This window comes from Carya illinoinensis, chromosome 5, assembly GCF_018687715.1.
Source record: "Carya illinoinensis cultivar Pawnee chromosome 5, C.illinoinensisPawnee_v1, whole genome shotgun sequence".
Taxonomy (NCBI): domain Eukaryota; kingdom Viridiplantae; phylum Streptophyta; class Magnoliopsida; order Fagales; family Juglandaceae; genus Carya; species Carya illinoinensis.
In genome coordinates, this window is record NC_056756.1 from 5,614,365 (window position 1) to 5,757,058 (window position 142,694).

At 35.0% G+C, this 142,694-nt stretch overlaps 12 protein-coding genes and 1 long non-coding RNA gene across 24 annotated transcripts in view; 6 read left to right on the forward strand and 7 right to left on the reverse strand.

Annotated features, from left to right (window-relative positions):
- Positions 1–8,054: 8,054 nt before the first annotated feature.
- LOC122309100 (potassium channel AKT2/3) lies at positions 8,055–21,174 on the forward strand. Of its 4 annotated transcripts, none has more exons than XM_043122468.1 (14): positions 8,055–8,550; positions 8,980–9,425; positions 9,508–9,698; positions 11,861–11,995; positions 15,823–16,041; positions 17,214–17,372; positions 17,586–17,652; positions 17,809–18,126; positions 18,300–18,539; positions 18,856–19,173; positions 19,602–19,793; positions 19,921–19,996; positions 20,147–20,713; positions 20,974–21,174. In XM_043122468.1, exons 5-14 carry the CDS (start codon positions 15,839–15,841, stop codon positions 21,102–21,104), a joined length of 2,271 nt encoding a protein of 756 aa, XP_042978402.1. In that variant the 5' UTR covers positions 8,055–8,550; positions 8,980–9,425; positions 9,508–9,698; positions 11,861–11,995; positions 15,823–15,838; the 3' UTR covers positions 21,105–21,174. The 4 variants fall into 4 exon arrangements, with proteins under 4 accessions (XP_042978402.1, XP_042978401.1, XP_042978399.1 ...); XM_043122467.1 differs by having other exon boundaries at positions 9,545–9,698; XM_043122465.1 differs by lacking the exons at positions 8,055–8,550; positions 8,980–9,425; positions 9,508–9,698; positions 11,861–11,995 and adding an exon at positions 14,712–15,335.
- A 2,983-nt stretch (positions 21,175–24,157) lies between these two features.
- Positions 24,158–27,012, forward strand: LOC122311188. Its single transcript, XM_043125627.1, has 3 exons — positions 24,158–24,286; positions 25,089–25,683; positions 25,823–27,012. Exons 2-3 carry the CDS (start codon positions 25,321–25,323, stop codon positions 26,414–26,416), a joined length of 957 nt encoding a protein of 318 aa, XP_042981561.1. The 5' UTR covers positions 24,158–24,286; positions 25,089–25,320; the 3' UTR covers positions 26,417–27,012.
- A 2,004-nt stretch (positions 27,013–29,016) lies between these two features.
- On the reverse strand, positions 29,017–33,847 carry LOC122310552 (serine hydroxymethyltransferase 7-like). Its single transcript, XM_043124527.1, has 4 exons — positions 32,564–33,847; positions 30,812–31,217; positions 29,930–30,031; positions 29,017–29,836 (listed from the first exon to the last, which is right to left on the reverse strand). Exons 1-4 carry the CDS (start codon positions 33,626–33,628, stop codon positions 29,613–29,615), a joined length of 1,797 nt encoding a protein of 598 aa, XP_042980461.1. The 5' UTR covers positions 33,629–33,847; the 3' UTR covers positions 29,017–29,612.
- A 4,842-nt stretch (positions 33,848–38,689) lies between these two features.
- Positions 38,690–39,514, reverse strand: LOC122310009. The gene has a single exon (XM_043123900.1). It carries the CDS (start codon positions 39,512–39,514, stop codon positions 38,690–38,692), a length of 825 nt encoding a protein of 274 aa, XP_042979834.1.
- A 5,126-nt stretch (positions 39,515–44,640) lies between these two features.
- LOC122310595 (histone H4) lies at positions 44,641–45,240 on the reverse strand. The gene has a single exon (XM_043124597.1). The coding sequence runs from the start codon at positions 45,193–45,195 to the stop codon at positions 44,884–44,886; it is 312 nt and encodes a 103-aa protein (XP_042980531.1). The 5' UTR covers positions 45,196–45,240; the 3' UTR covers positions 44,641–44,883.
- A 1,543-nt stretch (positions 45,241–46,783) lies between these two features.
- On the forward strand, positions 46,784–48,315 carry LOC122310596. Its single transcript, XR_006242648.1, has 3 exons — positions 46,784–46,871; positions 47,348–47,433; positions 48,195–48,315. It is a non-coding gene; the product is annotated as an uncharacterized LOC122310596 (long non-coding RNA).
- Positions 48,316–61,709: 13,394 nt separating this feature from the next.
- Positions 61,710–70,974, forward strand: LOC122310597. The gene is made up of 11 exons (XM_043124599.1): positions 61,710–62,370; positions 64,102–64,226; positions 64,785–65,229; positions 65,370–65,485; positions 65,992–66,775; positions 67,130–67,597; positions 68,011–68,199; positions 68,283–68,510; positions 69,349–69,685; positions 69,832–70,015; positions 70,184–70,974. The coding sequence occupies exons 1-11, from the start codon at positions 62,161–62,163 to the stop codon at positions 70,665–70,667; spliced, it is 3,570 nt and encodes a 1,189-aa protein (XP_042980533.1). The 5' UTR covers positions 61,710–62,160; the 3' UTR covers positions 70,668–70,974.
- Positions 70,975–71,656: 682 nt separating this feature from the next.
- Positions 71,657–75,103, reverse strand: LOC122310598 (RNA demethylase ALKBH9B-like). The gene is made up of 6 exons (XM_043124600.1): positions 74,610–75,103; positions 73,488–73,952; positions 72,837–72,922; positions 72,426–72,736; positions 72,071–72,142; positions 71,657–71,971 (listed from the first exon to the last, which is right to left on the reverse strand). Exons 1-6 carry the CDS (start codon positions 74,854–74,856, stop codon positions 71,833–71,835), a joined length of 1,320 nt encoding a protein of 439 aa, XP_042980534.1. The 5' UTR covers positions 74,857–75,103; the 3' UTR covers positions 71,657–71,832.
- Positions 75,104–85,418: 10,315 nt separating this feature from the next.
- LOC122311490 (ATP-dependent DNA helicase Q-like 4A) lies at positions 85,419–97,939 on the reverse strand. 3 transcript variants are annotated; one of them, XM_043126067.1, is made up of 28 exons: positions 97,760–97,939; positions 97,516–97,644; positions 97,332–97,423; positions 97,023–97,113; positions 96,762–96,935; positions 96,336–96,393; positions 95,623–96,054; positions 94,978–95,148; positions 94,767–94,897; positions 94,188–94,563; positions 93,978–94,109; positions 93,308–93,394; positions 93,094–93,221; positions 89,540–89,660; positions 89,306–89,457; positions 89,104–89,239; positions 88,706–88,829; positions 88,562–88,632; positions 88,355–88,423; positions 88,099–88,227; positions 87,844–88,002; positions 87,649–87,729; positions 87,403–87,564; positions 87,167–87,222; positions 86,530–86,659; positions 86,279–86,373; positions 85,971–86,048; positions 85,419–85,898 (listed from the first exon to the last, which is right to left on the reverse strand). In XM_043126067.1, the coding sequence occupies exons 4-28, from the start codon at positions 97,043–97,045 to the stop codon at positions 85,496–85,498; spliced, it is 3,678 nt and encodes a 1,225-aa protein (XP_042982001.1). In that variant the 5' UTR covers positions 97,046–97,113; positions 97,332–97,423; positions 97,516–97,644; positions 97,760–97,939; the 3' UTR covers positions 85,419–85,495. The 3 variants fall into 3 exon arrangements, with proteins under 3 accessions (XP_042982001.1, XP_042982000.1, XP_042982002.1); XM_043126066.1 differs by lacking the exon at positions 97,516–97,644; XM_043126068.1 differs by lacking the exons at positions 97,332–97,423; positions 97,516–97,644.
- Positions 97,940–109,430: 11,491 nt separating this feature from the next.
- On the forward strand, positions 109,431–115,358 carry LOC122308892 (thiamine biosynthetic bifunctional enzyme TH1, chloroplastic). Of its 2 annotated transcripts, XM_043122167.1 has the most exons (10): positions 109,431–109,587; positions 110,293–110,478; positions 110,812–110,886; positions 111,219–111,294; positions 111,382–111,457; positions 111,883–112,017; positions 112,268–112,332; positions 112,451–112,578; positions 113,465–113,721; positions 114,510–115,358. In XM_043122167.1, exons 1-10 carry the CDS (start codon positions 109,543–109,545, stop codon positions 115,051–115,053), a joined length of 1,587 nt encoding a protein of 528 aa, XP_042978101.1. In that variant the 5' UTR covers positions 109,431–109,542; the 3' UTR covers positions 115,054–115,358. The 2 variants fall into 2 exon arrangements, with proteins under 2 accessions (XP_042978101.1, XP_042978102.1); XM_043122168.1 differs by lacking the exon at positions 110,812–110,886.
- A 440-nt stretch (positions 115,359–115,798) lies between these two features.
- Positions 115,799–121,213, reverse strand: LOC122308893 (serine/threonine-protein kinase SRK2A-like). Its single transcript, XM_043122169.1, has 9 exons — positions 120,695–121,213; positions 120,360–120,434; positions 120,015–120,116; positions 119,603–119,656; positions 119,402–119,494; positions 119,222–119,314; positions 117,976–118,080; positions 117,760–117,858; positions 115,799–116,514 (listed from the first exon to the last, which is right to left on the reverse strand). The coding sequence occupies exons 1-9, from the start codon at positions 120,812–120,814 to the stop codon at positions 116,191–116,193; spliced, it is 1,065 nt and encodes a 354-aa protein (XP_042978103.1). The 5' UTR covers positions 120,815–121,213; the 3' UTR covers positions 115,799–116,190.
- Positions 121,214–124,481: 3,268 nt separating this feature from the next.
- On the forward strand, positions 124,482–132,857 carry LOC122310635 (transmembrane 9 superfamily member 1). Its single transcript, XM_043124715.1, has 12 exons — positions 124,482–124,730; positions 126,236–126,428; positions 126,565–126,669; positions 128,645–128,662; positions 128,745–128,842; positions 128,929–129,081; positions 129,253–129,387; positions 129,658–129,824; positions 130,048–130,142; positions 130,275–130,648; positions 131,427–131,700; positions 132,302–132,857. Exons 1-12 carry the CDS (start codon positions 124,653–124,655, stop codon positions 132,367–132,369), a joined length of 1,758 nt encoding a protein of 585 aa, XP_042980649.1. The 5' UTR covers positions 124,482–124,652; the 3' UTR covers positions 132,370–132,857.
- A 2,365-nt stretch (positions 132,858–135,222) lies between these two features.
- LOC122309342 (MLO-like protein 4) overlaps positions 135,223–142,694 on the reverse strand; it is a 10,174-nt gene continuing 2,702 nt past the window's right edge. For all 6 annotated transcript variants that reach the window (XM_043122810.1, XM_043122812.1, XM_043122809.1 and 3 more), the window contains 12 exons: positions 142,543–142,659; positions 141,829–141,889; positions 140,592–140,683; positions 140,084–140,158; positions 139,734–139,819; positions 139,562–139,611; positions 139,437–139,477; positions 139,171–139,341; positions 139,039–139,074; positions 138,234–138,304; positions 137,518–137,578; positions 135,223–135,760 (listed from right to left, as the gene is read on the reverse strand). In XM_043122810.1, the coding sequence (XP_042978744.1) occupies positions 135,323–135,760; positions 137,518–137,578; positions 138,234–138,304; positions 139,039–139,074; positions 139,171–139,341; positions 139,437–139,477; positions 139,562–139,611; positions 139,734–139,819; positions 140,084–140,158; positions 140,592–140,683; positions 141,829–141,889; positions 142,543–142,659 (1,299 nt within the window). In that variant the 3' untranslated portion in view covers positions 135,223–135,322. The remainder of the gene's footprint in view (positions 135,761–137,517; positions 137,579–138,233; positions 138,305–139,038; positions 139,075–139,170; positions 139,342–139,436; positions 139,478–139,561; positions 139,612–139,733; positions 139,820–140,083; positions 140,159–140,591; positions 140,684–141,828; positions 141,890–142,542; positions 142,660–142,694) is intronic.

Here is a 142,694-nt window from a genome sequence, read left to right on the forward strand (position 1 = left end):
GAAGGGACCCAGAAAAGCGACAAGTGGCATCATAGAACATCTTCAAGAATTTCACAAAAACTCGCACTGTCTCCCACTCATCAGATCTAGGAGGCCCTACGTGTCCCTCATTAAAGTAAGACAAAAAGTTGTAATCCTCACTTTCCATCCGCCTAAAAGCTTTTTCAAATTTTTCAGCTGCATCCAACATCATGTAAGTTGAATTCCATCGGGTTTGCACATCAAGACACAATATTTTTTTACAATCAATTTTTTCTTTTTCTGCACATTTCTTAAACTTGTCTAATCTAGCAGGGGAGGAGCGCACATATCTAACCGCATTTCTAACCATTGTGATGGCATCATTACATTCCTTTAAACCCTCATTCACGACAAGATTTAAAATGTGAGCACAACATCTCAAGTGCATGTACTTCCCACCCAACACATTCCCCGTCAAAAAATGCTTCAAGTAAGAAATTGCAGTATCATTTGAACTAGCATTATCAACAGTCACAGTAAATATCTTATCAATGCCCCAATCAAGGAGGCACGATTCAATATATTTTCCAATTGTATCCCCTCGATGATTAGGGATCAAACAAAAATTAATGATTTTTTTCTTCAACTTCCAATCATTATCAATGAAATGGGCAGTTAGACACATATAATTCAGATTTTGTATCGATGTCCATGTATCAGTAGTCAATGAAACCCTCATCTCCCCATCTTTAAACAATTTTTTAAGCTTCGCCTTTTCAGATGTAAATAATTTCATACAGTCTCTTGCAACTGTGACACGACATGGCACTTTAAATTTTGGTTCAAGTAACCAAACCAACTTCCTAAAGCCTTGTCCTTCAACAATTCTAAATGGTAATTCATCAATAATTACCATTTCCGCAATAGCCAACCTCACTGCATCTTCATTATATTTGTGGGTCACAAGATTCCTTACGACGCTACTATCACTCTCTCCAATCCCCTCATCAAGTCTTGCCTCACCCGCCAATGTTTGTTGATATCTATCTAGAGGCCCACGTTTATGAGGATTTCTTGGACATGCAGATAAGTGATTTTGCATAGTTGAAGTCCCATTTCTCTTTGAGTGACAAGCATAAATCTTGCCACAATAGTTACACTTAGCTTTCGGATCATCTACGGAACACCCCTCAACTTTAGTAAAATGATCCCAAACAACTGACGGGTCTTTTCCCTTCCGTTTCCTAGGAAGTGGACAAGTACTACTAGGGGCACTTGATGGTTTTGGTGTTTGGGTCTCTTCCAAATTAACAGGTTGTTCATCATTATCAAGATCGATTGGAGTTGACGAGGAATCCATCTAACATGTAAAAATTTAAATTCAAAACTAAATAAGAAACAAATTTCCCAAAATTAAATTCAATTAATTTCAAAATCACAAGCTCAATTAATTTCAAAATCACAAGCTCAATTAACTTCACAAGCTCAAAATTAGTCACTGCAAACACCATTTGATTTTCATAAATATATTCCTTTAACTAACGTCTAACATCATTTGATTCATTTGAAAGCAAACAAACAAACACGGCAAACACCATTCGGATTCTAGTATTCTACACCAGACACCAACTGCAAACATGCCAAACACCATTCGGATTCTACACCAAACACCAACAAATTTCCCAAATCCCAAATCAAGTAAATATGCAAAATTTCCCAAAAAAATATCTATTTTTACCGTACCATTTTCTTGATAAATATGCAACATATTTGTATAAGTTTCATTAGTTATAAACGGACGTGAAAATACACGGCTTGTAATTATCATAATTTTTTTTTGATAGGTACGAATATCATGGTACGAATATCATGTAATTATCATAATAATTATAAAAGAAATTAAAATCTTAATATTCTAATACAGTTAATATGAGATTTAGTAGATTTACCATTATAAGAGGTCCGGACTCGGAGGAGAGAATCGGGAGAGAGGGAGATGACCGAGAGCCGAGAGGTCCGGAGGAGAGAATCGGGGAAGACGGCCGGCCGCTGGACTGCTGGAGGTCCGCTGGACTGCTGAAGACGGACGGCCGGGACTTGGGAGACAGGGAGCTGGGAGAGGCCTACTTGGGAGACAGGGAGCTGGGAGAGGCCGAGAGGGTAAGGGTAGGTCGAAATTCTGAGGGAGCTGGGAGAGGCCGAGAGGGTAAGGGTCAGTTTTGCCCTAATACAAAACGGCGCCGTTTCACTCACTTAAGTGAAACGGCGTCGTTTTATTTATATAAAAAGGAAAAAATATATATATTGTTCGGTCGGTCGGTTTATCGGTTTATTTAATATATAAACCGCACGCCGAACCGACCGTAATCGGTTCATACATCTTTCTACCGACCGCCGACCGGTTCTTCGCCGGTTCCGGCCGGTTCCGGCGTCCTGAGGTCGGTTCCGGTCGGTTTAGGTCGGTGTTTCGGTTTTATGTACACCCCTACTTCAAACCAAGTTGCAAGCTTAATAACTTGAGAAATGTTTGGGATCCTGATAATGGTTCTGAATATTTCTTCCGATAGTGTATTTTTTATTTTTATTTAATAATTAAAAAGGTATTTTTTAATAATATTGTAATTTTTTTTTAAATGTCAAAAAGATGAATGAAAACGAATTAGAAAAAATAGATTTTTTTTTTTTTCATTCACGGGAAATCCTCGTGCTGCACTACCCATCAAAGAAAAGAAGGAGATTACTTTTTTTTTTTTTTTTTTTATATATAAAAACAGAAGTTATAAGCAGAAATGATTTACAAAAGGCTGTGTTAGGAGGTTGTGGTATGAGGCATACAATTACAACTGAAGTAGAAATGAGAAAAAATAAAAGAAATAATAAGGAACTCTAATTGTAGAAGAATTTCACTTATAGCAAAAGGATTACAAGAATTTTTCTCTTGAATAAGGAGAGCACAATTGACAATACCCTCTCTTATAAAAGGAGAAAACTCACTCTTTCTTATAAAAGGAGAGACAATATATAGGAGAAACCTCACTATTTTTCTCTCTAAAACTCTCTCTCTTTCTCTAAATTTTTCTTTCAAAATGGGATAGGTTTCTAAAAGCAAAAACATGTATTTATAAGAGTTAAAGGAGGTGGAAGATGGCGGAAGCAACTGGAAGATGGCGGAAGCAAATGTGAACGCAAGCTTGATGTAGGTTGTCAACTAGCCACCATTTTTGGCCCATAAAGGTGGCGGTGGAAGATGGCGGAAGCAAGTGGAAGATGGCGGAAGCAAGTGTGAATGCAAGCTCAACTAGCCACCATTTTTGACCCATAAAAGTCCATAAAAGTGGCTTTACCGCTACATATCTCCCACTTAAAGTCACTTTTGTAATCCTTCTATCTTTTCTACACTTTCCATCTCTATGCCGCTTACATATCCGCTAGGCCTAAGGAGGATCGACACCAGATAAACTTGTCATTATTAATTGGCTTTGTTAATATATCTGCTAGGTTGTCTTTTGTATGGATTTTTTGTATATCCACACTTCCTTCTTCCACCTTCTCACGAACGAAGTGATACTGAACTCGTATGTGCTTTGTCCTTGAATGAAATGCTGGATTCTTTGCCAAATGCAAAGCGCTCTGACTATCACAAAATAAATCAACCTTCTCTTGTACGTGTCCGAGCTCTTCCAGTAGCATTTGCAACCATATTGCCTCTTTGCTAGCTTGTGTAGCTGCGACATATTCTGCCTCCGTTGTAGAAGTAGCCACGATAGACTGCAATTTTGAAACCCAGCTTACAGCTCCTCCAGCAAGAGTAAACACATAACCTGAGGTGGACTTGCTCTTGTCAAGATCACCTGCATAATCTGAATCAACATAGCCTCTGACAGTAAAGTCTGATCCTTCATAACATAATGCGACATTTGAGGTACCCTTGACATATCTCAGGATCCTCTTTACAGCACTCCAATGCTCTTTACCAGGATTCGCCATGTATCGGCTAACCACTCCCACTGATTGTGCAATGTCTGGTCTTGTACAAACCATAGCGAACATTAAGCTACCCACTGCTGATGCATACGGTACTCGAGACATTTACATCCTCTCTGCTTCATTGCTAGGACTCATACTTGAGGATAACTTGAAATTAATAGGAAGAGGGGTAGAAATTGGCTTACAATCTTGCATGTTGAAGCGTCGCAAGATTTTCTTCAAATAATTTTTCTGAGAAAGCCATATCTTCCTATTATTTCTGTCTCGGTAAATTTGCATCCCTAGAATCTTGTTTGCTGGTCCCAAGTCCTTCATTTCAAACTCCCTAACCAACTGTGCCTTTAAGTCTGTAATACGATCTTTGTTGGGGCCTGCTACCAACATGTCATCAACATACAACAACAGAATAATGAAATTACCATCACCAAATCTCTTGTAGTAAACACAAGGATCTGAACTATGTCTGTTGTATCCAAGGCTCATGATAAAGGAATCAAATCTCTTATACCAACATCTCGGCGCCTGTTTGAGACCGTATAGAGATTTGTTCAACCTGTAAACCAAGTTCTCTTTTTCTTTTTCTTCAAAACCTTCTGGTTGGAGCATGTAAATTTCTTCTTCAGTTTCTCCATGAAGAAATGCAGTTTTCACGTCCAGTTGTTCTAAGTACAAGTCAAATGTAGCACACATCGCAAGGACTGCTCGAACCGTTGAGAGTTGAACAACAGGAGAGAATATTTCGTTGAAGTCTATGCCTTCTTTCTGAGCGAATCATTTCACCACCAATCTAGCAAGATACCGCTCCACTTGATCATTGCCATTTCGTTTAATCTTGTAAACCCATTTGTTTCCGATGGCCTTCCTTCCTTGTGGTAGTGGTACAAAATCCCATGTTTTATTTTTATGGAGAGCTTCAATTTCTTCTTGCATTGCAATCATCCACAGAGAAGCTTCTTGACTATTTGTAGCCTCATGGAAATTTGACTGTTCTCCATCTTCTGTTAGTAAACAGTATGCGACATTTCCCTCCATGATGTACTCTGAGTGCCAAGCTGGTTTTCTTCTCTCCCGAGTTGACCGTCGAACTTGTGGAATTGCACACTCAGCTTGTTCTTGTTCTTCGTGCTCTGATATTGCTTCAGAAGAATCTGGAACTTCTAATTCTTGTCTTTCTTCAACTTGAACTGTAGTAGTCTCTGATTTCTCTTTTGAAGCGCTATCATTTTCTTTTTCTTGTACCTTATCTTCTACAAATACAACATCCCTGCTGATTAGCACCTTGCGGGCAGTGGGATCCCACAAGCGATACCCCTTGACTCCATCAGCATACCCTAAGAAAATACATTTTCTAGATTTTGGATCTAGCTTTGATGTTTCTTGGGCGTTGTACATAACATAAACAGGACTTTCAAATGTATGTAAGTGAGAATAATCAGCTGGCTTATCAGTCCACATCTCCATCGGCGTTTTCAGATCAATTGCGGTTGATGGTGACCGATTGATTACATAACAGGCAGTCTTGACTGCTTCTGTCCAAAATGACTTGGCCATTCCCGCAGTTCTCAACATCGCTCTTGTTCGTTCTAACAAGGTTCTGTTCATCCGCTCTGCTATTCCATTTTGTTGTGGAGTGTATGCCACCGTGAGCTGCCTTTTGATACCTTCTTGTTGACAGAAGCTATCAAATTCACTACCAGTATATTCTCCTCCATTGTCTGTCCTTAAACACTTGATCTTCTTTTCAGATTCAAGCTCAACCCGCGCTTTGAAAATTTTGAAAACTGGAAATACATCTGCTTTAGGTTTTATTGGATACACCCAACATCTCCTGGAGTAATTGTCAATAAATGACACAAAGTATTTTGCTCCTCCTAGGGACAAAACTGGTGCTTGCCAAACATCAGAATGGATTAGTTCTAAGATAGCTTTACTTCTAGCAGAGGAACTACTGAATTTCAATCTGTGCTGCTTACTAGTAACACAATGCTCACAAAAGGGTAATGAAACCTTTTTGAGCCCTGGAAGAAGCTTTTGTTCAACAAGAATCTTCAAACCTCATTCCGACATGTGGCCAAGCTTACGATGCTACATCATTGTTAATTCTTCTGCCGAACTTGCTAGCGCAGTGGATGCTTCTCCTTCTTGTTGTGTTTCTTCTTTAAGCATGTACAAATTTGCAGCTATCTTTTCCGCTTTCATCATTACAAGTGCGCCTTTAACTATTTTCATGATCCCATCTTGAATATGGGTTTTACACCCACTATTATCTAATTGTCCTAAAGACAATAGATTTTTCTTCAGGCCTTTCACATGTCGTACCTCCTGAATGGTGCGAACTGTACCGTCACACATCTTCAATTTGATGGTACCAATACCAGCAATCTCCAAGGCATGATCGTCTCCCATGAACACAGATCCTCCTAAGATAGGTTCATATTGATGGAACCATTCTCTCCGGGGAGTCATATGCCATGTTGCTCCTGAGTCAATAAGCCAGACATCAGCGAATCTTCTTCTACCTTCAGTAACTGTTGTTGCCTCATTGTATAAAATTTCACCATCATCTGAGGTGCTTGCTACACAACCCTGAGCTTTTGACAACTCAGGGCCTTTTCCTTTGGCTTCTTCGTTCTTCTTGAGATGCCAACACTCCCTTTTGTAGTGCCCTTTCTTGCCACAGTGATGACACTTGACATTCTTCTTACTTCTGGATTTTAATCTATTCTGATTTTGACTCCCACTGGGGCCACGTTCTGTTGATCTCCCTCTCGTCATTACCAAAGCTTCGGCTTGCTGTAAATCTCTTGGTCTATCTTCTTTGCTTTTGCGCCGACTTTCTTCTTCAAGAACTGCAGCTGCAATATCATCGAAGACTAGAACTTCAATGTTGTTGGTTAAGTTGATGATGAGTTGATCATACGAATCAGGTAGACTTTGAAGTAGAATTTCGGCACGTTCACCCGTCTCTATGTTATGCCCCATTGCTGTGAGCTGTGAAAATAAAGTGTTAAGGGTGTTGATGTGGTCTGTCACCATAGTTGACTCCATCATCCGAAGGGTGTAGAGTTTTCTTCTCAAGAAAATTTTGTTGTGTAGTGATTTGGCCTCGTACAATTTTGTCAGAGTATCCCATATCTCTTTTGCTGTCTTTTTCTCCGCCACACTTGACAATACTCCATCAGCTAGTGCTAGGTGCAGATTAGCAATAGCATTGACATCCATCTCGTTCCACTTGCCGTCGTCAGTGATCTCATCGGGTCTATCTCCAATTGCCATCAAGCAATTATCTTTCCTCAAAATTGCTTTTATTCTCATTTTCCACAATGAGAAATTACTCCCATTGAACTTCTCTATTTCGTACTTCGTCGCCATTATTGAAGATGCCTCCTTTCCACTAACTGGATCTAACTGTAGCACGAAAATCGGCTATAAACCTGATGCTCTGATACCACTGTTAGGAGGTTGTGGTATGAGGCATACAATTACAACTGAAGTAGAAATGAGAAAGAATAAAAGAAATAATAAGGAACTCCAATTGTAGAAGAATTTCACTTATAGCAAAAGGATTACAAGAATTTCTCTCTTGAATAAGGAGAGCACAATTGACAATACCTTCTCTTATAAAAGGAGAAAACTCACTCTTTCTTATAAAAGGAGAGACAATATATAGGAGAAACCTCACTATTTTTCTCTCTAAAACTCTCTCTCTTTCTCTAAATTTTTCTTTTAAAATGGGATAGGTTTCTAAAAGCAAAAATATGTATTTATAGGAGTTAAAGGAGGTGGAAGATGGTGGAAGCAAATGTGAACGCAAGCTTGATGTAGGTTGTCAACTAGTCACCATTTTTTGGCCCATAAAGGTGGCGGTGGAAGATAGCGGAAGCAAGTGGAAGATGGCGGAAGCAAGTGTGAATGCAAGCTCAACTAGCCACTATTTTTGACCCATAAAAATCTATAAAAGTGACTTTACCGCTGCACCTTTAAGAATTTGATTGGATGATCTGACAGTACAGCTCATGGGAATTCCGTAAATTATACGGGGAAATCCATAAATTTATCTTTATAAATCTGGCAGATCTTAATACCCAACGAAGAGACAAAACCGACTGAAGTTCAGTTTTTCTTGTTTCGGTCGTCCGAGGTCCAATTTTATTTGAACATATCTCCATCTACCTACGAAGATTGTCCAATCACAAAACCCCGCGTCACATTTTTACGTCACGTTTACATTAAGACCCTACACTGTTCAGGAGAAGACAATAGTGCCGTTAAAGCAGTGTTGCCCGCACTCTCCCAAGTCGTTTGAGTCTCTCTCTTTCGTAGCGCCCGCGCCTCAATGTTGAATTCGTTGCTCGTGTTGTCAATGGTGGATTTGCTTTAACATTTATAGTGTTGAAAGATCCGAACCCGGTTCGACTCCATTGGCGTCCTTTTAAAAATGGGGACCCGTTCGAGATCAGCGTTGTAGGTTCTGATTGTCCTGGTTGGTCTTCTGGAGCTCTGGCGGGATTGGTTCGGTTTTTGCCGACAGTCGAAGACCCAAGAACGTGCAGGTCGCGGTTCGGGTCAAATGATCCGGTACCCCACTGCTTTTAGAAGCTGGTTAGTTGCCTTTCTTTGTGTTCTTTCTTGAATTTCATTTTCTTCATTTTGTTGATGCGTTATAACAATTCTAATAAAATTCTGTTCTGATTATATTGGTTTATTGCGTTCATTTATTGTTATCTTTTGCTGAAATCTTGAAATGGGTTTGAAAATTCCTCACCAAAGCTCTTTATTCTGTCGATTATTGCGTCCGGGAAAATCAGTATGTCTTGATGATGGAATTAAGCCAGTAGACAATGGAGGAGGAGAGGGTCCATGGTTTAGAGGTTTACTTTGTTTGAAAAAACTCTTATCACTTGACTTTTGGCTGCCTTGCTGTAGAGAAATGTGATCATTTTGAACGTTGGTTGTTGGGGGGAAAGTGGAAATTGACCTGACGACTTATGGAAAAATTCTGTGATAACTTTCATTTTTTTTCATATACAGTGAACCATTTATCTAGGGAATGGAAAGAACTTTTTAAGGACTTTATTGACGTGTGGCTTCATACCGAGGGTGGCCCTGATCTTATACAGATAAAGAGTGCCTGAAGGAAATCTTGGAACATGGAAACTCTCTTTTAAGTGAACCATTGGCATCGTTGTTTGAATTCTCACTTATGCTGCGGTCAGCATCCCCAAGATTGGTGCTTTATCGACAACTAGCAGAGGAGTCTCTTTTTCCTTTCCTCTGGCTGATGAGGGTGTATTAAACAATGTCAAGGGGGAAACTTTAGAAACAAATGCAAAAATGCAGATTAAAAAATAAGACCCCTTGCCTGTTGGTGGAAACCCAGATGGTGCTGGTGCAAAATGTTGTTGAGTGAATACTGGTGAATCACTGTTCTTTGATGTTGAGGAATTGCTATTGTGGCTTCGCAATCCTAGTCAACTGTAAGTTCTGTTCTGTCAATTTGTCATAGTTGTTTTACTTTTTTTATTTTTGTGCTTTTCTGATTATTGCCACATTCCGCAGTCTTCCTTACTTTTATTTCCCATTGCTTGGCTGCCAGCGCTGGAGACTCATTTCAGCAGCCAGAACTATTTGACTTTGATTGTATTCACTTTGATTCAAGTGCGGGAAGCCCAGTGTCCATCCTTAATGGAGCTCTTGGAACTGATTGCTTTAAGAAGTTTCATGTCGCATTAGTTGAAGCTGCCAAAGAGGTCTATCGCTTCTGTTAATTCAAAGTTTATACGTCTATATATTATATTAAAGTAACTATTTTTTTACTGTTGTTGCTTCAGTAATGGGGAATGACATCTTCGAATGGATGGATATGCAAGAAATAATAATAGAGCAAGCAAATGAAAATCTATTACTATATTTATGCCTTTTGATTGATAGTCAGGTCATTTATAATCAACGCAAGTTTTGTTGGATGGAGTAGAATTTTAGCTTCCCACTTCACTGCACCTTCATTGGCTTTTAGTCGTTCTCCTGTGATGGAAACTCTCAATATGTCCATAGTGGTAGCACACTAGCTTCGGGCAGTTGCATGAGTGACTAGAAAATATGTTCTTAGAATTTCTATTGCAAATCTTGCTTAGCTTCATGTATCATTTTGTTTTTTCTCCTGTTGTGTAGCACATGATAAATAGATTTGATACTGTTAATGGCGTTTCTGTAAACCCAGCTAATGTTCTAGAAAACAGAAAATAAGGGAAGAGGATTGACTAAGAACAATCCCGAATCATGATATGTATTTGTAGTCCCCAATCCTGAAATATGAACTTGGTGTCTCTTTTTCCTCTAATGTAACTGATGGCTTGAAAACTACCTCTCCATCCTTTTTGAACTCCGGATAGCCTTATGTCCTATGTGTTGATAAAACACAGATAAAGTTATAGAAAGCATAAAAGGATCAGGCAGATTGACACTAACTTCCAACTTCTTCAAGCATCATGTGCCATTTATACTGCACAATTATTAATATATTGCATCTGATAAATCCAGAACAATTTTCAACTAAAATAATAAGAATCTTCTCTCTCCAGCCTGTGTATTTAATGGTTCTAGTAGTTATTTGGATTTTATAATATAGTTCCAAGATAATTGCTGATGGTTTTTTTTTTGTTTTTTTTGGGAGGGGGGAATGGGGGAGGAAACAAAATTCCATCTAGTTAACTAGAACAAGTTTTGTTATCCTATTCCAAATGTAGGCTTGGGGATATGCAATTTGCGAATGTTCAATAAATCTTTATTGGGTAAATGGTTATGGAGGTCCCGCTTAGAGGGGAACACGCCATGGAAGGAGAATATTGATTCTAGATATAGGAGTGTGTGGGAGGCTGGTGCTCCAAGGAAGTGGGCTTATGGAAATTTATTGGAAGGGGTTGGCAGGGCTTCGAAAGTCACATACAATTTGTGGTGGGAGATGGTTCTAGAATCAGATTTTGACATGATGTTTGGTGTGGAGAGTACGCTTTATACAAAGCATTTCCAGCACTCTATAGTATCGCAGCTAACAGAGAGGCCTCTATTGCAAATATGCGGGTATTCTCCCATGGATCTTATTAGTGGAATATTCTTTTTAATAGAAATATTCATAATTCGGAACTGCAGACTGTGTTTGATTTCTTCAAGTTGCTCTATTCCATGGGAAATAATACGGTTCAAGAGGATAGGTTGCAATGGAGGGCTAATGGTAGTAAAAAATGTACAGTCAGGACCTACTACAAGATTTTGTCAACCCAAGGCCATGTATCATTTCCATGGAAGAGGATTTGGAGATTACGGGTGCCTACTAAGGTAGCTTTTTTCATATGGACTGCCACTGTTGGGAAGATCTTGACTACAGACAATTTGAGAAAGAGGGGAGTCATTGTGATGGATTGATGCTATTTGTGCAAAAAAAGGGAGAATCTGTAGATCGCTTACTATTGCATTGTGAGGGGTTATGGAATGAGATTTTTAGAAGAATGGATATTGCTTGTGTAATGCCTCCGTGGGTGGTGGATTTATTGGCTTGTTGGAAGGAGCTTCAAGGCTGTCCTCAAGTGACGGTAGTGTGGAAGATGATCCCGTTGTGTGTCATGTGGTTCACATGGTCGGAGAGGAATGAGAGATGCTTTGAAGATAGGGAACGCACAATGGCGGAGCTTCAAAATTTTTTTAGGTGCACTTTAATGCTGTGGTTTTCAGCCATTGTACTTGATGGAAACAATGTCCATGACTTTCTTTCCTTAGCTAGAATGTAATTAGGTGTTCTTTTGTATACTTCATGCGTACATGGGTTATGCCTATTTCATTCGTATGAATAAAATCTTCTTATTCCTTATAAAATAAATAAATAAAATTGCTGATGGTTTGTTTCAATAACTTTTAGGGAAAAGTTATGTTGTGAGACCTGTTTTACCTTCTGGCTGTGAAGCAAAAAGTGACCATTGCAGTGCAGTTGGCACAAGAGATTCTTTGAAGAACATGGAATATAAGGCCACAGATGACAGTGTAATAAAGAAAGGTTAGAATTATCGATTTATGCTCTAGTCCACTTTCTTTCAACTTATGTTCATATTTTAGGAGGTTTTATTTGAGGCAAGCTTTATTGGGGCCATGTTGCATCTGTGCTACAATATTGAATATGCATTATACATGCAGTTTAAAGCTTTCCTTTCAGAGTTTTGGTGTCAGTCTGCTGCATAAATGCCTTAACAATTAGGTTTTTCTCAATAGTTGTCAATAAATTTCTGATGCAATTAAGAAAAGTTTTGGCCCCTGCACATTGAAGTTACTGTTTCACTTACTGCTTCCTTTGAAGGTTGTAGAATTTAATTATGTTTCTTGACATTTGATCTGATATTTATATGCACATTTAACTCAAGTCAATGGAATTTAAAAAATAAAAAATAAAGGGGGCCCTGAATTAGCTAGGGGGGATATGTTGACTAGGGAGGTGAAAAAAGTAGGATTTTAGATAGGTTACAATGGCAGAAAAGAATACATTTTCGACACCAGTTGATTGATAAAGATCCATAACCGATCCGAATTTGATTGGGATTAAGGTTTAGTTTAAGTTTTTAAAGGAATTTTCCTCCAGTGAATTAATTATTTTGAAATTCTGGTTGGTTTTTCTTTTTTGAGGTTTTACTCTTTTTCTTTTTCAGATCGTTTCTTATGTTCATAACTGCCAATTGGGCCCTTTCTCTTTACTCTGAACCTAATGTGTGAGCGGGAGATTGTGATGTGCTTATATATGCTAGGATATGGTATTCATGAAAAGCAGGTGTTATAAACTTCTATTGTAGTATAAAAATAAAATTTGAGAAAAAAACTTTTTTTAATAATAATATACGATGCAATTTACAAGATTTGAAGGAACTTATTTTCCTGGTAGAACAACTGTTTTCACTCGCCATTCAAGCAATTAGGGAGTACTTGGGTAATGAGATGAGATAAAAATTCTGTTAATAATAGCAAAATTATTTTGAGTTAAGATGTTTTATTGGATTTTGAGCATGAAAGAGAAAAACTGAATAAAAATATCATAAAGTTAAAATATTGTTAAAATATAATTTTTTAATATTATTATGTTTTGAAATTTTAAAAAGTTGTATTGTTTTTTGTGTTTTGTTTGGAAGTTTGAGAAAGTTTTAATGATCGATGATTAAATGAAAAAGTTTCATATTTGAAATTGAAAAGTGTGTTTGAATGATATTTGGGAAGGAAATTATAAGATGAAATCATCTCACTTGCCAAACAAGCCCTTAGTCTTTGTATGCATCAGGTTAGCGAAGCTCCTGAGCAAAATCAATTCAAGTGTCTTGCGTCTGATCTTAAAAAACAAAAAGGAAAAGAAAATAAATCTTATTGGCCAGTTCTATGTTTCCCATATATTCTCCTCTTTTTTATAATGGACAGCAAGAGTTGGAATTCTGAATGTATAGATGATTGCTTCTGGTTTTCATTCATTGGACATTAGTTAGTGTAATTCTAAGAAAATATTGTTAAACAATATGTCATTGAAAGCAAGTTATAAGAATACAACGTCAGTTCAATCGCCCTCACGAGCAACTCAAGTAAAGTGGGTGTGAAGGATCGATGAAGACTGAAGAGCTTCTCACAGACAGACATTTATGAGTGGGATGCCGAGGCTTCCCACAGACAATATAGGGTGCCCAGACACACTAGTTTTAAGTTGCAGCAGACGATTTTTCTTTCTTTGTTTTATTCTTTGTTTTCTCTTGTTGTCCTAAAACGGAAGCTTTTTAGAATGTACATGCAATGACCATTAAAATTTGTTGCTTGCTATGCTTGTGAAATTTGGACATTGTGCATCGTAGAAGAACGCCCACATTCAATCAAATGAGGGACATCCAAAATGGGTGTAGGGATCAATATTCCCCCTCAGACAGTTTTACCACTCTTCTTATTGTCTTTATGGGCAACTCCAATACTAGAGTCAGGTATCTGACTCAGATCAGAGATTGCCTGAGCTGAGTGCATTCAGTGTCAGCCACGCTGCCACAAGCTACAACTGAATCCTACAAGATTTGCAACACAGCTCGGATCACAAGAACCAACACAAACTATCTACTTTCGGCCTCCTACAGTTGTTCACTTGAGCTGCTAAAAAATATTCTAATCTGTCTGTTTACAGATGCCTGAAAAGAAGAAGAAATATGCCTTATAAAAAACAAAAGAAACACTAGATGAAGCTTGCGGCCAGTACTAGGCCATATACGTTAGTGGTTTGCCAATATTTCTGCAACAGTACTCGGTAGATCAGCAGCTAGGTGCTGTGACTTGTGGCAATTTCAAGACTCTTCATCCTTCCTGGAAATGTATCCCAGTTTTTAAAATGATAAGTCTGTGAAAAGGTGTTTTTTTCAAGACAATTGAGCAACTGGATGTCTGTTTTGGCAACCCCACTAAAACGTGTAGGCAATGGCTCGAATTAAGACATTAATGATATTTGTTACTGAAAATAACATCTAAAATAAATAAATAAACATTTGTAAGTGTGGGGTCAGGAAGCCACGAGAAAGAGCTGAAAACGAAAACGATGATCGTGAAGGGGGAATTAATGGGTCTTCACCCTGGTGGCTATATTGATCTAGTGGCTCATTTCGGCTTCACGTTGTGATCATGTAACATCATACACTAATGTTGGATTTATATGCGTGTCTCCAAGAGAGAGGGAGGCACATTTTTATGGTCCTTAAACACAAGGCCAAAAATTGCACACCCCACCATTTGTAGTAGAGGTCTTGTCTCAAAGCATCAATCAATGAATGTAGGTGTTCCATTACACCTATTTTCCCATTCACCTCAACTTTTTTCATGGGTCACTACGAGCTACTTACTACTTCTTGAGAGGATCACCACTACAGCTCTTCACACCCACCACCATTGTACCCTCATTGCAAAAGCTCTCTTCTTTTTGGCCTTTTCTTTTCCCTTCTAGTTTTCAAGTCTCTCTAAAAGATCAGTTTTACGACTCTCTCTCTAACTCCCCCCCACCCCCCCCCTCTTTCTCTCTTTCTTCTCCGAGTATGTGTGTGTGTGTTTGTGACTGCACGCTTCTTAAAGGATTCTATTAAGAGTTGTTCTCAGATATTAATGGATGTGGAAACCAGTCCATATAGTCTTCAGATAGCCTCTGACATGAAGAGGGGTTGCCTGAAAAACCGGCACAGCCAACCTGAAAGCCCACACCATGAAGAAATTAGCGATATGCCATCATCTCACAGTTTGCAAAACCTGTCGAACTTCATCATTCCGCCATTGGGTGTTTCAACTTACAACCAAAATCAAACACAGTCAAAAGGCTGGATCATATCGCCATTGGATTCAAGATATAGGTGTGTAATATCAACTGAATCATTGTCAAGGAAAATTACTTTCTTCATCCTTCTTTTTCTATTTTTTTTTTTCTTGTAATTTTTAAAGAACGAACCATTTTTATGGCTACTTTTCTTTTTTTTTCCTGGATGAGATAGGTGGTAGTTCATTTTCAAAGTTTGTTGTGCTGATGTACATTTGCATGTCACCCATGTATTCATGACCACATATCATAACACATACTTTGGCATGCATCTGTGGTCATGTGAGATTGGCACCCCGATTTGTCTTGATAGATGTGGACATGGTTACCTAGCTCGATCGGCTGCAAAGTATTCAAGAGAATTTAATCTCTGAAGTGTTGTATTAGATGAACTGAGCCAAGTTAGAATTGTCTTATTTTTTTCTTATCTTGCACATACATCATGAGTTTGTTCCTTTAAATAGACTGGAGTTTCAAATATGTGGTTGTGCTATATATATATATATATATATATATATGTGCAGGAGCTGGGAGACATTTATGGTGCTTCTGGTTGCTTACTCTGCATGGGTTTATCCCTTTGAGGTTGCATTTTTCAAATCCTCTCCCAAGAAAGAGCTATGGATAGCAGACAACATTGTCGATGTGTTTTTTGGGGTTGATATCATCTTGACATTTTTCGTCGCATATATTGATCCAAGAACTCAGCTTCTAGTTCGTGACTCGAGAAAGATTGCTGTGAGGTAATTATTAGTTCCATATGTTAGTTAGACTCATCGTCCTGGCCAGATTTTCATAAACCCAAATAACAATGTCAATTAAAAACAATTAAAATACAGAAAAAAAAAATCTTTTTTGAACCACTTTTGACTGTTTTTTCAACCGGAAGTCCTTATGATCTCAAATGAAGTGAGATTTTGATGTTTCAACCTCTTAAATTGAAATTGGATGGGGACTGGGGATCAGTTCAATCACTTTATTTTGTTTTTATATATTATTGGTATTGCTTTACAGTTCAGATATGTCGTTGTTACGAGAGAGAGAGAGAGAATGAAAAACATGATGATCATCAAGAACCCTTTTTTTTTTTTGTTTTTTTATTGAGTTTTCTGAAAGCCTGATGCTGCAGTAGTACTGGATCAACTTTTCAGAGAGCTTTTCCCATTACAAGAGTCGTAACCCATGCTCATGGCCATCGCTAAAGTAAGTGCAATCATTGCAAAGATGGTACAATTGAGATTCGGTGCATTTAATATATGCAAGCATAAGCCGATGGCGATCGTGCAGAAGTTGTGGGTAAAAAGAAAAGGAAGATGCTTAGTCTAAAAATTAAATTTTGATTAAATCCGTGCAACTGAAGGAGAGTTAATAGAGAGTCACTTTTATTTATTATTTTTTTTTAACTTTTATTTTATTAGTCAGTTTTTTTTTTTTTACTATTTAAATTTAGATTAAAAATCTTATAACTAATCTAGAAGAAAATAAATTTAATCAACCAATATAATTATATAATTTAATTAAAAATAAATTCAATTTCATAAAAATTGACTTCAAAAGTAAATGAATGTCAATTTTTATAAAATTAATTTAATTTTTAATTAAATTACATTGTTACGTTGGTTGATTAAATTTATTTTTTTTTTATATTATGCAATAATGTGTTCTTCAAATTTTTAATCTAGATTTAAAGCGCAAAAGGAAAAAAAAAAATTAATACTAAAATAGTAATAAATGAAATATAAGGATATTATTATTCTATTAAAATTAAGATAAATTATAGAGTCTGCTCAACAACAGTCGGCCCACTCTGTTCTACCCTAACACTGGTCTGGGTCTATTATGGGCTCATGGGCCTAAAAATTTTGATTGAAGATAATTTGGGATCAACGCTAACATGGATCATGTTTCTCCTAAGGTACCTGTCAACATGGTTCCTGATGGATTTGGCATCAACAGTCCCATTTAAGACGCTAGGATACCTGTTCACAGGCAAACGACACATGGGTCTCTCTTACTCCCTCTTAGGGGTGCTCAGATTTTGGAGAATCAGACGGGTGAAGCAGCTCTTCACCAGGTCAGCCATGTCAAGTACAATAATGATTTGTATAAATAAATTTTGAGCTAAATTATAAGTTCTCTGAAAAATAAAAAAGAAGAAGGGCATGTCACAAGTGAATTTGCATGCTCGAAACTCTCGCTTCGTCTCACAATGTAGTGTATGTATTCTTTAATTAATGAGTAATAATGTTAGGTATAATTGTAAAGTGTGCAAGTGTTGTACAATTAGTGTATGCAGGCTTGAGAAGGACATCAGGTTCAGTTATTTCGGGGTCCGATGTGCAAGGCTACTATCTGTAAGTAGCACATCCAGTAGTCGGTCCCTTTTGATTTGCGTGCAAGCCTGGCTGATCATTTATTTCCGAATTTTTCTACAAACTATACTAATATTATGGTAACGATAACTGAGGAAAATAACTCAAGGTCATGTAATTAATGATAACTGGGTTCAGGTGACACTATTTGCGGTGCATTGTGCTGGTTGCCTCTACTACTTGCTAGCTGACCGGTACCCTCACCAGGGAAGGACATGGCTTGGAGCTTCAAACCCGAATTTTAGAGAAACAGGCCTTTCCGTACGCTATATTTCGGCCATGTATTGGTCCATTACTACCATGACCACTGTTGGCTATGGAGATCTCCATGCAGTGAACACCGCCGAAATGATCTTCATAATCTTTTTCATGCTTTTCAACCTTGGCCTAACTGCTTACATTATTGGTAACATGACAAATTTAGTCGTTGAAGGAACTCGTCGTACTATGGAATTTGTAAGTAGTACTGCTGTTTCTCATCTCTTTTGTTTTCACTGTTTGGATTTTCCTTTAGTTTCTTTGAACTCTTCTGTTTTCTGTTTTCTGTTTCCTATTACAATCATTCACACGATTATTATGTCATTTGTGTTGGGGATGAATTTGTTGGGATTGGCTGGCTTGTGTTGCAGCGAAATAGCATTGAAGCAGCATCAAATTTTGTACGCAGAAATCGGTTGCCTCTAAGGTTGAGGGAACAGATATTGGCTTATATGTGCTTGAGGTTTAAGGCTGAGAGCCTGAACCAGCAACAGCTGATTGAACAGCTACCAAAATCTATTTATACAAGTATCTGCCAGCATTTATTTTTGCCTACTGTGGAGAATGTTTATCTTTTCAAGGGAATTTCAAAGGAAACGCTGTTGATCTTGGTAAGAAACTAATTTATGTGTATATATATTGATTCTGATTAAAATCTAAGCATTTCTTTAGTTTGTGAAGATCATTCCAATGATATGTATAAGAGAAATGCCTTACTTGTATAAGAAGTTCATTGCATATGGTTTCTAATCGTTTTACTTGCCAATAAAGATTATTTCAGTTGTAGTAACGGTTCTTAAATTTTCATAACAATATGAACACTATTTTAGATTCAACAAGAAGAAAATCTCAGAAGGACAGAAAATTTTGGTATATTTTTCTTGCTGATTAACTTGCTCTGACTTGTGGTATAACTGGTTTGAATAGGTCGCCAAGATGAAGGCCGAGTACATACCACCTAGAGAGGATGTTGTAATGCAGAATGAAGCACCGGAAGATGTTTACATCATTGTATCGGGTCAAGTTGAGATAATTGATTGTGAGATGGAGAAAGAACGAGTTGTGGGCACTTTGCAATGTGGAGACATGTTTGGAGAAGTTGGTGCACTTTGTTGTAGACCTCAAAGCCTCAACTATCGAACCAAAACGCTTTCACAGCTCTTGAGACTCAGAACCACCGCTATGATAGAAGCAATGCAGACCAAACAAGAAGACTATGAGAAAATGCTTAAAAACTTCCTACAGGTTGGTACATTTATAATAAATGTTTGTTAGAGTCTCCTTTTTCTTTCCAAAAGAAAATTGATCAGAAGGGAAAAAGAAGATATCCAGCTTGTCCAAACATGCTCATTTCGAATTAAGAAAGATCCAGATTTCAACTGAAAAATAATTTCAGAGGAAAACTATCCTAGAAGAAAAATGACTTTTTGCATCACCTAAATTCGCCACAAAAAACACAAAATGCGTCGCGATTATTTGTTAGTGAGGCATTTTGTATTTTTTGTGACAAATTTAGGTAACGCGAAAAGCCATTTTTCTTGTAGATGTACTTTAATCAGAAAAATACTTGTTGGAAAACGAGCATAGCCTACAGATTCGCATATCTTTTGATTATTATACTTAAAGTTCATTTTAATTAAGGACATAATATATATTATACGATGTAAATGCAGCATCACAAAAAGCTAAAGGATCTCAATTATATTGATGATTTGCTGGTAGACAATGAGAAAGAAGGGGATGACCCAAGCATGGCTTTCAACTTGCTGACCGTTGCTAGTACAGGCAATGCTGCCTTTCTGGATGAGCTTCTCAAAGCGAGGTTGGATCCTAATATTGGAGATTCTAAAGGAAGAACCCCATTGGTATGTTGCAATATAAAAATATATCTATATGCCAGCATCATCACCTGGCATCATCTGATCAGTACTCTAGTGTGCGTGTTCATATAATTTCCGAAGAATGAATTTCACATTTCTTGTAATGTATCAGCATATAGCAGCATCAAAAGGACATGAAGAGTGTATACTGGTACTCCTTAAGCACGCGTGTAACGTACACTTACGAGGTAATATTCATTGCTTTAAGTTTTAACCTTCCATTTTCGTTTTTAGTTGGTGAAACTCTTCTGCTTCAAAAATAACTCGTATGCCCTTTGGGTTCTTTGGGGTTCACTTTAAAATAATCTAGCTATGACAATATCCTGCATGCATGGCAGACATAAATGGGAACACAGCATTATGGGACGCTATAGCATCAAAGCACCATTCCATATTCCGGATCCTCTATCACTGTGCTGCCGTTTCTGATCCCCATATTGCTGGCGATCTTTTATGCACTGCTGCAAAAAGAGATGATCTGACTGTGATGGAGGAACTGTTGAAACAAGGACGAAATCTTCACTCAAAGGATCGCCACTGGACCACAGCAATCGAGATTGCCATGGCCAAAAGCAATGTGGACATGGTAAATCTTCTTTTAATGAACGGTGCAGGTGTGACAAATGCCAAAACTCATGAATTTCCTCCGGATACTTTGAAAGAAATGCTGCAAAAGCGAGAGAATGAACACCGTATTAGAGTACCCGAAATCTCAATAAATGAAGTGCTTTTGGGGAGACAAGAAGGGCTGAAGGGCTGCAGTTGGAGAGACTCCACAAAACCAACTGGTCCAAGGGTGAGCATTTACAGAGGCAATCCACTTGTGAGAAGAGAGACCTGCTGCATGGAAACTGGGAGGCTAATTAGGTTGCCAGATTCACTAAAGGAGCTCAAGTGTATTGCAGGTATGACATATTTCACATATCCTCAAGTTAGCTGCTAAAGATTACATCACTTCTTTCAAAATCCTAAATTTTATGCCCACATGACCTGAAGAATATTCCCTATGACTTCATTTTTTTTCTCAAAAACAATCTGTATCTCCTCCTCACAAAATCTGACTTTATAGTCTTCGCAACAATCATGGTACTAGATCACATGTTATTTTGATTTGAGATGACAAGGTTCTGATCTGACCTTATTTGTATATTTTAACACTTTTTAGGTCAGAAGTTTGGGTTTGATGCAAGAAACGCCATTGTAACAGGTGAAGAAGGAGCAGAAATCGATTCCATTGATGTAATTAGAGATAATGATAAACTTTTCATAGTTGAAGATACAAATTCCGTTATGTAATTAAGCAAATGCTACATATATTTATGTGGAATCAACAAATGGTTATCATCATAGTGTTTCCCATCCTTCACTTCCGGAATTATGGAAGCTCTTTCCTGAAGAAATGTCCATATTTTAGTGAGAAACCTAACATCGATCACCACAAATATATATTGATTTCCCCGTTTCTTTCCCCTTGGTAAGAGATACAGAGGATGCTCCTTTTATCACAAACCAAACAGAGACCTGCTAGTATTATTTATTATTGTTCTTGTTGATCTTTTTTTATTTTTTTATTTATTATTGTTCTTGTTGATGATTGAATTAGGTTTGGGTGTGTTAACTATATAGGTTCCAAAAGTGTATATATTTATGTATATATGTATCTGGGTCGAACGTGCTTTTAAGTGTTTCCTTAGCATGAAAATTTCAAATTCTTTAGGCCCGTTTGGATTTTTTTGAAGGGTGAAACATTAATTAGAAAAATGAATAATTTTAACTCTCTCTAAAAAATTACCTCCAACAAAATTGCTTAGTGCATGATTAGGATTGTAGTGGAAAATATAATTTATAACTGTAAAACTTATAGCTTATAACTTAAATAATAAGTTATACTATTAAAAAGTTATTTTCTATTTGGTAACTATATGTTTAAAGCACTTTAAAAAATGTTACTTGTTTGAAAACAAATTAAAAAAATGATTTCTCATGTAAAAATTACGATTATTTGAGTTTTTAAAGATTATGGTCATATCCTTAAAATTTAAAAACTTGTAATTATTTGAAAATTATATTGGTATTTTCTTCCATTAACAATCTTTTCAAAATTTGAATTACGTTCCCATTATCTGAAAAAAAAATGCTTGAGAAAAAATAAACGTACTTTTTAACTTATTTGAGATTAAAAGTGTTTTAATATATAATACCTAAACAACCTAATTTTTTTTTATTAAAAAGCTATTAAGACTTTTAAGTATTGTTTTTTTTTTTTTAGCAAATTGCTTACTGTTTTTTGTTTGAAAAAAAATGTCATCATTCATTCATTCATTAAAAGAATCTTACATCCATGACAAGATACATGTAGGAATATCCCCATATCAACCATTTAGAGCTCCACCAGTATATTATTGGACTGATATGTACTTCACTGTTGTCAATACTCTTTACAAACAAATGTCCAAGAGATAGCATTCTGCCTAAACAGTGACTCAATCTCACCATGCCTAGAAAATGAGGACTCAACCTCTACAGGCACAATCGTCTAATAGATGAACTCCTTTTTTTTTTTAAACTTTTCAATAAGGAAAATAAGAACAAAAAATGGTGAATTATAGTTTAGATCAACTCTGGTAAAATTTGACAATGCATAAAGGTAACAAGTCTCTCTCTTTTTAACCACAAAAGTCAAGTTTGAAAGATCTAGTGGTGGTATTTCCAGTGATCCAACATGTGTGGCCAAAAGAGCTGATAGAAAGGGTGGCGTCAGGCGTTTGAGGACCACACACATAGTTGTGAGAGGTGCGTGAGGACCACACGCAGTGATTTTCGCAAAACAGTCACTATCCTCTAAACGATTTGGGTCTGAGAGTCTTCTTATGCTTGACGTGTCTCTCGAGAGTTGCCAAAAAAATGTCGTTCTGACTTTTTCAACTTTAAAGGAAGAAAAATAAACTAAGAAATGCGTGAATGAAAGAGAGGAGGAGGAAGTTGATGCATCCTCTTCCTCCGACGAAAATCAGATTTGGAGATTTTTTTTTTTTTTTAGAGTGAGAGAAAGGGCTCCAAAGAAGAATTGCTTATTGTTCAATGCATTGGAAATTAAATATAAACATTTCCTATTTATAAATTAAAGTTGTGGCTGTTAGAGTAGATGAAGCCAGGGATGGAGCGCCAACAGGTGAAATGCTTGTTTGAGGTTGCGATAAAGTCTTAAAAAGTATTTAAATGGTCTTAAAAGCTTTTTAATGAAGAAATTAAGTTGTTTGGATGTTATATATAAAAGCAGTTTTAATCTCAAATAAGATAAATGTATGTTTGAGGAAAAACATTATTTTTTATGCTTTTTCTCAAACTTGCTTTTTCAAATAATATAAAATGTAATTCGAATTTTAAAAATACTGTCAATGAACGAAAATATCCATATAATTTTCAGATTATTACAACTTTCAAACTTTCAAGAATATGATCATAATTTTTAAAAAATTCAAATAATCGTAATTTCTGCATTAAAAAATACTTTTTAATTTGTTTACAAGCAAACATAACATGTTTGAAAGTTCTTTAAACATATAGTTACCAAATAATAAATAATTTTTCAATAGTAAAACTTATTACTTAAGTTATAAGTTTTAAAGTTATAAGGGCCTATTTAGGATTGTGGTAAGAGTCTTAAAAAGTACTTAAATATTTTTAAAAACTCTTTAATAAAAAAATTAATTCCTTTGAGAGTTACATATTAAAACACTTTTAATCTCAAATAAGCTAAAAAGTATGTTTAAAGAAAAATATCATTTTAATGCTTTTTCTCAAATGTGTTTTTTAGAATAATGCAGAACGTAATATGAATTTTAAAAAGACTGTCAATGAACGAAAATATCCATACAACTTTAAGATAATTTCAACTTTTAAAAATATGATCATAATTTTTAAAAATTCAAATAATCGTCATTTCTACCTCCAAAAGTACGTTTTTAATTTGTTTCCAAACAAACGTAATATGTTTGAAAGTGTTTTAAACATATGTTTATCAAACAGTAAATAAATTTTTAATAGTATAACTTATTATTTAAGTTATAAGTTATAAGTTCTAAAGTTATAAGTTATATTTCCCACCGCAATCCCAAACATGCACGAAGATATCAATTCGGTTTTGGATCCAGATAATAGTTCCCATTTAAATTCAATTTCTGATAGTTTAAATTCTAGTTGTGATGATAACACCAACGTACATCTTATCGAGCCTTTGAATGTTCAAGTGACATAATTTAAACTTTTGAATTCAATGTAATCCTTTTTATTTGTTGTTGACGACCATATAAATGAATACATCTCTTGGTTTTGGTCATCTTCCCAAAATTATTTCTTCACATCGCAAGGCTTTACAAGAGCTGGAGCTGTTTCGAGTCCTTAGGCTGGTCTCGAGCCCTGGGGAATACATAGCAGAGCAAGTGCAACCCATCATCGATCATATCCAGAATCAGTGGGTACGTGTGTTTCAACATTATATATCTTTCATTCATTCCATTAGAATCAACAACTTTAGATTTTAATGCCTAAAAAAAATGTTGGTTCTAAAAAGAGATCAAAGCAGAATCGACTTTTGAAACATAAACTACTCTCTTATGTACAAGAATCTCACCATCCATCTCTTTTTTATAAGAACCGAATCACAATATGATAGAGGTTGTGTGGATAAACAAAACCAAAAGGATTCCATATGAGATTTGTAGAAACATGGGAAGAAATAGAAAAAAAATAATAATAATAATAACCAAGCCAAAGGGCACTTAGTTCAATAGGGAACCAAATCAAACTAGAAGAATGGGAAGAAAATCTTAGTCAAAGTAGTCAGACTATTACAGCGCAGGAAACATAATCTAACATATCGAATGTTAAAGAGCTTCAAGATTGTTGATTTACTTTCTAACATATGTTACCATATTTTTTTATTTGCTTTCTGTTTTCTATACCCAACCCTTGGGGAATGTAAACACACGCACACAGAAACGAAAAACAAAGGAAAGAAACGGAGATAGAACCCATGAAGTCTTCATGTTTCTCATTTAAAAAAATCTAGTTACAATCACAACTTTACACTAATCTATTTTGATCGGTTAAAAAATAAATTTTATGAAAATAATACTAATTTAAATTTTAAATATGAAATAATCAATATTAATATATAAATTAATATGCAACGTTGTTTGTACGTAACAAAACTCTTCTCATTTTGTGCTCTCTCTCTCTAACTTTTCTTTTTTTTTTTCTTTCCTTTTTCATTAACAGCCCATTTAACAGGGAAACAGCAGATTCCCAATCATCCCCTCCACTGTATAGGAAACACCCATAATTGCACCCAGCAATGCTTTTCACTATGGAAATCTGAGCTCTTGAGCTACCCTTTTTTTTAATTTCTTCTTCCTTTTCTCAACTTCCAATATATATATATATACACCAGTCTCCATCATCTTCCCCCTCCCCACCACCCCATCATCCCTTTTTTTTTTTCTTGCCTTCTATGATGGATCCCTCATGCAGCACCTCTTCTGTCAATGGCTTCTACAACTTTCTCAGCCAAGGACTCGATGATCTTGATCGATCCCTACTCTCTCATGACTTCATGTCAACCCAATTCCTTCAACAGGTGCTTTCCTCCCTAAGATCCTTTCACTTCCAGTTAACCGTTTTGGTTCAAAAACTTCACTTACCAATAGGTGAAAAATGGCTCGACGAGTACATGGACGAAAGCTCAAGGCTCTGGGAAGCCTGCAAAGTTCTTAAATCTGGTGCCTCCGGGATGGAAAATTACTATAGGACCTGTGCCAATATAGAAACCTCCTTGGATGGTTATCGCAATTTAAGCCCACAACTCAGTCGTCAGGTTAGTAAACTGGACTCGGCGAAAACTTACCTCAACTGCTTAGAATGACGTGCAGAAGTGCTTTTCCAATTATGTGATTAAATTTGTTTTTTACTTTGTTTTATGTCATTATTTAAGTATCAATGAACTTTATGCATAGGTGATTCGGCTGATAACTGGTTGCCAGAGAGAAATTGGGGCATTGGGAGAGAATAACAAGATCTTAATGCAAAATAGAATTCAACCTCTATCATTATGTTCCAATGAGAAAATCTCGACAATATCAAAGTCCAACGGGTTCAATGGTTTTCGAGGTGTTCTTAATGCAATGAACAACATTAGCTCGTTGCTTTTGATGATCTTGCTTTGCGGACTTGTATATTGTTGGCCTGCATCGATCTTTTGCCAAGAAGGCTGCGAGGGGAATGCTGCATATGGCTCTGGTTTGATGGTTTTAATAACCAGACTGCGACAAAGAGTTGCAAATGAGATAGAACAGATTGAAGAGCAGCCGGGAATTTTGCTTTACGAGTTTCGGGAAGCGAAGACCACTATGGAGGAGCTGAAAATTGAAATGGAGACATTCTTGAAGTATGGAGGGGAGGGTGATATCCATGACAGGGTTGAGAGGTTGAAGAGTTACTTTGGGTCGTTGAGATGTGGGGTGGAGGCTATAATTGGACAGCTTGACGATTTTTTCGATGAAATAGTTGAATGTAGGAAGAAGCTTTTGGACATGTGCACTCTTAGGTAGAAAGAAGGTCCGGACATGTGCAGCTCTAGGTTGAGGGAAAACAAAGGTTCAAACAAGAAGTGGAAAAATAAAATAAAAATGAGAGAGAGAGGGAGAGAGAGAGAGCCTCCACATGTTAGTTGCCCTTTTCTTTTCTTTTTTCTTCTTTTTTGTTTCCTTTTCTCTTGCCTATCTTGACGACACTTCGTTTTGAAGCCACAATTAAACAGTGTTGAAGCTTTAGGAGAGCTTTTTCAGAGAAAACCCATAGAGGGAAAATTCTGAAGGAAAGAGGATGTGATTCTTGCTTACAAGAAAAGCAACATTACTATCCAAACATAAGAAACAGGAAGAATATATTAACAGGTAGCTAGTAGCTTGAATGAAAAGCAAGATTTTCCTACCTAAAGGTCAGATTCTTCTCTAAGTTCTCTTATAGAAAGGATCCAGATAGCATAAATGAGGTGAGAAAAGAAAACTCCCCTTTCTTGAGAAAAGAAAAGAAAAGATGACTGTGAGGACCAGGAATCACAGTTAATGAAGTAGTTAACATATATGAGGTTCATGAGATTTCTGTGAAACAGCTTGAGAGTTTAATAAATCAGTTTAATTTTATACTGTGTATGCTCTCTCTCTCTCTCTCTCTCTCTCTCTCTCTCTCTCTCTCTCTCTCTCTCTCTCTCTCTCTCTCTCTCTCTCTCTCTCTCTCTCTCTCTCTCTCCACAATAAGATGGGTGCTACAATTACTCTGCCGATGGCAATATTGCAGTTTCATTTAATCAGTTTTAGTAAGGTCATGGCTAGAGTTTGAATAATGGTGCTTCGAACACCTTATCCTATAACTTCAGTTAAAAAGCTGATTTGAACTCTGCCCATCTCCAACAAAGAAGGTCTCTCCAATTAACCTTGTTAATTACTTCAAACACGACTGTCTGTCTACGTTCAGAATATCTAATCTCTTCAGACTGCTCCATGCAAGAACTTGAGACGCATTCTACATCATAACATTCCATTAATTATGCTCCCTCAATTTTATTTTTAATGCTAAAGAGATTGATAGTACTATCAAGCTGCCATCCCTTCTTTTTCGTGGTTTTGGATTGTGTTTTCGGGTTTGTTGGGGTTAGTGGGAATTGACCTCTCAAAGTAACAATGAATACACTGGGACGAAAGCGGAACCACTGCGAAATTCTTGGCATGTGACCCTCACGCGCGGTTTATAGCCATAAAAAGTGGGGTTTTTTTTCTTGGTAAAAAATATGAAGGAGATTATGCTACCTACCAACAAGACAATCCGAAAAATATATGCGACAATGACATTTCTTAGTTAATAAGGAAAGTGGGTTCCAATTTTATATTTATGGGTCGGCTTCTTACCTTCTTTTCAAACTGTCCTGCTAAAGTTGCTCGGATCACCTTTAAAAATTGAAGAAGTTTAGAACTCAAATCTAGCAATTTGATTAGGTTGGCATCTAAAATTGCCATGCAATCAATCTTTCAATAAAAATATTGAGCAAGTCTGAGCTAATTAATATATATGAAGCCAAGCTTTTTGAACTTTTTAAAATTAAGTACTTGGTGATCTACAAACTTAAATGCCGTATGTAGTCATAATGTGAAGCTAGCGTGGAAAGGTGGCACGGGAGTGCAAGCAGCACTACTCTACACAAATTTGAAGTCCTTGTCAACATGAACAAGACAGTTGAAGTTCTGTGGAAGGGGCACTTGAGTGGAGAAAGAAAATGAAGCAATGAATTAAGATTCTTAATATTCCATTGTTCCCGATTTTCCTTCTCTAGTCAAGAAAGATCGTGTCCTTGTAATGGTACAGCGGTTTCTATAACATATCTTTTGCATTTTCATAGAGATTCTTCAGAGTTGTGATAGCAAATTGACTAATCATTTTAGTGTGCAGCAGTGATGGAAAATACGGGCTGATGGGACAAAAAATAAACAGAGAGAGAGAGAGATAGATTCCTAGGTTTGCTTTATTAAAAGTTCAAAAAGCAGTTTTTCTATCTCAATGATGCTTTTGTCTGATTCTTGTTTGGTTTGAAATGAAAGCAATGGTGTTGAGTTGCTGTAGCTTATGATGGAAAGTTTCTCGTGGAGTCTCTATAACATCAGCTACTGACATATTTCCTGTTAATATTGATCACTCTCTTTTATCTTTTTTTATTTATTCTTTCCTTTCACACTTTCTTTTTTCCCGTAAGAATGGCTTCTTCCTTTCCCCCTGACGAATTTTGACTAGTAGTAGTGTTTTTCTCATAATCTCACTAAAATAAAGGGCATAAAATGTCCCCATGAACCTAATCATGCCAATTTTTCCATCATTTCGCTTGCAAGGGGGCAGGGCGTATTACATCTCAATCATACAAGGATAAATAGCTTTCCAAAGGGCTCGAGCTGCAGAAACAAAGACGTCTCGGACTACCCATGAAATTACCATTGAGGTATAACTTTTACAGACTTTTTCCCTCAGAACTGGTATTACAAGTTCCAAGGAAATTTTACATTTAACAAAATGTGAAGCACGACCCAAAGATTTCCCACGTTATTCTCTGCAATTACACCAGTTCACTGAATATTATAAATTGGGAATGAAAGCAAAACCAGCATGCTGAAAATCAACGACATTATTTGGCAAAAATAATATGGCAATGTCAAGTGGATCAAAGCCTTATTGATCCAACATTGTGGTTGCTGTATCAAATATAGGGAAAAGATTTCAGGGGCTTCAGTACATACAAATCAAATTCAATATCTTTTGCAGACTCCCCATAAATTAAGAAGGATTGAACTCAGGTTTGGTTGATCAAGATTTGATCTTTCTGTCTTGACAGCTGAATCATAGAATGTCCCAAGCACCACGCTCCTTTGTTGTTTCAGGTGTTGGTAGCCACCATTTTATCAAAACAGCAAAAGAAGCATTAATTAACAAAACAAATCCTCGCTTAAAAATGGCCGAGTGTACCGACTGTGACACACTTCAGTTCGCAAAAAGCCCGCGCTGCATGGATCCTAGTTAAAATAATTGCAGAGACTCGGATCCATAACGCAGAGACAATCTGAGGACATTGATTGGGAACTTCCCTTCCCCTGTGCATCAGAGGCCTGTCAGGAATTATTAAAAGGTAGAGGAAGATTGAAATCCTTCCCGAACCCCTTCAAATGTCAGGCCACAAAACCTCCATGCTGCAACTTCAGAACCCGTTCAAATTTCAAAACCCGGCATTGCAAACTGTGTCGCAAAAGTTTCAACTCGGGTCCGGAGCTCCACAATGTCCTTGTTACTTTGGAGGCCCTTCAGAAAAGCCTTTTGCAACTTTCCATGCTCCCTCTGCACTGCATTAGCAATCTGTGCAGCTCTGAGGAGCAATTCAGCAATTGTCTCAAAATCAGTCTCTAGACAACCTCTAGATGTCATAGCAGGGGTACCTGAGAGCATTAAAGGTAAAGCTAGTATAAAAGCGCTGTCCCATGACAAGCTTTAAAAAACTTGAAAATTGAGTCTAGCTAAATTTCGCATACCAATCCTTACTCCTCCAGGAGTGATGGTTCCATTGTCACCGAAAATAGCAATTTTATTCAGAGTTATGTGACACATCTCACAGACTTTCTCATAATTCTTACCTGCAAAAATACAAGCGATAGGTGTTAAGGGATGATCAGACAAAGCAGAATCAAGTAGGAAAAAATAATATAAAAAACTGCCCCAACAGAGCTAAAAATTGGTCCGTGTCCCTGGTAGGGGAAAGCAGCCACATAAGAAGAAAATATGCACAAAGAACCTCCAGTTATATAATCATGTCAAAACATTCCTCATATGCACTGTAAATGATATTGAGCTAGTATAAGAAAGTATTTTTGTCAGTTTTGGTGTTTGAAAGTTTGTAATTATGACAGTTGTGTTTTATACCTTGTTCCCGGATTCTTCCACCATTTTTTTCAATTCTTCCACCATAAATGAGGACTTTTTAATAAAATATAAGGTACAAATTACAATGCTTGTGTCAATACATCATCATCATCATCCCAATTCACCATTGTCAAATATAAATATAAAAACCTATTCTCCCACCACCTCCAGCAAAGTTTTTCCTACAACTGATGTCCAAGGCCAAACCTCCGCAACCCCTTTTCAAACATATTTTTTAAAAACAATTAAATAATTAAGCCATGGACATCCTAGTAAAACAAAGTAGATTTCAAACTTGAATGCCACAAATGAACACCCAAACAACAAAATCCCTTCCAATCATATGACGAATTTGAGCAGCCATGCATCACAAGATATAAAAAAATATATATTTTTCATAAGTGAAAAAATATGTCGGCATTTAACGAGGATGACTGACTGTGTGAAAATGCAATCTGCCTGTGCTTGAAATCATAACACGTATAACACTATACCTGTTAATCCCAAAGGCCTTAGATCCCAAAGTAACAAATGATTGTCTGTGCCTCCAGTAACCAACCTGCATTTTCTTCTCAACAAGGCAGAAGCTAGAGCCTGTGCATTTTTCTTCACTTGTTGCATATATGCCTTGTACTCAGGTGTAGCCACTTGCTTTAAGGCTATGGCAAGAGCAGCAATATGGTTATTGTGTGGTCCACCTTGCAATGATGGAAACACGGCAAAGTTGATCTTTTCCTCAAAGTCATATTGGTCAGTTTCATCTCCTTGATTCAAAAGCAGCCCTCTCTTCCTTGGCTTCATTCCCTTTCTATAGAAAATTATACCTCCCCTGGGACCTCGAAGACTTTTATGAGTTGTTGAGGTGACAATGTCACAGTAATCAAAAGGATTAACACATTCCTGTATTAAATAGTAAAAATTAATAAAATTTTGTTTACCGATAAAAATAACAGTTAAAAAATAGATACACCATAGGGGAATATTCTATGACCACAACTTAAATATAGTAGTTTTACCATGCAAAACCAGAGTTACATTCGGTTTTGAAATAGTTGCCTTCAAAAATAAATAAACGATTTACTCAACAAAATTTAGTGAGTACCACAAAAAGCACAGCCTCTCTAAATTCACAAATTTTGTGAGAAATTTGAGATGACTTCAAGGTTGGTCCTAGAATTAACTCCTGCCATGTCAAAATATTTCTGTTCACTGGAGTCAAGTTAGTTCTCGGTGTTGATATTTTGTACCACTCTATTTCGTTTTCCAGTCATCCTCTTCTTTCTTTATCATTTCAACGTTAAATCCAATTATTTACTGAAACCAAAGCTTTTGAATTTTTTAAAATGAAGGAGGTCTAAGTAGTTCAAATCATTTTTTTGATCAGTAATCAAAAGCAAAAGTAAACAAAAGAACGAAGGCACTGAGGCTAGTTCAAATCATTGAAAGAAGCAGGGCTGTTTCCCATTCGGATTCCAGGGCCAGGTGGCAGCATAATACTATGGAAAGACTGAAAGAAGCAGAAGGGCTGAAGGACAATGCAAGGACTTCTAATGTCAAAACTGGCATATCTACTCAACTATCTTGCAATAGTACCAGTGAACATGGGTTCTCCCTCCACTCAGCTCTATCTCAATTCCACCTCTCTCGCTATCTCTCTGCTCCATCTCTGATGAATTTATTCTCTGGTGATTCTCATCAAAGACTTCTTTGCTGACCACTTTTGTCTAGCTGGTGGTGCTTTCATATTAGTTTTTTCAATTTATTACAATGAGGTTTTTAAACTGGGTAGCCATTGAAGCCAGATCTTTCTAATTCAAGGCAGAAGCGGGGTTTTCAGATTCCTCGAGATATAGGATTATTCCTCTTGCACCGATCAGCCCAAATCTACATTATTCAATCTATTGATGATAATGATGATGATGATGATTATACAAAAGAAAGAAATAGGCTGAAATTTAGTTAAATGCCATCAAATACGCACTATATCTACAAACCAGTAGAGCAAGTAGATAAAATCAGTACATAAAAAACAAAATAGGCATTAATCTACAACGTATAGACACAAAGCCAACAGCGCACAATTCATGACTTTATAATTTCTTTTCAGCTTGCTAGAGTGTAATTAGGTGTCTCTTTTGTATACTTCCTGTATGGGCTTTGCCTAGTTGCATTCGTTCAATAAAGTTTATTTCTTATAAAAAATAAAAGTCAACAGAGCACAAAGCAAGCAAGGAAATTCACACCACCTTAGCCGCAACAATTCCGCTTATTTGAGCCATATCACACATAAGCACGGCTCCGCACTTATCCGCAATCTGCCGAAACCTGGCGTAATCCCATTCCCGAGGATACGAGCTTCCCCCACAAATAAGTATCTTGGGACGGAAATCGAGCGCCCTCTCCTCAAGCTTATCAAAATCAATATAGCCAGTTTGCGGGTTCACTTTATATGGTAGACTCTCAAAGAAAATGGACGCCCCCGAAACTTTCCTCCCATTCGGAGTATAGTACCCATGACTAGTATTCCCTCCAGACGGAGTATCCAACCCCATTATCCGATCCCCAGGAAGTAACAATCCCGTGTAGACCGCAAAATTTGCAGAGGTGCACGAATAAGGCTGCACATTCACACCCCAATTCTCCGAGTCAAGACCGAAAGCCGCCAATGCGCGCTCGCAACAAAGCATTTCAATCTCGTCGATGTATTGATTCCCAACGTAGTAACGGGCCCCGGGCATTCCTTCCGAGTATTTATTGGTTAAATGGCTACCAAGCGCTTCCATTACCGCCCTGCACACGAAATTCTCTGATGCAATCAATTCAATCCCTTTGTACTGCCGTTGCTTCTCCTTCTCCATTAACTCGAATATATCGGGGTCCGCCACTTGCAGGGGCGCATCACCCCATGATCGAACCGCACTCCGACGCGCCTCGAGGTCCGGTTCGACCGAAACCCTCTTCAAAGAATTAGACATCGAAATCGACGACGACGACGACGAATCGCAGTCTCGGCGACGCTTGAGGCACATGGAGTGACCGAGAAGTCGGATTTCCTCGACACCGTCTTCGGAGAATTCGTTTTCAAACACTTTACCATTTGCGCTCACTTCTTTGCGGGGATTCTCGGTGGTTTGGGGTTCGAGCAGCTGGAAGGGGATGGGCAGGGCCGATGGGTGGGTTGGCGTGTGGTCACGGAGGCTGGAGTCCAGCTGCAGGGAGATGGAGTCGTCGGCGATCTGGGTATGGTGGGGCGGAGACGAATGGGATGAAATCCCTAGAGAAAGGCTCGATTGTGGATGGGATAAGTCCATCAGAAATACACCCAAATTGAAGCCCTAATCGCGACAAGACATATACATACACATACAGAGAAGCGTATGCATAGCTTATTTGTGGGAGTGATTCAGCCAATGTAAGAACAGCAGGGAATGAAATTGTTTGAAGACGCCACCATTGCTCTGTAGGTGGAATGGAAGAGGGAGCCGTACGCGTGGGAATGACGGGGACGCGTAGGTTCGTAGGGGATGCACCTGGACGTTGATGAGTTGGCTAACTTGTGAACTGGGCCTCTCCACTTTCGGCCTATAAAATGTAAAATAGCCCGATTCAAATAGAAGCTTGTGTTTGTTTTATGGACCAGGCGTATACTATATTTGGTTTTCGGCCGATGAAATGCCTTATTTGAACTAATTGTTTTAATGGAAAATCATGTTTTTTAATGAAAAATATTATTTTTTTCTCTCTTTATTTGCAATCATATAATTTGAGATGGTATAGTAGGGTTAAAAGTCACAATTTTGAAGTGGGTTGATGATTAGTTATGGTTGAAAGAGAAATGATATTTATAATCATAGTTATGCAAGTGCTGCGTAGTTTTTTTTTTTAAAATGAATTAATACATAACTTACAAGAAAAAAAAAATATAACTGTTTAATCGTGAATTTTACTCTTTTTTAAAATAATTACATAATATTTATATAATTTATGATTATATATAACATTACTCGTAATTTTAAACATAATATTGCTTTCCTTACGCTGACAGCAGGCTTACACTGAACTCATTCATAGCCTTGCCTATAGATTAGAGCATGTGACTGCTACCCTCCTAAGTCCACCTTTGATTAAACAATGAGAAAATCTTCTGACTGGCCTGTCTAATAAACCCCAAATAACAGCCCAAGGAAAGGGAAGCCCCCCATCTCCCATCCTCTTGTACAGAAGCCCCTCTCCAGATCATCCCGCACGAAAACCACCCACCTCTCCGCCCACCCTCTCTCTAGACTAGACTAGAAACCTCGTGACCCTCCTCACTCGTGACTTGGCTCACTCGACAGCGACAATGAAGAATTCTTCAGTCTGGACTAATATATGAAAGAGATATTTACATTCGTGATTGTATAAGTGATGTGTAGTCGTTTTGAAAAAAATGAATTAATATGAGACCTACATGAAAAAAAATTAATTAATTTTTTAATCATGAACTCTACTTTTTTTTAAAGTAATTACACGACGTTTACAATTTTACAACTGTATGTAGCATTGTTCTATATGAAATCTCCCTTTTAAATTTTATTTTCACACTTGCTGAGTAGTATATAAAAAATCGTTTTGTTGGTGGAGTCGGTGAGCTAAGTGATGTAAAGAATCAATAGAATGTCTGTGAAAAGTATAGGAATGGGTGGAGGAGAGTTAGCTAAGAATGTTATGCCTCGGAACTGGGTTCCAGATCCACAAGATAAAAGAGCAGAAAACAGATCAATCAAAGCAACGTAAGAATTGCTATCCATCATGGATCTCCTACTTATAAAACCAAATCTCAAAAACTTAAAGCACAAAATGCAACATAATTAAGTTTACCTGTTGACTCGAGAATCAATCATGAACGAGCAATAGATTTAGACTCGCGAACTAACTAATATCTTGAACCGCACAAGGAGTAAAAATCAGAGAAAAACTAATCGACCCAAGAAACTCAAACCCTTCCCCATATTGATCATCATTACTCACTCAAATCTCATCCCAGCCAAGACATTCTCCTTCAAAGCTCAAATAAAAGCCCAAAGAGAACAATGTTACACCTGAGGCACAAAAAATGTCGCTAAAGGCAAGAAATCCAACTTCCAAAATGGAACGAGTTTTCAAATGCAAAATTCAAGAATTATGAGCCAAACTAAATGATTTTAGACTAAAAAGCTAAGTTTTCAAACTATCTTCAAAGCCAAACGAACATAACCATGGGCGACGGTTATTTTTTTCTCAAATGGGTTTCTGGCAACGGAGCTCATGGGCCACGAAGCTTCATGGAGGAGAAAGAGCTTTGTGGATGTGATGTCATTTTCCCGTCGTGGAGGTGATGAACCTGATTTGGTGCGGTGGTGGTCTGGATTTGGTGCAGTGGCAATTTTAGTATGCATAACATAAAACTTTCTACGTGTCATATTTTAAATGACCAACATCAACTCAACCGATCAGAAGCACTTCTCTTAAACAATATAAACCAGCAATACCAACTACCTGTTGCTTGATATTCCTAGATTGAAGCCAATCTAACTCAAGTCACTTAAAATATTTTACAGAGTAAAACTATTTTTGTGGCAATTTGTTAGAGGTTAAGATCATACAAAAGCATTCTGAGAGTTGGTAGAGATTCTATGACCTGTACAAAAGACTACTTAGGCACAAGCATCCAAAACCACAATGGAGTGGTACCTTGTGAAAGGAATACATTTTGTTCAGAGACACGACTCTTCAGCAACTTGCAGAGTCTTGTCAACGACTCTTGAGAGCATTGTATGAGCCAAAAAATCTTTCGTGTAACAATTTATTTGCGGTCCAAATTGTTTACAAGTTAAAACCAAAGTACTATAAGACAAAAAGGCTTTTATGATCAATACATGAAGGTGGTGATGATCAAGATGTTCCCTTCATGACATGCTTATAAATTAGTTTCTAGCTAGAATTAAATTATCATCATCAAGCTCCAATATTTATAACTTATCATATAATATTCTTCCATTAGCTAGCATCACCATTGCAATGATCTATTGATTAAATTGATGGGGGGGGGGGGGGGGGGGGGACACCATGATGTATTGATTTGATTTGATTTTTCATTTGAGTGATGAGAATTAAATCGAGGCAACGAAGCTTAGTTGAAACAACATCATGAAATTAATAATATATATATAATTATTATAGATATAAAAAGATTATATAAAAATAAACTTAAAAACTGACTTGACTTCACGAGATCCGTTAGATATACTTTATAATAAAAGTAATTTTATAATATAAAATATGTTCCATATATATATATATATTGTGTGTATGTGCATGAAAGTTTTGAAACTAGCTATGTGGTAGTACTCTTTGTTAGTTACATGGAACCATATGTTAGTAGTACCAGCTGGTACAAGGACTTTGCTTCCGCTCTACATTAAGATGATAGACATGCACAGACAAGATTAATGGAACTACTGTAGTCATATACATGAGTAGCTTGAAGATATCCAGGTGTTTGATAATTACGTATGACCTATCTATCTATCTATCTATCTCTCATTGAATAATCTTATCTTTTGTTGCGTGGTTAAAACCTACAAGTGATATATAGACATATATTCCCCTGGTGACGCCTACCTGCCTCAAACGGCCCGGAGCTAGAAACAAATTCTAATTAAGAAATATTTTAGATACAAAAAGATTATAAAATAAACTCATAAATTGATGTGATTTAATACAATATATCAGATTATAAAAATAAATCTAACAGATCATATAAAATCATATTAATTTGTAGATTTATAATAATAATACACGAGAGTTAACTCATAGTTTGTGTGAAGGTGGCCGTTGTTGGTTTTGAAGGGTTCGGTTAGAAAACAAATTATTGATCTTTATGTAATGTGATGTTTTGTTAAAATAATAAGAAAATTCATGTTATTTATACTTATAAGTTTAACTTATATAAACATGTAAGTTATTAATGTGCTAAAAACTATAAAATTTAAATTTAAAAATAAAAATAATAAAATAAATCTTGTACGAAAAACTATAAATACATGTAACATTACCAAAATAATAATATGTAATAAAAAATTATTTAAAAAATTTTTTTCATGTTTATATATATATATATACCAGAAAAAAAAGATAGAGTAATTCGTGGTTGGCAAGAAAGAGACAAATTAAAATGTTAATATTCCCGAGCAAATATTAAAACCTAACTAAACTACGTATTATATATAAGAGTAATGTTATATACAATCGTCAAATGTACAAGCGTCGTCCAATCGTTTAGAAAAATAGTGAGGTATATTATTTAAAAAATAATTTTTTTTCATGTGAATCTTATAATTATTTATTTTTTTTTAAATAATTATACGATACTTACGCTTTCATAATTACAACAATCATTTTTCTATATCATAATGTCTGATTTTTGTCATGTGTGTGTTTGCATGATTACTGAAAACCCGGATAATATGTGTACATCATGATTGTTATTCGAATGCAGCAAGAAACGAAAAGGCCAGGGATAGGAATGAACAAATAATAAACAAAAGGGCAGTTAATATTAAGATGTACGGCCAATTTCTTATAAACCTTTGATATATATATATATATGTATATATATATATATATATATATGCTAATAAGAATTAAGAGGTGAATGGAGGATATAACCAAGTAGATAAGTTTTTGTCTCTACCACCAACTCCTATATTATATATAACATATGACTATAAAACAAAAACAAGATCCATAAAACAGATCAAATTCTAATGGAAGACAAAAATAAATAACTATATATAAATATATATCTACATATATATTTTGAGAAATGATTTGTGCAGTCGGCGTGCAGTCGCTTTAAAAAAATGAATTGATATGGGACCTATATGAAAAAAAAATATTATTTTTATAACTCTTTTTTATTCATTCTATACAACTATAAAAATAATATTTTTATAATTTTTTTTATTTATTCCATACAGTCGACTGCATGCCGACTGCATTTAACAAAACCCATATATTTTAAATGGCAGTAGTACTGTAGTGTCGGCTCAGGACCAACTCGATCGGCGTTATCATAACTCTTATTCAATTCTATTCCCACCACCTAACAAAACAAAACAATTATATATAAACTTTTATTTTTATTCGATTTATTTAACAAAAAAAAAAACTATAATTTTTAATTTCTAATAATCAAGAGCTGGACGGTATGATCAACCATGGTCCGGCACTGTACAATCAATATCTTCCCTTCTACGTAAAGTAAATAGAGACTCGTAATTATGGCATCCATCCTGATCATGCACGTCTGTATCCAACTTTTAACCGGAGTGGAGAATATCACTAAACTTTCACGCATGTCGAATGCAAAAAGACGCCGTTACGGCGACGCTAGCATGGTCCTTGCAGCTCAGTGCTCTTAGCAACCTCCAGGAACCTTTACTGGAGCTCTGATTCACCGGAATCTTGCCGTGAACGTCAATCGGTGGAGGAAACAGTGTGGACGGAGGATTATTCCGAACCTGTCGGTTCTTTATGTCACTAAGCTCCATCTCAGGCGGAAACTTCACCATCCCGAACATGAAAAGGTACCGCCGAGGCTTCCCAGCCTTTTTGAGCACCATATCGGACTTTCCCTGCACGCTTTTCGCCGATGAGCTTTTCTCTATTTCCGGTGCCGTTGAGATCATAGAGTTTGAACTTCGGTGCAGTTTTTTATAATCCAAAGAGCGGCTGTTCCTCCTGAGCTCCGGGTTTGAACCACTGTTTGATCGAGTTACGGGTCTTTGTAGCTTGGACAACGAGTCTGATCGTCGACGAAAAGTGGTTTTATTTGTATGGCTTTCTTCTGTATTTGTGGACGCTTTGGGAATTTGATGGGAGGCCGGAGTAGGAAAATATTGTTCTTTGATGGCTATGAGTTTTCCGCAAAAGAAGATGTCGTCGGCTGGACACATCTCGGAACTGAAGTCGCTGAAGAACTCGAAGAAATCCGGCGTCTCAGAGCGCGATCGTGGGGTGTATTTGGAAGAGTACTGATCTTCGAGGCCGGCTTTGTTATCTTCATCATCTTCGTTGTTGGGTTTGAGTGGAAGATCGCAGAGAGAAAGTGCCTCCTCCGCTTCTTCCGCTTCTTCTTCTTCTTCAAGATGAGGATTCTTTAGGTGATCTCCCATATTTCAACTAACTTGCAGATTGTGAAGAGATCAAAGGGAATGTATAAAAAGAAAACTTTTAGAGAGAGAGAGAGATTGGGGAGGTATATATGTGTGGTTTGTCTTGGAGAAGAGATGAACTTAATTGGAAAAATCCCTGTTGATATGCGAGCTTTAATTTCCTTCCTATATATCTTCTTGGTATCTCAGATTTTGGTCTTTTCCTTTTGCATGTCTTTGGAGTTTATGTATGACTTTGGAGTCCTTATAAAGCGATATTTTTATTTTCTTAATTTTCAATTCTTTTTCTGATCACCAATGCTTTTCCTTCGTCGATGTCTTCTAGAAGAAAGAGAAAAACTATGACGAAGGAAGGCATCTAGAAACACAAAGACAAATAAATTGGATCTGCTATGTGAGAGAGAGAGAGAGAGAGAGAGAGAGAGAACTCTAGGAAATTAAATTAGAGTGATCTGGATGCATGATTGTTAAGTTTCTAATATTTAGATATTATTTCAATTTTAAGAACATTCTGATGCAAATTATATATGCTTCTGGAGAGTTAAGGTGGCCTGCTATTTACGTCGGTCTGGGGCGGCCACAAAATACCCTGACCTACTGCTCACAGTTTGCCTGTCGTCATCGATCAACACGACCGGCGGTACGTACGTAGAGGACTAGTTTTACTTTTAAGTAGCTCTTGCTTTTACAATTTTACCATCAACATGAGTCATGCATGTACATGTATCGCCCGCGGCCATTAATGTTTCCTTATCAACTTGGAGGAGGAGCGTTACTTTTCATCTTAATTAGAGGGGGACGAAAAACTTTATCGGCAATACTTTTTCCTTAGCAACAAACAACTGTTGCATGCATGATATTAGAGTGAACTTTTATATTCCATCTTCTTAAATTTTGTGTCCCCTTATAATAATAAATATAAAATATTTTAGTTACAAAATAATTATATAAAAATAAATTTACAAACTGATATAATTTTATGTGATATTTTAGATTATAAAATTAATTTTATTATAAAATATATCTAATAAATTCGACGAAACCATATCAGTTTGTAGATTTAATTTGTACAATCACTTTATATCTATAACAGTTTTCGTAATAAATTCATATCGAATCAATGTTTCTCTTCTTTTTTTTTTTTTTTTTTTTGTATATCTTAGAGGGGATGAAAAACTTTACAAGTGTTGCATCGAACAAATGGGAACTTTAATATCGGGTTGATAATTTTATAATTAAGTAATGTATTTTTTTTCCTTAAATTTATTGTACGTCTTTAATCATACATAATAATATAATGCATTTTGAGTGGTTATGAAATTCTTAAATCAGCAACTTAAGATGTGTTAGATTAAATATGTATTAAGAATATAATAAAAGTAATTAAATATACATGTTTCTATCTGTTTTAAGTTTTTTGAACAATTGATATAATGGATTGAATACAAGATGATGGAAGGATGGTGCTACAGGCACAGTTGGTGGCTCCCCTTAGGCAAAAATAAGTTTTTGTTTTTTTGTTTTTTTAATCATTTTTTTAATACTTTTAAATATTTTAAAAATATATAAAAAAATTATAATAATATTAAAAAAAATTCTTAATCATTAAGGAAAAGAAAAAATTAAAAAAAAAAATTGGGCCAGCTGTGGCCTTAGTGTTTTCCCAAGATGGAATTTCTTCCATGCCTATAAAATCCTCTTGTAAAGATAAAGTTTCCTGAGTAAGAATATGAGCAACTTGATTGCTGACTCTTGTACTGTATTTAACTGACCATTTAGCAAAGGAATTGGGCAAAGCTTTGGTATCCTCAATTAACCAACCTGCCTAACTCCAATATGAGTAATTTGCACTTGACTAATATGAGTGAATTAAGGCCTTTGTATGCCTTTGTCTTTATAAAAATTAGTTGAGACCATAACTGCATAAGACTCAACCACCTTAGGTGTAGCATTTACAGCTCTGGAAGTACAAAGAGATCCAATCACCTGCCCTTCTCTATAATGAATAATCACTTCTATACCAATCTTACCCTTTTCCTTGTTGATAACAGCATCTCAATTAACTTTATATATAGGAAAGAGAGAGTCTGACAATAATTAAACAAGAATGGTTATTTCTAAGTATGGAGGTAATTAATGGAATGTCATTTCGATGGGCTGAACTTGGCGTTATCAGAGGATCAAGTCATGTTGACGCTCATGATCAAGTCACTCCAATCTATTGGGTTAAGTCAAAAAGATCTTAACTTTTTTAGGCGTTTCAATTAATATTGGAGCCCATATTTATATCGTTTGGTTGCGGTTCACGCCATTTACCGTTAATTACAGGGTGTTGAAAATCTTGAAGGATTCTAGAGAGAGGAGGAGACATTAATGCAGGCAGGTGATCTTGTGAAAGGGACACCTATCCGTAACCCATTGAATTTGAGAGACCCTATTTTCTTTGCTTTTCTAATTTTCGTGTTCTCTTTATGCCCAATTACAAGGATTCTCATATTTTTCTCTTTTTATTTAAACCAAAAGAAAACTAATGATTCATTTTTGAGAAGTTTCCAACCTACTTCAGCTCCAAAGTCGTCAAATTAATTGTTATTCAGAAACGGAAGGATTTACAAAAATCTTTGTTACAAGTAGAATAAGATATAAAATTTTTATTTTATTTTATTTTATTATTATAATTTTATTAAATTTTCACATAAATATAATAAATAATTTAATTTTTTTAAATTTTAAAATAATAATAATATTAAAAAATAATATTTTAAACTTTTATCTTATTAGAGCAACATACATAGCACACTACTCAAGTCTCATATCATGAAAAAGATGCTGGTCGTGGACAATTCAAGGCTCCTGATATGCAGGCTCAATCTACATCCAATGTGCAAAACACATGTTATAATTGCTCTATTTATTTATCATGAGTACCTTCATTTTGTTGCTCTATCGCATCTTTTATATAATCCTCATCTCATTATCCAATCCTATCTCATTATCCAATCTTATCAATAATGCACATTCATTTTACTTGTCAACGAACTCTGCGTGGACAAGACTAGTCGCCGGATCTTTCATTAGATCTCTTCTATTTGCACTTGTTTTCTCACGATTTTCAAAGGCAAATTAATACATGAACTCTTCCCCCACGTTCATGGGAGGAAGTTTCCTTTGGTCTACGAGGATGCTAGTCTGTACTTCGGAAAACTCGATGTTGCCAATTATCTCTAAAGAAAGGACCTGCAACTTATTTCACACAAGAAACCTTCGGAAAGGTAAAAGGGCGGCGGACACAAACAATGACACAACGTAATAATGGTCTTATACATTGAAAATTAAATAAAATATTATGAATATATTATTTTTTAATATTATTATTATTATTAATTTTAAAAAATTAAATTATTTCTTATATTTTACGTAAAAATTTAAAAAAATTTATAATAGATAAAATAGGTTAAAAGTATTTCTCAATCCAAATGACCTCTTAACCATAATCTCATTATCGAGGTTAAAATTAGATAATACTAAAAAAATTGCATTCGAATTTACATAACAAACTTAAAGAGTCGAGATTTATAAAAATTATATCGTATTATAACCGATAATAATTTTATATTCACAAACCATACTAATTAAATCCGCCATAAAACAGTGCACTTAACATGCTTGGATATTAATTAGTAGAGATGGGGTCTAGACTCTAGAGAGTGAGAACGAAAGGAAGAACTCCCTTGGGGGTTGGGGGCGTTGTGGAGAGGTGGTTTGGGGCTTTTTGAGAATGTGGAGTGACTCATCCGAACTGGGCTTCTCTAGTGCTGTTAAGGGTTTTGGGTCAGTTGGTCTTAGGGCTAGGCAGGATCTGCCTGTTAGGCTTACGAGGAGAGAGAGAAAGTGGGACTTGGATCAGTTGGCCCAGATAAAGGTTCAAATTGAGCTATTATTTGTTAGAACATCCATATTCAGTGTCCGAAATACCGAAATTCCTATAATTTAATATTTATTATAGGATTTTGATTAACATACTCTCTATATCTAGATCTCTATTTTAAGAAAAATGTCTAAGGAATAAATAGGAGAAACTATTTATTTCCTAAGCTATTTTTTATTAATATTTTATTCTCATATATAAAATAAATTATTCTTTCAATCATCTACATTTTTTATAATATTCATATTTGTTATAGTTTTAAATAATAATTTTAAAAATAATTTAAATAATTACAAAAATATATAAAAAAAACATTATCATATCCAAAAATAATAATTTAAATTTTTATTTAAAATATTTAATAAAATAATAGTTCAAAACATAACAAAAAAATATTGAATAGTTAAATTTATAAATAAAAGTGAAAATAAAGTAATAAAAAAATATTATTTTAATAGAATAAAAAAAGAATAGTGAATAGGATGTATGAGACTTTTGAAAGATGAATAAAATTTTAAAAAATATTATTTTTAACTAAATTATAGAAAATTTTATAAGAATCTAATGTAAATACTCTTAGAAAATAGTTGAATTGAGGAAATTTGTGGGATGGCTAAGATAGTCGATAGATAGGGGAGGGTTCAATATTATTTTGAGTTGCCGTCGGTTTTGCATTGAATGTGGGCTTTGCTTAGGGGGAACAGAAGTGAGGTTTCATGTTATGTGCAAATAAGATGAAACCCTACTCCTTAGGTTATGTCTGAAAGCGGGTCGGGCCTTGGGCCTATTCGTACTGGGCCCTTCTTATTTCTAGTTATGTTATTTTGTAATAGGTCTTATTTTAATTGGGTTTAGTTATGTTGAAAGACTCTTGATCCAGAGCCTGGTGTTAGGCCACGTTCCAAGCTGTTGAGTTAGTGGATCGGTTAATTGTAATACAAATGACGCATTCCAGATTTCCATCACTTCAAACATTACAGATTGGAGGACTAGGCCCTCGAAGCCTACTAAAATTACAGTGATTAACTGTAGCCATAATATTTCTGGGGAGGTAGATTTTGTATCTAACAATAAAATTTTGATTACGATAAGAAGTATAGCGCACCTGAGATAAAGGAGTTTATAGTCTTTCCAGTCAGTCAATACCTACATATTTGAAAAACAACACCACCTTTTCCTTTTTCCCAACACTTTCTCGGAAACCAAACAACAGATAGTATTTCTCGTAATACAAACTTAAATAGTAATGACTTTAGATAACATCTCGAGAGATTCGAGCCACTTTCGCACAGAATAATATGAACTTAAAAAGTGATGTTGGTTCATTTCTCGCTTCAGTGATATCTCAACAAATTAAGCCCGCTACAATGAACCCCCAATTTTAATTGACCAAGACACGACCCTAATTCTAAGCCATCTAATCACAGAAACTCAAACCTCCTTAGCCTCCAAAGCCGTAGAGGGTTCTGCCCTGCCGCTTCAAGGCATAGACGACGTCCATGGCGGTTACAGTCTTGCGGCGAGCATGCTCTGTGTAGGTAACGGCGTCGCGGATCACGTTCTCGAGGAAGATCTTGAGAACGCCACGGGTCTCCTCGTAGATGAGGCCGCTGATGCGCTTGACTCCACCACGCCTCGCCAGCCGTCGGATAGCGGGCTTGGTGATGCCCTGGATGTTGTCCCTCAGTACCTTACGGTGCCGTTTCGCACCTCCCTTTCCCAATCCCTTGCCTCCCTTCCCTCTTCCTGACATCTTCTGCTACTTGCTCTCTATTCTGTGTCTGTTCGGCCTTTGCGGTGAAGATTGAAGGTTTCTATAGGGAGCGATGTGCTGCGATGGCCGTTGGATGAGGCGTTAATCCGCGTGATGAATAAGTATTGAATGTGATTGGTGGGAAATTATTTTGGCGGATTGGCACGGCTAAAACATTTTTGAATGTTGAATATAACCGAGCGCAAAATTTGCCCCAATTTCGGGCCTTTGGTCATTTTAGCTGGACTACCAATGGGTAATGATAACAATTTCCATTCCAGACCCAATAAACTTCAGGGCCCAAAACCCCAACCAATCCACTCAGAATAAAACCCCAACCTATCTCCCCAATATTCCCCATATTGGGGGATGTGATTAAAATTTTTATTGATAAATATATTTTATGGTATGCAAATTTCGCGCTCTCTTATTAGAAAAAAATGAGACTTGTCATTAAAACAGCTCTCCGTGTAGATCTCAAATTTTTCCACTTTTTTTAAATTGGGTGTGCGAGTTTTACATACTCTATTACTTTAGAATAATTTTGTTCACAAGTCAATATATAGAGTACACATAGTAAAGTATCCATATGAAATAATTTGATTCTGAATATTAATTTTGAAATTTAAATCTCACAAATCAAAATTTATCATTTAAGTGAAGGGAATTATTCACACCGACTTAATAATAAAATGACTAATTATTGTATGAGAAAATCTATTTAATAGATATTTTGTTAACACACCCAATACACCACTGATGTAGAAACTTTCCACGTTAATTATGTTAACAAATAATTGATTTTTTTTATTTTTTTTAAATTATAATAGGTCTCACATAAGAGGTGCGTCGCTCACCAAACTTTCTTGCAGCGTCATTTCCTTTTGAGACATACATGCATACTTTGAAATTTTGAATGTAGAGATGGCTAATGAAAATGGGGGCCCAATTTGGAGCATTCATGCTAACACAATAATTATGGTGCATGCCGGTGATCGGTATGGACATCCATCCTTTTGTAAAGCGACCATAATCAATTATTATCCGTGTCAATTATGATCCATATCGACATCCAAAGACCTTGTTATTAGAAGAGAAACAAAATAATATGCAAATTAAATTACTAAATATTTATATTATCTAAAAATTACCATAAGATTAAACCAAAACAAAAGGAACATATGACATTGTAGGACAAGAAGGATAGGATGAAAGTAAAAAAAGAAAATGGGTTGGGTCAAAGAGCTTTATAGAGTTTTGCTTCGTATATGCGAATTTGCGTACTAATATGTATACCAATACTGCTTCTTTAATATTTAAAATTCAAATTGATACAATTTTTAGTAAAGTCTGATTTTCTTACTAAGACTGTTCATATGATCCGGCCCGGCCCGGAACTCGGATACCGGGTGTCCAGTTATGGGTTTCGGTCCATGATTTGATCCGGGCCGAAATCCGCATTTTTAAAACCGGCCCAATCCAGGCCGATTATGGGTATTCCATCCGGGTACCAGATTTAAACCCCGGTACCCGGCTTTTACGTTAAAAACAAAAATTCTCTCATTTCAGACTTCTTAACTCCTCCTCTCTCTCTCTCTTTCATCCGAGCTCGACGAATGGAACCCTAGTTTTGCTGCCGTTTATTCTCTCGCCGCCGCCACTAGAATCTAAGATCGGTAGTCTCTCTTCTCTCTCTCTCTCTCTCTCTCTCTCTCTCTCTCTCTCTCTCTCTCTCTCTCTCTCTCTCTCTCTCTCTCTCTCTCTCTCTCTCTCTCTCTCTCTCTCTCTCTCTCTCTCTCTCTCTCTCTCTCGATCAACCGACCTAACAAAGAATGTAGATCTACTATTTTTTGTTAAACATTGGGTGTTTTTTTTTCTCAAGTTTTTTAGATCTTCTATTTACGTTAGATCTGCATGTATCCTTTTTTTTATAGGTTTTTTAGGGTCGAATCTGTGCTAGTCATTTCGGTTCAAGTTCGATCTGCAGTAGTTTTTTTAGGATTTTTTTTCCTTTTGAGTATTTTGTTGATTTGGGTCTGCTTTGTTTTCATTTCTTCGTGTTTTATGCCCAAATCTAGGGTTCCTTCGTTTTTGTTGATTTGGGTCTGCTTTGATTATGTTGTTGTGACAAAGTTTTACATATCGTATACAGGTTTGTGGTTGCCTGTCTTGAAAATCTCAATGAAGCTCGTGCTCTCACTGTCATAGTGTTTGAATGAGTGAAGCTTCTGGTTGAAGGTGTGTGTGAGTGCGGCTCATTTGATTGCTATTCATGTACAATCTACTCTCTGTTACTCCACCATCGAATCTTTTGGGATTATAAATAATTAAGCTTTCACGGGTTATAAATAATTAGCCAGAGCCAAACAATAAAGAAAGCTCTTTGATCAGTAGTAGTTTTTTTTTTACCTAAAGCTTCAGATCTGATCATATTTGGTTTAGATGAAATCAACACATGAACTAACCGATTTGAAGATGTTGGTTTTGTTGGGTTTAAGAGGATATTTGGATATGCCGAGTGGATTTTATCGAAACAGTCTGTATTTGGATATGTCAATCATGATAACTCTGAATCCTTTTAGGAATGGAACTCCAGAGTTATGAAAGATATTTCGCATAACTATGTTGTTGATTTTGATTTTATATAGGAAATATCTTATATAGGAAGAAATCTGTTTGTTGATTTTGATTTTTTTTTCTTTTTGTGCATTGGGTATTAGAGTATATCTTATATAAATCATGTATATATCTGTTGAACATGTCAATTATGGTGACATAAAGTGTTCAATAATGCTCATGATATGGGATATTCAAGTCCCCCTTTTTTGCTTCTGCAAAAGCTAGACGTTGTTTGTGTTTTGACATGAGAGAGAGAGAGAGAGAGAGAGAGGCCACACATACTATATCTGAGGGAGAGAGGAAGACAGCAGATGCTTTTTAACCTCTTCTTTAAGCACTAGTATGGCATAAATTTGGCTTAATTGATATTTTCCTTCCAGGATGTCCATGAAACAGCTGCAGGAGCTCTGTGGAACCTTGCTTTCAATCCTGGTAATGCACTCCATATAGTGGAAGAAGGGGGAGTTCCTACCTTAGTTCATCTTTGTTCTTCATCAGTATCAAAAATGGCACGCTTCATGGCTGCATTAGCATTGGCCTACATGTTTGATAATATGGAAATTAAATCACTGATTTTGTATTTCATATATTGAAATTTAGTTGTAATGTAATGTATAAATAACAAATAATATAATATGCAATGGATTGTATTGTAATGCATGCATACTTTGCATAGAAGAATATTGGAATTTTTTTTTGGTTTTACATGCAATTTTATTAGAGGCAAATTAAGTAGAACTCTGATATAGTAGTTGATATTTTTCATCCTCTAAAGACAATCAAATTTATTCTTTTGTTTTTTATAAAAAAATCAGAGCCACATGTGAAAATATTGGATATACACTTAAGTTTTTATATATGGGCTTAAAAAAAAAACCCGGGTTTAATCCGGAACCCGGAATCCGGGTTTTGAAAAATCCGGATTTATCCGGGTTCCGGCCCATTTCTGACCCGGGCTAACCGGTCCGGGTTCCGGCCCGGATTTAAAATCCGGGTTTCGGTTTGGGTCTATCCGGATTCCCAGGTTGGAACCCGGATGAACACCCCTATTTCTAACCAATCATATTAGATGGGTACACGTATTGGTATACAGAATCGTTTACAACTAGATTTTTCCTTATATCATTCTTACACCACACGTTACACTTGATTTATTATTTATTTTTGTTTTATTCTTGTTAAATTAAATAAAATTGTTTACTCATTATTCGTACATCATATATTTGATAAGAAACAAAATATGTGATGTGTAGTATAAAAATGATAAATTGAATTTTCCTAAGTCAAAAGGGGAGGAAAGGATAAGATGATGGTTTGGTTCTCTCCCCTCGACCAACCACCTTAGTTTTTGTTTCATATTCCTAATTGAGAATGAGAACTAGTTGGACGTGCACACCACTAAACTTTTTCATTAAGTTTTGCTAAATCTATGCAATTGTCCTATAATTAAAACCATAAAGTGTAAAATGGGTGGGACGTGTACTCTTTCTTATTTATTTATTTATTTCTATACCAAGGCTATATTAAGATTTAGTGATTTACTTTATTTTATAAAAATAATAATTTCTTAATAAATAATAATAATAAATGAATCTTAATGATTAGAGAATCTTAAGGCGTACCCCATTTATGTTTGAAGCTCCGCGATTATATGCTTATTTTCGGGGAAGCATGGAATATTGTATAAGTCCAAGTTACAGTTATTATAGATGGTTTGATTATGAAATAATGCTACATGGTCAAAATTTACACATTAAATAATTCTTGACGTGGTATTACTGTATGATGACATGTAATTTATTTTTAAAAAAATTATAAATATGAACACAAAATAAGAAAATAAACTTAAAATTTTAATATTCATTTTTTGTGTTTTTTAACCTGTTTTAATTTGAATATATATATTTTGTATTTTTGTACTTTTAATAAATGAGTAATAAACTCCAGATAAAGCAACACTCTTGATTATATTAATTTATATATATATGGGTTTTTATTATTGCATTCTCGTATTATGTAAAGTTTGTTTGAGCAGTGAAAAGTCTAAAAAGTATTTTAAAATGGTTTGAAGTACTCAAATAACAAAATTTACCTATTTGGTAATTTTATATTAAAGTACTTTTAAATTTAAAAAAAAAAAAAAGAAGTAAAAAAACACATTTCAACAAAGTGATGATTTTTGTAAGAAGCACTTTATAAAAAGTAAGTCATAATTTACCGTGCCATATATATTACAAAATGATTATCATTATTTTAACACAATGACAACTCTCTCTCTCTCTGAAAACCTTCACGCTAGGAGTAGGGGACACTGTAACCCATTGATTTGCTAAAGCCTTCAACTTTCAGATGGCGTTGAAGCCTTCAATTTTTTTATTTTTTTTATAACACAAAATCAGTAGGCACTACAAACAACAACAGATCCCGGAAACCCACCTTCGACTTCTTCAGCCCCCGCACCTTGTCCATCTTCATGTACGACTTCTTTTTAGTCTTCTTCAGCCATCGCGCCTTTGACTTTATCAACTTCACTAGGTTCTTGAGCTAGTTCGTCATCATTCTTTGGAGATTTCTCATACGAAAAATCTCGATTTGCTCTCTATCAAATTTGAATAGAGCCAAAATAGAGTTATCAGAACTCAGGGGGGCCAAATTTTTAAACTCTACTGAATTACCAAAACTTTTTCTCAAGGTTTGGGACTGACGTGGCTTCTCTTCCTCGGCGGTGCATCTTCATTGGTACTCTTCGGTTAGATGCCTTATCTTTTCTTTCCTAAAATCCAAGAAGTTTGGAATCAACTGCTCAAAAAGATTGTATTGGATAAATGTCTAGATTTATTGGATTAGCTACCTACTTAAATATTGGATTTTATCATGACCAAAAAAAGTGAAGAAATGTATGAATAAATTTCTGTTAATATATGTTCCAATTGATTCTAACGTATTTTCCATCATATTAAAACTCTACGTCTCTGTTCTATTTATACAACACCCATGACTGAGTTCGGTAGAGTGTGTAAAACAAAAATAAAACTAAAAACCTTATCTTTCATTGGTGGTTTTGCAAATTTTGTGGAGTCTGCATGCATTTGATAGTATTGTCATTTGTGCAAAGTGAGTTATAATCATCTATTCACAATCGACTGTAATTTAGATATGTTGTGATTTATATTATTTTCTTATTATTTGTTATTTTTGTTTGGAGCTGCTTACCTAGTTGCCATTGTAGTCTTTGCTCCCCCTTTTTTTTTCTTTTTTCTTTTTTGTTGGCCATGCAAGGGATTGAGGTCCTTCATTGAGCACCGCATTTCAAGTCCTATAATTGCTTGACTTTTTATAGTATCTTCATAACTGATGTGGCTTTGAACATAGCTCTTGTTCTAATATATGGTTACAAGAGGATATTTCCTTCACTCATTGAGTTCTTAGAGATCACGGGTCTTACTTAAAATATTATGGAGGGTCCATAAATTCTAACTACAATTTGTGGATTAAATGGTTCAAATTTTATTTTCTTAAAAATTGTCATGTGATATGTTGAGCCTTTCTTTATCATAAGCAAATTAAAATTGTTATGACATTTATGATTATTCATAATTTTATTAGAACTCATGCATTAAAGGATATTGAGTTCAAGTCATACGATGATGAAGAGGATTATCTACCTCTTGGAAGCATAGAGGACGAACAAGCAGAATATTACTCAAGCATGCAACAATTAGATATATCTAGTGAAAATATTATTAATATTGAACGTGATCATATTGCTCTTTTACTTATGCATTGTTTAAGATATTTTCTTTCCATTATAATTACTGAAAAATTTATTAGACAATTTTCGTTGTTATTTTATTATAATATTTTATTTCTATTAAGAATATACCATTTTATATCATTTATACCTCAAAAAGTATTTTTTAAATTCATTCCAAACAAATCTAATATATTTGAAAACGTTTTAGACATATAAATCCCAAACACAGTAAATATTTTTTTGATAATAGAACTTATTACGTTAAGTTTTAAACTATAAAACTTGAACTAAAAATAATATTTTCTATCACAACTCTAAACGTGCACGTAATAAAATGATGTTCCAGAATTTCCTCCGGCTCCCTCTCGAGTCTTGATTTAAAACGACATTTCTTTAACGTATTTGTCCCGTCGGTTTTATTACCCAAAGGAGCCAATTTATATATTTGTCACGTTTCCCTCTACCTTTATGAATTTGCATTCTTTAGTTCAATAGTATTTATATATTAATTTTTTTTTATTTTTTATCTGTTAGTATCCGGTCAGCTTGTGCATATTTTGACTAATCTCACGGGATTTTAAAATTAACGGCTAAATAAACCTACAGTGACCATGAGGCCACTCGAACTGATGACTATTGAAGACAAATCCAATTCCTGGCCAACTGAATTATCTCTCAGGGTTACTTAGATTTGCATAATTAAGATGGATAAAATTTATGTATTTTTTTTTAAATATAAGGATTTATTATTAAAAAATGATTTTACAAAAAAAATGTCAATGACTTGCATATTATATAACTGTATAATATAACTAACTGTATAACTGAGATTCATATAAAATAAATAAATTTTTAATAATATACTTTATTCTTTTTTAAAAAGATTATGCGATTATTACGTACTTTACGACTATATATAGTATCATTCGATTTGATTTATAATTTGATATATCATATTAAGGCATATTAATTTATTAATTTATTTTTATAAAACTTTTTTAACTGTTAAAGCGTTTATTAAAATTTTAAGAATATTTTAGAACCTTTATTTTTAAATAGAAGAGCCATTTTAATTTTCAAATACTGTTAGGTAGTGTTGCCTAGATGACTAACATAAGAGGATGATGAATTGAGTTGTATTTAAAAAAATAATAATTACAAATCAAATATATACAATATAAAATATAAACAAAATACGAAACAGTAATAAATATAAAGAGTAAGGATAAGAGAGAAGCAAACTTAGTATGTTAACGAGGTTCGGCCCCACTGCCTACGTCCTCGCCTCAAGCTACCCTTTGAGGATCCTCAAATTCACTATTCAACCTCCTTCAGGTAGAAATAGAAACCTATTACACCTTTGAACAACACCGCTACAAAGGATCTGTGTAGAACACCCTCTATACTAGCAATCACCTTACACGTGGTGATTCAACTATTCTCTATGTAGAACACTTTCTACACGCACAAAGGTTATACACACCCTTTTACTGATATAAGAGTTGATAGTGGGTAGGTTATGTAACAGCCCGCTAGAAATTCAATTGTGAAATTTCTATTAACTTTAGGAACTTCGTAAAAACTCCATAAGTTTTCACAAATCCATTAATCGTATAGGTTTTTGTCTAACTACATAGTTAGTGTTATTATTTACTATAGTATCATAAGTGTGTTTTTTATTATTGGAGATAGTTAGAAGTGTCAAAATGTATTATGGTTTGTGCCATTAGACTCGGAGGGTTATTTAAAGTCTTATGGCGCAATAACATTTTTTCATATTTTCGGACAAAACGTCTGTTCAAAACTGTAGATATTATTGGATAAAAAAAAATATCTTGAGGTAATTTTCATGAATATTATTGGGTAAAAATATTTTGAGTTGATTTTTATAAATATTATTAGATAAAAATATCTTAAGTTGATTTTTTTGTAGATACTATTGGATAGAATATTATGAGATAATCTTTTATAGATATTTTGGGTAGGAGAAAATTACACTCAACTCTCAACTCCAGCCTCATCTCTTCCATATCTCATCCATAAGTATCTCCAGCCACCTCTCCCCACGAAATTATCTTCATTTATACTTTCCATTGAAAAAATATCAAACACTCTATCTCGGACACTTTTTAGGAGGTCTTTTGTACACCCATTTCGAAGCTTTTGTAAGTGTTTTATCATAAAATCTCCTTCATATAAGTTGTTCCTTTTTTAGTCTAGTTTACATGGATATCTTATTTGCCCCATTTGAAGATTATTTGGTCAGTCAAATATTGTGTAAACTATAAAAAGGTCATTCTGAGAGATAAATTGGAGAATATGTTATAGTTTGGAGTTTTTGACCAAGCTAATGGATAGATATTGGTCCGAAATTTTTATGGAGTATTGTTAACATGTATATGTGACTATTGGTTGAGGATGTTTGCATGATTAAAGGTTTTGATGAAAGCTTTTCTTAGATTTAGAAACTTAGAAACTGGAAGAAGAAAAACAGTTTCTGTTTTGAGAAAGTTTAATTCTTTGGTGGTCTAAACTTATTCTAATGACTTTAATAATTTTATTAGAGGATCCTAACTATCTTATATACATGTTATATTATTATTTTGAAGATATTTGATGTTAGTTTCAAAGATATGAAATTTTATGCAAAGAGATATTCAAATAAGCCAAAGTGTGGATATTCTTGGCTAAATTTATGTTTTGGTTAATTTCTAACCATGTGATCTTGAATTATTTGCTTATATATGTTTTAGGATATCTTTTTAAACCATGTGATGGTTTGGTTTGAAGATCATATATTTATAAGTCATAGATCAAGAGATTTATCAAAACTAGTTGAAGAAAAAGTTTCTGTTTTTGGACTAAGTGTAAAACCAAAAACTCCAAATGTTATTTTGTGATTTTGGTGACTTTAGTTTGATGATTTAAAGCATGGTTAATGTTAGGATGATATTATGAATATGTTAGAAGTAAGATTTGATTTTTTGAAATTCTTGGAGATGTTTTGATTTAAGGTCAAAATTTGTGATTCAAGTGCTTGGATTTTTTTTACAAAAAAGTTTGGTGTTAATTATTAGCTTTTTCTAAATGGATGTTTTAAGTATGGTTTTGAACTTAAGATTGGAAGATGTTTGTTGCAAAATTTTGGTTTAAGCATGAGTTTTGAAGTTGGAAGGAATTGCAACAAAAATAAAGGGAAATGGCCTATGGATGTTTCGGCCATAGTGTGTTCTTCATAGTTGTGTTTTGTTTTAAATTTTTCTGAGTTGATATTTAAGTTTAGGACAAAATTTACATGAGGAATGTAAATTTTGAAAAATTTTGGAGTTAGTATGCAAAATCCTTAAGTTATGGGTAAAACGGTCATTTTCCCACATGTATAGAGTAAAATGAAAATTTTACTCTTTAAGTTAGTATTTTCCATATTTCAAATTATTAGTGATTTAGTTCTAACTTTTAGAATCACTAACTACAGTTCCTCATGATCGCACTTGAAGTGTTATAAGAAACGCGGAGATCGAGATAAGTTAACTTTTAACTTACTAGCAGTCTACTGTGTGTATGTGCTAAGTAAATGAACTACAATGTATGTATGTGTATTATCATATATGTCATGCCATGTCAAGTTATCACGTAATTGTCTATTATACAGAATTTATTCTGTAATCAATTTTTTATCTGTTACATAATATATTCTGTCATGTATTACTGTACCTTACAAGTACGTCATGCTAAATATGCCATCTATTACATGTATGTCAAGTCATGTAATATTCACTGTTGCAAGTATGTCATGTTAAATATGTTGTCTATTATATATTATGCCATGTTACGAAATGTTTCTATCTCAAGTTGGTCATGTATTTCAAGTTATGTTCAAGTCACGTTATGTTACGTCAGAGTTTCAGTCATTTCGTATTCCAGTCACGTTTCATCTTGATTACTTATGTATGGGGTCACAGCAATTGTGGCGCATACACTATGTGAGGCACAGCAATTGTGACACGTAGAATACATGGGGCCATAACAACTGTGGAGTATGTATTTAAGCAGTTAAAGAATAAGTTTCCGTATAATACATGGGGCCACAACAATTGTGGAATATGTATTTACACGTAGAATACATGGGGCCACAACAACTGTGGAGAATGTATTTTTCATGTTAAGTCAAGTTTGTGTAGAATACATGGGACCACAACAACTGTGGAGTATGTATTTACACGTAGAATACATGGGGCCACAACAACTCTGGAGTATGTATTTTTCATGTTAATTCAAGTTTCAAAGCAAGTTCATACTAAGTCAAGTTTCAGATCAAGTTCATATCAAGTTAAGTTCAGTTCATGTTTCAATTTAAGTTATGTCAATTATGCTATGTTGTACGCCAAGTTATGCTTTAATTACTTATGAATTTGATTATGCATTTATGTTTTTACTGTCATCCATGCATTATTAGCTTGTGTGGAAGTTTTTTGTTAACTTATTGAGATTTGTAATCAAATCTCACTTTGGTAGTCCCAACTACCATTCCCCCCGAATGGTAGATTTCCCCCCGAATGGTAGATTTTGTTACAGGATCTGAAGGAGAATCAGGAGCTGATCAACTAGACACAGTTGACTAAGCGACAGTGCGACATAAATGTTAATATAGTAATTAACGTAAATTACTACTTGTACGATTGAGTTACATCTCTAGTACTTTTTGGATCATAATCATTTTGGACTAGTGTTGTGATCTTAGTTATTCAATGGATTTTTATGTATGAAGTATGTTTTAAGTATTTGGGATATTTTCAATTTGGTGCATAGTATTGCTAAAGAAAAAATTTATCCGCTGCGAATATTGCATATTGTTAGATGCATGATAGGAATATTACATCTTATATGTCATAAACGGGGGCAGGTAACCTTGTGTTGCATGTCTCGACGCTTCAAATGTCCGTCCGATCCTAAACAGAATTTGAGGGCGTCACAGGTTATCACAAAACACTCCTCAATGAGTGAAATAAGAACAATACAGCGCAAACTATATCTCTCAAAATGAACAAGATTAAGGCTCAATACTTAGAGAAAAGAGGATGAAAGTTTTGAATGAATGTTGTATGCTCTTGGTGTTGTGAATGTGAAGCCCTCAAATGATCTATTTATAGACATATGAGATTTCATATTCAAATTTAAAAAGATTCACATGTCAAAGACAACATTATTTACTTTTTTAAAAAATTCAAATAAAAGGTTCTTCTTTTTCAATTGTCAAAGACAACATCATTCATTTTTTAAAAATTTCAAACATAATCTTTTACTTTTGACATATGACAAAAGGAGCACACTTTACTTTTTAAAAAATTCAAACCTAATCTTTTACTTTTTGCATATGACAAAAGGAGCACACTTTACTTTTCAAATATTTCAAATAAAATCATCTACATTTTGCATAAGTCAAAAAAAGCATCAATCACTTTTGAAAATATTCAAATTTAATTTTCAAAATATTCACGCACGTGTGGAAAATGTATTTTAATACTTTATGATAAAATATTAATTTCGAGCCTTAATCTTAATTTTGAATTTTTAAGAAATTTACAACATTATTCTATAACTTTAATATGAACTTGTTCCCTTCTTGTTCATGCTTATTTTCTTAATGTGCTTGACTCTATTATATAGACAACTTGAATTTGAGATTTTTTTATTTTTTAAATTTATTTATTATCATCAAAATCTACATATAGATATATAATTATATAAAATTTAAAACTTTGAATTCAACGTGTGGATTAGCTCTTGACCTGGTACATGGACGTAGATAAAAGTAAAGCCATTAATATTTTGTATTTAATATTTTGTTAGCTTTCACTTTAAATAAATTAATACGTCTATAGTTAAATAAGTAATTACTGAAAGTTTTCAGATCGAGATGACAAAATTTAACATTCTCAAAAGGTAATAAAAGACATATATTTAAAGAATTAGAAAATTCACAACAATACGTTATATATTCTCATCTTTAGATGGATTTGAGTGTTAAGAAGAGTTATAAATAATAGTAAAAAATATATAAAAAATAATTACAAAATAATGAATAGTAATAAAAAGTAAGTAAAAAGTAATTAATAATAAAAATATGTAAAAAATAATAATAAAATAATAAATAATAGTGAGAAGTGTTAAGTGCCTGAGATACTTTTAGTACACAAACGCAATCTTAGACATTAAAAATAAATAGAATAATATGGTAATGAAAAATAATATTTATAATTGCGAATATATAAGTATTGTATAATTATAATGGTAGTGAGAGAATCTCTATCTTCTCTCTAGGTTAGAGAAAGTGAAAACCGTCCGAGGGAGGTGGAGCTTCGGCTCCTCCCTCCCTCCCCCAACCCTTTTCTTTTTCTGTTTTTCATTGCTTTTCTTTTAAAAATGAGATCTATGTCCGGAGGCCTCCACCAGAAGCTGTGTCCCGAGAACTTTACTTTATTTTTATACCCATCTGGGCGGAGAGGCTTTTCATTTTGTGGGTGGAGGTTCTCGGTTTCGTTTTGGGCGAGTTTCCTAACTGTTTTGGTATAATCTTCTGTGGGGATTTCTCAGAGGGTTACGGTGTGAGTTAATTCGGGTGACTTGCTCTTGGAGATGATGTTTTTGCATGTTGGTTTGGGGTGCTTCCCCCGGAGTAAAGAATCTCTGTTTTATCCATGGAAAACAGATGGTTGTTTTCGAGTTGTAAGCCGAGCTACATGGAGGTTTTAAAGGAGTTTTGGGGTGGAGTCCAGGTGCAACTCATGGTGGTCACTCCTTTGGTTGGTGGCGGAAACCGGGTGTCGCAGTTTTTAGATGGTTTATTAGTTCTTCTTTATTTTCATTTTGGTTGTTTAGATCTGGCTAGATCTGGTTTTTTTGGTTGGGTGTCTAGAATAAGCCTATGTTTCGTCTCTGTTTTGGTTTTGGTTTTCATCTCTGCTTCCGTTTAGACTAGCCGAAGTGGAGTATGGATGGTTTTGGTGGTTATGGGCTGGCGACGGTGACAGGGATGAAGCCATTGTGCAGGAAGTGGCTCTGTTACGATTGGTTTGTTGTCAGAAACCATTGTGCAGGAATTGCGTGGTGCAGGCTACCTGTGCGTGATGGGTGCTGACAGAAATCTATGGGCAGAAAGGGATTGGGCGAAAGGCGAGTGGACATACGGCATAGTGCCTTATTAGTTTGTTTTTTCAGTGGCTATTATGTTGCTTTTATTTTAGATCTTAATAAATATTTTTTGAAATAGTCAAGTACATCTCCTCTTTTGAGGATGAGGGTTGTGAGTCCTTTTCTCTTTTGAGGATGAGGGTTGTGAGTCATCTCCTCTTATAGAGGGTGAAGGTTGGATAGTTCCTATTCTCTTTTAGAAGGTGAGGATAGTTTGTGTTGTTTTTCTCGCAGACGAGCTGAGATTGACACTTCTGTTTATCAAAGTCTCGTATCTCAGTATGGTGTCGTCATTGGAGAGTTTAGAAGTTTTTAAACATAATCCGGCGCAATGAAAATTATGTACGGAGGAGCGTACAATCGATGAGTAATTGGCTTGTAATCAGGGATTGTTACCCGTAATTATTGGTCACAGCTATAACTTCATTCATTCAGTAATGAATTGAAGTCTATTTAAAAAAAAAGTATTGTATAATTATTTTTTAAAAAATGAATAAATATGATATTTATATATAAAAAATTAAATTTTTAATAAGACATTTTATTTTTTCAAACAATTATACAGTATGTACATATTTTATAATATTATTTTATAATAATTTCTGACTATTAATTAAATTCCTCAATGACACTCGGAAGCCACAGAAAAGGAAGAAAAAAGAAGAAGAAAAAGACGCGATGCTTCGCTGTGAGCATTACAATTACACGTCCTTTCAGCTTACGTTAGCCACGTCACGGACGTTTCTTCTCGACGAGGACAAGTAAGGAATTCCAACCCCACTCGCCCCACGTAAACAAAACAAAAGTACTCGCTCCTTGTAACACACACTTTTCAATCAATGGGCGGAGCAGCCGAGATAACGTGGTAGACGAAGCACTTGAAATGGACTCAAACGTCGATCCTGAAATGCCACGAAAAACATATGGAGGTCGGAGCAGCGAGGAGGCAGGGAAGGCAGACACGGAATGTGGGCCATTTATTTAAACAAACTGAGGTGGCATGTGAGGTTCGGTGGGCCCATTTAGAACATCCTCTTTAAATTATCTAAAGTTAAAAATATTTTTGATAAATATAAAATAAATTTAATTTTTAATTATTTCATTCACATAAATTTTTACATTAAAATAAATATTTTTTATTATATAATAAAATAATATAAAATAAATTTAACTTTAACTATTTACATCAAATCTCTAAATTAAATTATCTATTTATTTATTATATGATAATGAATAATTAATAATTAAAAAAATATTTAATTTTTTAATTATTAATTTATTTAATTTTATCATATTTTACTATTCTATTTATAAGTAATTATATCTTAATTAAATTAATAATTTATGAATAATATAAAATAATAAAATAAACATTTATTCCTTAAATAGTAACAAGTAAATTTAATTTTACTTTTACATATACTATAATTCAAAACCGATAAATTTGAGTTTACATAATCTATTACAAGTAATTTTTCATCTCTAACGACTAAATGAGACTTTATTTTTATATTTAAATAATCACCCTTACTTCTTAAAAAATGCGCAGGCTGTGGTACAAGGCTATAAGCGCGAGAGGGAGCCACCAATGGCCCACCATTGGGTTAATTTGACAGGACAGGTGCGTGGTACTGTAGAGGCCATTCATCCAAGAAAAAAAAAAATGCTATTTTCCTCTTATAAAGTGTATTCAGTACATTTCGATTTTTCTTTTTAAAATTTATTACTAATAAATTTGTATATATTTTTATTATTATTGAATATTCAAATAAAAAAGAAAAGAAAAACAAAACGAAGTAGAGTCACTTTTGAAGGACCTAACATCACTCCTCATCCGGTATTGAAATGTAGAAAACGCGATATGAATGGAGCGTATGGCCTCTCACCTACCCACATTAGCAGCTTCCAGAGCCCGGAGTTTTCTAATTAAGAGCGTGACAACTCAATTATAAATTCGTAATTCGTCCTAAACTTTTCATAAAATATTTTTATTTTTTAAATTTAAACACATCACATTGAAGTATTAGTAAACACATTTTTTTTTAAGGATTTTATACAATCAGTGCGTTAGCACACTGTTTATATTAAGATTTATTATAATTTTATAAAATAAAAAAGTTAATTATTTTTTAATATAATGAATATGTAAAATAAAGCTCCTAGAATTATCTAAAAGTGAAATTGATGAAATTGGCATGAAGCTAGTAAGAAATACAGTAAAAGTGATAAGTTGAAGTAAAAAACATTATAGTCAAGTTATTAGCACACGCATCGAGGAATAACATTAATCTTTCAATGCAGCGTCTTCAAGGACATAACATTAATGCTTGACAGTTTCAATTGCTCCATAAAAATCTTTACCGATCAATCAAAATCCTTGACCTAAAAAGGTTGTTTGGAACTGACCTAATTTTAATAATGACCCAATTCTCATTCTTCAATCCGAAAACTATTACTTTATAGATTCAATAACCATCATTGGATTAAAGATAGTTTGGTACATGAATTTTCTCTGCCCAAAAATTAAGGAAATATTAAATTCATCAATATTCCTGTTTAATAAATGAATTTTATAAATAATATTATATATATTTTTATATATTTTTTACATATTTTATTAATATAATTAATTATATTAATAAAATATATAAAAATATACGTAAACATGATTGTAAATAAAATTTTTATAAATATTTTAAAACAGAAATTAAATAACTTGTTGGATTATTTAAAGGCCACCCGACAAAGGCATGGTCAAGAAAGGTAGCTAGCAATTTGCATTTTACACATCAATTTACACGTGTCAACACACAAAGAAGCCACTATTTTATTTGAAAATCCTCTTTTGTGTGCACATGATTGTTGTTGAAAATTGGAGGCTCATTACTTTAAAAAAGAGAGAGAAAAAAAATAAATAAAGCAAAATTGGAGGCGCTAAGAGAGGCGTGGGAAAGCAAGCACCGCACCGCAATCAGAGACAGAGAGGAAGGTAGAGGAATTAAGGAAAGGTAACACAGAGTGCCGTTGGGGCTCCATTGACGTGGCAGAGTCCACCCTCATATCCCGGATAAGTAATCGACACACAACGTCTACTTTTGCACACCTACGCACCGCTTTAAAGCCTCTTCTCTGTAACTCCAAAACTCTACTATCTAACCCTTTACGTTCTTTCTCTCAACCAAACAACCACCCTACCAAAAAAAAAATAAAAAAAATAAAAAGAAAAAAAGTTTCCATACCACCCATCCTCTGCTCTCTCTTTCTCTTCACTCGCAGATCATCAACATCATCATCGGATATATACATACATCCGTACATATTATCGTCGTCGTTGTCTTTTTCGTATATACGTTTTCAGAGTCATCCGTCGGCGTCGTGGTGGGGAGGGATCATTAGATGTGATGGCTGCGAGAGTGGAGTCGTCGCCGGAGGACGGGAAGGCTGTTGCTTTTGCCATGGATTTTCCCCTTGACGATTCAACTTCGTTTTCGAACTCTTCTCCCAGATTACCTCGTAGGCTTCGGCGGAGGCTCTTGGAGTGTAGGTCTCCTCCCAAGAGTACAGTCGAAGAAATCGAAGCCAAGCTCCGCGACGCTGATCTTCGGCGCCAGGTTTCTACTATTATACGTTTTCCCTAATTTTCACTTCGACGATGATTTTTGTCCGACTTTCTGTTTGTTTACCGAGGATATGAAGAAATAAAATAGAATTTTGAGGCTTTCTTTTTCTTCCACAAAAAAATAAAATAAAAAATTCGGTGCTGTTGGTTTCGTTCTCGAAATTGAATACTTGAGTATTTTTCCTTTTTTGTTTCCTCAGCTCTTTAATTTGTTCCCACTCACTTGTTTCTAATTTTTTCCAAGAATTTATTTTTAATTATTTGCTTTACGTTTCTACGTTTTAAACTCAGAAGATTTTTTGTTGGCTTGTGAAATTATTTGAACTTAATCTGATCAATCCATTCAGTGAATTAGAAGTCTGTTTTTCGCGCGATTTACTAAATAATTTCTCACTCATATTTTTCATTCTGTGATAATTTTGTCTAATTGGGTACCTTTTTACAACGATTTGTTAGCATATACTTCATGATTATAGTTTTTATATTCTTTTTCCGATCGTTGTGGATCCTGAGAAAGTCACACCTAAAATAATTAATTTTTTTTCCTGTTTTTGTGTTGATCAGTTTAGTATAGTCCGTAGTTTTCTCAGGAAGTAGATCAAATTTATAAAAATGACCTTTTTCTTAATTTTCTCAGCAACCAAACACGGCAAAAGAACGTTCTTACTTATTTTTCACTCTGAATCTCAGCGAATTGTCGCATATATATTGCTTTTGTAAAAAATAATTTTTATCTCTCTCGGTTAAAACTTTGTGCCGAAGCTTTTTTTTCCTTCTTGTGTTAGGTGAGAGTGGGTGCTTATTCTGTTTGGAACTTTGGATATGTCTGTTTTGCTCTTTCTTTTCGCATGAGCAACCCCCCCTCCTCTCTCTGTGTATGTTACACACGTACATATCAAAAATATTTTCTTCGCTTGATTGTTGTTGGAACTGATTAAGGGGATGCTTGGCAAACATGAGAATTTTCAAAAGTTCTCCCAACTTCTGATAATCCAAACATCACTCAGCTACACAAATCATTACCTTATCATTATTCAAACACAAAAATCATTACAACTTTTATCAATTTAAAAACAAAGCACACAAATTAATACAACTTTAACAAACTTCAAAACAAAATAATATAACAAATTATATTTAAAAAGTTTTTTAACTTTAGAATATTTTTATTCAATTTTTATATCTTATTTCTCAAAACCCAATGAAACCTATTTATTCAAACCATTTCACTACTATTCACAAAATTCTGACATACTCCAAGCATCTAAACATGCCCTAAATTCTCTCCTTCCTATACCGTCTTAGAAGTTTGGTATCATTGGTTTTTATTTTGTTCAATGCTTCTAAACGCTTTAATTTAAGGTAATAATTAATACTCGCTGGCCTTACTTGGATTTCTCTTTGATTTTTGATAAGTCAATCTTATTAGTAACACAGAGGGCACAACTCTGAATTTCTCTTTCTGAAACTATCATTTATTTTTTTGTCCCTTTGATGGCTCATGCTTACTTTTTTTTTTTTTTTAAAGTAAATTATTTCGTTCCTATATTCAATTTGATAAAATCAGCGACTTCTAGGTGTTTTTTTGGTCTTTGAATCCTGTAGTTCATTGGTTTTGGTTTGCATGCACCATAATCAAACATGAAGTTTTTAAAACTCTTTGTTTATCTAAATCTCTGTGAATTTTACTTTGGCTTACACTACAATTTTGTTTTGGATGCAGCAATACTATGAGAAACTGTCAAGCAAGGCTAGAGCGAAGCCGAGAAGCCCATCACGGTCTTCATCTCATGAGGATGATCTTGGTCAGCGTCTTGAAGCAAAGCTCCAAGCTGCTGAGCAGAAAAGGTAATATCTATGTAATTCAATTTCCACAACTTGCACATTTCTATATTCACGCCACAACACTGCAATTTAGTTGTGGCATTTCTGTATTATTTTTTTCTGCATCACGCTTTTCTGTTTGCTGTCAATTTTGTTGTTATTATTGTCACGATCTGCATGTACTTTGGATTATCTCCTAGTTATTCGAAATGTATATTTGGAACTTTTGAGTTCCTCACAATATCCACATCGCAGGATTTCACCTTTATAACTTAAAAACCTGTAAGTGATTTCAATAACTACCACACAACATCTCTACCGTGATTACCAAATTTCCATGCCAGACGCCTCAAATTTACTTTGATTACATAAATTTAAAGGACCAATAATTCTCATGGGACTGATTTCTGAAATTTACTTGCTTCTGACTTTTAGCTTCTTTTGCTTGTCAGAGGATTTCATGTGGGCCTTTTCTTTTTCATAATAAAATTCAAAAGAAACTATCACACTTGCGTCAATTATGTAAATTAAAAGAGTGCAGCCCAAAAAGAGAATGGTAATTACTGATAGTTGAATCACCAGGTTGAGCATTTTGGCAAAGGCCCAGATGCGACTAGCTAAGTTGGATGAGTTGCGGCAAGCAGCTAAAAGTGGGGTACAAATGCGTTATGAGAAAGAGCGGGAGAAGCTTGGAACAAAAGTGGAATCGCGGGTTCAGCAGGCAGCAGCAAATAGAATGCTTATGCTTAAGGCTTACAGGCAAAGGAGAGCCACACTAAAGGAGAGGTCATCTCAATCCTTATTGCGAAGGATGGCTCGGGATAGCAAGTACAAGGAGCGTGTTCGTGCTGCAATTCAACAAAAGCGTGCAGCTGCTGAGACAAAGCGACTAGGTTTGCTGGAAGCAGAGAAAAAGAGGGCACGTGCTCGGATGTTGCAAGTGCGACGGGTGGCTAAGTCTGTCTCTCACCAACGTGAGATTGAAAGGAGGAGTATGAGGGATAAGTTGGAAGATCGACTTCAGAGGGTATGCCTGTTTTCTGAATTGTGATTATAATTTCTTTACCGTGTGGTGTTTATTTAGTTTTCACTTGGCTTGAGTTGTGACTTTTATGGGGCTTTTTTTATATATAATTATCGTTTCTCATTGAATTTCATGATAATCAGGCAAAGAGACAAAGAGCAGAATATTTGAGGCAGCGAGGTAGGCTGCATGGACCTGTTCCCCCAAAGTGGAATAGGTTGCACAAACAGGCTGATCATCTTTCCCGAAAGTTAGCAAGGTATATAGCCTGTCATTACTACAGAATTTTTTTATTTATCTTAAAAGAAACTACAGAAGTTAAAGCATCACTGTTAGACTTTTAAAAGATTTGCTGAGCTGGGTTAAGTATTTAGCTCTGTATCCGTAGTTGCTATATATATATATTTTGCTTGGTATGTGAAACTGAACGTGATGAGGTGATCTAATGCAATATTTGGCCAGTACATTTCAGAGTAAGTATTGAGTTTGTGACATTTTCTATACAGTTTTGCAGGTATTGATCTGGAGATGAAAATATTTATATTTTAAGAACTTTTATTTTTTCTGTAGGACATTAATGTGACTTCTTTTTGATGTATTTTGTACTGTTTTGGCAATATTAGTTGATCGAATATGAATTCAAACATATAAATAGCCAGTGCTGTGAATGGACATTAAACATATCCAAGATTTTTTTTCCTTGTACAATACTGCACATTATTTTGAGGATGAAACAACATATTCTAATTGTGTTGCTTTCACTAGGTGCTGGAGGTGTTTCCTTAGGGTGAGGAAAACTACCTTAACCTTGGCAAAAGCTTATGATGCATTGAAAATGAATAAGCAGTCTGTGAAATCATTGCCATTTGAGCAGCTTGCACTTCTGATCGAATCATCTGCCACCCTTCAGACAGTGAAAGCTTTACTTGACCGGTTTGAGAGCCGGCTGAAGGTCTCCAGAGCTATTTCTGGTGCTAATCATCCGTCCTTTATGGATAACATTGACCACCTTCTCAAACGAGTTGCCTCTCCTAAGAGAAGGGATACTCCCAGGACTTCTAGGAGGAGCAAAGACGCAAAAAAAGTAGGTTTTGTTAGAGAGGCGGCCATTAGTCCAGATAAATTATCAAGGTATCCAGTGAGAGTGGTTCTTTGTGCTTACATGATATTGGGCCATCCAGATGCGGTGTTCAGTGACCAAGGAGAGCGTGAAATTGCTTTGGCCAAGTCTGCGGAGGATGTTATCCGGGAGTTTGAGATTTTGATAAAGATTGTACTGGAGGGTCCAGTTCAAAGTTTTGATGAAGAGTCTGACGTCAAATTACAAAAGTGTTGGACCTTCAGGTCTCAGCTCCAGGCATTTGACAAAGCATGGTGCTCCTACTTAAATTGCTTTGTGGTGTGGAAGGTTAAGGATGCTCAATTGTTGGAGAAGGATTTGGTGAGGGCAGCTTGCCAGCTTGAGCTCTCTATGATTCAAACTTGCAAGCTAACTCCAGGAGGAGAGAGTGTTGCTCTTACTCATGACATGAAGGCTATTCAGAAACAGGTCTTGCCTTAGCCCTTTAATCTATTATCTATTTTGGGAAATCACCAAACATGCAATTAAAGTTGTTGCAATTTGGTGAACTACCCATAAAGGTTATGTGTGCGGTTTTCAATTGGAGATTTAGTTTTTGGACTTTTGAAAAGGTCGAAAGATTTCTGGGGGCCAGTCCCAATAGTAAATGTTTTGATGGTTGTGAACTTTTCCATCTTCGATTTGATAAAAGCCTTGCAGGTTGAAATTACTGAAGTTTGCTATCAGTTTAATTTATGACATTAGAAGGAGTTGATATTGTGATGGTTCCTAGTTCTGTGGAAATATCCTGCTAATTGTCATGTTTGGATTTCTTGAATGCAGGTCACAGAAGATCAAAGACTTCTGAGGGAAAAAGTAAGACATTTGAGTGGGGATGTTGGGATTGAGCGTATGGAATCTGCTTTATCTGAAACCCGATCTAAATACTTTCAAGCGAAGGAGAATGGAAGCCCCATAGAATCTCCAATCACACAATTCATTTCTCCAAGCCCACCGAGCTCCTCAGGCAGTCCTTCTTATGTTGCTAGCTCAGATAAAGTAAGTGTTGTGGGTGGAAGTGTTGAACAGCCAAGCCATGTAGTTCGGACCTTATTCAAGGAAGATCATGCTTCCTCAACAAGAGGATTCGATTTCTCCTCACATAGAAGCAGTTTAGACCGTCAGCTGGGTTCATCAGATGAAAATCTGATCCCCGAGAATGAGCTGATTGTAAATGAATTCCTCCATGAGCAACGCCCTACTTTTAATGATAGCTTGAGTGCCACTGATGAAGATCAAAAGAATATTAAGGTTATTATCTACTGATTTTTTATTTTATGTTTTATAGTCCGCCCAACACTTCCATAAAAAATAGTCACTGAAAAGTAGCAGAACTCCATGATCCATTTATATATTTTACTGTCATCTTTTACTTACCCGTGAAAAAAAGTTCGTATTTTTCCTGTTATCAATATGCAAAAACATGCAGTTTAATTTTATTACGAGCGTACAAGCAAAATCGCACACTAATCTGCGTACAAATACTGATTTCTTCATATTTAAAATTTAAATTAGCACTGTTTTCAATAAAATCTAATTTTTGACCAATCACATTAGATTGACATATTAGTACGTAGTTGTGCTTACAACTAGATTTTTCCTTTTATTACTGTTAGTTACAAGCATCTGGTGGTAATATGTTTTCTTGGCTTACTATGGTGTAGGTGAACATAAAAGCGGCAATGGAGAAGGCATTTTGGGATGGCGTGATGGAATCTATGAAACAGGATGATCCTGACTATGATCGGGTTGTTCAGCTCATGAGGGAGGTGAGAGATGAAATTTGCGAGATGGCTCCACAGAACTGGAAGCAAGAGATTATTGATGCTATTGATTTAGACATTTTCTCTCAGGTAGTTCCTTCCTTAGCTGCAGCCAGTAATTACTCATAAAACCATCATATATTGATATTAACCCATATATTCCCCTTTTTAAGGTGCTAAAGTCAGGTAACCTGGACATTGATTACCTTGGAACGATTCTAGAGTTTGCATTGGTCACTTTGCAAAAGCTCTCTGCTCCAGTTAAGGACGATGAACTGAAGGCCAACCATCAGATGTTAATGAATGAGTTATCCGAGATATGTAAAGCCAGTGATGAGTCAAGATATTCCTGCGTAATTGCAATGATCAGGGGTCTGCGTTTTGTCCTAGAGCAGATTCAGGTGTGTTTTCATGCCTTTTCTCTATTGGTCTTGCACTTTTGTCTTTCCTTTTTAAGTTACCCTGCAAGAAGATAAATGTGTTTCTTCGTAATATGTTGCTCAAACACATCTGAAGTTAACGTATGCTAGTAAAATGTTGGGATTTGAAATTGTATTTTCTTTTATCTTCATGCCCAGTGGCAGCACTGGTTTGACTTGCTACTTGGCCAGGGCATATACATATGTACGGCTTTACTTTCTTGGTTATTATGTTGTTGCTGCAGTTTTGGTTATTATGGGGTTCAATGCCCAAAAATCGTTAGTCTATGATGTACTTTAGAATCATTTGATGGTCCATGGCTACCGTCATATTTTTATGGGACTGCTATTACTTTACTCTTGTATCATGGTGTTTAAGGTAATTTTCCTTATGTTTGATGCCTTCACAGTTGCTAATTATAGGCAGGCTTTGAGTAAAATGAGTCAGAAGTGGTGTTGACCACCAATCTTATCGATTGGTATAGCCAAGCTTTGTGATAGGGATGATAGGATATCTTTTGCTCCTTGCTAAAAGGAGTTTTGATATATTTTAAAGGGTAATGCTACTATGCCACCCAGGTTTGACCACTGGGCGTGCCCCCTAGTTCAAATTGCACTTTCTATTTTTTTTAAAACATCTTTGAACATTTAAAAAAAAAAAACACCAATACACTAACAGACACGTCCTTAACCGTTAAGTAAATAAAAAATGAAAAATGAAATAAAATGCATAAGTGGTCAAATTGAGAGGGCAAACTGAGGTGGCACAGTATTATTTTCCTATTTTATATGTGCGACTGATCTGGACATTTTCTGACAGGTGCTTAAGCAGGAGATAAGCAAAGCACGTTTAAGAATTATGGAGCCTTTGTTAAAGGGTCCTACTGGCTTGGACTACCTTAGAAATGCTTTTGCCAACCGTTATGGATCTCCATCTGATGCAAATACCTCTTTGCCATTGACGGTGCAGTGGCTTTCTTCCATTATAGGTTTCAAAGATGAGGAATGGGAAGAACATAAAAATCTCCTCTCCTCTTTGATGGGCTATGAAAAGTCAGTTCCAGGGTTTCTTCCTTCCGCCGCCCTTAGAACTGGTGGAAGCTTTCTGGTCAAAACAAATGGAAACCAAATGACAACTTCAGCTGCTAGAAGTAATGGTATGATCCTGGAATCAACATTTAAGTATTGTGTATATATTCAAAGGGTTTTGAGTTTCCAGTATTCTGACTAAGTTGATAATAGACACGTAAGAGTCGAAATCCACATTGTTCTTGATACTCTCTTCGTTTGGTTCTTGGATCAGGTGATCAACTAACTGAATGCAAGGGAGCAAAAGTTGACTTACTCGTGAGACTTGGGGTGTTGAAATTAGTAAGTGGGGTAGAAGGTCTCACGCAAGCAGCTCTGCCTGAAACTTTACTGCTTAACCTGTCTAGGTTGAGGTCTGTTCAAGCTCAAATTCAGAAGATTATTGTAATTTCCACAAGGTAAAATGGCTTTGCTGTGTGGGGAAAACAATATAGATCTAATTCTGAATTTTTTCAAAATATGTATCTTATCTTGATAGTTTAATTGTGATATATGTTAGCCATTAATATTGCATGCCTTATTCTTGATTGAAATGATTTATTAATTCGAAATTTTGTAAAATGCAGTATTTTAGTTTGCCAGCAGACCCTCCTGAGCGAGGCAGCAATAGCCACCCCAACAGACATGGAAAGCATAGTTGCAAAGTGTGTTGAGCGACTTTTGGATCTACTGGATCGAGTGGAAGATGCAGGTATTAAAGAAATTGTTGAAATAATTACTGAGTTCCCAATAGAGGGTGGGGAGAAGGTAGACACCGAGAAACTCAAGTTGCGGAGGGTGGTCACGGCCAGGATGTTATCAAAGAGCTTGCAAGCGGGGGATCCCGTTTTTCAAAAGGTGTCTCGCGCTGTTTATTTGGCTGCCAGAGGAGTCATGCTGGGGGGAAATGGGCACCAGGGAAAGAAATTAGCAGAAATGGCATTGCGACGAGTTGGAGCTGTATTGCTGACACAGAGGGTGGTGGAAGCGGCCGAAGTTTTAGTGGTGGCTGCCACCATTACCGTTGGTGTTCATGAGCCATGGTATACCCATCTGACTGCTAATATGTGATTGGATTTGAGAGAATAAAAAGCGTAGGAAGTACAGAAGACAATAATAATGAAAACATACACAGCTGTACATACTAGTGTGTGTAGTTGTACATTGAAGCTTATATGTATATATTATTATTATTATGCAGAATGATTTGATGTAAATGGTATCCAAGACTAATTTAAGTTTCTCGACTGTATTTATTCAACTGCTATTCCCTTCGTTTGCAAAGTCGAAAGGATGTGTTGTTATGTATATGTGTGTACGGATTAGATTTATTTGAATAAAAAGGACAGCAAACTCTCTCGCAGTCTGTCTTGTTCTATTTGCTGCAGTTCTTTGATTCGAAGTAGGGTTTTAACAATTTGTTTTATGAGCAATGTTATATACAGTCGTGGAATTGTAAATATCATGCAATCGCTTTGACAAAGAGTAGAGTCCATGATTAAAAAGTTATTTTTTTTTTCATGTAGATCTCATATTAATTCATTTTTTTCAAAGCGACTGCACGCCGCTTGCATAACCACGACTGTAAATATCATTTCTCTTGTTTTATATATTTCCATATCTATTTCTAAAGCTTCTCTTATCAGTAGATAAGACTTTTTTTAGCCATAGAGATTCCATAGTGAATCTAAAAATTGATAACATGACGAGGTATATTAGATTTTAAATTTATTTTTATTATAAAGGGCTCGTTTGAATTCGGTGATGAGATAAAATGAGGTAATGTTTATTATATTTTACATGAAAATTTAAAAAAATTGTAATAATGGGATGAGATGAGATGAAATCGTTTCTTAATCCAAACAGCCTCTAAGCTTGAAATATTATTTTGGTTTCTTGAATTAATTTTAACAAGAAAATTATTAGCATGAAATTATGTATTTTTATTTTTTATTTTTTTAATGTAAGTCTCGAGATAAATGTCATCAGTTTTGCAAAACTCATTAAGTTTATTATGAAATTCATTTAGAAAATAGAATCATTCATAGTAAACGAGGAGAAAAGAGGAAAAACAGACTGTTCATTTTCTAGGCAACAAGTCACATGAGGTTAATAAGAATAACCCATTCCATACACCAACAAATTCAATCTTCCAAATTGTTTGAACCCAATGATTAAACTGATTAAAAAAATAAAATAAAAAGAAAATCCATTTCCTTGATCTGGCTTTGTTGCCTCACAGACTCTTTCCATGACGGTCATGTTGGATCTGTGACCTCGAATGTATAAGAGGCTTCAATCCAGTTAACTCAGGGTCGGGCAAAAACTTGTAGGGTAGTTTGCTGTCTTCCATTTTCCTAAAAGTTATGGAAATCCTGCAAATTTAAGATAAGCAAAAATAAGGAATGATTTTAAATAAATATATAAACATCTTTCATCTTTTGCTTCTGGGAGTGGCAAATGAAAAGGGTTACCTTTTTGTTGGGACACCTGGAATACAGTGTTTAGCAACATCAGCTCCATTACCATTTAGAACAAACACTGACCTGCAAACAGGAAAAATGGCAGTTTTTTTTTAAGCATGAGATCAAAGATGAAAGTTATCAAACATACAACTTACTAAATTCCTACTTCAATATCCCCCATAGAAGCATTGAACTTCTTTTGAATGATGAACTGGTTTGAGCAACATCTTAAGATAGATAACAATGAATTCTACTACGCATGCATTTACACTGCATATTTGTTTATGGAATTATGATCCTTGAAAAGAAAAAAGCACCAAGAAACTAATAAAACATTGCTCATTGAAAGAGTACAGAAGCATACCCGACAGGCAGAGGTATAGAGACAGGCCCTGAAAACTCTCCAGGTCCCACAATCTTCAAAGTCGACCCAAGAACTATGTTGCATTCTGACAGTAAGGAAAGAGTGCAAAAGGGTCGAACAAAGTCGTGATGATCAATGTGAGGGGGAATGCAATCGCCTTCTTCATATATATTCACAATGCAGCTGTTAGGGATGCATGTTGGGGGCATGACATTCCACCTGACTATCCTCTTGATAATTTGCTTAAACAATGGCGGTATCGGATCCACTTCTTCCCCTCTTATAATGCCTGGAAGGTTCCCATATTTATCCTGTAAGGTTGCTAAATTAATATCACACATTTGGCTATGGTTGTAAAGATGTATCAGAAAAGGTAAGAAAGATGCATGTAAGAATTGGAATTGAAATTACCACTGCATAATTGTAGCAGCAGCCAAATTGTAACGTCACGCGTCCTTTGCCGCGCATCCACTTTCTAGGTTCTGAATATGTACGCTCTGTTCACCCATGAGATAAAGCTTTAACCTTCTAATTTTCTTGATAGTATAAGCCATATTTCAATCCCCCACCCCCGTCCTTTGTTTCTCAAGTTCATAGCACATATCAAAACAGGTTCACATGAATCATAACTTTGCAAGAAGTAACTTTTTTCCCACCAGAAACGTATTTCTTCTATGCTATTGACAGCACATGATGTGCAAGATTGCTTAATTACATGAAGAATTATCAAGTACCTATGCCTTTCTTTCAAGAACAATGCAAAAGTATATTCTGAGGTCCTTCTAACCAAAAAGAGCAGGCTCTCTGTGAATTCAATTTAACATATTCTCTTGTTGGAACTACATGATGCGATATTGTCAAATCCTATTTCATAAACCTAGAAAAAAACACTAAGGACTAACTCTCACTCTAGCATCATGATAAAACCCCGGAACTGAAATGCAAAACACAAAAAGGAAAGGTGCAGTGCGCAGTAGAATATATTAAATGAAGGAAAGTTTACTAGACAAATGTTTGAAGCCTCTGAATGAATTAAAAGAAAGCAAGAAATACTATAAAAACCTCTCAGCAGCCCCCTTTGCCCCTTTCTTTGTAACTCGTAGATACATTCCACAATCTCCTTCTGCTCCTCGGTATTGAAAACCCGGGTATGAAGCTCTAGACCTTGAAGCACATTTGTTCGTTTTCCATCGATTCTGTCAATGTAGACGAAGTCTTTTTTCCTGTCAACTTGAGATATTCGGATATGCTCTTTTTTCTCCTCAGACAACCCATTATCAGCCCCAGATAAAACTCTGCTGACTCTATCATTCGCTATTATTTCAGAATCCGAATCATATGAATTATTTTTGTTGTTTGCCGATTCACGCAAAGAATCAGAGCCGAACCTTTTTCGTCTTGACGAGTAGATAGGTCGAGGCATTTGGGGAATGCTCTCGGAAGCACGCACTCGCTTATAAGGCTTCCTATAGAAATTTTCTGAACGTTCAATGCTATAATTCGACTGGGGTATTTCCCTCACATCCTCTGCATAAAAAAGGAACCAGAAAATTATAGGGTCAATTGGAGCTTGTACACGTTTCGGTACTTTCCGGGCAATTTGAGAACTCAAAAAAGGAAACAACTTGAATCTTTCTATTTTTCTCGAGAGAATTAAACAGGAAAAAGAAACTGTCAGAAAGTAAATCATGAGCAGTGAGAAAAGTTAGATCGAGCAAAGGAAGAGGACGAGAACCAAGGTTTACAAGAAAACAGAGTATGCTCAGAAGAAGGAGACGAAGAAAAGGAAAATGAAGACGAAGATTTGCGTACTGTATTCGATTCTTTCTGGTTACATAACTTTGTATTTATAGTAATCTACGAAGGATGAAAAATAAAAATAAAAATAAAATAAACTTATAAACTTGGCTTTGCTTGATACACGAAATAAAATCAATCGAATTGAATAACTAGTTAACTGCAAATTGCAGGTAGTTTAGTTGAATTGTCACATAAGAGAGAACCAGGAAATAAAAAAAAAGGAACAATGTTTAAAGAACTCAAGAACAGACTTTTACGTCTCGGTTTTGGTCACAAAAAGGACAAAATTCTTGAAAGAAAAAGATTCTAACAGAAATCCGAAGCAATCCTGAAACTCAAGTGAATACTTGAATTTAAGAAAAATATCAATTCAAAAGCTCGTACCTTGTCGCCTTATTTCTGAACGATGCGACTCAAAATGATCCCAATATCTCTTCTGACTATGTTCTCCTGAGCTTCTCTTCCATTCGAGCACCCGTAATGATCCTCTTCTGGGGCTTCGAAGATGGCGATGGTTATGGCGATGGCGATACGTCCGGCGACGATCCTCAAAGTTTCTGTTCGATCCTCGTATCTGATGGTGATACATGGGGTGGTGATCCTCAAAGTTTCTGTTCGATCCTGGTATCATCTTGGCCTTGGTTGTTGTACGATGATGTGCGATTTTGAGACTTTCTCTTCTATGTCTTCCTTCTCACTCAGGAACCAAATGCGAAATCCAACAAAGACTACTACTGGGTCTTCGGGTAAGATGGAATTCAGAGCTTGTTTTGCTTCATAGTAGTGAGAGAGGGGGGGACAGAAGCAGAGACAGAGACAGAGAGTGAACTTAGAGAGAACAGAGCAGGCAAGAACGACGACATGGCTTTGGTCCTGCGGTATGTCTTTCAGTTATAAATGCGGGTAAAAAAATGACGTGCTAGTTTATGAACCGTAGGATATTATTTGCCCTACACGTGGAGAACGTCGGATAAGCAGTGATACTTCCAGGTACTTTCCTGTGTAATGCAAGAAACTCAACAAAGTCAAGTCGTTGCATTCCAAAAAAAAAAAAAAAACCAAAGTCTTCGTCAAGTCGTTTTTTTTTTTTTGCCCTTTCGGTACATATTCTACTAAAAAGCCCTTACTTTGTCATCAAGTCATTGCTTTTATATGCAGTGTAGGCGGAGGGAGTTGAATGCAAACTAATTTATATAATATAAATGATATTTATAATTGTAAAATGTATAAATATTATATAATTTTTTTTAAATAAATAGATAAATATAAATTTACATAAAAAAAATATATATAATTTTTTAATAATAAATTTTATTTTATTTTAAAATTTATACTATATTTACACTTCACTTAAATTTACTCGTTTTAATAGTTAGATAATGATTAATAAAAGCGGATCACTTTATGACATTTTATTTTATATATTTATTGAACTTTTAGTATTAAATAGAATCTGGAGTCAATGTCCCAATAATTGATTTTTTTTTTAATTCTAATAATTATCGAATACAATTTGTCAAGTTTTATAAACTTAATTTAAAATAAAATATGAAGTACTTTTAATGAATGAATATACTCTGTTATCTTGATTAGGGTTTAGCCGTGTGGGTTGGTTCATGCAAAAATGTGGGCGGTGAGAAAAGGATGAGAATTATCCGTCAAAGTTGCTGCAACGGAACAATTAATAATCGTGCTATTCCTGGAAACTTCATAAAAGATAATGTTATATACTATATTTTTATTCTATTTTTATCTTGAATTAATGTTATAATATTCATCAACTTTTGAATGCATTATTAAAAAAAAAAAAAAACTGCAATTTAAGTGGAGGGCCATGACGGTAAGTTACTGTGCTAGTCTTTCCAAAAGTTTAGGTTCTATGTGTGAGTTTTAAGATGATTCTCAATGGTTCTTTTATTCTATTATTTCTATCATCAAAATCCACTTTTTTTCATTCTATTTTACATACTTCTATCTGTTTTTTTCGTATCTTTTAAATAATCTGTTTTATTTTTTAAAAATATTTCTTCTAACTATCAATCAATTTAAAATATCCTTATATCTTTTGATATTTGCAATATATTTTTATATACAATGTAATATAATTCAATCATGTATACTCACAATAAAAATATATAAGCCAAATAAAATCAAAATATGAAAAAATGGGATTATGTTACAAAGATATTTCCAAAATATTTTGTTGAAGAGAACGAAAGAAATAGAGGTGATCTAGATGATAAATAATAAAAAGAGAAATTTTCAACGACAAATAATCATCTCTGTTCATGCTTCGTATCGTGATTTATATTGTCAAAAATGAAAATAAATTGTTAAAAGACAGTCACGTCTGTTTTAAGGGCATAAATAAAATAAAATAAAATAAAAAATTATAAAAAAAAAAAAAAACGTTAACTTCATTCATTGTAGAATGAGATCCTATTTAGATGACTTGCCTGAACAGAGAAGTACCTCTCATGAGTCATCATTACACTTACATTTGTAAACTCCTTGACAAGTAATGTGAATTTGTGATAGAATCAATCTAGGGGTGGGCAGCGGGGCCCCGGAACCCGCTGCCCCACCCCGTTCGCCCCGCCCCTGCATAGGGTGGGGCGGGGCATCCGCACGGTTAGGGTCGGGGCAGAGCCCCCCGACCCGTATGGTGTAACCCAGTGGAGGCGGGGGAGGGGAACGGACCCCCCCGGTCCGTTTTTCCCCCGCCCCGCCCCGTATGTTATATAATATATAATATTATATATATTAATAAGTTATGCTTAAATGAAACGGCGTCGTTTCATTTAGTGGGTTAACACTTAACCCTAACCCCCCCCCCCCCCCCCCGGCGTCCGAAACCCCCAGGCCCCAAGCTTCTCCCGAGTTCCGACTCCCCTCCCCTCTGAAACCCCTAATCCCCTCCCCTCCGAAACCCCCTAAGTCCCCACATGCAGTGCCGCACGCCTTCCCTCCTCCCTCTCCCTAGCCGACGCACGCCGGACGCACGGTATGTTAAATTTTCTCCTCCTCTTTTGATTTTCTCCATTAATTTATATATATATATATATATATATATATATATTTTGAGTTTTGATCGGAGATTGGAGGAAGGATGAGGTTGAATCAGAGATAGATGATGAGATTTGTGAATTGTGTGCTGTGGATTCGTTGTTTGTGACATTGTGTGATTGTTTCGGATTTCAAGCATTTTGGATGTTTCGGATTGTTTATTTTTGTTGTAAATTTGATTGAAACCCCTAAATCAATTTAGGGGTTAGGATTTCGGATTGGGACCCTAAATTAAATTAGGGTCCCAATCTGAAATCCTAATGTTTTTTAGGGGTTTCAATCCATGAAACTCCTAAATTATATATATCTTTAATAAACAATATATCTTAAAAAAATCATAAAATTTTTTTTTAAAAAAAAAAGAAAGTTCGGAGAGTAAAATACTAAAATGATCTTCATAGCTTACAAAGAAAGTCCACCACAATATGTATAATTTCTTTTAAAGTACAACTCGAAACAAGATGAGATGAACATCAATCCAAAGTTACTGAAAAATGTAAACAGACCCAGGCTTATAAATAAAAGGACTTACCAAAAATAATAAAATTATTGAGTACATAAGATTTCTCTCTACTTCTTACGACTCTGACTTTTGGCATACATATAATATATTTAGAGTAATACTAGATACAATCAGTCTAGATTGTGCAAGTCCAGTACTTTCTTTAAAAAAAAAAAAGTAAACTTTACTGTTAAAAAAATTAATTTATTTATCAGATTTTCATATTTATTTACTTTTTTAAAAGAGAGTGCATATAATCTACATATTGATATATGACAACAAGTATCATTTCTCTAATTTTTAATATTTAAATTACCTTTCTTTTTCCAACCAAAAAAAAAAAAAAACTTGTGACGTCCATGCTTATTAATAACTAGTGATCATAATGTTTAGTGAGTAGGGAGGCTTTATCCTGTTATATAATATTGGATATATTATATATAATATATCATCGAATCGGATAGATTAATTTGCATTATTTTAACCTATTTTTTTTAAACAGATCATCGAAAAAGCTTAAAGAAATGGGTCTTATTCAAGTTAATTTATTATGAATGATTTGTTAAATGAATGAATAAAATTATCATATGTATATATATAGTTTTATACTCATGACTCCACATGATATATATAACGTACACATGATTAACCTAAATTACCATGCACTTGGCCTATATATAAATGACACAAAATTAACCTTTGTGCTTGCCAAAACTTTAAAAAAGGTAAAAAAGAAAAAAGAGAGAAGAAAATAATGCCTATTAAAAAATGCCTATTAAAGTGGCCGAGAAAAAAATAATAATAATAATGAGAAAGGAAAAATGATGAAAGATTATAGGCTTAGGGCGGCTTAAAAAGAAAATATGAAGCATGTTGAAGTGACATGTGGAAACGGACTCCTTTTTTCCAGATTTTTTCAATTATATTTTTTAAAAAATTATCTTCCTAATCAAATTATTTGGAATTGCTTATATGAGGTGTAAAAACTTTCACATAGAATTATTTTTTAATGGTTAGAAAAAATTAATTTTAACCCTTTGAATGAGGGCAATGGGCCATGACCCTAATCTTCATGTTTTTGTGAAATGATGGAAATTCATGTGTTCTTAACCTATTATAGTGTAGCATTTCAATTATCATCATTATATATAAAAAGTACTTAATACATCAATAATAGTTTTGTATGTAGTTTTTGTTGATTGTGTTGGATTGCATTTTGAATTTTTTTTTTTTTTTTGTTGGAGAATCAGGAATGTTTTCGGATTTCAGTGATAGCTCGCCTTCCCCAGCCAACACCCCTACCCCAGAAACTAACCCTACTCCTATCCCTATAACGAGTACACCTTGCCCTGCTCCGAAGCCCACACAGGGCAAGAAACCTATATCTATAGTTTGGCAACACTTTACCAAACTAGAGGATGGTAACCCCCACAACCCACAAGCTAAATATAATCACTGTAGAAAAATATATGGATGTCACTATAGGAAACATGGTACATCCCAGCTGAAGGTCCATCTAGAAGAACAATGTAAGAAGAGTCCAATTTTAAAATCCTTAGTAGAGAAGGGTCAATCTAGACTAGATTTTAAAATGGCGGATGTGAGTAGTGGGGCCGGAGGGCCAACATTGAAGGGGTATACGAAGTATGATTCCGATGAGTGTAGAAGGAAGTTAGCTCGTATGATTGTCATGGACGGGCTGCCGTTTCAATTTGTGGAGGGTAAAGGGTTCCAAGAATTTGTCTAAGAGTTAGAACCGAGATTTGTACTTCCTTCTCGTCACACTGTGGCAAAGGATATTAAGAAGATGTACCTCCATGATAAAGATGTTTTGAGGGGCCAACTCGCGAGTTTGGTAGTTTGCCTCACTACCAATACTTGGACTTCTATCCAAAATATGAATTACATGTCGTTGACTGTGCATTTTGTTGATGCTGATTGGGTTCTGCACAAAAAGATTATTAAATTTTGTCAAATAACTGATCATAAGAGTGAGACGATTGGAAGGCATCGGAGGCCGCAATAAAGGAGCGGGGGTTGGAAAAGGTTTTGTCTGTGTCAGTTGATAATGCGTCGTCTAATGATGTCGCATTGGGATATCTAAAGAATTATCTTAAAGATGCAAATAAGACATTCTTGGATAGTGAATACTTGCATGTTAGATGTGCTACACATATTTTGAATTTAATTGTGACTGAGGGGTTGAAAGATGTTGATGACTCGGTTTCACGAGTTAGAATGGCTGTGAAATGGGTGAGGTGTAACAGCCCGCTAGAAATTCAATTGTGAAATTTCTATTAACTTTAGGAACCTCGTGAAAACCCCATAAGTTTTCACAAATCCATTAATCGTATAGGTTTTTGTCTAACTACATAGTTAGTGTTATTATTTACTATGGTATCAGAAATGTGTTTTTGATTATTGGAGATAGTTAGAAGTGTCAAAATGTAATATGGTTTGTGCCATTAGACTCGGAGGACTATTTAAAGACTTATGGCGCAATAACATTTTTTCATATTTTCGGACAAAACGTCTGTTCAAAACTGTAGATATTATTGGATAAAAAGAAATATCTTGAGGTAATTTTCGTGAATATTATTGGGTAAAAATATTTTGAGTTGATAGATATTATTAGATAAAAATATCTTAAGTTGATGTTTTTTTAGATATTATTGGATAGAATATTATAAGATAATCATTTATAGATTTTTTTTGGGTAGGAGAAAACTACACTCAACTCTCAACTCCAGCCTCATCTCTTCCATATCTCATCCATAAGTATCTCCAGCCACCTCTCCCCACGAAATTATCTTCATTTACACTTTCCATTGAAAGAATATCAAACACTCTCTCTCGGACAGCTTTTAGGAGTTGTTTTGCACGCCAATTTCGAAGCTGTTGTAAGTGTTTTATCATAAAGTCTCCTTCATATAAGTTGTTCCTTTTTGAGTCTAGTTTACATGGATATATTATTTGCCCCATTTGAAGATCATTTGGTCAGTCAAATATTGTATAAACTATAGAAAGGTCATTCTGGGAGATAAACTGGAGAATATGTTATAGTTTGGAGTTTTTGACCAAGCTAATGGATAGATATTGGTCCGAAATTTTTATGGAGTATTGTTAACATGTATATATGACTATTGGTTGAGGATTTTTGCATGATTAAAGGTTTTGATGAAATATTTTCTTAGATTTAGAAACTTAGAAACTGGAAGAGGAAAACAGTTTCTGTTTTGAGAAAGTTTAACTCTTTGGTGGTCTAAACCTATTCTAATGACTTTGATAATTTTATTGGAGGATCCTAAACATCTTATATACATGTTATATTATTATTTTGGAGATATTTGATGTTAGTTCAAAGATATGAAATTTTATGCAAAGAGATATTCAGATAAGCCAAAGTGTGGATATTCTTGGCTAAATTTATGTTTTGGTTAATTTCTAACCATGTGATCTTGAATTAGAAGCTTGTATATGTTTTAGGACATTTTTTTAAACCATGTAATGATTTGGTTTGAAGATCATATATTTATAAGTCATAGATCAAGAGATTTATCAAAACTAGTTGAGGAAAAAGTTTCTGTTTTTGGACTAAGTGTAAAACCAAAAACTCCAAATGTTATTTTGTGATTTTGGTGACTTTAGTTTGATTATTTAAAGCATGGTTGATGTTAGGATAATATTATGAATATGTTAGAAGTAAGATTTGATTTTTTTTGAAATTCTTGGAGATGTTTTGATTTAAGGTCAAAACTTGTGATTCAAGTGCTTAGATCTTTTTTACAAAAAAGTTTGGTGTTGATTATTAGCTTTTTCTAAATGGATGTTTTAAGTATGGTTTTGAACTTAGGATTGGAAGATGTTTGTTGCAAAATTTTGGTTTAAGCATGAGTTTTGAAGTTGGAAGGAATTGCAACAAAAATAAAGGAAAATGGCCTATGGATGTTTCGACCATAGTGTGTTCTTCATAGTTGTGTTTTGTTTTAAATTTTTCTGAGTTGATATTTAAGTTTAGGACAAAATTTACATGAGGAATGTAAATTTTAGTAACTTTTGGAATTAGTATGCAAAATCCTTAAGCTATGGGTAAAACGGTCATTTTTCCACATGTAGAGAGTAAAATGAAAATTTTACTCTTTAAGTTAGTATTTTCCATATTTCAAATATTTAGTGATTTAGTTCTAACTTTTAGAATCACTAATTACAGTTCCTCGTGATCGCACTTGAAGTTTTATAAGAAACGCGGAGATCGAGGTAAGTTAGCTTTTAACTTACTAGCAGTCTATTGTGTATGTGTGCTAAGTAAAGGAACTACAGTGTATGTATGTGTGTTATCATATATGCCATGCCATGCCAAGTTAGCATGTAATTGTCTATTATACAGAATTTATTCTGTCATCAATTTTTATCTGTTACATAATATATTCTGTCATGTATTATTGTACGTTACAAGTACGTCATGCTAAGTATGCCATCTATTACATGTATGTCAAGTCATGTAATATTCACTGTTGCAAGTATGTCATGTTAAATATGTTGTTTATTATATGTTATGCCATGTTACGAAATGTTTTTATCTCAAGTTGGTCATGTATTTCAAGTTATGTTCAAGTCAAGTTTGTGTAAAATACATGGGGCCACAACAACTGTGGAGTATGTATTTACACGTAAAATACATGGGGCCACAACAACTGTGGAGTATGTATTTTTCATGTTAAGTCAAGTTAGTGTAAAATACATGGGGCCACAACAACTGTGGAGTATGTATTTTTCATGTTAAGTCAAGTTTATGTAGAATACATGGGGTCACAACAATTGTGGAGTATGTATTTAACTGCATAGTGATGTGTAGAATACATGGGGCCACAACAACTGTGGAGTATGTATTTTTAATGTTAAGTCAAGTTTGTGTAGAATACATAGGGCCACAACAACTGTGGAGTATGTATTTGCACGTAGAATACATGGGGCCACAACAACTGTGGAGTATGTATTTTTCATGTTAATTCAAGTTTCAGAGCAAGTTCATGCTAAGTTAAGTTTCAGATCAAGTTCAGTTCATGTTTCAATTTAAGTTATGTCAATTATGCTATGTTGTATGTCAAGTTATGCTTTAATTACTTACGAATTTGATTATGCATTTATGCTTTTACTGTCATCCATGCATCATTAGTCTGTGTGGAAGTTTTTTGTTAACTTGCTGAGATTTGTAATCAAATCTCACTGTGGTAGTCCCAACTACCATTCCCCCCGAATGGTAGATCTTGTTACAGGACCTGAAGGAGGATCAGGAGCTGACCAACTAGACACAGTCGACTGAACGACGGTGCGTCGTTAATGTTAATATAGTAGTTAAATTACTACTTGTACGATGGAGTTGCATCTCCAGTACTTTTGGATCATAACTATTTTGGAATAGTGCTGTGATCTTAGTTATTCAATAGATCTTTATGTATGAAGTATGTTTTAAGTATTTGGGATATTTTCAGTTTGGTGCATAGTATTGCTAAAGAAAAAAATTATCCGCTGCGAATATTGCATAATGTTAGATGCATGTTAGGATTATTGCATCTTATATGTCATGAACGGGGGCAGGTAACCTTGTGTTGCATGTCTCGACGCTTCAAATATCCGTCCAATCCCAAACGGAATTTGGGGGCGTCACATGAGGTCTTCTCCTTCTAGATTGGAGAAATTCAAAGTTGCTGCAAAGGCTGCGGGCATAACATCGAAGAAGGGTCTTTGTACTGATATTCCTAACAGATGGAACTCAACCTTCTTGATGTTAGAGGTGGCTCAAGAATATAAGACAGCCTTCCAATTATTGGGTGATGAAGACATCCAATATGTCAAATACTTTGATGAGCACGGGGGATCACGAAAGCCTAATGATGATGTTTGGGTGGTAGTTTGTACTTTCGTTGATTTTCTTGGATTATTTTATGATGTCACATTGAATATATCTGGTTCTTTGTACCCTACATCCCATGGGTTTTGTCAACAAATATGTAGGGTAAAAGAAGAATTAGAAGATATGCGTAGGGGTTCCAATGAAAGGATGAGGAGGATGGTAGTGACCATGATGCTAAAATATGACAAGTATTGGGGAGATTTGACTAGAATGAATATTTTCTTATATGTGGCTGTTATTCTTGATCCTCGTCTGAAAGTTTCAGGCTTGTTATATGGGTTGGGACTTGTTCACGATCAGGTATGGACTGAAATTATTAGTGAATTGGCCCGAGATACCTTGAAAAAATTGTATGATGAGTTTATGGCAATTAAGGGTACTACATTGAAGACACACACACCGACCCCAAAGCCTTCTACAGACACCGTGACCGGGCCTGCTACAAAAAAGCGCAGAATGTCGTGGACTAAGATCTTCGCACAGAATCCCACACTAGTCCATCAATCTACGGAGGTCGTTTGTGAGTTAGATAACTATTTGTCAGCGGATATGGTCCAAGATGATGATGATCATTTTGATATATTAGGATGATGGAAGAATGCCTCAAAAAAATATCCCATCATTTCTAAGATTGGCCGCTGTATTTTGGTCATCCCTATTAGCACCGTTGCCTCAGAGTCAGCCTTTAGTACCGGAAGTCGTATATTGGATTATTTCCATAGTTCATTGTCTCCTACAACTGTAGAGGCATTGATATGCACACAGAGTTGGATGATAGGAAAGGATATTCATGTTCCGGATATTTTAGATTTTAAGGAGACCGATGAGGGTGGTGATCAGTCTAGATTTAGACCACCTGGTAATTGTTTTTTATTTTATTATTTTAATTTATTTATATTCATTTCCATTTCATCGTTATTAATTTTAATATTAATTTTTGTAGTAACACCTGAGACGTCTAGCACCTCTGCAACATAAAAATGTGCTCAAGCCTGGGCCACCCCAACTGTCACACCCCTTGACTCAAAGACAAGACACAGCTGACAAACCTCTTTAGAATGATCAATTTTTAATTATTTGTTCAAATTTTGTATTCAATAATTTGTAATGTTTATACAATGTCCCTTGGACACTTTTATGTTTATAATTTTGTAATTATTTAGCATTTCAATTTTGTAATAATTTAGTTATTATTATTAGTTTATTACGTATTAGACTCTTAGACATAACACTTTTTTTTTTTTTAATCTGGGTTTTAAATTTTTTTTTTCTTTTTACTTATAATTTTATGGGCTGAAAAATGAAAATGACCTACAAGTTTTTTTGAGCTAAAAATACATACTTGTGGGCCATTTTGGCCCATTGCTGAGGTTTCTGGGCCGAAAATGGCTCAGAAATTGCTTCTGGGCCATTTTGGGCCCAAAAAATGCTCCTGAGCCCAAGGCCCAGAAGGGGGGTGCGGGAGGGGCGGACGGATTGCCCCCCCACCCCGTACCCTGTCATGCGGGACGGGGTACCTGCCCCCGCACACCGGGGGCGGGGGACGGAGGAGATTTTCCCCATTCGCCCCATGCAGGGGGGTCTACCCCGCACCGTATGGTGCAGATAGCACCCCTAAATCAATCCACTTCAAGGATGGTAGAGGCGTATGTCATGGACAGCCAGAAATGCATGGTTGCCGCAACAGAGTCTTACTCGTTTTAAACCCCAATAGAGCAATGAAAAATTGCTATATATATCCACATAATACATCTACCACTTAAGTGCATACTCGGAAACATTTTACAATCAACAATCTTTCCAGTTTCCAGGAGCTGACCATGATGGAAGCACTCTTCCACCATCATTCTCATCAGCCTTTATACCTGAGCCATTGATTTCAAAAGCACAATCATAAAATTCTACATCATCATCATCTATGCATTGGTCGTAAACAACTGGCTCCATATAATTAGAAAGCTCAGCAGTTTTGTTCTGCCCTTTTGCTACCCTTTTCTTTGATCTACCAGTACTCTTGGTGAAGTCATCATCTTCAGCGTTTAAATCTCGGTCTCTATTTGTATCCCTTCTTCTCTTTATCGAATCATTACTGTCATTGCTACTGCTGTTATTTTTATCTGTCCTGTAGTATTCGTTGAGGGTAGACTCAATGGTTTGTAGTAGTCGGTCCCCATACTTGCCTATCTTGCCCCTGGATTAGAGCCAGCAAGATCACTAACCTGTCACTGGAGTAAACAGAAGATAAACCAACCTCGCAACTTACTTGCCAATGCCATTGATCTCAAGGAGTTCTTCCTTTGTTCTGGGAATCCTTTTGCTGATATGCTGCAGCGTAGCATTACTAAGTCCAGGATAAAAAGGTAACTGGTCAGGACTTGCCTTAAAATAGAGTGGTGGCATAGAGAGGAGAAGCTGCAATTTCAAGTTTATATAGAAACAAATATCGTATCCTGAAGGAATTTTAGAAATTTAATAGAGTTCCTTTTCACTCAAAATTCTTAACACAAAAATAATTCTTAACAGAAAATAATGTGCAAGAACAAGAACAGAATTAAATGGCTGAGAACAAACCCAAATATGTGGTGTGCCATGAACCCCTCACCAGCTTCTTTGAGAAGAATAGTTCGGAGCATTCTAAGAGCTGAGTATAGTTTGGCAGAGAGATTCTGCAGCAGAACATGTTGGTAGAAGAAAAAACAAAATAAAACTAAAAGAGTTAGTTTAGCTGTTCTTCGAAGTCAAAAATTTCACAAGGCAAAAGACTCAAAAGGATGGAAAATGTGTCCAGATATATCTATGCATGCAATATCTAATCAAAATACCAAGTCTACTTCAGGTTGAGGCTGGGCAGGACTATCGATTTGAGGACTTAGCTTCCCAGATATCAATGAGCCTTTTGCTGGAGCCACTTCAGATTTGCTCAGTTTAGATGCTTTTACAGGGGACGGGAATCTACATGGTATACAAGATGCGAGTGTTAACATATGGTAATCAATACATGCCAGCTGGGAAAAAATGGCTTACAAATTCTATTTAGGAAATAAACAGTAGGATAATAGGTCCAGGAAGGCTCGGGCCTACCCATCCCGATAGGACTTCATAAAGGAACAGGATTGAAATACAAAAGGCAGAGCTAAAAAGATTTTAACTTGGGACATGATTTCCTCAATCAAATGATTGTTAATACAATTGTTTTGTCCACATACATAGCTATAATATCAGGATCCTCCAAAAACACATAAATATTAGACTTCACATTTCACCCGACAGAGTTGAAAAAAATTGGCAATATTATCAAAACCTGAAAATAATAGTCAAATAACTGCAAAAGCACATAACACAGCTGACATATTTGACTAACTTTTTATAAATAATAGGAGATAAAGGAATGCAATAACATTTTCCAGGCTTGGCACATATCAGGTTCAAAACTAAGCAAGAAACAGCATAGAAAAGGACCTTAATATGATTGTCTTCCCACCCAGGAAAAGATTTTTGGCTTTGTACTCGTTCACCTGACAAAGATTAAGATAAACAAAGCCTCATTACCAAGAAACAAAATCAACAGAGGCATATTGTTTTATATGCATAAACTTATCATAGCAGATGGCATCAAGGAGCAATTTCATCACACTTTTCAAGCAAAATGATGTATGAAAAAGTGAGAAAGGAAACATAAAAAGGATTACAACAACCTTCAACACTGATGATACAGATCCATAGATGTCACTTTTCTTGACATCTTCCACAAGAAAATCCTCGGTAACAAGATGACGCAATATACGGGAAGCTTCACCCTTTGCTAGATGTTTCCCGGCTCCATGCAGGCTCAAAGTCTCATGTCTGTGTTTCTTGACCTAGTTGACATCGGGCAGAGAGAATTAAAGAACGTAAAATGACATGGGCATAGAAGGCAAAATATATGTTTCATTGGAACATACAAATTGACTTAAGGAGCCCCTGTATACTTCCAAAATATGAGATGATGAGAACTGCTGTCGTGTTGACTTCACCAGTTCAACCTAAGCACGAGAAATAAAAATGTAAAAGAAGGAAATGAAAACAGTGTTCTACAATTAAACAACAGTAACATTATAGTGGGGACAACAAGAAACAAAATGCAAACACTTCCAAACCAATTGCTTTGTGACGTCAGTGACATCCTTCTCAATAAAACTCTTAATCTTCAAACAATTGTCACATGTTTTTTTGCAGTTTGCAGAATCAAACTTTTCTCCAAAATGAATGAGCTGTAGAAGACGTCGACAATCAACATCATTTTCACAATAACTGACCTGGGACAGTTTAAGTCATTGATTTAGAACATATGCATTTGAATTAATATAGATATCATAACACAACAACTATGATGCAAAGCTCATATTAAGTACCATGCGCAAAAGATTTTCTGTATTTGTTTCCAGTATCCTCCCTGAATTAGCAATATTGACACGATTAGATCCAGATGGAAATGGACTTTGCTCAATTCCTCCCTGACTAATCATATGCTTGACCCGTATCTGCAAAAAAAGACAAATGAAACATGGAAGAAAAAGCAATAAAGATGCAACTCTTGTTTGCAAACTCCTCCACGTACAGAATTAGCAGGAATCAACAAGATGAATTAATTTTACAGGTACAACTTACATAGTCACTATAACTGTAATACAGCACACAGGATGAACGCTGACCATCTCTACCAGCTCGGCCACATTCCTGAAACATAATGGAACGCAATAAGCTAAAAGAACTAGAAAGCTAAATTTAAAAAGTCCCACAATATTGTATCTCAGATCTAAACTATTGGCATGAGGATCTCAATTTCAAGGTAGTGGTATGCTTTATAGTAATTACCTGATGGTAGCCTTCAATAGATTTTGGGAGAGAGTGATGAATTACAAATCGGACATCTGGTTTGTTGATACCTGAAATGCATACATCAGTACGTTGTTCTTTGCAGTTAATCAAAAAGCTGAAAGCAGTAACAGTTTATGGTACCCATTCCAAATGCCACTGTAGCACAAATTATATTGATTTCATCTTTGCTCCACTGCTTTTGGACGAAGGCACGCTGAGTAGGATCCATGCTGCCATGGTAAAATGCCGCTTTATGTCCACATTCCTGAATGAAACAGACTCTTTAGCAAGCATGAATTACAAGATACTAACAGAAACGTTGATTTTATTTTTTGAGTTTGACTCACCCTTTGGCCTCAAAATAGAATTCTCACTACCATAATAGTCAGATTTGATGATTTTCTAGGATTTTCCATTTCAAAATCGTACTTTGAAAAAAGATGCACATCTTAGAAATTAGATGGATAAATGTCATTTACACCCTGTTAAATGCAACAAGCACATGACCACTAAAGATTGTTCAATGATTGCCAACTAACCTGTAACTTTTCTGCCACCTTTTCACAGTCCATTCTCGAAAGACAATAAATTATTCCACATTCATCGAAGTGGTTGTCTTTAATGAATTTGTCGATATCATCAATGCACTTCTTAGTCTTGGGAATAACGGAATACCTAGGATGTTCACAATGAGTGATGAATTTAACTGGCAGAGACAAGTTACATTTATTCAACACTTACAACAAATTTGGCCGATTAAAACTTTGCCGGAAAACAATGCAGTTGACGAGACCTAGAGCTTGCACAACATCTTCTTTTACACTGGCTGTTGCAGTAGCTGTTAAAGCTAGCACCGGAGTATTTTGGAACTTCTGTTTCAAGATTCCCAGACCCTGTACATTTTACAGAACAGATTAACATTAAGCAGTTCTATTATCAGTAGCATGAAGTTGAAAAGTTTTTATAAGCCCCAACCTGATAATCTGGCCTAAAATCATGCCCCCACTGGCTCACACAATGAGCTTCATCAATAACAATCCTGGCAAGCAACTCACGAGCATGTAAACTCTCCAGGTGCCGCAAAAGAACATCACTCCTGCAGAAAAAAAGAACAGTTTCCGAAATGAACAAAATAAAGAAAATGAAACAAAGACTTAATTGCACTCTGCAGATCCCTTCTAGACATCCACTTTGTTCAATCAACTTCTACTCTATTAAGCATAGACACACAAGTGCATATTTCTTTAAATATAACAATATCAACAAAGTAATATAAATGCAACTCTTTTGTTCATTCATAAATTTTAAATTTAATGAAAATTTATTAGATTCATTATTTAAAGAGAGAGCTAGCACTCATAAAAACCTAAATTTAAGTGGCTGAGTTGATGCTTAAGTGTTTATAAATGACATTTAAGGCGTGCTTGTGCCCAACTCATTTTCAAATCAAACACATACTTATATTTAAAGGTATACTACCTTAGAAGTGTCTGAAAAGTTTCAAACCCAATGAGACACTTGGACATGGCACCACCATGAAGTAAGCTTCATAGCTCCTAAAGTCAAGAGTGTGTGGTAAATAGCATCTTCATCCAAATTTCCATTAAATGTGACTATCACATGATTTTGGGACCTACCATTACAGGAAACTCACCCCAGATGTTGCAAATAGACCATTGCCCCTAATATACACTTCATACCCAACTGCCACATCCACTACCTTCGTCTACCATGATACTCCATGCAACATAACAAACCATTTGAATCACCACAAGTCACAGTTTTTAAGAAAATTGAACTCCTATACTCTAGTTGAGAAGGCAAGCATACCACTACCATCTTTCCACCATCGTAACCAGAATGATCATCACTTTATTCCAAGCCGCCACGATCCTCGTATTGTAAGATAGTTGAACAACAATCTGCAGACCTCAAATCCAAATCCAAGCACCACTTTGTCATCATTACAACCCAACTTCGCCATCACAATCGTTCTTGGGCACCACCATCATCAGTCTCCAACATCACCATATATCTGTTTTGATGAATCCACACAAATCGTCACAATCATCATGCAGAAACCTCACCATCTTCAGAGAATCCACAATTTTTACAGCCACCTCAACATCTCAAGTACGAAATCACCCAAGGAATGCCTCTATTTATGCCTGGCAGTCGTAGTAGTAGGACTTTGTGTTATTTCTTAAGGCATAAAAGCTTTCATGGAATAGGATTAGCGAATGCAGGCCCTGACCTTTTTTAGAAAAGATAGACAGAAGGAACGAGGATTGCCAAAAGGAACATTCTCCATCAGCCCGCCAGCAATAGAGGGGGTTCGATTCCCATTACATGCAATGTGGCAAAAAAGATTGATTAATTCAACGAGATATGCCTTGCATGCAAACTTGTCGACTACTTTTAGGAAATGTTCGAAACAAAGAACTTACAATAATACAACGATGCATTCTCCAAAGATTGAGAAACAAGAAGATAGAGCTTAATCAGAAGGAAATTCGAGTGCTGATATTGAAGGAAGATGTACTTCAACATTAGCTGATATTGAAAGGGGTTAAGCGGACTGACGAGAGAAATCTATAATAGGTTTCCTCTATTAACTTCTCGTGACTATAGCCATTTCTATATCAAGTTGAATTCTCCAAAGTGTAAGTGCGATGTATTGAATACACTTCAGTCTCAAGCCTTTGAGATAAACTTTACTTTATTTCTTTGTATGGATGGCGGCATTGGGTAAGATCCTCACAACTGATAATTTGAGAAAAAGAAGGGTTATTGTGATAGATTGGTGTTGTATGTGCAAGGAAGGGGGTGAGTCTGTAGATCATCTTTTACTTCATTGCAAGATTGCAAGGGTTTTGTGGGATGAGGTGCTAAACAGAGTTGAGATGGGCTGGGTTATGCCGGGGACAGTGGCGGCAACTTTGGCTTGCTGGCCCAATATAGGAGGCCAGCCTCAGATTTCAGCAGTCTGGAGGATGATACCTATTTGCATCATGTGGTCTTTATGGCAGGAGAGGAACGCTAGGACTTTTGAAGACATGGAGCGAACACGAGAGGAGCTGCTGGCTTTTTTCTTTAGTACGCTTTGTAAATGGGTCATTACTGTTGATTTCAATGGGATGGTCCTTCATGATTTTCTTCTCTCTCTTGTTCCCACCTAAAGGGGCAGTTTCATGTACATACTGGGCTAGGCCTGTTTTTGATTAATACACTTTTGATTACTTATCAAAAAAAAACTTTACTTTATTGTTGTTCATTTTGAAAAATCATGATACCTTAGAAGAGGTGGGTATTCTTATGAATAGAAGTCTAGCGAATATGAATCTACATGATGCATCTGACATTGGCAGTAATATTAATGTTAATGAAGTACACTTACAATATTGGGTTTAAGTATGGTAAGTTTACTATAGGTTATGTCATGAAAATACCAACAGGAGATGTTTCCTATACAATTAGTAGAGCTATTTCTTTAAATGATTCTAGTGGGAATGTTGTTCCTAACATGGATGTATATGCTAAGATTTTGAAATACTTAATTAAAAAAAAATGAGGATTATGATAAAGTTGTGCTATTAGGTGTATTCATTCGAGTGTATCTAGTAGGTATGCAGGAAAAAGAGTTACCTCTTAGCTTCAATGAAATGGATACCCAAATTTGGCAATTAATGAATGCCGGCATTACTTATCAAAAAAAAATTAATGAATGCTAGCATAGGTGGTGGTGAACCACAAGAAATGAAAGCTATGGGTAGGAAGAGTGATTATCCCAGACTCGATCTTGGTACCAGTCCATAATGATCAAAGTTGAATCGTGAGCCTATTAATGAAGCAAATTCGCCTGCCGAGGAATGCAGTAGCTTTATGGTTGACAACATTGCCGGCGCTTGTATTTGATTTGGTGCCTGCCTTCCCTACTTCCGCTGCCAAAGCTTTACTAGATAGGCAGCCGAGAGAGAGAAAGTCCTCTTTCTCACTCGACGCTTCCATTACTGACCAGAAAGACACCTTTGCACAAACTTACAACCATGAATATTCACTCTTAACCCATAAAAAAACCCACAACCAAAATCTCTATCATAAGCCATTAAGCTACAACATTGCCATGGTTGCTTTACCTGCTAACCTTGCATTGTATTAAAGCATGCTAGCACAACTGAGTTAATGCCTCAATGCCATTGCATCCCGTTGTCACAAGCCACTTAAGCCTAACTTTGATTTCACATAGCATCCTTCGGTTCTTCTCTTACTTTAATTGGATTTTTTATGCGAAAAAAAAGATTGTTGAAGGGAAACTAACGCACCCAATAAATGCTTAAATTGGGTTCTTTTTACATAAGTACTTCAATTGGGTTAGTTAGTCACTTTTCTATTAGTTGTGATTATGTAATCGAAGCAAAAACTAGAAAACAGTTCTTGTATGACGTGGAACTTAACCAAGGCAGGGCCCTTTGGGCATATTAATGGATGAAGTTTGCAATATAGTAATCATGTAAATAACAAACACTCACTTAGCAATTTTCTCCGGTGTGACATATAACAGCCTGTATTTGAAATGATCAGAACTTAGTTCTCTGAGGATCTCTTGTTGTTCTGTCCACTCCATGTTGGCACTTAAGTAGGCAGCAGGTATGTTTGCCTATAGCACAAGTCAAAAGCAAGTATAAGGTATGGTGTAAAGGATGAAAGTCAAGGCTATGGAAGTTAGTGTAAACTAAACATTACCTGTAATAGATGCATTATCTGATCTTGGATAAGTGACACAAGGGGAGAGATAACCAATGTTATACCTGGACAAATAAGAGCAGGGAGCTGCAAAATAACAAAATTAAAGTGTAAACTCCCATAATGAAAACAGAGAAAAAGGGATTTAATTTCCTGATATTGACAAGGAACCTAAACCTACAAATAAAATTGAAAATAGAGATGCAAGTTGCTTGATTTAGAATACCACTAAAACTTTTGTGTCTGAGAAAATGAAGCAGTAAAGCATGCACACACAATCAACAATATACTAAGATGGCAAAACCAGATCTACTGATAATGAAACTAGAAAACAGTATTTTAATTAAAAAGAACCCTAAGGGAATGAGACGAGATGATAAATTTGTGAATAGTACTGAAATGGTTTATGAATGGTAGTGAAATAGTTTGAGTTATGATATTTTATTGGGTTGTGGGATAGGATAGAGAAAAGGTTGAATAAAAATATTATAAAATTAAAATATTGTTATAATATAATTTTTTAATATTATATTTGCTTTGAGATTTGAAAAAATTGAATATTTGAAATTGAAAAATGTTTGTGTTTGAGTGATATTTGGGAATGAGATGAAATGAAACCTCTTCCAAACAACCCCTAAATCGTACGAAATTTGCAAAAGAATTCTTTTACCTGATATGTCAGACTCTTTCCCCCTCCAGTTGGCATTAAAACAAAAACATCATATCCACTCATTGTAGCATTAATAACCTCTCTTTGGTTGGGGCGAAATGAGTGATTTCCGAAGACTTTCTTATTATTGGCCTGAGAGTGGATGTAGGCACACAACAATTAGGATGACATCTATGCAAATAAGAAATTCGTAATAATTCAGAAAAGCACCTCCAGCTTTTTTGTCCACGGGAAATTCACACTACTCCACTTTTTGTCATTAGAACCTTCAATATAGTTAACTTCAACATACTTGGGAATGTATGGTTCCCTCTCTATGGGGCCTGAAGAAACTCCAAAGCTATCCATGGAAGAGAATGAAACCAATGGAGAATTCCACCTTTCATACCCTCCCACCTCATTAGGTAGATTAACTGCAGCATCAAATTTCATTGGAGCTCTAATTGTAGTTGATTGAGGTGTTCCATATTGAAAAGATACAGCAGCTGCTGTGGATGCAGAATAATGCGATCTTTGCCTTTCCGCATCGACTAAATTGGCACGAAGATACCTCTCAAGCTGCTGGATTTGCTTATTCAGCTGTAACCTAACAAAAAAAAAAGGCTTGTATCTCTCATTGGTGATGAGTGTGTAAAAAGATATGACAAAAGTGCCAGTAAGAACAATAAACAATGAGCAATATAAACCACTGCACATTGGGTTGCTTATTCATTTTATCTGTTTTCTTAATTCTTTGTTTGCTCAGAACAACAAAGATAAGAATATGATGAGATAGGGTGGGAAGAAAACCTATCTTGGCGAAGCTTCTCAATCTGCCCCGGGCTGAGTTCATTAACATTGTCAATCAATTCATTTGATATAACAATTAGCATGTCCTTTACTTCCTGCAAATGAGTAGCAGCTTCGGGGCACAGTCCTAGCTGTATTAAAATCAGGAATCACGTGTATCAAGCTAACATAAAATTAAGATGGAGTCACACTAGTACACATAATCACGTACCTTAAGACCATGACTGCAGTTTGAGCACAATTCTGGTGGCAAACCACTCTCATCTTGTCTCATAAAATTGTCTTCATCTAAAGTTGGAGTAATGGGTGGCAGCTTAGAAATTGATGGTTGTGGAGTGCAAGTAGATTGATACTGTTCTACTATTTGGTCCACATCAATATTCTGAGCCCAAAATAAGTACACAAGACAGATGAATGCACAGAAATCGACACTAAAAAGAGGAAACAATTATGACATATGACTCCAGATAAATATAAGCATGTGGAGTCCTAGGACTCAACTTAAACCTGAAGCACAACAAATAAATTTTAACCAGTTACCTGGATAAAACACTAAAGAAAAATTTTAAAAAAAAATCTTCAGTTCGTATGGGCACATAATTAAAACAAAAAATACTAACAGTAATAGCAACCTTATTTAGAATGTAGTTAAACAGATACATACAAATTCAACATAAATTTTAATTCACGTGCTAAACAATATTGATGCTGTAAAAACGGTACAAACTTGATGATATAAAAACAATTATAGAACTCAGAATCCTGAATTACTAGTAAGTTAGTAACCAAGTCAAATTAAACAGAGCTAATTCACGTTAACAAAGTTTCAATGTAACTCATATTGGATAAGAATTACCTCAAGTAGGTCATCATCATCCACATCGCCAGCCAAAATTTCTGCTGCAGAGTCTTTTACTTGGCCAATATGAACAGTATGACTGCCAAATGATCTATCCATAAACTGAGAACGAGAATGGTCGACTGTCGATGCTCTAGTCTGGCTTTGGCCCACGAGACTCTTTCCGGCTTCCACGGCTCTAACGTTACCTGATGGAAAATGATTACCCATGCAGCTTGCAGATTCATTGACTTTGCCATTAGTTTGACTGAAATTTTTATGGGTTTGCATATGCTCTGAGCTCCTATCAATGCCAAATGAGCTTTGTGATATAGATCTTTTTCCAATGCTAAGAGACATGCTATTACCAAGATTATTAGCTTTTACAGTTTTCCCAGGTTTTATGTAGTTCCTGCAAGAAATCTGAAGATTGGAAAGAACATGCCAAGCCTGCAAAAAGTTCCGTCAAAAGTAATTACCTAATCAGAAGTCATAATAAATTACCTTTGAATGGCCATCAAATCGTTAAACAAGTTTAGACCATTAACTATTTATTGAGTTAACCTTAACAATGAGAATAACTAGGGCTACTTTGACTACAAAATCAATAAGAAAAGGAACAGAAAATACAGATCAATTTGTATATTAAACAGAGTATTTTGATAAAAAAAAAAAAAAAGTTCAAATGAAAGTGCACCAATGAAACATGGATCCTGCCTAGCAATTTTTACCTTTTCAACTTGCGCACTCTGCAATTTTCGAATATTTTGACTTTGGCAGGCCATTGACCTGGAAAAAGATAAAGAAAATCTTAAAAGAAATTTTTGGAGTAATAAAAAATTTTATTAAAAAACGCAAAATACATAGCCCAAGAAAGCAAGTAGACATGGAGCCCTGCAAAGAAAATAATCAAACACCTACAAAATCTTGTGATTAGGTTAAAACGAGGGTATATTTTATCTCAACCTTAAGACCACAATCACTGAATACAAAAAATTGAATCAAGTCACGACTGTAAGATTGTATAATAAGTTACTAACTACACAGCCCCAATTCCCATGGTAAAATTTTATATCTAAAATAAATTTTCAATTGACTAGATATTAAATTCCACATAACCAAATAAAAATTAAACAATATCTTTAATGGCAACATACCGTGTACCCATTTCTCCTTCAGAACAAGGTTTTTGTGATGATAATGAGAAGAGGAAATTTGAACTCAAGAACTTATTTTGGCATGAGAAATTCTCGTGTGCATTAGCATGTTGTGACCAATTAACTTTCGGAAGTTTATCATCGTATTTGAACCCTTGACCGGGATTGCTTTCACTGCAGATAAATAACAAATGCTCAACCACTCAAGGATGAAAGAAAAGGAAAGGCAATAAGATGCAAAGAAAAAATTCCTATTCTTGCCTTATACACATTTCTGCAGTCATTGGTAAACATATTCGCCTACTACGCTAATGGCTCCCCCTTCTTGAAAGCCACATTGCAACACAAAAGCCTGCCATATCAAACCTTGTCGATTAAAATATAACTCCTCTAATAAAAGAAAATAATTCAAGTCTATGAGTAATTTTAGTGATATGGAAAAGTCAACATTGAAAGCTCCTAGGTAAAAGACTTGTCAATCTATATACTAACTAAACGTAATGAAATTCAAAGCACAAAAAAAAAAAAAAAAAAAAAAAACAGTAAATAAACCAAAACAAGACCCATTACCTATGCGTCTTAGTTTCTGCTTCCACAATATCCAAAGGTGACAATATTCAACTACTTCCGCAATGTAGAAATCACATCCACAAATTTAAAACCTAAAAATGATTCAATTAAACATTTTCTATTAATAAATGGGATAAAAACAAGCATGTAGAATTAACTTATAAGGGCATGTAGTAACAGGCACCAAGTGTTCGAGATCAGTGTGACTTGTAAGTAAGAGTGCCGAGTGACGCATAACGGAGAGGCATTGACAGTAAGGAATATCCAAAAAAAAGAGCAGAACAAGTGTTCCAAACACGCCGCAGCTGAAACCCTAAGCGTCATGGAAGATATAATATTTGTCTGCGTGTGAAATATGGAATTGACAAAACCCTGGAAATGATCCAGAGATCGAACAGTTTTTAAATTGATTCAAAGAGGGGACTGACCTTCGAATGCGTTGTTTGTTAGGGTTTAGCGGATAGATCAGTCTTCGACAGCGACGCTGGGACAAACTGTGACGAGTTTCGGGAGGCCGCGAGAGAGAGAGAGCTTTAAAATGTTGCGCAGTGTGGGAGACTGGGAGTGGCGGGATATTTTGCTTCGTTTGATTTGAGGTGAGGTGAGGGACAAAATCGTAATTTAAATATGAGAAAAGCTAACGGCCCTCCTATTTTTACAAGAGTTCTTCTACGGAGCCACTATAGCTATGCACACATTGCACACAATATGTGGCTGCTTCTGGTGTTATGTTTATTTCACTTTTTTTTTTTTTAAAACCCAAAACGTGTGTTTTGGTTGAATTGGTTTTCCATTTTCATCCCATTCAAATCCTTCTCGCGAAACAAAGCCCTCCCTTGACAGCAAGCCACTTCAGCTTCTTCTACCCACTGCCTCCTAGCGACACCATCTCCCTTGTTAGCGGCACCAGCCACTCCTCACGAGCTCGTTGAACGAAACAAATGAGATTTAAATCCCACAAAACCCACAATCCTTCCTTTGGTCTGATTCCTCGTAGGTAAACTTTTGTCCCATAAATCTTTCTTCACACAAATACCGGCTCCAAACCAAACAAATAGATAAGAAAAAATAAAGAAATCTTGTGCTTCATGCATGGTTTTCTTCTTTCCTCAATGAACTGAAACTTCACTTTTTTTATAGCTCTATATATATATTCGTGTTGCCTTCTGGATTGGTGGTCATATGAGGTTTGGTCTCTTCTATAGAAACCCACTTCCAAGTCTGAGAAATATCCGACTTTTTTTCTTTCATCTTTACTGTACTTGCTTTGCTTTTCTGCTTCGATATTTTAATAAAACCAATTCGAATCCTCTAAATCCCAGTCCTGTTCAAGTCGCAAAATCCATTTTCCAAATTCCACCAGCACAACACTTTCAATCTCTCTACCAAACAACGATGACTAATTCCTCAAAAAGCTAATAATTTTCATCTCGAATTTTGGTCTCTTTCCTAATCTTGAAGGCTGTGGTGTGGTAGGCTTGGATTCGATAGCGGTAAAAGAAGACGAGGAGGGGCTGTGCGTTTTGGGGTGGGGGAAATGACTGAGGGAGATTTTGAGACTTGAATGTTGAGAGACGAGAGTGTTTTCGAACCGGATCAAACTTTAGTGAACCCAGTGTCCACGTAATGTGTGCAATGGCTTCCGCGAAGAATTTTTCTTTTTACAATCAATGAAAGTTTAGAATGTTTCCTTCTAACCAATGATTTTTTGTTTCTATAATTCTATTTAAACATTAAAATAGAAAAGTAAAAATAATAAATTACATATTAATTAAATATAAATATACAGTGTAAAACTTCAATTTATAATTTCTTTTCGTCAGAACAGAAGAAACCTAAGCATAAAATAATGCATAAACCCAAATCATTAGCCTAGTGAGAAAAAAATTGAAAAAACTTAATCGGAAGCCGTACTAGTTCTTACTTTAAAAAAATTTGTATATTTTTTTAAATTTGTATATTTAAAAAAATGTACAAATTTATTAGTAGTAACTTTCTTAAACATTAAATAAATTAATTAAAATACACTTGCAGTCAAATCTATGGGGGCAACCTAGCATTTTCTTAAGACGAAAGTGAAATATAATTTTTTAGTTCTTATTGTGATTTAGCAATGAAATTAAAGTGAGAATTTGGGGACAATAAATTTCAAAAATATAATGAATAAACTAATAAAAAGGGAACAATTTTCCATATTTTTACCTTATGCATTATCTATGTATCGTAACTTAATTTAAAAGATAAGTTTTAAAATATAAATCATACGACTCAAATCATGTCATATAAATGGTGTGCTGTGTAAACATCTTCCAAATATCAATATTCTTTGCTGAACATCATCTCATGTATGGTTCGCATGAATCGGTCTATTGCAAATGCCTTTTCCTTTCCTTCGTCCTTCAGTTGATCATCTGTATTTGTGGGGAAAATATATAAAAAGGAGAGGGCTTCCATTTGGTGTGGATTTTTTGGTTTTAATAACTTGATAGGTCGGTGTATCAAAAAAGTAAATAAAACTTGATAGATCGAGGAACAATGCGAGCGGTGGTCTGATAACATTTCTCTTCAAAAGATTATCTTAAAAATGAAATGACCCGGGTTAGAGTGGTTTCGTTTTGAAAAAATATATTTATCATCTATTTTTTTTATCATTCTCTTGCTGTTTCGTGACGTTGTACTTAATGATAGGTTCACAAGTTAAATATATAAATAATTTTTAATTTTCTAATGTCATATTATGGGCTAATAAGAAAATAATAAAAATTATAATGATGAGTAGCACTATTTTATAATTTTATAAATAATTTCATTTTATCTAATACCATATTAATATTCAAACACCATATAAATATAAACAGCTTTCACTTTTAAGTTTTAAGTTTTTTCATATCACTACCTAATTATTGTAACTTTCTCAAACTTTAATATAAAACACAGAAAATAATTCAATTTTTCAAGTCCCAAAATAAAAATAACATTAAAAAATGATATTATAACAATATTTTAATTTTATAATATTTTTATTCAAAATTTTCTCTCATTTTTCAAGACCCAACAAAATATATCAATTCAAATTATTTCAATACTATTAACAAACTATCTTGATAATATTTATAGATTTCTTATATAGTTTCATTTGTATAACCAAATAGTAGTGAGATGATTTATAAATAGCATTGAAATAGTTTGAGTAAAGATTTTTATTGGATTTTGAAAAATGAGAATGAAGAAGTTGAATAAAATAATATAAAATTTAAATATTATTATAATATAATTTGTTAATATTATTTTTGTTTTATAATTTGAAAAAATTAAAATATTTATTTTTTATGTTTTATATGAAAGTTTAGGAAAATTATAATGATTTTATGAAAAAGTATAAGAGATAAATTGAAAGCCTTCGTGTTTGGGTAATATTTAGATATTGAGATGAGACGAGACGAACTAACTATCCAAACGGGACCTTATTTGAGCATTGGCAATGGGTTATACATCTTCATATTCATCTTTATATTTACATAATATCCCTCTAAATTGGTTTATATTGGATTATGCATCTTTAAAATTTTGCATAGTTATGAATAGTATTTCTTCAAGTTTGAAGAAGCACAATTCACTCTTCAAATATTATTTTACTATTTTTTCTCTCTCCTATCCATTAAAATCAATTTTGTGAAATTTGTATTAAGATGATTTTAATATATTAAATTTATATTAAGTTGATTATACAAAGTGTTTTTTTAATATATATTAAGATTTATTGATAAAAGTGGTCATTTTGATATATAAAATTGGTAATATTTAGATATATAAAATTTGTATTTTTGAGCACATTGTGTTAATTGTAAAATATATAAAAATAATAATTTTAAGAAAAATATTTTTTTTATTATTTGGTTCAAAAATGCATAATCTAACGTGGAAGTTTTTATTTATATGTAAAATCAATCTTTAAAATATGTGATTTTGAAAATACATATAAAGAAACTAAAGCTAGTGTTCTTAGTAGTGGCCTAGTGAAGTTAAAACTTGACTAGGAAATTCAATTTTTTAGCTTTTCATTATTACTAAAATTTTTACCTCATTGTGGTTTTGATCCAATAAGTTCAACCTCAATAATCTCAACTCGGAGTGAGGATAGTTATTGTTCATTTATCTCATTTGCAGAATTCAATAAACATATTATTATTTAAAAGATTTGTGAAATAGAAATCTTGGTGAGTTTTTGCATCTATTTCCATAAAAAATGCATATCAAGCAAACTAAGGATAGAGAAAAATCTATATCAAGTATTTTCTTAGTCATATACACAAACACTTGGGAGACAACAATGATAAAGGGAAAATGGAGAGAACATTACCACACTTGCGATTCCATGTACAACTCAAACAACAAATCAACCTGGACAGTAATAAAATTGCATTGTACAACGGCCAACTGATATATATATATATATATATATATATATATATATTTTGTTAATATTATTTAACAAAATCAGTTAACTCTAAACTGATGGTTTGCAAGTAATTAATGAGAAAATGCAGTTTAATGAAGCTGGTGGTTATCGACAGGATATATTTGGATAGTGAAATAATAATTTTTAATTTTAGATAAAAATTTAAAATATTATTATTATTTTAGGATTTAAAAAAATTATAATAATAAAATTAGATAAAATATAAAATTAGATAAAATAATAATTTTATATTTTATCTCACTTGTCATATCTGCCGTGAGGAATTTTTCGAGAATTCAAGTAAGCAATAGTGGCATCTGAATGGTGGGCAATCGCTCTTCTGAATATGCAGCAAGCGAAAAACCGAAAATTCTAGAAAGAGAAATATTTTTTGCAGTCGGCAGATGCAGTCGGTGTGCAGTCGGTTGTAAAAAAGTGAATTAATACGGGACCTACATGAAAAAAAAATTATTTTTATAACTTTTTTTTATTCATGTAGGTCCCTCTGAATATAAAAAAATTTTTTTATAATTTTTTTTTACACATTCCGTACAGCCGACTGCACGCCCAAATCTTGTACTTGAATGCTCCACGTTTGATCACTAATAAAAATCATCTTATTAAAAAAGGATAGGCCAGTTTGGTTTATCTATTTATTTTAACTCATTTTATTTAATTATTATAATTTTTTTTAATTTTTAATTTTTAATATAATAAATAATTTAACTTTTTAAAATTTTAAAATAATAATAATATTAAAAAATAATATTATAATAATATTTTATTTAACTTTTAACTTTCAATTCAACTCAACTCAATTCAATATCTAAATATAACGTATTTTTATTATCACTAATAAAATCATTCTTTTAACTGTAGGTGTTAAAAATAGTCACCAATAAAATTATTCAAGGAATGACCAAAATCTTATTGTAGAACATTAATATTTATTTTTAATAGTAAAAGTAATTTTAAAAAAATTATTATTATTAAATTAATAATATTTTATTATTATTTTGACTAATAGATATATAATTTAATGTAAGAATAAATTTTGAGTGAAATAACTAAATATAAAATTATATAATATTATATAAATTATGACTTTGCATTTACATAACCCATTGCATTTACATAACCCATTACTACGCTCACAAACCTGTTTTACTCTCAATATATGTTAATGATTTATTAAATTTTTTATTTTTATTTTACATGTGACCAGTATTTATAAAATGATAAAAGAATTTTTAAATTATCCGAGTTTTCGAATTTCGATTGAAGATAATGAAAAATAAGAAAATAATAATGTATCGCTTAAATTTGTCATTTTAATTTGATCGTTCATATATTTTATTTTTTAAAATTATTTTTATTTAATAGTTACTGACTATTAATATATTAATTTTTTAAAACTATTTAAAGATATTAAAAAAATATTTAAAAGAAAAAGTAAAAAAAATATAATTTATACTAGAAGCACATCAAATGAGCAAAATTAGGAGTCATTTGGATTTAAAAACCATTTCATTTCATTATTATAATTTTTTTAAAATTTTATATAAAATATAATAAATAATTTAATTTTTTTAAATTTAAATTTTATATTTTCAAATTTTAAAATAAAAATAATATTATTTTTAATTTTTATTTAAAATAATTTTATCTTATTCTACCATCCAAACAAGCGATTAAGCGATGTAAAAGCACTGCCCAAATAAATATTAGTAAGCTTTAAATCAAAATTTTTTAAATGTTATTAAACTATCGAAAGGAGAGAGAGAGATAGAACTCAGAGAAGTTATGAAACTTATGAATTTCTTAAAGAATTCAACGATATATATAGGCGTACAAAGGGAACTATGCAAGTTACTATGCAGTACTATGCTGGCACTGTGCATATTTACTATGCAGTACTATGCTGGCACTATGCACTATGCGATGTCGGCCATTTACTATGCTGGTTACTATGCAGTATTATGCTGGCACTATGCGCACTGTGCGATGTCGGCCATTTACTATGCCAGTTACTATGCAGTACTATGCTGGCACTATGCACACTGTGCGATGTCGGCCATTTACTATGCCAGTTACTATGCAGTACTATGCTGGCACTATGCACTGTGCATTTGACGGCTAGCTCAAGGTGGTCATACAATTTTACAATGTTATTTTACAACACTCCCCCTTTGGATGACCACATATAATGAATATGCCTCGTTAAAACCTTGCCAAGAAAAAACCCTGTGGGAAAAAACCAATGGCGAAGGAAAAAGTGTACAATATTCATGTGTACCGTAAAATGCTTTAAGATTGCCTCATTAAAACCTTGCGAAGGAAAACCCAGTGGGATAAAACCTTAGCGAAGGAAAAAGAGTACAATCAGCATAAGTCTTCAAGACGTTACTCCCCCTGAAAAGTGCATGATAAAAGGTCTTCAAGTCTCCGCATTCCAATGTTCTGCACAATCTTCTTAAATGTTGCAGTTGGTAATGCTTTTGTGAATAAATCTGCCAGATTATCGCTTGATCGTATCTGCTTGACTTTAATTTCACCTTTTTCTTGAAGTTCATGAGTATAAAAGAATTTAGGTGAAATATGTTTGGTTCTATCACCTTTGATATATCCTCCTCTAATTTGAGCAATACAAGCAGCATTATCTTCGTATAAAGTTGTTGGACTATCATTAATCACTGGAAGACCACACTTTTCTTGAATATGTTGGATCATTGATCTTAGCCAAATGCATTCTCGACTTGTTTCATGAATTGCAATGATCTCTGAGTGATTTGAAGATGTAGCAGATAGTGTTTGTTTGACAGATCTCCATGATATAGCAGAATTTCCATAAGTAAATACATATCCAGTCTGAGATCTACCTCTGTGTGGATCTGAAAGATAACCTGCATCTGCATATCCAACTAATTGTGGACTTGAACCATATTGATAAAATAATCCCATATCAACCGTACCTCGAAGGTATCGAAGGATATGTTTAATGACATTCCAATGTCTTCGAGTTGGTGCGGAACTATATCTTGCAAGTAAATTAACTGAAAATGCAATATCAGGCCGAGTGCAATTTGCAAGATACATCAGAGCTCCAATTGCACTGAGATAAGGTATTTCAGAACCAAGAATTTCTTCATTGTCTTCACAAGGACGAAATGGATCCTTCTGCACATCAAGTGATCGAACAACCATTGGAGTACTCAGGGGATGAGCTTTGTCCATGTAAAAGTGTTTCAAGACTTTCTCTGTATAATTTGATTGATGAATGAGAATTTCATTTGGCAAATGCTCGAGCTGCAGGCCGAGACAAAATTTCGTTTTGCCAAGATCTTTCATTTCAAATTCATTCTTTAAATATGTAGCAGTTCTTCTGATCTCTTCAGGAGTTCCAACAAGATTTAGATCATCAACATAAACCGCAATAATAACAAATCCGGAGTCTGATTTCTTAATAAAAACACATGGGCATATTGGATTATTCTCAAATCCTTCTTTCAATAGATATTCGCTAAGGCGTTTATACCACATGCGTCCGGATTGTTTTAACCCATATAAAGATCTTTGAAGCTTAATAGAATACATACTTCTGGATGTACTCAGATTAGAAGCTTCAGGCATTTTATATCCTTCAGGGATTTTCATATATATGTCATGATCTAATGATCCATATAAATATGCGGTGACCACATCCATCAACTGCATATCCAATCTTTTTATAACTGCCAAACTAATCAAATATCTGAATGTGATTGCATCCATAACAGGAGAGTATGTTTCCTCATAATCAATCTCCGGTTTCTGCAGGAAACCTTGTACAACAAGTCGTGCTTTATATCGCACAATTTCATTACTTTCATTACGTTTACGTATAAATACCCATTTATATCCAACGGGCATTACACCCTTTGGTGTTTGTATAATTGGTCCAAAGACCTCTCGCTTTGCTAGCGAGTTTAATTCAGCTTCAATAGCTGATTTCCATTTTGGCCAGTCATCTCTACGTCGACATTCTTCGACAGTTCTTGGCTCAATTTCTTCATTACTTCTGGTAATGTCAAGAGCCATTTTATATGAGAATATGTTGTCGACAACAGTTTTATTTCTATTCAAAATTTCTCCTGTATTCATGAAATGTATCGAGATCTCGTTATTTTCAGGTACCTGTCCCTCTTCAAGGGAAGACATTTCATGAACTACCTCTTCAGGAGGTTCTTTCTCAGGAGATTTACTCTCTTCATGAGCATCAATTACTCTTATGGCCTGTGTTGGTATGGACTCTTCAGGAGTACCAAATTCATTTTGTATTTTCCTCTTTCGAGGAATTTTGTCTTTAGCACCAATAGGCCGTCCACGCTTCAGGCGTATCTTAGACTCGCCTATTGCTATTTTGGCAACTTGTCCTTCAGGGACTGCAATCCTTGCTGGAACATTAACAGCAGGAATATATGATTTTACCACACCTTTAGTGTCAGTAAATGCATCCGGTAATTGGTTTGCAACACTTTGCAAATGAATAATCTTTTGAATCTCTAGATTACATTCTTTTGTACGAGGATCAAATTGGGAAAGAACTTTATTTTCCCAAGTAATTTCTTGTCGTGCTTCAAGCACCGACTTCTCATTACCCATTGTTGGAAAAATGGATTCGTCAAAATGACAATCCTCAAAACGTGCCTTAAACATATCCCCTGTAAGAGGCTCAAGGTATCTGATAATAGATGGAGAATCAAACCCAACATATATCCCAAGTCTACGTTGAGGGCCCATCTTTGTACGTTGTGGAGGTGCAATTGGAACATATACAGTACATCCAAAAGTACGAAGATGAGAAATATTTGGTTGCTGACCAAATGCAAGCTGTAATGGTGAATATTTGTGATATGCTGATGGTCTAACTCGAATTAATGATGCTGCATGAATTATAGCATGTCCCCAAGCAGAAATATGAAGATTTGATTTCATGAGTAAAGGTCTAGCGATTAGCTGAAGCCTTTTAATCAATGATTCAGCTAAACCATTTTGAGTATGTGTGTGGGCAACTGGATGTTCAACATCTATTCCTATTGACATGCAATAATTATCAAAAGCTTGAGATGTAAATTCTCCTGCATTATCCAATCGAATAGTTTTAATTGGATAGTCAGGGAATTGTGCTCGTAGCTTAATTATTTGTGCAAGAAGTTTAGCAAATGCAGCATTTCTAGTGGAAAGTAAACAAACATGTGACCATCGACTTGATGCATCAATTAAAACCATAAAATATCTGAACGGTCCACTTGATGGTTGAATAGGCCCACATATATCTCCATGAATCCTTTGTAAAAACGATGGAGATTCAAAACCAACCTTTGAGATAGATGGTTTGATAATCAATTTACCTTGAGAACATGCAGAGCATGGATATTCATTGGGTAAGATAATCTTCTGATTCTTTAGGGGATGCCCATACGAATTATCAATTATTCGTCTCATCATTATTGATCCCGGATGTCCAAGGCGATCATGCCAAGTCATAAATATTTTGGGATCAATGCACTTCTGGTGCATTACAACATGTGATTCAATTGTTCTCATTTTTGTATAATACAATCCAGATGAGAGGGCAGGCAGTTTTTCTAATACGAGCTTCTGGCTCGAAATTATTTTAGTAGTGAGAAGATGCTCTTTATCGTCTTCGTTAATGGTTTCAATATGACAACCATTACGACGTATATCTTTAAAACTTAATAAATTTCTTCTGGATTGTGAAGAAAATAGAGCATCATCAATGCAAAATTTGGTGCCATTAGGCAACACAATATAAGCTCTTCCGGAGCCTTCAATTAGATTCGATGAACCGGAGATGGTATGAACATAGGCTTTACTCAATGTTAGATTTTGAAAATATTTTTTATCCTTAAGAATTGTGTGAGTTGTAGCACTGTCAGCCAGACATACATCTTTATTATTCATCTCGGAGATAGAAAGTTCATCAATAAGACTCATGATTCTACAAAATATATAAAACTTTCATTACTAAAAAAAAAAAACATTACAGAATAAAAATATTTTACAATAATATAAAGGAAATACATTAATTAAAAAGGAACACTTCCATGATCAACTCTACCACTAGAATCCTCAAAGAAATCAGAAACATCAAGACTTGTAATATCTTCTCCATCTATAGAATTTAAAGCATATGATGATTCAGCAAAATTTGTTTCAAATTTCTTTGTTTTTTCTTTTATGGAAGATTGGTATAAGTCAACCAAGTGTTTAGCTGTACGACAGGTACGAGACCAATGTCCAGTCATACCACATCTATGGCATTCATCTTCATATTTCTTTACAAATTTATTTTGAGGACCTTTGCCCTTTTCTGAGTTGAACCACTTCTGGTGTTACGGTGTATATCTATTATTTTCCCTTTTAGTGTGGTCACTTCTAGGACCTCCACTTCTATAATTTTTCTTACCACGTCCACGCCCTCTTTTTCTTTGAAAAGATGCACCATTCGCTTCTGGGAATGATGTAAATCTAGTACCATTCACTTCAGGGAATGATATAGAACCAGTAGGACGTGACTGGTGATTTCTTAATAAAAGCTCATTATTTTGCTCAGCTAATAGAAGACAAGATATAAGTTCAGAATATTTCTTGAACTTTCGCTCTCGATACTGCTGCTGCAGGAGCACATTCAAGGCATGAAAAGTAGTATATGTCTTCTCTAACAAGTCATCATCAGTGACTTTTTCACCACATAATTTCAATAGCGAGCTAATTTTAAAGAGTGCAGAGTTATACTCACTAACACTCTTGAAGTCTTGCAACCTCAGGTGCATCCAATCATGACGAGCTTTTGGGAGGATTACAGTTTTCTGGTGTTCATATCTCTCCCTTAAATCATTCCACAAAATAAGTGGATTTTTCACCGTTAGATACTCAGTTTTTAATTCTTCATGAAGATGGTGCCGAAGGAAAATCATTGCCTTAGCACGGTCCTGCAGGGACCCTTGATTTCCTTCTTTAATTGTATCTCCCAGGTTCATTGCATCCAGATGGATCTCAGCATCAAGGATCCAAGATAAATAATTTTTCCCAGAAATGTCAAGAGCAACGAATTCCAATTTTGTAAGATTTGACATTTTCTACATATATAAATCAAGAACATAAGTATGTTTAATATTTCATATTCATTTTGAAAACTATAAAAAAATATATTGAAAGACTTACTTGAAGTAGAGGACTATTAGCTTCAAGATCGTCAGAACTCTCGTGCTGATAACGTGTTATTAAACTATCGAAAGGAGAGAGAGAGAGAGAGAGAGAGAGAGAGAGAGAGAGAGAGAGAGAGAGAGAGAGAGAGATAGAACTCAGAGAAGTTATGAAACTTATGAATTTCTTAAAGAATTCAACGATATATATAGGCGTACAAAGGGAACTATGCAAGTTACTATGCAGTACTATGCTGGCACTATACACACTGTGCGATGTCGGCCATTTACTATGCCAGTTACTATGCAGTACTATGCTGGCACTATGTACTGTGCATTTGACGGCTAGCTCAAGGTGGTCATACAATTTTACAATATTATTTTACAACATTAAAAGAATTATTAGATATTTTCAAAATCCTAATGATTTGTATATCAGCAATGTCTGATCCGGCCCATCTTAGGACGGCCCGCTTTTCAAATTCACGAGCGATTTTTTCATCTGTTTCAAGGAGCCGCCTCACTCCTTCGTAAATCGTAATCCATGGCCTACACGCAGGTCCTCTCCACTTCCTGCATGTTCTACAAGGTACGCTATTTGTTTTACACTGTTTGGTGTCCTAGAAAATGTTCGGAGAATGGTAAGGAATCGAACTTTTGACTCGGAGAAAAAAAAATCGAACTGTCCATTACAACTCGTTGACCTAATATTTTTTGTTTCATTTTTCAAACTTTCCAAATGGAGACAGGTTTTTTCCTCTTTCAATCCTTTATACATAATATTTTATAAATTCCGTTTGGTTGATTAGAAAATTTAGGAAAAGAAGGAGAGTTCAAGTCTGACTCCACGAAACAATAAAAAACGAAGAATACCAAAGAGTAATAATAATATTTGATTGTGCTTTTAAATGTTCACAATCACGTGTAAAAGCGGAAGAGTGCCCACTGCATTACCAGTTTTTTTTTCCTAAGCTAATAGTGAATTTATTCTTCCACGAGCATAAGTCCCGTGCAAAAGCATTTAATTTAAAACAAGAGCTAGAAGTTTTATTTTATTTTATTAGCTATCAAACACTATTAAGGTTTTGATTATTTCAGTGCAGTAAGTTCTTCACTTCTGTCTTCACTCTAGTATAATGACTTCGGACAGAAACTTCTTACATAAAATTTCCTGACATTAATCTATTTCAAGGTGGTCTGTTCCGGTTTCAACAATCTTTGGGGTTGATCTTACCATTTTTTATTTCAAGAATCAGCCATATCATTCATACGCTAATTTTTTGTGGAGATGCAGGAAGATAGAGTTCCGATGACAAGTGATAACTCCAAGATGAAACCTCCACATGTATTGACCGTTGCTGGCTCTGACTCAGGTGCTGGTGCTGGAATCCAGGCTGATCTTAAGACCTGTGCAGCACGTGGAGTGTACTGCTCCACGGTCATAACTGCTGTCACTGCCCAGAACACTGTTGGTGTTCAGGTTTCTGTTCATTATTAAGTTTTATGAGCCACGCACCATTTGCTTCTGAGAGAGGAAATTATATTTTGTTTTATTGCTCGAGTAGCATATGCTCTATTCAAATTAATCCTAATACAATAGCTTTGTTTAGTTGTTTAGAATCGTTAAAAACATTAAAAAGACCAAATATAACAAAACCAAATAAGCCTACATGTGTAACTGTTTTATTTATTTGAACCATGCATCCTGGTGACTAAATGTAGGTTTTACATTATGATGCCTTACAGGTTATGACATTTTTCAAACTTGCATTGGTGCTTGTATTCTTGTCTGTAAATATTTTGAAATTTTCAGGGTGTAAATATTGTGCCTGAGGATTTTGTGGTGGAGCAGTTAAAGTCTGTTTTATCTGATATGCAAGTTGACGTGGTAAGTCAGAATTAGTGGTTGCCACAAATTCTTGGAATTTACACTGGATGTATACAAGAGTTCAAATAATTGTGCAATAATGTCTTCCTTGTCAAGAAAGAATACCATGCATAAAAAAAAAAAAAAAAAAATAGAAGACATTTTATTTTGTAGTTTTGGATAATTTGACGTAGGTGGTGTGGTACACATTGTTATAAATTAAAAACAGCTGGTCACTTTGGGTTTCCGCTTAACGTGATGAGATTTGTTCCATGTTTAGTTGGAATCCTGTTTTTCTTCTAATGGTTATTATAATTTGATTTGTTTCTAACCTAATTATGAAATAAACATAGGTGAAAACTGGCATGCTACCATCTGTTGGCATAGTCAGTGTTCTTAGTCAAAGTCTACATGAATTTCCAGTTCGAGGTATGCCTACTTTTGGTAATGGATTGTGTATATTCAGATAAACTTCCGGTGGCATTCTAATTGACTTAGTTATATCATTGAAGGCAGCTTTAGTGGTTGATCCTGTCATGGTATCTACAAGTGGAGATGTACTGGCTGGTCCTTCCATTCTTGCTGAATTTCGGTATGCTAAAATTTATGGGGAACATTCATGAAATAGATAGTCCTGGCAACTATATCTGTCAGTTCTATGTGACCCTTTGGCTAATAGCCTAATTTGATACCCTTGGGTTCTCGGTTACGTGATTTTGCTGTTATTGAGTTCTTATCCATCCGAGTCCTTTGCAGAGACACTATTTTTGTTGTCCTTGCATGTCTGTATCTCTATAGCTTCTCACTGCTATCCATCTTTTGTAATTCTTTTCTATCTTCAGCAGAAATCCATGCATCTCATTTTTTTTATTGCTTTGTTTGTGTTTTTGTAGTGATTAAAGTTATTGGTCAAGGAGTGAAGAAGTCCCATTTTCACTTTCTTTGTATATTATTTCTGGCCTAGACTATGTCTTTTGGAAATCCGTGGTAATTATACTTTCCGGTTACTGCATGCAGAGAGGAACTTCTTCCTATGGCCGATATAATCACTCCAAATTTAAAGGAGGCATCTGCTTTACTTGGTTGTCAGCAGCTGAAAACAGTTTCTGACATGCGTTCTGCTGCGAAACTGCTGCATGAGATGGGGCCAAGGTAGATATTAGAAAATTCTTGGAATGTTAATTCTCTCCTGATGAGCTGACTTTATGGAACTGCTCTATTTTGTGTTTCTTGCCATTATAGGCATCAATCCATGTTGTATACCCTTGGCTGGGTCAACAAACCCATTGATCCATCTTAGAAAAATGTATTTAGGTCTGCTTTAACCTGCTGGTTTGACTGCCGAATTTGAGATCCATTGGTGGTAAATTAGTGTGTTTAACCAAATTGTTAATTTGTTCAGATATGTGATTGTCAAAGGTGGCGATCTTCCTGATTCGTTGGATGCTGTTGATGTATTCTTTGATGGTAGGCTTAAACTCTTTGCAATCCTTCACCAGCAATGATACTTTTGCTTCCTGTCCTTCAATGTAGTTGGGAATAGTTCATGTAGTTACATAGTCAACTTTAAGAGTGGATTTTGCAGGCCAGGACTTCTATGAGCTGCGTTCTTCACGCATTAAAACTCGCAACACTCATGGTACTGGTTGCAGCTTGGCATCATGTATAGCAGCTGAGCTGGCAAAAGGTTCTTCAATGCTTCCTGCTGTTAAGGTGACTCATTATTTCTCATTTTCTAGTTCGTGCGCGAGGCAGGTGTTTATTTCACTGTTCTTTATTTATGTTGTTTATGAAATATGATTTGTTCTTTGTTTTTAATATTCAATAAATATACCTATCAGAAAGCATTCCAAAAGAGACATAATAGAAATAGTTAGGGGATTAGCATGCTTGTATAGGTGCGGACAGGTGTCTCTTATGGGGTGGAACAGAAACCTGTAAGGGGGTACAATGACCGCATGCTATACTATCCAATTGGAGTTTTTAAAAGAAAAAACATTGAGAAAAATAATAAATTATATCAATAATCTGTACCCCTGCCATTTGGAGAGGGATATGCATTAGATCCACCTTAATGACTTCCAATTTGTGTATTTAGTTCTTACTATCTTGTCATGCTTTTCTTATTTAATCGTGAGCTTAGAAATCTCAAGTATGTTTTTGGCCTCTTGAATTTTGCTTGAACCTTGATGTTAGCTTAATTTTTACTCATCTGCAATACCTTATTCCCAATGCTTTGTGTCACTCCCTTTGAGTGGTGAGCGGATATCAGTGTGCATTTATTTAAAATAAAAGGAGGTATCATCATAGAGTAATGCTACATCTCACTTTCATCACACAACTATGTAAAATGTGGCATTTTTATCACCCTTGGATCATCCCTTATTTTTTTAAAAAGAAAATTTCAAAGGTTGATAGGCAATGCCACCTCATCATAGTGAGATGGGAGTGTGGTAGGTTGAATCTCCCATCATTATGTCAGTTCTTATATATCCAAGGCTGGCAGGTAGCTAAACATTATGACCGCGTGCGTAAATCTGCTGTCTTTAAAATAAAATGGAGGATTAGCATATCAGTTCATCTATTTGAGTTTTGGCAGGTTGCTAAACGCTATGTTGAGACTGCCTTGGATTACAGCAAAGACATTGCTATTGGAAATGGGACCCAAGGTCCCTTTGACCATATTTTTAGGCTTAAGAGTAATGGTCAGAAGTCCCATAGGCAAGTGGGATTTAATCCAAGTGACTTGTTCTTGTATGCTGTAACGGATTCTGGGATGAATGAAAAGTGGGGCCGTTCTATTACAGATGCTGTTAAAGCTGCCATAGAGGGAGGTGCTACCATTGTTCAATTGAGGTTTGTTGCTCCTTAGTCACATAATATTTATGAAGTACTGTTGAATTCAATTTTGACGGAAAGTTGAGTTGTTCAATTAACTCAGTGAGGATTTTTGCTCCACACACCTTCCACCTCCCAGAAAAAAAAAGAAAAAAAAAAAAGGAAAAAGAAAAAGAAAAAAGAAGTGCTGCCTCTAATTTGAGTGGTCAGCTTCAGCCATCATTTAATTCTGCACATTCTGCTTTGTCTATTAAGGGCTCGTTTAGATGCTAAGAATATCTCAAAATATATGTGAATAGTAGTAAAATAGTTTGTGAATAGTAGTGAGATAGTTTGTGAATATCTGAGAACAGTTGTTTTTCCAAACAGACCCTAAATGTCATCTTAGATTCCCTGAGAGTAGCAAAAAAATGTCTACCACTTCTATTTCTGCAAGCTTACAAAAAGTAACTGTGTTTCACAAGTTTGAAGAGTGCCATTATTGTTCCTATATGTTCTCCCATATGTGTGATTGAATGGTACCATAATAGGATTGTTTTTCTGCCCTCATTTCTAAGAGCTTAGGAGGTTACATTGAATTACAATATTTTTTTCCTTAGCTTTACCTAGCATGAAAGGGGTTGCCTGTGTAAAATTTTTTGTATATGAGTACAGTTTTGTAGTTGTAAATAATATTTTCTTCTGATTGTAACCACTAGCTAGGCATTCATCATTTATACTTCCTGTGTACCTGGGCTTTGCCTATTTCTATGAATATAATATCTTTGATTACCTATTAAAAAATAATATTTTCTTCTGATTGGCAGGGAAAAGGATGCTGAAACACATAAGTTTTTGGAAGCAGCAAAAGCATGCTGTGAAATTTGCCATTCACACGGAATACCTCTACTCATAAACGACCGTATTGATATTGCCCTTGCTTGTGATGCTGATGGTGTGCATGTTGGTCAATCAGACATGCCTGCTAGTGTGGCCCGCACTCTTCTTGGCCCTGAAAAAATCATTGGTGTATCATGCAAGACAATAGAGCAAGCCCATCAAGCATGGATTGACGGTGCTGATTACATTGGTTGTGGTGGTGTATATCCAACGAATACTAAAGCAAACAATCTCACTGTTGGCCTGGAGGGGTTGAAAACTGTTTGCAAGGCTTCCAAGTTACCTGTGGTTGCAATTGGTGGTATTAATGCTTCAAATGCAGGCTCTGTGATGGAAACTGCTGTGCAGAATTTGAAGGGAGTTGCTGTTGTGTCGGCCCTTTTTGACAGGGAATGTATTCTGACAGAAACCAGGAAGTTGCATGCAGTGCTAAAGACGGCAGCATCGATGACATTACAGAGGACCCATTGAAATGATATTGGTTTGGTTCATCCTCTCCAGATTTAAGTTATCACACCCATCAAAAGATTCTGGGGTTTTTTTGGTATGTTTAATAATTGGTACAACGAGTGCATATTCCATAGAATAACAATGTAATATAACTGATTGTGTTAAGGGCACCGATATCAGCCTTGGCGTCAATTGCTTTCTATTGGAACTAAAAGGCAAGTTGCTGCCTTTCAGCCAATCAATCTAAACAAAAGAATTGATATATGTCGGCCATTCGATGATCGATCTGTATGCTTGCTTTGTGAAAGATAATTGGCTCGTGAGTATTTTGTGGCTTTTGCATGTATGGTTGACAGATTGGTTATTTTACTTGGCTTGTAAGTTTCTCCAAGTACATGTTGAAGGCAATGTCGGTCATCCCGATATGTTTCCTTTTTGCTCCCAATAAACGCATCAAGCCATTTTTAACACCGCGCCATGACCCATGACCACGTGACACGAGTCTCTCTGGACTTCATGCCAGCAAGACCACAGAGAGACTTCGAGTAACCCTCGAAGAAAATGGGAAAAAATTAAAAGAGAGAGAAAATTAAAGTCGCTTTCTTACTTTTATGGGTGACATTCGCAAGGATGGTACGTATAGAATATCCCCAAAATTTTTTCCTCACTTTGCCTCGTAGCCAACCGCACGTCATAACACCCAGACATCTGTATATCTCGGGTGGTATACCTTATCCTGGAATACAAAGTCCACCAAACAAGATTGAAAAAAAAAAAAACACTTTATATTGATATAGCACTTTGATCAGTACAAGCCTCCGCACGTCATAAAACCTAGACCATGCAAAACCCTTAATTTTAGGCCAACCTTACAACTCAACCCCATCCCCTCCAAAACCACTATACCAAGTCAAACTCACGAAGGTATTTTCAAATCCTAATCTTTCCAGGATCATAGTAATAGGACACAGTAATATTCCCTTAAAGTTCAATTGCAGAGACCGACCACGACACTATAAATTTACAAACATTTATTAAACACCATGACCTAAGCAGAAAACTGACTTTTATACAAACAAGAAACCATTATGAAATCAAAGGAGATTTAAGAACTCAAAACTCTTTAGGTCTCTAATAATTAAGAACCAATAGTTGGTCTTAACTGACATTAACTTCTCCACTTTCCTGTGCCTCCTTGACTTTCTTCTCATACTCATCTTCTTCTTCCTCCTCCCCAGCAACAGCATCTTCTTCCTTGCCGTCATCATCTTCTTCTCCTCCCCAGCCAAAGCCTCCAATAGATCGGGAAGCTGGAGGCGGAACTTTGGCCTCTTTGACAATTTTCATTATATCTTCCGCAGGTTGGAGGGAAAAGCTAGGATTCTCTTTCTTGTAGTACACGGCTTGAGCTGCTTCTGTTAGTTCCCTTGGCAAGTTCTTTAAAAACCACGGGTGGCTCTTGATTTCTTTAATGGTGATCCTCTGCCAAGGGGGAAAGGAAAAAGAAGGAAATAAAAAATTATATGACACCTTATTGTATACAATAACAATAAACAACCCCACTCCAACACTCAACATATAACAAAATTATTTCCACTTTGCTCACTTTAAAAAATAAACAGAAAATAATATGTAGAATTGTTCCAAATGGAAATCATATTGTGGAACATGAGATTTAGCACAGAACATGAGATTTTTCATGCAACTGATTACATGAATCTTGATTTTAGATATGCATTGTGCACTTCAAATTATCTTGGATTATTCATGGTAGAATTCTGTCAATTAGGATGGCCATAAAATGGCTTGTCATATAAATCTGATTTACTGTCACCAAGGGTACAGGCATCAAGAGGGAATTTATATATCCACTGAAGCTGGAACTAAACAATTTCACAAGGTTACACAAGAGTAGATCATAGATGATATCCAGACACTGCAGATTATGCAAAGCAGGCAGGTATAGAAAGATGATTTCTGAGCCTAGGACAAAAAACCTAAAACAGCATCTCTGTAGTATTGTCCTCAAAGAACATACAAGGATCAGCCTCAGCATGGCTGCCAGTGTGAAGGTTGTGCCATTGCCTGGCTATTGCTAAATGGAACTTTGTAGTAACTTGGCACACTGCCCACAAATTTGGTGTCATCTTAAAAAGAAGTGAGCATAATAAAGCCAATAACAATCAGAACCTTTTAGGATTTATGGATGGTGCTTCTGCCGCAAACATGAGACTCTTCTAGTCACTACCTACAATTATCAGTCTTAGAAAATGGGACCACTATCCATGTTTCTAGAAGACACAATAGCATACAACAGAGTTAGAAATCTGCAAATAACGCTTATGGTGAACTTTAGGGGGCTAAAGGTTGTGACTTTTGGCCTATAAATCCAGAGCAAACATTATTAAGATAGTAGGAATCCAACAAATTCCATCTATGTCCCTCCACATAAAATACCTAATAACTCTCTTAACCAATGACACAGCCTTTAAAACCATAGTTCTCTTGCTTCAATTGAACATGGCAAGTGGACCCTACAAAGTAGATGTTGAAATCAACAAAACTGCGCAGTAGCATACCTAACAACAGCAAATTAATCTTCCAAGTTAGTAACAAGATCATTTTAGAACAGTAATAAATGCAAATTAACTTGATGTCATTCGTGTCCTTCTAGAATAAGCTGATGAAAATTCTTAGCAAAGATCAGCAACTTAGTCTCACACATACCCTTAGAGGATTTGCAACAAAAATGCGAGAAAGAAGTTGTTTACAATCTTGAGATATGTGAACATAGTCTGGAATCTTGTACTGAACAGCCATTATTCGCTGCATAAGAATGAAAGACAGCCATTATTCACTGTAAAAGAACGATAGAGTAAAATATTGAACTGTCAAAATAAGAAACCTCATTGTTTTAAGGCCATCCAAATAAAGATGAATTACATTGATGGTTTTCCTGAAATTCTTCGGGTCGTGGGGATCCTCAAATGGGTATGCTCCCACCAGCATAACATAAAGAGTCACTCCACATGACCATACATCCGCCAACTGAACATACACAAAGCATAATTAAATAGACCTGCAAAGCAAATGGCATTTATATTCTTTGCACAAGTAAGAAACTTGTCAAACAAGAGGGCAAAATGTAATTTAAGAAGTTTTATTGTTCTTCCCAGGCCGGACAAGAGTTTAACTGCTTTCCTTCTGAACGTGTCTCATACGTGAATGGGCTCTATAGTCACTGAAGTCCGTATCTTATTACAAAAAGGATAGTCTCAATTGATCATTCTATAATTGGTGCATGTGTGATTATTTGAAAACAATAAAAAGTCAGCAACATAAGGAAGAAGACCGACAGGGATCACATATAGCAGAAGTGACACAAAAGACATACAATAACAAGGGAAGCAAGACCCTCATTGTGCACTATGCTATTGGCTTTTCATTAAAATATGGATAAATTGGGATCATATTCCTCTATCCTATTATTGGTAGGCACCCACCATTTAGCTCCTATAGTTTAATTTTCCAATCAATCAATTGAAAACAGACTACAGTCATGTATGCAATAGGTGATTTGCAATTTACTGAGACAGGAACATCGGTGGGCAGAAAACCAAGGGCAAAGATCAGTACAAAGGCCCATGCATCAAGCCCTCAAAGCAGAAAGCATATCTTTTCTGGATATGATATTGAACAAGTTTTAAAGAGAAATATTTCAACTGAGAAGTTTGAGGAAACAGGATCTACAAATTATAAAAGTTTTTCATTCTAGTTTGTAGCATAGCAGTAATTACAGTGACGATAAAGGCCTCATAGATACATAATAGTGTAGTCATTAAAACAGCATCAATCATCTGTATAATTATATAATATTTCAGTCAAGACCACTAAAATTGTAAATGTTTCTTTTTGTTTGCCTCCTTTTTTTGAGATAGGATATATATTAATATGACAGAATACAGTGTTACTTCCGTATGCATGAGGCATGCAAGAGATCCACCTATCTAGCAAAAGGAAGTGCTGAAAATCTTGAAAAGTACAATATTCAAAACATCGTTTTTGTCCCAAAACACGAATGGTCTAAATAAAAAGTAAATCTGACTTATTAACCACTAGGAAACGAAGCATGTATAGAAAAACTTATTTCAAAATGTAAGGGCTCAGCAATATCCAATATCTAATTTACCTTGCCATCATACTCTCTCCGAGAAAGAACCTCAGGTGCAATATATGCTGGAGTTCCAACAGTTGATTTGGGTCTTGAATGTAGCAGAGATGACTACACAAACAAAGCTAATCAGAGGCTATAAATTTCATAGTTACCTCATAGAAAACTTCAGATACTAAATACAGCCTATAACTGAACCTTTGAATAACCAAAATCACAAATCTTCAGACGTGGAGCAGGGCTTCCATCCAGCAAGGTGTTCTCCAGCTTCAAATCTCTATGGCATATTTGCTTCAGGACAAGGCAAAATTAAGGTGAAAAGTCAACTCCAAGTAGAGAAAGGAAATAGAAAGCTGCAAAGACAATAAAGGAAATCACGGATATTTTAATAGTTCTTACCATAAAATGACAGTAGCACACTCCAGAAATAAGCTGCTGGAAAAAATATCTAGCCTGACAAGATGCAGAGAAATATAAGAGAATAAGATTCATAGTAGTTCACTTCTGTTTGGTTGCTTAGTAACCAAAGGAAACCACAAAGAAAAAAAAAGAAGGGAAATTTCATTTTTTCTATAATGTTGCAAATTCTTTATCACATAAGTCACATCAGCCCGACTAAGCCAACTAGCTAGACTGCACTCTGATAAAGGGAGGTCTTTGAAATCATATATATTTCAAGATCCAAATATAATTCTTCTGTTTTCTTCCAATATATTCCCAGCAAACAAACATGAAAGTATAAATCAACGATTAGGGAACCAGAAATTTTATGAAATTGGAGCTCGGTATCATTCAAGAACAATGATCAAACCTCATCTTCGCTAAATCTTCCAGCAGCACAAATTCGCTCAAATAGCTCTCCACCTGCCGCGTACTCCATGACGATAGCGAGATGGGTAGGAGTCAAAACCACCTATACATCCAGAAAACAATTTTTTTTTTGATCGGTAATCAAGAAGTTTTAATCATAGAAAAATCCAGAAAACCAAATTGGACCACTAAAAATTATAGAATTAAAACTATCTTCGAAACTCAAACAAAACCGTACATAGAAACAAATACAAATCTTGTGTGTGCGCGCTGAGTGTTGAAATCAAAAAAGGAAAAGGGGGAAAAAAAAAACTTTATTCATACGTCACGCAACGCAAGCACACACCTCCTTGAACCGAATAATGTTTGGATGGCAGAGCGATCTGTGATTTATGATTTCTCTCGCCACATTCTCGTCAATCTGTCAACAAAGAAGCAGGTACACAGGTAATAAGACGCCGCCCAAGCATGCATAACGAAATTCTGAAAATTTCCCGACTGCTTAGACAATGGAAATGGGGATTAGATGATTACTGAACTACCCAAATCAATTTATGCCTTTTTTTCAGGGTAGCTTCAGGGAACTTAATCGTAAAAATTATCAATTTAATCAAGTAGCATGCAACAAATATATGTGGATATTTCTTTGGCATATGGAAATCGACTTGTACGGACGGATACCTTGTGTCCACGCTCGATGTATTTCATGGCGACGAGCTCTTTCGTCTCTTTGTCGCGCATAAGCCTGGCCACTCCGAAGTTCCCAGACCCTATGTCCTTCACTAGCTCGTACTTCTCCATCGATATTATCTCTTACCTTTCGCCTCTCGTAATGTGCCAAACCCTAACTTCAGTGTCACGCTTTTTAAGAAATCCCGGTTATTGGGCCTCAATTCATGACTCCAAGCTTGCGAAGAAGCACAAAATTCAACGGCAATAATCTCCAAATCCAAACCCTAATTAACTAAGAATCAGAATCCTAGATAGAGAGAGAAAGTGAGGGGGCGGGGGGGATAATTTCGGGGGAACTTGGGGATTTGAAGGAAAGTAAAAGATTCTGAGAGAGTTGTTCCAGGTGGAGATGCGAAACTGCATGCGATGGCTCTTCTAGCAGACAGTAAGGTAGCGAATAAAAAGAAAGAGAGATAGTGACACGCGTCGCAAAGCATGGTCGTTTATCATCGACTTCATTGGGCAATCTACCTTTTATTGCCTGATTTTCTACCCCCTAAAAAACGTTTAGCTTACAAATCTCGCACGCGGTTCGTATGAACGTGTCATCTCTATATATTATATGTACATCTTTTAAAATAAAATAATTTTGTTATATATAATTATTTTTATGTTATTTTTTATATATTTTATTAATATAATTAGTTAAAATATTTATTTTATATTAAAATATATATACAACCAATCATATCCATAAAATATATAAAAAGGGCACAAAAAATAATTAGGTATAAAATTTTTGAAATTGAAAATAATTTATTCTCTCTAAAATTAGTGAGAATTCCTTAAAAGACATCATTTGGTAAAGCTTTTGGAAGAACATGTCTTAGCTCCGGCAATATTATAACGTTGTCTTTGGACTTTGGAGCAAGAAAGTAGTGTATTTTCGCAACTCATGAAATACACACATCTTGATTCCTGCAGTCTGGATAAAAGGCTGGCTGCTGGCACTGGAGCAAGAAAGAAAGATTGTGTGGAACTCTCTCAGACACACAGCCGTAAAACATGATGCAAGTTGAAGTAGGGATTGAAATGATGATGACAAATGAAAGTGGGTGGAGGTGGTGGCCCTGGATGGCTGGTTGGCGCGCATGGGGGTAAGGAGGGGCACATGCACTTGCGTCCACGACCATCTGATCTCTCCGCCTAAGATCTGCCCCGTATCTGTATGAAAAATTGCGTGCATGAACATACCTTAAATTACGTAAGAGATTATGACTTAACTAGAAAGCAACGTATCTTATTTTGGGTGCTGTTCCTGTTCCACTTGCCGAACCACCAATCCAGTTGGCTCCACCTAGCCAAACAAAATTCTACTCGGAATCATCACCGCTGAGGCAGTGTCCATTCCAAATCTCTCCACGCAAGCTTCCCTTCATCATGGGAAACAACCACGTTGAGGATGAATTGGAACGACATGTTAGTTGCAGAGTCCCATCTCAATTAATGTTTTTTTTTTTTTTTTTTTGGTCGGTTTAAACGTGTCTGTTGAGGCAAATAAAACCATGTTGTCTGCTATTGCTAGTTGCAATCACAGGTAAAGTTTTTGCACAGCAAATCTAGCAAGGACTAAAGGGCATTCAACGCTATCATTCTCAGCTTCTCCGATATTCTCTCGAACCTTTGAATTCACAAGGACGGCACCTAATCGTTAGAGGACACCTTCTGAAACGTCGCATAGATCACTCCTTGATTATTTTACAAGACAATATCACGTTAATCATTGTTTATACTGTGTTGACTTGATTGAACTGGAGAATATGTTACTTTTTTTTTTTATATATATATAAGTGTTAAGTTTATAAAGAGATTCATAAAAAGTAATATGTAATTAAATATAATATGCTAGATCAAACTTTACCATTTAATCTACTACAATAAATTAAATTAGTTTATAAACTTTACTTTTATAATATTCCTTTATAAAACACATATTTTTAATGACACTTTTATGGTAAGACATTTAGAATATCAAAATGTACCGAGAGGTTCGGATAGTGAGTTAAAATTAGATGAATTGAGATGAAAGTTAAAAATTGAATAAAATATTATTAGAATATTATTTTTTAATAATATTATTATTTTGAGATTTAAAGATTTTAATTTATTTATTATATTTTACATAAAAATTTAAAAAAATTATAATAATTAGACGAGATAAGATGGAATATTTTTCCTATCTAAACATTTGTACCAAACATTTACACGACCTACCTTGGTGGCGTGGGCTTCAAATTAACTGGCTCTCTCTTCATCCTTTTGTTTTTTTTTAAAGAAAGATTCTGTATTCTTTCCTACTTTTTGCACCTTTTTCTCCCATTCCTTTCGTTTTTCTTTTAGAGAAAAAAAGTAGCAAAATGTACACTTTCTCAATAATTTTATTTTTAGCTTTTATCCCTTGTTCCATTTTTCTATAGGTGGGTAAGGAAGATAAAGAGTTAAATAAAATGATATCTGCTCGAATAATATAAATCTTAAAAACCTAATGTGTATTTTTTTAATAATAAATAAATATTTTAATTACAATAAAAATAAAAATAAATAATAATATTAAAATTAATATTTTAATATAATAGTAATAGATTTAGAGAATTTGTTATTTTATATTAATATTTAATATAATAGTAATAAATTTAAAGTACTTAAAATTTAAATCTTACAAATTAAATATTATTATTTAAATGATATAGGTAATGTTTTATACAAATCACTTGAAAATAGAATAACTCATGCATAAAATAATGGGGCTAGTCTTTTATATGGACGCGTAATCCTGCCATCCACGCGTGCGTGACTTGTGATCAAGTACAAGAGGAGAAATTTGTTGGGTTATTGGGCAAGAAAAAGAACGAATTGGGTTGATAGGTCCAACTAAGTAATTAATTTATGAACCACCTAGCGGGGCGAGGAATATTGACGAGGCCTACGAAGTCTGGCCGATCTCAGCCCCAGCATAAACCAAAAGTTGGGTATAATCGGGCCTGAGATGCTGAAATATTAAAAAAAGAAAAAAAGAAAAAAACAAGTGACTCTACAACTACGAGTGGAATTCAAATTTATTTTTTAATTAACTTTTCTCAGTAGCTTGGGCGGTGGAGATCACAATGGAACATTGAAGGTGACTCTCAACTAGTCGTCGAAGCAATCAAAAGTATGGAATCATATTTAAACTGGCAAATATCTTCCATTATTGAAGATATTTAGAGCTTATTTATTTCTCATTAACATTAAAAATTAATTAAAATTAATCGATTTAAATTGATGCACGCATCAAGTGGCATAATGGGTAACAACTAACTTTATTTTTAATTACATATCTTCTTATCTCCTTTCTAGATACATCTTATTTATTGACATTGAAAATGATCTACTTTAATTTTTGTATTAAACTTTTAAATAATGTTACATATAATCGTAAAATGTACAAACGTCGCGTAATCGTTTTGAAAAAAAATAGAGTTTATAATTAAAAAATTAATTTTATTTTATATGGGTCCTGTATTAATATATTTTTTTTAAAAAGACTACGTTACACTTGTACAATTATAACTATAAATATCATTTCTCTAAACTTTTATATAATATATCACGCATGCTTGGTTACAGAAAAAAAGTTATTTTATTTTTATTTTAATATATATATTTTTTTATTATTTTTAAATATATATTTGTTTGAAAAAAGTCGCGATATCATTGACATGCATTTTCTTACTCTCTAAAAAAAAATAAAAATAGAAAAATTGCGTCGGACACGCTATCGGACCCAACTTCGGTGGGTTTGGCATTACCAAAGAAAAATCAAGATTACGAGTGTAGTGTGCCAACGCTCCTTCTCGACTCTCGTACTGGGGGCTCTGGAATTGGAGCAAAGAAAGTCTCAGAGCGACCTTGGGTACCGTCGATCTCAATGTCATCCGCCGTCCGATCTATCTTCCTCTTCCTCCTCATCACATCTTCCGTGTTCGCCTCTGAGTCGGATCACAAGGTAAAGCTGCTTTCTCTGTTTATCTTGCTCTCCATCCAAACCCTAGCAATGATTTTGTTTCCGAGTTGTTACTCGCCCATTCAACTCGTAGATCTTTTTAAATGCTTCTTGTTTGCTGTTAAGAGATTCAGATCGGCCAATTTCGCGACCGTTAAGCTCTTGGTTTTCATTTTCATTTGTTCGTCTCCCAAGGTTTGGAATTTCATTTGAGAGGTTTTAGTAGTATTCTTGCTCAAGAATGCCTCCGACCAGATAAATCTTGTTCAAGCGCTGGGACCTAATGCATACATTCTGTATACATATATAGATCTCGAGGGGTTTAACATTCTACGAGTGTTATCTCTGTTTATGTGATCGAGTTGGGTTCACAATAGACATTTGGTTGCAGGATAGTTGACCTGCCAGTGAGGGTGTGGAAAAATTGGCTGTGGGGATGATGGGATTGTGGTGGTGCTGATGATTCTAATATTGACAGTGGTAATATTGATTTCCTGTAGTTCTATATGCACCCGTGATTGTAAGTGAAGATATGTTTTCATGTGTTTTATGTACCTTGAATCTCGACCACCATCATATGATTTCACGACACGAGATTGCTCGTGACCCACTGCTATAAGTTGGATCTGGTTCTGATTGGATGTGCCCTGAGGCATTTTTCTTTTGGAAGGATAATGCTGCACGTGAGTATGTAAATTATACCAAGAGACTCAACCTGCACAGTTTTTGAAAATAGTAATCAGTACTTTGACTCATAGATGGGGATCACTCCCGTATAGTTTAGTTCATCTAATTACAATTCAAAAGCAGGGCTAGCCACAAGTGTTACAAGAATGAATGACAGAGCTATCCAATATGCACCTTCAATTGTTATTCACGAAGGTTTGGGAGATGCCATTATCGTGGTTCCTTGTGAAGTATTTATATTCAAGGAGAAGATGTTTTTGATGAAAAAAGACGTACACTAGTAGTTATCATATGCAATTTCTCATTTTTGTTCCTTTGGTTGCTTGTCGCATGAGAAACACATTAGTTTTGAATGGTGTTCAAGTCAAAAGTTGCATTTACTCCTCTCTTAAACGAGGGGCAGCAGGTAACAAGTTCGATATGGGTGCATGAGTTCTTCTTCTTCTTCTTCTTCTTCTTCCTATCCTTCTTGCTTTCCATTTTCTTTTCTTCTGGTTTAAGTTTTTAACTATCTCTACGCATTTTCTTTAAAAGAAGTCTTATAACTTATAAGATGAGTTGGCCTTTTCATATTTTCCAATCAACTTCTGTCTATGCATTGTCGTTTTGTAGTATGTGTTGGATGAACTGAACTTATAACTTGTACAACTGGCTGGAAATGGCAGCCATTGTTACCTAAAAAAAACTAGCCGGAAGTGCAGCCTTTTCTTCAGCCTAGACCAATGATTTTTTTTTTTTTTTTGTATGTACATTCTAATCTGAACTGCAACTGCTACAGAAGTTAATCTAAACCACTTTCACCTCTTTCATTTGTTCTGCAGTATCAACCAAATGACCCAGTTACCCTTTGGGTAAATAAAGTTGGTCCATATAATAACCCACAAGAAACATACAACTACTACAGCCTTCCATTTTGCCGTCCTCCGGGCAGTGCTGCTCACAAATGGGGTGGTCTCGGTGAGGTCCTTGGTGGAAATGAACTGATTGATAGCCAGATCCAAATAAAGTTTGAAAGTATGTAAAATTCTATCTTATCCCTTTATTTTGATGTTGAAGTAGGTTGTTTGATTGAGCCTAGCCTAATGTAGTTGGGATTCAGGCTCAGTTGAGCTGAATTTAGCTCTATATATTGACTGTTTATCCTGCACAGAAAATGTGGACAAGGCTGTCATTTGCCATTTGGATCTTGATGAAGCAAACGTTAAACACTTCAAGGAGGCAATTGAGAATAATTACTGGTTAGAATTCTTTGTGGGTATGTTCTTCACTGTACCTGTCTATATATTTTTGATAGGTCTGTTGATATTCTCCTAACAGAATGTGAATATTGTTTTGGTATTGATTCTTCATAAGCTGTTGCATATGGGAATGCTTTAGAAAGTCCAATTTCTGGGAGCATGCATGTAGTCATTATCAACATTACAGCAAGCTTCAGCATTGAAGCTTTGACACTTGATTTTGACTGTTGTAGTGAATAGAGTTTGTACTAGGGTTGCACCCCTCTGTGCTTTTAATAAAATTGCATTACTTGGAAAAAAAAATTTTTTAAAAAAGAGAGAGAGGGAGAGAATATACTTTGCCAGAGGCACTGTCCCCCCCCCTCTCTCCCTCGCCCCCCCTTTTTCAATCCTTGGGGTGGGGGATCTTTTTTTTTTTGGTATCTTTGAATGCACAATTTACGCATGTTTGTTGTTGCATATTTCTATGAGTGTAGGTATATTAATCATATGAAAATATTGCCTTGCACTATAGAAATATCAGAAAATGCATTAGTAGGAGTGTAAGGAGTTCGGTTTGGACCGGAAAAACCGACTGGACCGAATGTACGGGTCTGGTCTAGACCAAAGTAGAGGCCAGTCAGTCTTGGTCTGACAAATTGTGGACCGAAGAAATTCGGTCTGGTCCCAGGGTCTATAAATTTTGGACTGGATCGGACTGGACCAAATCTCTATATATATTTTAAAAATATTTTTAATAATTTAATAAAATATTTTTATACAGTAATTATATGAGCTAATGATGAAATTTTCATCTAATTTATTATCATTGACCATATAAAATATAAAATAATATATGCTATCAATTAATAATAAATCATGTGATAATTTATGTCATTATACGTAAATAGTTAATACATCATACATACTCTCTTATTTTTGCTTAATTAAAGTAATTAGGTAATTTTTTTAAATACCTAAGTTGCAAGCAAGCATGAATAATCTATGTACAATGAAATTATTTGATATTCATTAACCATTTATATCCCCTGGTCTCTTTTCCTCCGATTGCGGATTGGATTTTGCCTAAAGTTAATGAGATCCTACCTTTCGTGGGAATTTCACATGGAGGATGCGAAGACCAGTTCAATGAATTAATCACCGAGATCGAGGCAAGCCATGCACTTGAAACCAAAAGTTTCAAGAAAAACAGGGAGTTATAGCGTCTTTCTTGGGCAATTAACTACGACATTAAGGGAGGTAGCTCAAGTAAAGGGAAGTCTAAAGGGAGGGCAATGTGAAGATGGGAAACACTAGGGGTTGGGGTTTGGCTTGGGCATTAGTTCTACTGGAAACAAGGGGTTGAGGTTCAGTGTAATTTTTTGGGTATTTTGGGTAGTTTTGGGTTATTTTTCACGGGTTTTTTTGGTTCATTAGGGGCTCTTTATTATGGGTTAGGTGTTTTCTTGTACACGTTCAGTGTACTTGGTTACTTCTTTTGATATATAAAATACTTTTATTTATAAAAAAAATTAACCATATATAAAATGTATGACATTATTAATAATTATGCATACTAAAGAATAAAGTCTAAGTTAGTAAGTAGTAACTATCAACATCATAAATATAATTATTGTTAAATATAATCCATATTAATAATTCCCTTAATTTTAATTTTAGTAATTTAAATATTTTTTAAATAATTTATTTGAAAAAAAAAAAGATGAAACAAAATAACAAAATAATTGGGCCGGATGGACCAATTGGACTTGACCGGACCAATAGCAAATGGTCCGGTCTGGGAAAATGATGGACAATTTCAGTCCATCAACCCCCCTGCCACGGGATCGGACTGATTTACACCCCTAGTGGGCAGTATATATGTCTTATGCATTCATTTGGCTTGCTTTTGGTTTTTTTTTTTCCTTTATTGTTTACTTTATTGGAGCACTTACTCTTGATATTTTGCCTCTTTTTCTAATGCTGGTCTTGGCACGCCAACTACAAGTACAGATGATCTGCCTTTATGGGGTATGCATTTGACTCACTTTTGTCTGTTGTATTTGTGTCTTGATAGAATTCAATATCTCATGATTTGTTTCCAATATTTCAGGTTTTGTTGGTGATTTTCGTTCTGATAAGAACGGTGATAATGGCAAGCATCTACTTTATACTCATAAAAAAATTCTCATCCAGTACAACAAAGATCAGGTTTGTGGTTTTTCAAATTGCACATGAATTCCATGACTGGATTTAGGATTCATCCTGGGATCATAATTTAGCTTATATTCTTGTAGATTATTCATGTGAATCTCACTCAAGAGAACCCAAAGCCCTTGCCAGTTGGAAAAGCATTAGACATGACATATTCCGTCAAATGGAGTCCAACTAATGTGACTTTTGCACGTCGCTTTGATGTTTATTTGGATTACCCATTTTTTGAACACCAGGTAATGTGCTGCTTCTTTTCTAATTGTGCATCACTCATTCCAATATCATAAGCTACACATCTCACGTTTCTGACTATTTCAGATGATTTTATGGTGTTTTCATTGGCTGCTTGATTATCCACTGATACTTGTTTCTGTTATTGTGATGGTGTGTGCATTGTTAATGTGCAGATCCATTGGTTCTCTATTTTTAATTCTTTCATGATGGTTATCTTTCTCACTGGTTTGGTGTCAATGATATTAATGCGGACTCTTAGGAATGACTATGCAAAATATGCTCGTGAAGATGATGACCTGGAGACTCTGGTAATGCTCTATTCACTTGTATTTATGTCGTCTTTTTTTGGTACTTAGCAAAACATTCTGTTGACATTTTTTCCTTTTGTTAATGCTCTCTCTCTCTCTCTCTCTCTCTCTCTCTCTCTCTCTCTCTCTCTCTCTATATATATATATATATGTCTGTGTGTATGTGTGTGTGGAATACATTTATATTTAATTTATCTTTTTGGAAATTGAAGAAACTGTCACTGTTGCTAACTGAAGTATTTGGTTGTTATTTTGGCGCTTATTTCTAAGGAAAGAGATGTTAGTGAAGAGTCTGGTTGGAAACTTGTGCATGGGGATGTTTTTCGGCTTCCTCGCAATTTAGTTCTTCTTTCGGCTGTTGTTGGGACAGGTGCCCAGCTAGCATTGCTTGTTCTCCTTGTCATCTTATTGGCAATTGTTGGAATGTTGTATGTCGGGTATGTTGAGAAGTTACTCATGACTAATTGGGACATTATTTTGTATCATTTGTTTTATCACATTACCTTATAATTTTTTTGGTGTGTAAATCCTGGGCTACATACATACATTTTATGGTAGCTCAATCTTTCCAGTTTCCACTATCAACTATCAATTACTGCACATGTTTTCCTTTTATTTTCTAATTGCTGTCATAATTCAATTGTTATTTATGTTGTTCAGGAGAGGAGCGATTGTCACTACATTCATTGTATGTTATGCTCTTACATCATTCATTTCTGGTTATGTGAGCGGTGGGATGTACTCGCGCAATGGGGGTAAGCATTTGTACTAACAAATATTCATTCTGTTACTTGATATATTAGGGTTTTGGTTTAGCTTTGTAAAGCTTTTCATGGGTGAATTTTGAACATTAGCACATTTTATCATGATGCCACTCATTTTGACAGGTAAAATTTGGATAAAGTCCATGATCCTCACAGCATCTCTATTTCCATTTATGTGCTTTGGTATTGGGTTCATCTTGAACATGATTGCTATATTCTACGGGTCTCTAGCAGCTATTCCCTTTGGCACAATGGTAGTTGTCTTTGTCATATGGGCTTTTATCTCTTTCCCTTTGGCACTTCTTGGTACTGTTGTTGGAAGAAACTGGAGTGGTGCTCCAAACAATCCTTGTCGTGTGAAAACAATTCCTCGTCCAATCCCCGAGAAGAAATGGTATCTTACACCATCTGTAGTCTCAATTATGGGTGGGTTGCTACCCTTTGGCAGCATATTCATTGAGATGTACTTTGTCTTCACGTCCTTCTGGAATTACAAGGTGAGTTGTACAATTCTATGGGGTTGTTCTTTTTTTTAAAGGGTTATTTGGTTGATAAGAAGGATTTGGGAATCATTTGTAGTATGTGATTATTCTGGGTGGCATTTGAAGGCATGAATCTATACTTCATTTTGGTGTTACAGAAGATGGTGGAATCACTACCATACTTAGCAGGGAATAGAGATGGTTTCATCTCATTTCCTTCCCAAACATCACTCAAACACAACTATTTTTTAACTTTTGCATCTAATCATTACAATTTTCCTAAACTTCCAAACAAAACACAAAAAATAATTTAACCTTTTCAAATCCCAAAACAAAAATATTATTAAAAAATTATATTCTAACATATTTTAACTTTATAATATTTTTATTCAACTTTTTCTCTCTCCTTTCCCAAAACCCTGTAAAATATCTTAATTCAAACCATTTCACTACTATGCACAAATTTCTCATCTCATCTCATCTCATTCCCCAAGCATTCCTTAAGAAGAAAAATGTCATTTTGTGCTATTGTAAAATGCTTTTTAACAAGTATGGATACAGGTTTTCTTGGAACCAATTTGCCTCTCTCTTGACATACAATTAACTATGACATACATGTCTGTGCCCAAGGACCCTTTGTCAATTTTTCAGACAGATGGATGTTAAATTTTTTGCTGAAAATAATAATTAGTGGGTGTACACAATACAAGTTCAATAAATGATTTTTTTTATAGTTACAAGTTCAATAAATGATAAACTTGAGTAACAACTCTTTGCCCTTTGTGTGCAACAGGTGTACTACGTATACGGATTTATGCTGCTGGTTTTCTTGATTCTCATTATTGTCACGGTTTGCGTGACCATTGTGGGGACATACTTCTTGCTAAATGCTGAAAACTATAATTGGCAGTGGACTTCTTTCTTCTCTGCTGCCTCGACAGCTGTGTATGTATATCTGTACTCAATATACTACTATTACGTAAAGACCAAGATGTCAGGCTTCTTTCAGACCAGCTTCTATTTTGGATACACTTTGATGTTTTGCCTCGGATTAGGAATCCTATGTGGTGAGTTTTCTCGGAATTTTTAGATTAATATGTATCTTTCTTTGTTGCTTCTTTGAGAACCTTTTAGGATTTCATAATATGAAAAGACCTTCCCCCTTAGATGTTATCTATTTTTCATGGAATGCTTCTCTTTGCCTTTCACCTGTAGAAAAATAAAATTCATGAAATGCTTATGCTCTTTTGAGGATCCAACTTATAATTTATTTTGTCACTGAATCCTAATGTGCTTAAAATTGTATGAGAATCGTGATTTCTATTGGTGTCTTCATCTAAGCTTAAATTGTAGAGGAACTGAACAGACTTGGTTTGAATTTTGAGCTAACGTGGAAATGAAATTTTCTGTAGGGTCTTTACAAATTTTATGAGCCTGTGGTTCTGAGTAGGCCTCAGGCTCTGTCCATATTCACATTGAATTTTCCATGCTTGACTTCTGATCTTGATTTGTCTTTTACATTCATGCTTGTGGATTTTACTGCTGATATTAAAGCCATGAACGCCAATCTGATAGGCTACTCCCTACTTTTGGTGAAATAAATCGCGAAGGGTCATTATCTTTTTTTATTATTCCTTGAACATTGAATTTGTCATTTAAAATGTGTAGGAGCTGTTGGGTACCTGGGCTCGAATTTATTCGTAAGGAGGATCTACAGAAACATCAAGTGTGACTAGGACTCTTCTGAAGAGGAAAGATACGTACACTTCCCTGAGAACTTATTTTGAGAGGAAGCGTGTTATTGTCTACAATGCCTCCACATTGTCTATAGATTAAAATCACAGGGTTTAGCGATGGGGATGCATTCTTCTTTCTCTAGACTGGGGATGATGCCCCCAAGATTTTTTGTGTTTTCCCCGGCTGTAAGTGAAAGCCCTAATTTAGGATGCAAAAGTTGGTTTTTACAGTCTAGTAGGTTAGCAAATATGGGACTCGCTTGTCAAGTTTAGCTATTTTCTTCTGCCCCATTACAAATAGTGCCTGTGTAAGGATCAATGCCTAATTTCCCCGTTTCTTTTTTTATTTTTTAATTTTGTTCTGCTACTTGGCACACCTCTTGGGACAAAGGAACTTGTGAAAGTGGGGGAGGGAGGACTTGAGCAATGAATTTTTTGTGCGTCTGAATATGTGAGGATTTATAAGATTTGGTCTCTTGATCTGTTTATACCTGCGTCTGCATGTAGATGGTTGGGTTTTACGTTTCCTTTTTCCTTTTTCTTCTGAACGTGTGGATTCGGTTTTTATTTATACACTTGGCTGCAATTGTGTGGTGGTGAAAAAAGAAATAGATCCGTTATTTAGGATTTTACAGTCAGGAAAAAAGAAAAAGAAAAGCCCTTCAAAGTTCAGACTTCCATGAAATAGATGCCAACGACATAAAACGTATGAGGATCGTGTCAACCACGGCCACCACTTATAATTCTGAGGTAATAATAAAAGAGCAGGTGTGGCACGGCTCCCGACAAGAGGTATTTTTTATTTCTTTTGATTTTTTTTAATTTATCTTTTACATTTAAAAAAAATTATAATATTATTAAAAAGAAAAATATAGTTGCAAGCACAATTGTGCACTAATATTTGCATCAACGTGATGTGATAGGTCAAAAAGTAAATTTTATTGAAAATAATGTTAATTTAAATTTTAAATATGAATGAATCAGTATTGGTATATAGATTAATACGCGACTGTGTTTGTATATAGTAAAATTTTTATTAAAAGGGACAACCGTCCCATATCTCCGCCGCGGCCTTGTTGGTGACGTGGCAATATTAAACAAAAAAAAAAAAGGAAGAAAGGAGAGAAACCAAAAAGCAGTCGCTGTCGTGCATAGGAGGGAAATCGAATGAAAAGAGCTATTTTGGGTTGGATGCTATAGAGGGAAACCAGAGAGCGAAACCAGAGGTTGAACGAAAATTAGTGTTGGTTGAAGGTGTTTCATGGTTTGGTTTTGTCCTTCGGTTGGGCAGAAGGTAGAGGTTGCGGAAGATGATTTTCGTCAAAGTACCCAATCTTTAATTTTTGCCACATTGGATGCGATGTCGCAATGGGGACGTAGGGCGGTTGTATACAGAATTATTGTATTCATAATAAAAAGGATAAAGCGAGCCTCCAAAGGTTGCCACGCGGCATATTGAGGGGGTTGGTTTTGGGTGATTTTGCTGTGATGTCACCTGTTTGCTCATTCTAGGCCACACTATTTCCACAGGCCCTCTCCCTGTTATAATAAACATCATTTGCCTCTCTCGCTCCTAGTTTAGCTACATCATTACAATCTCCCCAACTCTCTCTTCTTCATCCTTACCAACCAACCACACAAAAAATGGCAATCCTAGTTGCTCTCTTCGTCACCATGGTTAGCACCTCCTTCCTTTACCGGCAGTCGGTGAAAAGTCTACAGTCATTTCTTGGCATAGGGCAGGCTCTTTTTGGGGTAAAGCCGTAAAGGGGGTGCGCGAAGGGCATATGACAACTATTGTTCACAAAGTAAAGCTCATTACACCTGAGGGGCTACTGGAGTTTGATTGTTTGGATGATGTTTACATCCTAGACCAGGCCGAGGAGGTTGGACTAGAGCTGCCATACTCATGCAGAGCTGGTTCTTGCTTTTCATGTGCATAGAAATTTGTGGAAGGGTTTGTGGATCAGTCTGATGGTAGCTTCCTCACTGATGAACATGTTGACGATGGTTGGATTCTAACTTGTGTTGCTTATCCAGAGTCAAACGTTGTCATTGAAACCCACAAGGAGTAGAAGCTCACTGCCTAGAAAATGTGATTATTTATTCCATCTTCACTTTGGTTGCTCTCTCAAGTTTTTGTTGGTTCGATTTTAGAGTGTTCCATGGACATGGTCGTACTTACGCTTTAAATGAGTGACATTTTTTTTTTTTTTTTTAGGAATACTATACATCATCTTACACCACACACTTTATATATTAAAATATTATTTTTTATATTTTTTATTTCATTTTATTCTTATTAAACTAATTGAATTATTTAATTTATCATTCACACACTACATATTTATCATAGAAAAAATGAAAAAATAAAATAAAATAAGTGTGGTGTGAGGATAACAAGAAAAATTTTTCTTCCTTTTTTTCCCCTTCATTTGCGACTGCAAATGGACTGTTGCAGTTGAATAATCTTCTCTCTCTCTCTCTCTCTCTCTCTCTCACACACACACACAAAATTACTAGATGTCATAAATGCAGGCAATGGATACATTTCAGAATCCCATTTATATGCAATAAAAAGGGAAAGTAGGTGGATTTAGATTTTTCGGAATGGTTATGTGGGGAATTGCTGTTTGTTTGAACCAATATACCACACCTACAAATTAAAGCCATGAATCTGTAGAAAAAGGAATTTGCAATGAAAACAAGGGGAGGGAAAGATCACTCGTATTTTAGCTAAAGCAACCAGAGATCTGTCAGCTGCAGAAGTGTATTCTTTTTTTTCACTTCTCCCTTCCTTAATTATATATTATTGACTATATATTCATCTGGGAAGCTGCAGAAGTCTAGTGATGCTCTGGTTTCAAAAAAATTATTCTTCTTCTCAGAAGTTTGAAGTACAAGGCCATCAAAGAGTAATTTAAACCTTAACTGGATATACGTACAAGTATCTTCAAGTCTTCTGAAAAAAGTCGAAGAGAGTCTCAACTTTTCCTTCATCCATACAGCCTGCATTTTCTTCTTCATCATAGGTGGGAGGGAGTACTGATGCACTTACCCTTGCAGAGTCAGATAAATACTCAGCCACTCGAAACGAGTATTCTCCGGCAGGTGTGTCACAAGTCTCAAGCACAGTGTCGGCTAGTTCATTTGAAGCCACTGTTACCTGATTCAGCGAGCCCAAGGAAGAGCTACGGGATAAAGTAGTAACTGATGCAACTGTTATCTCATCTCTCTCATCAATGGTTGATTCAAGCGAACAGACAGATCTTGTGGTGTGTGAGTGCAAAGAATCACGTTGTTTAGTCCTCTCCTTCACTCTCTTACACCAACCATGGAGTGACTCCCTCACACTCTCCGCAACCAACGCTTTCTTATACCGCGATCCCATCTGAAAAAGTCATTTAAGGCTTATAGCATTATACTATGTAGAGCAATGTGCAAAGTACGTTTATCTAATTGGGTGAGATAAGATTTTTAATCAAAAAATTTAATTAATGCATAATTTAATGTAAAAAAAAAGTAAATTTTAAGAAATATTTTTAGATAATAATAAGTTAGTAAAGTATAATATCTTTTAATATGTATATTCTGGCTAGATGTCATAATGGTTAATCTATGCTTGTAGTTAAATTATATTTTAGTTTAAAATCAAATATACAACATTATATATACATATGTAGGTACTACATACGTTCGGATTATTTTTTTTCCTCTCGTCTTCTTTCTCTGGTCTGTTTGTTTACTTTTATTTTTACAAATATATATATATATATATATATATATATAGAAAAATAAAAATATCAGCTACACATTTTGATCATACAATCTTTGTGCTTATAAATTAATTCCTATGCTTTGCATGCATGTGTTTTAATTAGCAATCAATACTTGTGGTGTTAGAAGATCAAGGGCAAAAACGTAACTATATAACAAAAACAAGAAAATTACTATTCATTACTGTTCATATAGTATATACATTTATTATAATAGAATAAATATACATATATATTTATATATATGCCTAATCAATTAATCATAACATCAAACTTATCAGAAAAGATTTACACAAAAATATACTATTATTCAACAACCCATTTCACAATTCATCAATATGCATGATAGTTTTATTTCATAAAAAGTTATTAAGTTCTTTTAATTTAATTTTGATTTTTTTATTTAGTTAAAATTTTGAATTTTACTGTACCTTTTAACATACACTAAATTGTAAAATAGTTGTAAAAAATATTATGCATGTATTATTAATTTTCTTTTTCCTTTCATGTCGAACACATACAATAAAATAAACAAAAATGATATTTGCAGTATTAAACTGTGTAAATTTTGCATATTTTTTTAATTATTTAGAACCCACGTACAAAAATATTACTGTAAAAGAAATAATCAAGTTTTGAGAAATATTTTTAAAAGTTAAAAAAAATGGTAGGAATTTGGACACTCAACCTGCCTATTTTTGTATTTTTTTTTTTTTTTGTAGCAGGAAGTTTAATATTGGGAATTGGAAGTGGTGGGAGAAAATAATGAATTGGGAGTTGGAAGTGGTGGGAGGAAAGAATGAATAATACAATCAAACTATCAAATTTTAAACCAATGGGGTCGGATGGAATCAGTGTCGCTTAGACCCCCATCTAACTATTATGAGATATTTCTCACCTCTACACTTTGGAATACTGTTTAATTAATCTCAAGCTCATAAATATTAAAAATAATTATAATAATTATTTAACTAAGATTAAACACAAAAAAAAAAAAATCTATGTATTAGAAGATCAAGGGGCAAAAATGTAAAAGTAAAAACAGAGTTTTTTATTGGTTTAAAAGTAAATACAACTCAGAGGTAAAAATGTAACTATACAACAAAAACAAGAAAAATACTGTTTATTAATGTTCATTTGGGATAGACACTTATTATAATATAGATAGATATATGAATATGGTAAGAAAATTTCAATCGCTATCAAGGTTTCTACGATAACCCGAGCCCACGTTGAACTCAGCCTTGTTTATAATTTTGGGTTGGGTCAAGTTGATCCTTCAAAGTAATGCAACGTGTAGATATTATTGTATGTAAATGATGCTGGCATCCTTGAGAATTACAACTGTATCATTTGAAAAGCATAAACAAACCTGGGTAACAATTATATTAAGTGGCACCGTGCTGTAGCTACACCAGAACTGGACAAGAATACTGCAGTTACCAAAATGGAAAACTGTAAGATGCATATGACCGCCAAGCGGATTCATAATGATCACCAAATAAACAAAGAAATAATTTGAGTTATAACACCAGCCATTCATCATTCCTTTTTTTTTTTTTTCCCCCAAAACTTAAAAATTGCATCCAAGTCCATGAATCTGGTAACACACAAACACACACACAGGTGTCTTTCGTATTGAGAGTCCGGGGCTATATACTGCATTCATATGCACTTCCAAAAGCAGTGGCATGACTATGTTATCGCTTTATTTAAGTTCTGTACTATCTTTTGTTTTAGAAAATAAAAAACTAAAAAAACACATTGTCTCTTTGACATTTGTCCATAGAGTGTGTCCTTTACTCCGTCTTAGATAGAGTATGGGCTTTGTTTAACTCTGTCTTGGACAAAGTTGTGTTGTCTCTCATACTGTGGATTTGTAAAGGTTTGTAGCATGGACTAGATCATGTCAGTCATGATTATATACTGGGGAGCTATTAATGTTGTGGTTGGCTTGTAATGTATGTTTTCAGGTCCAGTTGTAATGTTCGTTATTAATGAATGCAATATGCTTTTATCAGGAAAAAAAAAACAAACAAACAGTGGCATGACTTTGCAACACAACTGCATAATAAGGAAGAAATATACCCAGAAGCCAACCGAATGACTATCATCCAACGGTTTTTCATGAAGCATGACGACCTCTCCTTGAATCCCCACTAAACAAACAAAAAATCAACAAATAACCATTGTAACTGCATTTTCTAAGTTCGAAAAAGAAGCAACCAACATATTAAGATAATATCTAATGCCGTGACCATTATGGAAGTTAATGAGGAAAACACAAGTTTATTTAAATATTTTGAAGTTTAGATAGAACTACAAAGTAACAAAATATATATATTTTTTAATATGTGGTAGTTTCATGAACGTAAATCCTGTGGATTTAAGTCAGTCATGACATGTTGTTCTGATATATATATATATAATGTCTGTTTCATTCCTAAGTTCTTTAGTAACTGGGTATTTTTTTTCTTTTTTAAGTAACTGGGTAATGATGACTCCCAATGCTATTTCCTTATCTTCTTATTTTGATCCTTAGATTTACAGGTTAATACTTTTTAAGAACTTGAGATGCTCACAAATGCACGCGATCAAGTGCACATGCACAGACATAGATATATGGGATAACCATGATGGTGCATTATCCCATCAACGTTGATGGGGCCACAACATTTTACCCATAGTGGTGCATTTTTGTGATAATGCAATTTACTGCACGAAAGATTCTCATACAAAATTGTAAAAAGAAAAGAAAGGAGCTAAGTAGTTTTTCCCCCTATAAAAATCTATGTACCTTTTTCCCCAAAATGCAATACTAGCAACTGAAATGTTGCCATTAAGTGCACAAAGGGAGAAGAGAGAGAGACAAGGAAAGAGGACATGTTCTTACCAAGGACCAGATAAATGTTGCCATTTCAAAGGCATTCTGCATGCACATGAAAGGCAATGAGGATTTGAGTCAGATGAAGAGAATACAATCCAAATTGTAAATTAGACCTAAATACAAATCACATGTCACCACCTGAAATATGATGAATTGTATCAATCGTAATAATATATCCGGTTTCCCAAACCAAAATAGATCATCACGTGGCTTTACTTGACCAGCAACAGATGCACCTGTTTGCTCCCCAATTTCAAGTGCTAAAGAGGAGACAACATGTTGGAGTTTTGTTCCAACCAGCATGACAAGCTTTTTCAAAATGTGAAACAATTGAGCAGGGAAACTATTAATTTAGATGAATATAGAGTTCCATATAACGACATGTTGGGTGCCAGTATACTTACAATGGCAGGGATGAAAGAAAGCCAGAAATATATATTCAGACCTGCAGCAATTATATGACTTAGCTGTTTCATGAGCCAAAAATCAAGGTTCTCTGTATTTGTGTTTGGAAGATATGACAGTTTACCGTGAATATTTATGAAGATGCACACTATGGCATACCCCCAAAGCGGCCAGCTGCAAAATTAAATGGTATCTCAGTTCCAACTGAGCCATCAAGATCCCTTTTTTGGACTTGGGAGGAGGTCCATTCGAGAGTTGCATGTAAAAGTAATGGTCTAATTCAGGAAAGTGCATACCTAATCCCTAGAATGCCGTTAAATTCATCCTCCATGCTCCGAACCATATATTTATGGAAATTATAAGAAAGTGGCAGTTTGTGTTTCTGAATAGCAAAGAACAATAAGACTAAATTCAGTACAAAAAAAAAAAATATGCTGTTTAACCTAGAGCATAAATGACTCCATGATGAGGAGAAAATATTATAATGCGATGATGTTACAGTTCTCATTACACAATATATGACAAAAGCAAAGTATACATTGAGTCTTATTAAAATGATCATGGAAATATATTTATTGGCTATGGAAAGAACCATATAGCAAAGCACAACATAAACCAAAGGTATCAACAAAAGTTAAATACGCACAAGGACAAAACCCAAACGCAGTGCCAAGTAATCTGATTTTCGTATAGAACTCCTAAATTGCCATAGAAAGCAAAGCTGCATCATAGGAATGAAAATCATTAGAAATGTAAACATAAGGTTGGTAAGGCGTACTAATTTATAAGATCATACCAAACTCATTGTCATCAATGATTGTGATGATTTAAAATCAGAAAAACTTAATGGATGGAGATGCATTTATAAAATTTCAAGGCAGGCTGGGTCTACTTACAAAAGATTATTTTTTTTAATGGGTAATCAAGAAGTTATATTCATAGAAATAGGTAAAGCTCAGGTACACAGGAAGCTTACAAAAGATTATTAAACGTCCTTATATTCCATTTTAATTTTTGGGAAAAAAAAATTTAAGCTCATTTACCTACACAAGTTCAAACAAGAAGGGAAGCACAATTACAGATAAGGTTAAAAGGAAAGGAAGTACATCAATTTAATTATAAGTTTTCATTTTTTTTTCAAGGATGAAAATTACCATCCAAATGAGAAACCGACTCCTGCTCCAAGGATGAGATGTGTGATGGAAAACAAAGGTGGACTGTCTCCTCATCACTTTGTTTTTTGTTGCTACAGATAGAATCAAGATCAAAGAGCTAATATTGTTGAGGAAAGGGATATGGAAAGATAACTATAGATCAGAGTGAAAATGCATGCATGCATCTTGATTTATTTTGGTAAGGTAAAGCAAGAAATTAAACCAGAAAGACCTACAGATTGAAAAGAAGCAATGATATACAACAGGTTAGTAACACCCACCGAGTGTCCTTAGCACATGAATGAATTCTCACCTGAAGAGCCAGAGGAAGCTTCTGAAGGTTACTAATCTCACTGCTAGGTAAGATGATCTGAATGATCAAGTAGAAATTCCTAAGGGTACACAAACTACCTTAGCCTGGGTATATCTTAGGCACCTAACCTTTATGTTAGTTGGCCAGCAAGAAAGCATCACCACAAGCTTAACTAAAAAATCTATTCAATGTTCTTGCATTTATGGCCTACTGTATCTAAGTGTGATCACTGAGAAAAAAAAAGTGGTTTACATCTTGTTTTGTATGTACTTCATTTTTCTTGTATTAATTCAGATTCCTTGCATCAAGTTACATACAATTGATATCTGATACTTAAAAGCTGTATAGCAGAATGGTCTTCTTATTTTGTTTTCATGCTTTGCTAAGGAATTTTCAACAACCTTCTCACTTGGTAGATTTTCTCTGATTTCATTTTTCTCAAATCTGATGAAATATGTGATTAAAGTTTTAACTTGGTGCAATAAACAAGGAACATCATATTTTAGTTTTTCTTCATGCTAACATGCATTCATGCCAAACACAATATTTATTTCTCCATGGTCATATTTTCTGAGGTTACCATGTTAGAGACACTATATGTATGCCATAATTTTTTATCTTTACCTTTTTTTTTTTTTATGTATGCAAGAATTGACAACCCTAAGATATTGCTTGAAAATAACAAGAGTACAAGTTTGCTAGGCTCAAGTGGAAAATTAATTTAACCAAGCAAACTTTGGACAAGCAGGCAAGATGGGACGGCAGGTCTGGGCTCTTAGGTCAGGTAAATATCTCAGACCTTTCCATTAGTAAACAGGAATACCAAGAAATATGATGGCAAAAAAATTCAGTATGTTACTAACTCAAGTGTAGAACAAAGCCTCGAGTCAACTAATAATTCCAATCTCTAATTAGGCCTTGTACCTTGAAAGTTCCCTTCAGCCACTAATGTATCCTGAGTTTCCCACTTTCTCCAACTGTAGATCTACAAAGACAAGCAATTTGGAGACAGATAAACCTCTGAAGTAATTTAGGGGTAAAGAGACGTTACATAAATATACCTTATATTACTGTATTTTAAGAGGTATTTGAATCTGTATAATGGGAAGCAAACCCGTACTGGTTGGAATTAAAATTCATTAGAGCAAATGAGTCTATCTGGTCACACTAATTGAACGATCATGTTTCCAAGAAAAAGCCGGCTTTCACATTCATGCCATTTTAGTAATGACCCAGTCTTCTACTATTCATAATCATCAACAAACTCATATTTGATGATTTTAAAAGGCTCTATTTCAGAGATGGGATCCATGCACTCAAATATCATAGAAAAACAACAAAGATTGAATGCTTTCAGACAATATCCCGAGCAATCCCCCAAAGGAGAAAAAACCATACATAAGCTCCAAATATGAACGGCTTCATCTTTTTAAGTTCTAAATTTCTCCATTTCAAAGGATGCATTCATTCCTTAAAAAATATAGAAATGCATTCATTCCTTCACGGTATAGAAAGACAACATCTTGGCTTGTTTTCAAGCAATATCTGAACACCTCCTCAAAGGAGCAAAGACGACAATCGCTCACATGAGGCTACAAATGTGAACCTGCTCTTGGGATCAGGGATAAGAGACTGCACCTTGCTCATAGCCAGACCAACTGCTAGAAAACTATAGAGAACATGAGTGATCCCAAGAACAAACAAGAAGCGGTGAAGCTGCTCAAGACCCTCGTATGACACGAATGGTTCATGGCCCTGCAATCAACCACTAGCATTAGTAAGGTCAATCA

Excerpts from the sequence above, each read along its gene's own strand:
- LOC122308892 (XM_043122167.1), top strand. The coding sequence starts at position 109,543 with ATGGCCTACACGCAGGTCCTCTCCACTTCCTGCATGTTCTACAAG. Across the intron at positions 111,458-111,882 it reads TCCATTCTTGCTGAATTTCG|AGAGGAACTTCTTCCTATGG; the intron begins GTATGCTAAAAT and ends TACTGCATGCAG. Across the intron at positions 113,722-114,509 it reads GCTACCATTGTTCAATTGAG|GGAAAAGGATGCTGAAACAC; the intron begins GTTTGTTGCTCC and ends TCTGATTGGCAG.
- LOC122310597 (XM_043124599.1), top strand. The coding sequence starts at position 62,161 with ATGGCTGCGAGAGTGGAGTCGTCGCCGGAGGACGGGAAGGCTGTTGCT. Across the intron at positions 64,227-64,784 it reads CAAGCTGCTGAGCAGAAAAG|GTTGAGCATTTTGGCAAAGG; the intron begins GTAATATCTATG and ends TTGAATCACCAG. Across the intron at positions 69,686-69,831 it reads TTCAGCTGCTAGAAGTAATG|GTGATCAACTAACTGAATGC; the intron begins GTATGATCCTGG and ends TTCTTGGATCAG.
- LOC122309100 (XM_043122465.1), top strand. The coding sequence starts at position 15,094 with ATGGATGTGGAAACCAGTCCATATAGTCTTCAGATAGCCTCTGACATG. Across the intron at positions 17,653-17,808 it reads GATGTGCAAGGCTACTATCT|GTGACACTATTTGCGGTGCA; the intron begins GTAAGTAGCACA and ends AACTGGGTTCAG. Across the intron at positions 20,714-20,973 it reads GGAGCTCAAGTGTATTGCAG|GTCAGAAGTTTGGGTTTGAT; the intron begins GTATGACATATT and ends AACACTTTTTAG.
- LOC122310595 (XM_043124597.1), bottom strand. The coding sequence starts at position 45,195 with ATGTCAGGAAGAGGGAAGGGAGGCAAGGGATTGGGAAAGGGAGGTGCG.
- LOC122310552 (XM_043124527.1), bottom strand. The coding sequence starts at position 33,628 with ATGGACTTATCCCATCCACAATCGAGCCTTTCTCTAGGGATTTCATCC. Across the intron at positions 31,218-32,563 it reads GCGGAATTGTTGCGGCTAAG|GAATGTGTTAATCCTTTTGA; the intron begins GTGGTGTGAATT and ends TATTTAATACAG. Across the intron at positions 30,032-30,811 it reads AAGGCCTTTGGGATTAACAG|GTAAGAATTATGAGAAAGTC; the intron begins GTATAGTGTTAT and ends GTATTTTTGCAG.
- LOC122310598 (XM_043124600.1), bottom strand. The coding sequence starts at position 74,856 with ATGATACCAGGATCGAACAGAAACTTTGAGGATCACCACCCCATGTAT. Across the intron at positions 73,953-74,609 it reads TTCAGAAATAAGGCGACAAG|AGGATGTGAGGGAAATACCC; the intron begins GTACGAGCTTTT and ends TTTTTTATGCAG. Across the intron at positions 72,143-72,425 it reads TCTATACCTCTGCCTGTCGG|GTCAGTGTTTGTTCTAAATG; the intron begins GTATGCTTCTGT and ends TCCTGTTTGCAG.
- LOC122311490 (XM_043126068.1), bottom strand. The coding sequence starts at position 97,045 with ATGACTGCAGAAATGTGTATAAG. Across the intron at positions 88,424-88,561 it reads CTATTGAAGGCTACCATCAG|GAATGTGGCCGAGCTGGTAG; the intron begins GTAATTACTATA and ends ATTATGTTTCAG. Across the intron at positions 88,003-88,098 it reads CAGAAAATCTTTTGCGCATG|GTCAGTTATTGTGAAAATGA; the intron begins GTACTTAATATG and ends AAACTGTCCCAG.
- LOC122308893 (XM_043122169.1), bottom strand. The coding sequence starts at position 120,814 with ATGGAGAAGTACGAGCTAGTGAAGGACATAGGGTCTGGGAACTTCGGA. Across the intron at positions 120,435-120,694 it reads ACATCGAGCGTGGACACAAG|ATTGACGAGAATGTGGCGAG; the intron begins GTATCCGTCCGT and ends CTTTGTTGACAG. Across the intron at positions 119,495-119,602 it reads TGTGCTACTGTCATTTTATG|CAAATATGCCATAGAGATTT; the intron begins GTAAGAACTATT and ends CTTGTCCTGAAG.
- LOC122310635 (XM_043124715.1), top strand. The coding sequence starts at position 124,653 with ATGTCATCCGCCGTCCGATCTATCTTCCTCTTCCTCCTCATCACATCT. Across the intron at positions 129,825-130,047 it reads GTTGGAATGTTGTATGTCGG|GAGAGGAGCGATTGTCACTA; the intron begins GTATGTTGAGAA and ends TATGTTGTTCAG. Across the intron at positions 131,701-132,301 it reads CGGATTAGGAATCCTATGTG|GAGCTGTTGGGTACCTGGGC; the intron begins GTGAGTTTTCTC and ends TAAAATGTGTAG.
- LOC122310009 (XM_043123900.1), bottom strand. The coding sequence starts at position 39,514 with ATGGGAGATCACCTAAAGAATCCTCATCTTGAAGAAGAAGAAGAAGCG.
- LOC122311188 (XM_043125627.1), top strand. The coding sequence starts at position 25,321 with ATGATGGATCCCTCATGCAGCACCTCTTCTGTCAATGGCTTCTACAAC. Across the intron at positions 25,684-25,822 it reads GCCCACAACTCAGTCGTCAG|GTGATTCGGCTGATAACTGG; the intron begins GTTAGTAAACTG and ends CTTTATGCATAG.